The 124,178-nt window shown below is 41.3% G+C and overlaps 12 protein-coding genes across 12 annotated transcripts in view; 10 read left to right on the forward strand and 2 right to left on the reverse strand.

Annotated features, from left to right (window-relative positions):
• The window catches only part of LOC310941853 (extracellular calcium-sensing receptor-like), a gene marked incomplete at both ends in the record, with an annotated part of 10,569 nt that extends 6,379 nt beyond the window's left edge, over positions 1-4,190 (forward strand). The window contains 3 exons of the mRNA XM_083907101.1: positions 2,541-2,571; positions 2,764-2,936; positions 3,857-4,190. Of these exons, the coding sequence (XP_083763227.1) occupies positions 2,541-2,571; positions 2,764-2,936; positions 3,857-4,190 (538 nt within the window). The remainder of the gene's footprint in view (positions 1-2,540; positions 2,572-2,763; positions 2,937-3,856) is intronic.
• A 727-nt stretch (positions 4,191-4,917) lies between these two features.
• LOC310941854 (extracellular calcium-sensing receptor-like) lies at positions 4,918-9,219 on the forward strand (the record flags this gene model as incomplete). Its single annotated transcript, XM_083907102.1, has 10 exons — positions 4,918-5,145; positions 5,397-5,533; positions 5,775-6,069; positions 6,221-6,307; positions 6,413-6,682; positions 6,994-7,200; positions 7,273-7,548; positions 7,782-8,009; positions 8,100-8,223; positions 8,309-9,219. The coding sequence occupies 10 exons, from the start codon at positions 4,918-4,920 to the stop codon at positions 9,217-9,219; spliced, it is 2,763 nt and encodes a 920-aa protein (XP_083763228.1).
• A 9,902-nt stretch (positions 9,220-19,121) lies between these two features.
• LOC310941855 (extracellular calcium-sensing receptor-like) lies at positions 19,122-22,975 on the forward strand (the record flags this gene model as incomplete). Its single annotated transcript, XM_083907103.1, has 10 exons — positions 19,122-19,136; positions 19,233-19,369; positions 19,539-19,695; positions 19,928-20,014; positions 20,294-20,371; positions 20,758-20,964; positions 21,133-21,315; positions 21,558-21,785; positions 21,874-21,997; positions 22,065-22,975. 10 exons carry the CDS (start codon positions 19,122-19,124, stop codon positions 22,973-22,975), a joined length of 2,127 nt encoding a protein of 708 aa, XP_083763229.1.
• Positions 22,976-28,688: 5,713 nt separating this feature from the next.
• On the forward strand, positions 28,689-35,432 carry LOC310941856 (extracellular calcium-sensing receptor-like; the record flags this gene model as incomplete). The annotated part of the gene is made up of 9 exons (XM_083907104.1): positions 28,689-28,882; positions 29,136-29,430; positions 29,564-29,650; positions 29,918-30,187; positions 30,433-30,639; positions 30,715-30,990; positions 34,011-34,238; positions 34,318-34,441; positions 34,522-35,432. The coding sequence occupies 9 exons, from the start codon at positions 28,689-28,691 to the stop codon at positions 35,430-35,432; spliced, it is 2,592 nt and encodes an 863-aa protein (XP_083763230.1).
• A 4,074-nt stretch (positions 35,433-39,506) lies between these two features.
• On the forward strand, positions 39,507-40,827 carry LOC310941857 (extracellular calcium-sensing receptor-like; the record flags this gene model as incomplete). The annotated part of the gene is made up of 3 exons (XM_083907105.1): positions 39,507-39,635; positions 39,716-39,839; positions 39,917-40,827. 3 exons carry the CDS (start codon positions 39,507-39,509, stop codon positions 40,825-40,827), a joined length of 1,164 nt encoding a protein of 387 aa, XP_083763231.1.
• A 7,776-nt stretch (positions 40,828-48,603) lies between these two features.
• On the forward strand, positions 48,604-54,945 carry LOC310941901 (extracellular calcium-sensing receptor-like; the record flags this gene model as incomplete). The annotated part of the gene is made up of 9 exons (XM_083907149.1): positions 48,604-48,830; positions 49,077-49,371; positions 49,488-49,574; positions 49,824-50,093; positions 52,151-52,357; positions 52,434-52,709; positions 53,330-53,557; positions 53,836-53,959; positions 54,035-54,945. The coding sequence occupies 9 exons, from the start codon at positions 48,604-48,606 to the stop codon at positions 54,943-54,945; spliced, it is 2,625 nt and encodes an 874-aa protein (XP_083763275.1).
• A 2,621-nt stretch (positions 54,946-57,566) lies between these two features.
• LOC310941858 (vomeronasal type-2 receptor 1-like) lies at positions 57,567-67,072 on the forward strand (the record flags this gene model as incomplete). The annotated part of the gene is made up of 14 exons (XM_083907106.1): positions 57,567-57,617; positions 57,728-58,072; positions 58,271-58,375; positions 58,469-58,798; positions 58,895-58,961; positions 62,390-62,639; positions 62,822-63,116; positions 63,251-63,337; positions 63,760-64,026; positions 64,931-65,137; positions 65,243-65,518; positions 65,647-65,874; positions 65,960-66,083; positions 66,162-67,072. The coding sequence occupies 14 exons, from the start codon at positions 57,567-57,569 to the stop codon at positions 67,070-67,072; spliced, it is 3,543 nt and encodes a 1,180-aa protein (XP_083763232.1).
• A 9,489-nt stretch (positions 67,073-76,561) lies between these two features.
• On the forward strand, positions 76,562-81,435 carry LOC310941860 (extracellular calcium-sensing receptor-like; the record flags this gene model as incomplete). The annotated part of the gene is made up of 6 exons (XM_083907108.1): positions 76,562-76,804; positions 77,478-77,502; positions 77,689-77,798; positions 79,297-79,503; positions 80,323-80,446; positions 80,525-81,435. The coding sequence occupies 6 exons, from the start codon at positions 76,562-76,564 to the stop codon at positions 81,433-81,435; spliced, it is 1,620 nt and encodes a 539-aa protein (XP_083763234.1).
• A 6,634-nt stretch (positions 81,436-88,069) lies between these two features.
• On the forward strand, positions 88,070-93,084 carry LOC310941903 (extracellular calcium-sensing receptor-like; the record flags this gene model as incomplete). The annotated part of the gene is made up of 9 exons (XM_083907151.1): positions 88,070-88,248; positions 88,425-88,719; positions 88,841-88,927; positions 89,423-89,689; positions 90,940-91,146; positions 91,252-91,527; positions 91,659-91,886; positions 91,972-92,095; positions 92,174-93,084. Exons 1-9 carry the CDS (start codon positions 88,139-88,141, stop codon positions 93,082-93,084), a joined length of 2,505 nt encoding a protein of 834 aa, XP_083763277.1. The 5' UTR covers positions 88,070-88,138.
• Positions 93,085-93,649: 565 nt separating this feature from the next.
• LOC310941861 (extracellular calcium-sensing receptor-like) lies at positions 93,650-101,356 on the forward strand (the record flags this gene model as incomplete). Its single annotated transcript, XM_083907109.1, has 6 exons — positions 93,650-93,714; positions 95,271-95,565; positions 99,059-99,265; positions 99,943-100,170; positions 100,256-100,379; positions 100,446-101,356. The coding sequence occupies 6 exons, from the start codon at positions 93,650-93,652 to the stop codon at positions 101,354-101,356; spliced, it is 1,830 nt and encodes a 609-aa protein (XP_083763235.1).
• Positions 101,357-102,218: 862 nt separating this feature from the next.
• On the reverse strand, positions 102,219-110,002 carry LOC310941937 (extracellular calcium-sensing receptor-like; the record flags this gene model as incomplete). The annotated part of the gene is made up of 10 exons (XM_083907192.1): positions 109,789-110,002; positions 109,271-109,362; positions 108,685-108,864; positions 108,408-108,596; positions 104,007-104,480; positions 103,649-103,858; positions 103,439-103,562; positions 103,142-103,335; positions 102,732-103,013; positions 102,219-102,641 (listed from the first exon to the last, which is right to left on the reverse strand). Exons 1-10 carry the CDS (start codon positions 109,982-109,984, stop codon positions 102,219-102,221), a joined length of 2,364 nt encoding a protein of 787 aa, XP_083763318.1. The 5' UTR covers positions 109,985-110,002.
• Positions 110,003-117,175: 7,173 nt separating this feature from the next.
• Positions 117,176-121,359, reverse strand: LOC310941862 (extracellular calcium-sensing receptor-like; the record flags this gene model as incomplete). Its single annotated transcript, XM_083907110.1, has 10 exons — positions 121,137-121,359; positions 120,694-120,785; positions 120,120-120,299; positions 119,820-120,008; positions 119,257-119,730; positions 118,907-119,116; positions 118,697-118,820; positions 118,099-118,292; positions 117,689-117,970; positions 117,176-117,598 (listed from the first exon to the last, which is right to left on the reverse strand). Exons 1-10 carry the CDS (start codon positions 121,345-121,347, stop codon positions 117,176-117,178), a joined length of 2,379 nt encoding a protein of 792 aa, XP_083763236.1. The 5' UTR covers positions 121,348-121,359.
• Between the last annotated feature and the right edge of the window lie 2,819 nt (positions 121,360-124,178).

A 124,178-nucleotide genomic window follows, 5' to 3' on the forward strand; every position in this document is an offset into this window, starting at 1 on the left:
CCTTAAAGTCTGTGTGTAAATCTCACCCTGCCCAGGAACATCCTCAGCATGACACCTAGGTTTTAACAGACATAACCTTAGTCAAAAAATGTACTAATTTGAATGACTGAACTGCAGGAAACATGCAATCAGCAGAATTATAGTGTCTCACCATTAGAAGACACATGTTCTGAAATTCTAGTAATTGTTCTTATCCAAAACACAAGCTGATCTTTTTACTTGCTTCATGTTTTCTTTGAGCTATGGGTTGTACATTTGTATGTATAGATTTAACTCTTCACATTACCTCAAGCCAATGTCGTCTTCTTTACTGCCACTAACAGGGAGGTGTTCTGCGACATAGAGAATAGGCAGATATCGCATGTGGTTCCTATATATCCAGATAATTACGGGGGTGTTTTTTTTTCTTTTTACATCTTTCTCAGCTAACAATGCAGAGGTTACTATGAAAAACAAGTCCTAAGCTATTCTAAATCTATTTTAAGAAAGTTTAATTTGATACTTTGATTTTCCACAACCTATGGGTTTCTATCTTGTAACGTGTGATACAAAACAGCAACAGGACAATGAAAACACACATAGGCCAAAGTTTATGGATTTCATAGTCAGAGTATGTAAATCTATTTGGCACAGCCAATGAGTGGTGGGGGTTATTGTACAAGCCCTATTTTTTAACTTTGGAACATTTTAAATGGTGCACGATTTAATATGCATAGACATGGTGGATAGAGATAACAGCTCATTATTTGATGGACAGTCTGTCGGTGGATATAATGAATAGCTCATTATTTGACAGTCATTTTTTGAAGGATTTAGAGAACAGCTCGTTATTTGGCAGGGAGTCTCTTGTTGGATGTCTGCAATATCTCCTTGTTTCATTATTTTGCAGTCAGTCTGTTGGTGGGAGAATAGAATAGCTCATTATTTGGCAGTCAGTATGTTGTGGTAATCAAGAACTGCTCATTATAGATAGATGTTCAGAAAAGTTAATTATTTGGCACTGTTCCATTACACATCTGAAGATAAAATATTCAACATATGTTGTACCACAAGTTGTGTTCAAGCAATAAATAAACGTTGAAAATGGATGGATATTGAACCACTGTTATGTTACAATTAAATATAATGTATTGTTATTTAATTAGCCACACACACAGGTAGTATGGTTGTAACTTGTAAAACTGGTGAATAACACATTACTGTAAAACCAATTGTAAAAGTGACACCTTATTATTAATAACAATGATACTACTACTACTGCTAATAATAACACTATTAATAAAAATAACAATAGTAATAATAACAACAATAATAATATAAAATTATAACTTGATTTATAGAGCATCTTTCACGAAACCCAAGGTCACTGTTGTTTTTGCTGTTGTAGAAAATGGACAAAACACAAACAAACAATCAGGTGGTGCACATGGAGGAGGTCTGAGAGATAATGTGGAGCAAGTGAATGGAGAGACGTAATGCCTTGAAATGCTTGTTCCATTTAATATGAGACAAAACAAAATCATAATACATTAATTAATTGCATACATGAACCATTCCATGCAGCAAAACTACTTGGTTTTAGTTTAGTTGTAGATATTTATAAACTATATTTAACAATTGAAATGGAAAGGAAATGAAAATTACAGTGACAATGACAATTACTCTTTTCTCTTTCAATTATAACTCAATCTAAATCAATCGTTTCCTTAACCTTAAACATTGCTGTTTAGTTATTAATTATAATAGCATTAATACATTAACACATATATCAAAAAACATTTCATAAACATTTATGGAAGATGTCCATATACTCAAACTACCAAAACATGACACTGGCGCTTGTGCAACACACAACACATGTGACTTCTACCTTCCCTGTGCAACTTCCACACACTACCCTGTCACATTTATACATGTCACATGTCATTTGTTCTAGTTTTTTTTTGGAGTTTTTGCGGACTTGGCGCTGCCCTGTTGGGGGTATTTGATATCTGTAATTCAATTGTTCCTCGTCAAAAAGAACATTTCAGATATCCACAATGACATTCTTCCTATCCAGAATTTTAATGTTAGATACTACAACGTCATTCTCCCTAGGACAATGAAACCGCACTGAAGTGACGACATTTGTCCTAGGAAGAATGAAATTGTGGACAGAAAGAATGTAATTGTGGATATCTGAAATTAAAAGCCCAATACACATGAATGGCAAAAGTGACGTCATTTGTCCTAGGAAAAATTACATTTTGGATAGGAAGAATTGAATTCCAGATATCTGTGATACATATCAGTCTAGATATTAAATGTTAAAACGGCTACCCGTCAACAGATATCAACAATGCTTTTATGGATATCTGCAATTATATTGTTTCTAGTCATAATTCTAACTGTAGATATTGGAAATTACATTTTTACTAGTCATAATACGAATTGTGGATATACATAATGAGATTTTTGTCACAATCTACATTCTCACATTCCATAGTTTCACTGTTTGTTGTTGTTTTCTGCTGCTCTGTGTCCTTTCTCTCACCCTGCAGGGGGGCGTGGTTGACCGACTTCCAAGATGACGTCAGAGATTGCTTCCACCTGCGCAGCTCCTGCCCAGCTGTTCCTGATCAGTGATCACGCGGGCTTATAAGGCGGAGCTACACGTATCTCTGCCGTCAGTTCCTCGTTTTCGCACAGCTGGTATAGTCACTACTTACCTTGCTATCAGAAACATTGACTCTACAATCGTACTTACCCTGAATTCCATCTCAGGTCAACACGTCTCCTGCTCCCGAGAAAGACACAGAGTTCTTGCGGATTCTCGTCACTTCCGGAATCGCTTCCTCTGTCATTCTCCAGCTCCTTCGTCTCCGCTACATCCACGAAGCAGCCGCTTCTCCCCACGACCCTCGTGGACTCCCACGCTCTACTCTCCAACACCTAGAGTGAGTCCGTTGCTTGGGAACAACAAACGAACTCTGTTGCCACTGAGGAGTCGCTGTGGGATCTGGCCCGGCTGCTATCCGTTCTAGTTTAGCTCTCTACTTCTGTCATTCATGCTAGCATTTGTTACGGTAGTTAATAAAGACCTTTTTTACATACATACCTGTCTGCATCCGAGTCCTCCTATTAAGATCTTCGTAACAGTAGGAACTGACCAACAATGGACCCGGCAGAGTTAAGTAGGTAAGCAGGCGCTAACGGCTCACGGCGAGGCAATTAGCCGACACGAGGCGTTGCTAGTTAACGTATCGTCATCTATACAGGAGCTAACAGCTAACCTCCGGCCTTTGCTTCGCTCGTCTCCTTCCTCTGCTTCTCCGGTTCAGGCTCACTCAGTTCCTCCCTCGTCACCTCCTAGGCTACAGTCTCGTGAGGCTTTCGTTCCGACCCCCGAACGATTTTCAGGGGAACTGAATCAGTGCACTAGTTTCCTCTTCCAGTGCTCGCTAGTATTCGATTTACAGCCAACTACTTACCCTTCTGACCACGCGAAAATAACGTTCGTAGTCAATCTGCTGTCTGGTATAGCCGCTCAGTGGGCTGCAGCTGTTTTTCGCAACGCGCACACGCGTCCTACATCCTACACTGTCTTCGCCACTGAATTAACCCGGGTTTTCGATCACCCTTTCCAGAACATTGACATAGCCACTCGTTTGCTTTCACTAAAGCAGGGTAATTCATCCGCAGCAGATTTCTCCATCGATTTTCGCATTCATGCTTCAGAGAGTGGGTGGAACGACACGGCACTACAAGCTATATTCTTACGCGGCCTTAACGAAGAGTTGAAAGACGAATTAGCTACTCGTGATATTACAACCAGTCTCGAAGCTCTCATCGAATTAGCTAAACGTTTCGACTGCAGACTCAGGGAGAGGCGACGCGACAGGCGACGCAATCCACCTTCTCGCGCCCCTGATTCACCTCAGAAGCTCCATCCCTGCGCCTTCTTCAGCCGCCGTCTCTCTCCAGCGGAGAAGTATTATGACGTTGGGAACAAGGAGCTCCTGGCCGTCGTCCTAGCCCTCCAGGAATGGAGGCATTGGCTAGAGGGGACCGCCCAACCTTTCATCGTCTGGACCGACCACAAAAACCTGGCTTATTTGCAGACCGCTAAAAGACTGAACTCCAGGCAAGCTCGCTGGGCCCTCTTCCTGGGCCGATTCAAGTTTACACTCGTCCAGGCACTCGAATCGTGAAGCCCGATGCACTCTCCAGAATCTACTCTCCTGACCCTCCTGATCCAGAATCTGGTCCCATCCTTCCATCTTCCTGCATCCTTGGCGCAGCAATGTGGCCAGTAGAGACAAGGGTCCGCCAGGCGCAACGAGAGGAACCTGATCCTGGAGGTGGACCACCCGATCGGCTGTTCGTCCCTACGGCCATGCGTCCCGAGGTCCTCGAGTGGGGCCATTCCTCCAAGCTGGCCTGCCATCCTGGAACCGCACGCACCCTCAACTTCCTCAAGCAGCGCTTCTGGTGGCCAACCATGTCCCAAGATTCTGCCACATTTGTCTCGGCCTGTCCCACCTGCTCCAGAGGGAAAACGTCTAACCGCCCTCCGGCCGGCCTCCTTCATCCCCTACCCATCCCCCATCGCCCCTGGTCACACATAGCAGTGGACTTCGTCACCAGACTTCCCCCGCGAATGACAACACAACCGTCCTGACTGTCGTGGATCGTTTTTCAAAGTCGGTCCACTACATCCCTCTCCCTGGACTTCCCTCAGCCACAGAGACTGCAGAAGTGTTGGTCCAACACGTGTTCCGTATCCACGGCTTTCCAGTGGACATTGTGTCGGACCGGGGACCACAATCCTCATCCCAAGTCTGGAAAGCTTTTTGCACCGCCCTGGTAGCCTCCGCCAGTCTATAATCCGGCTATCACCCCCAATCCAACAGCCAAACCGAGAGAGCCAACCAGAGCATGGAGGTGGCTCTCCGATGCGTCGCCGCTCGCCACCCGGAGGACTGGAGTTCGTTTCTCCCTTGGATAGAGTACGCTCATAATTCCCTCACCTCTGCTTCAACCGGCGTCTCACCCTTCATGGCTTCCCTGGGCTACCAACCCCCACTCTTCAACCCCCAGGAGAGAGAAGTGGCAGTCCCCTCAGTCCAAGCCAACATGGAACTCTGCCAGGTGGTGTGGGAATTGGTGTGGGATTTATTTTGGGCCCTGCCCCTACATCTTCACTTCCTCCTCTGCACTGATGGGAGGTGTTACAAGATTAATCAACATGGGCACCATCAATAAAATGTGGTGACATTGTGACAAGACTGCACTCAGATTAGGAGATGAGCCAGAGGAAAGTCATGAGGACATTTTTAGACACCAACGTCATCTTACTAATGTTGTATTTTTGCTTTTCCTCTGCTGTGTCCACTCTTTATTCCTCCTCTTGCCAGTTAAAGGGAAAGTTTCATTTAAATGGGATGCACAAAACTGGAGATGTGATTCTTGGTGGACTGTTTACAGTCAACTTCATTGCAACTGATCCTGACCTGTCTTTTACCTCAGAACCACAAAAGCCTCACTGCTACGGGTGAGTCTGTGAGGGAAACAGCACAAAGCTGATGAAACACAAGTCTATACTAGACTGAATGATTAATGTAATACGTACAGTTTGTATATATAGCATTTTAAGTTATGCTATGTTTGCCTTTATATTTTTTTATTATGTTTGAACTATTTATCTGACTGAATTCATAAAGTTGTGAAACATGTAGCTTTGCATAGTTACTGTTAAATGTATTTTTGTCGTAAACACTGGTGTTTGTTGTTAGTTTTGATATTGGAGGATTCAGACAGGCTCAGACCATGGCCTTTGCTATTGATGAGATCAACAGAAACTCCAACCTGCTACCTAATGTGACTCTGGGATACAGTCTGTATGATAACTGTGAAAAACTAAGAATTGGATTTCATGCAGCACTGACCTTAGTCAGTGGTCAAGAAGAGCAAACTACATTAGAGGAGAACTGTGTAGGAACTTCTGCAGTCCTAGGAATTGTGGGTGATTCCTCTTCTAGACGATCTATTGCAATATCCACAGTCTTAGGTTTGTACAGATTGCCTCTGGTAAGTTTAAATAAATTAAAAAATTACATTCTTTAGATTCTAAAAAACATGATTATATTATTGTAATTTAGTTCTGATCATACTTAACATAGGAAATGAGTGATCAACTTTAATATATATGTTTAGAATTTCCAGTCTGTGTGTTTTGCAGGTGAGTTATTTTGCCACATGTTCCTGCCTGAGTGACCGACCAAAGTTCCCATCTTTCTTCAGGACGATCCCGAGTGACGATTTTCAGGTAAATTAATCTACAAATTCGAAATGAGTAAAATTAAGTGCAAGACCATGAAGTGAAACATGATTTCAGCCTGTGGTTTAATCCCTCTGCTCTGTGTCCACATAGGTGAATGCTATGATTCAGATTCTAAAACACTTTGGTTGGACTTGGGCAGGTCTGATCATCAGTGATTATGATTATGGATTCCACGCTGCCAGATCATTTCACTCTGATCTGGGTCCAACTGGTGGAGGTTGTCTGGCTTACACAGAGATTTTGCCCCGGGGTGACGATCCTGCTGAACTCAGGAGAATAGTGGATGTGATGAGGAAATCTACAGCTCGAGTGGTGATTGTGTTTGCACATGAGAGTCACATGATGCACCTCATGGCAGAGGTTAGTCCTTTTTCACTTAAAAAAAAACATTTGTAACACATGTTATAGCGATATATTTGTTTGTAACAAAGTCAACTTGCATGATTTGGTGATGGTTGCTTTGCATTTTTAACATTTTGCTTTGCATTGCACATCATTAATGGCACTTGGAACTAATATTGTTTAGTTGGTAGTACTTGAGCATACAATCAGAGTGTTGCTGGTTAAAAGTCATGATCATTGCTCCCATTTGTGCAGTGATGTTTTGTAAAGGAAAAACAATATATTTGTTTATCCATCTTTCATCATCATTGTTATAATCCCATGTATAGGTGGTGAGACAGAATGTGACAGGCATGCAGTGGATGGCCAGTGAAGCCTGGACTACAGGCCCTTCACTCCAGACTCCCAACCTCATGCCCTACCTGGGTGGAACACTAGGCATCGCCATCCGTCGAGGGGAAATACCAGGGCTCAGGGACTTCCTGTTACAAATACGTCCTGACCTGCATCACAACAACACGGATGGAAACAGCCTGGTGAGCGCTTCCCTCTGATTTGGTTTATTTAGGAAACATATTGAAATACAATTCTGATGTACTACATTGCAGGTGAATCAGTTTTGGGAACACACATTTCAGTGTAGATTTGCACCACCTCCAGCAGGTTGGGTGGAAGCTGGAGGAGAATTATGCACTGGACAGGAAGTTATAGAGAATGTGGAGAATGAGTTATTGGATGTTTCAGACCTCAGGCCAGAGTATAATGTGTATAAGGCTGTGTACGCTCTGGCATATGCTCTTGATGACATGCTGCAGTGTGAGCCAGGGAGAGGACCTTTCAGCAACAACACATGTGCTCATTTACAAAGACTGGAGCCATGGCAGGTGAGATATCAGTTTACTGAATTTCACTTGATCCATTGTATTTCATTTGGAGTGTGAAACGTAAAGAAATTATAGACTAAATCTGAGAGTAAAATTAAGTGTATAGAAATCACTACACTTGAATCACTACATGACTACACAAATAATTCAAACATTACGTTTGTCTGAACTAGATTATACTAAACATACTTAATTTTTAGTATGTGTTTTGTCCCTAAACTGACATTTTGTAGATTATACATTACTTGGAAAAAGTCAACTTCACCACAACATTTGGTGATCAAGTGTCATTTGATGAGAATGGTAATGCCTTACCTGTATATGACATCATGAACTGGGTGATGCTCCCTGATGGTAGAACTAAAGTTCAGAACGTGGGTGAGGTTAAGAGGTCAGCCTTCAAAGGAGAAGAACTCACACTGAACAAAGACAAAATCTTCTGGAACTTTGAATCCAAACAGGTTATTTATTACTTTTTCAGACTACTATCTCTATACGTACACCAGTATAGATAACGCTAAAGAATATTGACTCTTTTTTTCTCCATACAGCCTCCTCGGTCAGTGTGCAGTGAGAGCTGTCCTCCAGGTACCCGCATGGCCAGAAAGAAGGGGGAACCTGAGTGTTGTTTTGACTGTGTCCCTTGTTCTGAGGGAAAGATCAGCAATATGACTGGTGAGTGTAAAGTTTTAAACATCACAGTTTAGAGATGTTGTATCAACATATACGTATAACGTATATCATCACTTTCCCTATTCAGACTCCATGGAGTGCACTAGTTGTCCAGAAGATTTCTGGTCCAGCCCCCAGCGTGACCACTGTGTTCCTAAGAAAACAGAGTTCCTCTCCTACCATGAGCCTCTGGGTATCTGCTTGACAACCACCTCACTGTTGGGCACATTTATCTGTGTTGTTGTCCTTGGCATCTTCATCCATCATCACAGCACACCTATAGTTCGTGCCAACAATTCAGAACTCAGTTTCCAGCTGTTGCTGTCACTTAAATTCTGTTTCCTCTGCTCGTTGCTTTTCATTGGACGACCAAGATTATGGACTTGCCAACTAAGACATGCAGCATTTGGCATCAGCTTTGTGCTTTGTGTCTCATGTATCCTGGTGAAAACCATGGTGGTTCTGGCTGTTTTCAAGGCCTCTAAACCAGGAGGTGAGTCCAGTTTGAAGTGGTTTGGTGCTGTGCAGCAGAGAGGGACAGTTCTGGTTCTGACGTCTGTTCAAGCAGCAATCTGCACTGTCTGGCTAATCTCTGCTTCACCAGTTCCTCATAAAAACACCCAGTATCACAGTGACAAGATAGTTTATGAGTGTGCAGTTGGGTCCACAGTTGGTTTTGCAGTTTTACTTGGTTATATTGGTTTACTGGCTGTCCTCAGTTTCTTGTTAGCTTTTCTAGCAAGGAATCTTCCAGACAGTTTCAATGAGGCCAAACTCATCACTTTCAGCATGTTGATCTTCTGTGCAGTGTGGGTGGCCTTTGTCCCTGCTTACATCAGCTCACCAGGGAAATATGCTGATGCAGTGGAGGTATTTGCCATTCTTGCCTCCAGTTATGGCCTCTTGGTGGCACTGTTTGGACCAAAATGTTTTATAATCCTGTTCAGACCAGAGAAAAACACAAAGAAAGCCATAATGGGTCGAGGCATTGGATCATAGAAACCACATTCATCAATTTCAGCTAAAATTTACACACAAGAATGCAGCAAAACTAATGATGTAATATATATATATATATTATACTATATAAAACAGCCTGCTATTAAAGTCTATGTGTGTGTATGATTCTTTCGATGCCCTGCTCAATGGACGGACCATTCAGATGTACCAACTCTCTGTCCTCACCAGTTCCTCAGCATTACGTATCAGTAAAGATAGATATAACTGTCGTCCAAATATGTCCTCATCTTTCCTCAGAAACATATCCTTCAGCTTTGTGTTCAGTTAGTAACACATACATATAACACATAGGCAGTGGTGGTGGACAGATGTCGTCCATAACAGTTTTCCATGTTTATTTATTCATTATTATAATGTGGTGTGGTAATCTTAAATGCCCCGTCAGCACTATTGGCTACTGTAATCCCCAATCCATATGCAGTTTGTTTTCACCAGAAATATGAAAATATGCAAAAGCTGGATATTGTGCTCCGAAACCATGTCATGAGGACATAAATAAAGGTCTTAGTTATTTATTATTTACAAGTTATTTTCCCTTTAAACATAATAATGATCCAGCCAACTTTAATTCAATAGTATTTAGTTAGGAAGCTGGACTTGAAGACCCGATTGCCACAGACTGGATTTCCCTCAATCTGCTCTCCTGTGTTTCACACCATCATCAGTGACATAATGATGGAGGGTCTACCTTTTGAACATGTAACCCTCTTACAGTTTTCTAGTGGTTAGCACTCTTGCTTTGCAGCAAGAAGACCCCGGGTTTTCCTCGGTTCGAGCCCTGTTTGGAACAACTTGGAACAAGGGCCTTTTTGCAAGGAGTTTGCATGTTCTCCCTGTGTATGCTTGGGTTTTCTCCAGGTTCTCCGGCTTCCTCCCACAGTCCAAAAACATGCAATATGGGGATTAGGTGAATTGCTCACTTTAAATTGACCGTAGGTGTGAGAGTGTGAGTGAATGGTTGTTTGTCTCTATATGTGGCCCTGCGATGGACTGGCGAACTGTCCAAGGTGTACCCCGCCTATCGCCCAATGTCAGCTGGGATAGGCACAGCACCTCCCACGACCCTCCAGTGGAGGATAAAGCGTTAGATAATAGATGGATGGAGGGGTGTGTGTGTGGGTGAGTGTGTGTGTTATACGATGAGCAATGTTTATATTAGGGGTTAAATAGGGGTTAACGGATCCAGATTTTACGACCCATTTACGATCAGACTGTGTGGGTGTGTGTGTTAGAGAGAGATGACTTAATAACAGAATCTTTACCACTTCTAATCTTATTCATTCAAGTATATTATACTTCTATTTTCTGTCCTCACACTTACCGAATCCCCTATATAATCTCCTTGTACACCGGCATCATCGTGACACACACCCCTGCCAACAGGTCACTGATCCTATTTAGTGGAATTCTTGTCAAGTCCACTTCTATGTATCTTATTCTTAGCTGGATAAAAATGTGAACTAAAATGCTTGAATGTAATTGGTCTTGCTAAAATGTTAAACTTTCGGTCTATTTGCAGATAACATGAAGGGACATTACATAAATTAAATTAAATTAAATTAAATTAAATTAAATTAAATTAAATTAAATTAAATTAAATTAAATTAAATTAAATTAAAACTCACACCAGGCAGTTCAATACTTGTCTGATCTGGCTCAAAAGCTGGGAGTTCTGTTCCAGATCTTACGACATTAAATTCATTTTGTGCTCCAATCGTTCAAAATCTGGGCAAATCCAGCATTTGTAAGACACTCTCACTCCTCATACAAGTGGGTATAGTCAGCGTCACTAAGTGATACACTCGCTGGTTGGCTATAAGTTAAGTGTGTGGAAAAGTTTCGGCTTTTATGAGTGTGGTGGATAAATCAAATGCGATATGTCGCTGTTAAATACACCGGTAGCGTAACAAACTTAACTAATTACCTGAAGCGGCGACATGACTTGAATGTTTCCCAATCCCCGTCAAGGCCTATCCCACATTTTTTCCACTCGCCACAGAGTTATTATGTTGCTCCCTGTGAACAATCGAACAATCCATTGTCTCTGCTTCAAACAGTGTGTCTCAGCACAATTAAGCTCGCTCTAATCTCTGATGTATTTCCCATGTTTCAAAATAAAAGTCACAGCCAGCTTTAAATGCTTTAAGTGCATTAACTAAATAACTACTATGTATTCCAGAGTATAATTTTCTTCTGCATCGCAACGTATCATATAGTATCACACTGCATCACATTGTGTTAAAATTAAATCGTACTGTATCGCACTGTATCTCAATAGGTGGGTGAATCGTATCGTATCTTCGTATGTGTTTTTCAAATTTAGTTATGTCTGAAAGACTAATCTTGTCGGTATGCTCAAAGTGCAGAGAGCTGTGTAGTTGTTTGGGGAATGCTGTTTTTTGAGCCTCGTTCATTTTGATTGCTGACTAGGGGGGTGATACACCCAAGACTAGATTCAACACTACAGGGAGCAATATCAGTCTCAGCAACAATAGCAGCAGAAGAATTGTCAGGCATGGGTGCAAAGACATATCTGTCTGAGTGTTGTTCAACATTATTAATATTAGACCCGGCAGCGATACTATCAAGATTAGTATTTGGTACCATCTAGTTCCATCTGTGCCAAAGATTTGTCTAACCCCATCATTGATGCTGAAATCTGTGAGGTTAAATGATCTGATGAGATCTCCATTCTTGGTATTTTTTTAGGTGGCCACATTTGTTGTAGCACTCTTTCAAGAAAAACACTGTGGCATTACACCTGTTTTTGACTCAACTCGTGGGCAATTTTCTCCACTGCAACGCCAAGATCCCCCACTGCAATGACCACAGCTTTGGAATACATTTCCACATGTTTTGAAATTTTAGCTACTGTGTTTCCTACAGATCTTTTGATATTAAATTTATTTTGTGCTCCAATCGTTCGAAATCTGTTTGGAGAGGCTCCACTTCTACGGCATTTGGCTCATTATTACTAAACATATTTAGATCAAAAAGCTGACTCCAATCTTGTGACAGGGATGTATCATAAAACAAATCCGGCATTTGTAAGACACTCTCAATCCTCATACAAGTGGGTATAGTCAGCACCTCGCTAACGTGTATAAATGGTTCTGGTGGTGGGGAAAGCAAATTCAGTGAATCCCCATGTGCTAATATGGGATGCACACTACTCTGATCACACACAACCCCCCAAGCGTATCATGTTGAAGCAGGTTACCATGTATCAGCATCAATGTTAGGTTTGTGAGGAACCTTTGGTCGAAAGCTTGTCCTATTTATTTGCCCTCATAAAACCAGTCTCTTTAAGCCATTTCGAACATGTTGGCTGTTGATCATCTCCGCACCTGGTGGTACAAATAAAAGATAACAATTATATATAAAACACCATGCAAAAACACAATGTACTTTTTGAATAATATATACATACCATAAATCCCATGGAACTCCAATACTATATACCTGTTCTCCCTACGAAATGTTTGAATGATTGAATTCACAGTGGTTCTTTCAACATTTTGTTGCACCCTCCGACCAGCCTCAGCCATTGTGATGCTGTAATTGACAACATTGTCCACAACTGCAGCTCTAATTTCATTAGGAATCTGCCTATGTATTTGGTCTCTTCTCCATCTTCCCCTGTTTTGTCCCCTTCCCCTTCCTCCCCGCATCCTGGAAGAGGGGGGGCTCTTCCACCTTCCATTTCTGTGTCACAGAATTGTAGAAATGGTACACACTATGTACTGCTCGGTTCATATATGCTTGACAAGTGAGGGTTCATGGGATTCATCCCTGATTGACTGTGAACAAGTGGCTCTGCCATGAAGACAATTTTGTCATGGTGGTACTGCAAGAAAAAATACTCACGTGGGCCAAAAAGCAATTTTCCCTTTGACCACAATATTAAAATAGACACCTGTAAAACTGTCCACATGTGACATAGGCTTTTATAGATTTTTATATTCCATATTTTTTAATTCATGGAGTTTCACAGTTGTAAAACATTCCCAAATGCCAGAAAAATTGTATTTCCCAGATTGACATCACAGCTGTGTACGAGCACACCAAAGTGCGGTCACGTGGCGTCTCGGAAATGGTGCTACTGTCAGAGAATCGTCCGATTTGTAAAAAAATTATGAGAAATGTGAATAAATTAAGGGCGTTTTCAGTTACATTTTTTAAATATTTCGACAAAGCAGATATTAGTTATTTATTCATCACTCATTAGCATTTATCGATGTATTAACAAGCTGCTGTGTGGAGAGGAGAGGAGACTGACATGCAGGTGTAGCTCAATGAATTAGACTATGGTGGGAAAGTTCAATTATTTCAGTAATTCAACTCAAATAGTGAAACGTGTATTATATACATTCAATACACACAGACTGAAGTAAGTCTTTGGTTCTTTTAATTGTGATGATTTTGGCATTTAACAAGAACCCAAAATCATTCAGTATCTCAAAAAATTTGAATATGGTGAAAAGGTTCACGATTGTAACTTTATGGTGTCACATGCCAATCAGCTAACCAACTCAAGACACCTAAAAAGGTTTCCTGGGCCTTTAAAATGGTCTCTGAGTTTGATTCACAAGGCTACACAATCATGGGGAAGACTGCTGATCTGACAGTTGTGCAGAAGACAATCATTGACACCCTTCACAAGGAGGGTCAGCCATAAAAATTCATCACCATAGAAGCTAGCTGTTCACGGAGTGCTGTATCCAAGCATGTTAACAGAGAGTTGAGTGGAAGGAAAAAGCTCATAACCCAAGTTGCTGGAAGTCCAGAGTTACAGTAAGGTTCCACAGTCTGTGATGGTTTGGGGTGCAATGTCATCTGGTGGTGTAGGGCCACCGTGTTTTTTGAAAACCAATGTCACTGCACCTGTTGACCAAGACATTTTAGAGCACTTCATGCTTTCTTCTGCTGACGAGCTTCTTGAAGATGCTGATTTCATTTTCCAGCAGGATTTGGCACCACCATAAATGACCATGGTATTGGTGTGCTTGACTGTTCCAGCACACTCACCAGTCATACATTTTCCTCTTGACAATACCCCATAGAGAATCTATGGGGTATTGTCAAGAGGAAAATGAAAATCAAGAGACCAAAAAAATGCAGATGAGCTGAAGGCCACTGTCAAAGAAACCTGGGCTTCCATACCACATCAGCAGTGCCACAGACTGATCACCTCCATGTCCCGCCAAATTGAGGCAGTAATTAAAGCAAAAGGAGCCCCAACCAAGTATTGAGTAGATATAAATGTACATGGTTTCCAGAAGGCCAACGGTTGTTGTTGTTTTTAATTGGTCCTATGGTATATTCAAATTTTTATATTAAAATACTGAATGTTGCTTTCTTGTTAAATGTGAGCCAAAATCATCACAATTAAAAGAACCAAAGACTTAAACTACTTCAGTCTTGAATTTATATAACTCAGGGTTTCACTATTTGAGTTGAATTACCCAAATAAATGAACTTTTCCACGATATTCTAATTAATTGAGATGCACCTGTAAAGTCACTGATAAATGTGATGAACACACAAATAAGAGTTGAAGATAAACAGGTTGCATAAAAGAATCTGGAGTTATAAAACTACTTTCAACACGTTGTTATTGTTCTTACTAATGTGATCATGAGTGATGGGAAGTACCGGCTCGTTCGTCCCGTCTCTTCCAGTAGAAGATACTGTCATGATTTCTCTGAATGTTGTTGTGATTTGTCTAAATTGTATTGTGATTTCTCTTAATGTTGTGATTTGCACTTCTCGGCCACTGTGCCTGTCCCATCGTGGAAATGTGGATTTATGGATTTTTAATCTTTATTTACATCTTTTTGGCAGTCAATTTGTTTGTGGATGTTAAGAACAGCTCATTAATTGGCAGTGAGTCTCCTGGTGCATATCGAGAACAGCTCATTATTTGGCAATGTTCCATTACACATCTGAGGTAAAACATCAACATGTGTTGAACCAGAAATTGTGTTCATGCAATTAATAAACGTTAAATTGATGTATATTGAAACTCTGTCATATAACAATTAAATATATTATATTGTGATTGGATTAGCTTTACACACACACACACACACACACACACACACACACACATTTACCGATAGTATGGGTGTAACTTATAAACCTGGCGATGAAGAAAATTACTGTAAAACATACAGTAAATATTCACACTTACTGTATGTAAGACTGACCATCATCTGGGTGCCGCATATGTTTTGGGCCCCCCAGGTTGTCTTTTGCCTGGTGGTGTCCATCTTAAGGCCACTTTTGTGATGTGGTCCTGCTCCATCCTCAACACATGTCCCAGCCATCTCGGGCGTCTGTGCGTAATCTCCTTGGTGATGCTCTGGCTTCCTGTTTTTTTGTACAGTTCATTATTGGAGATCTTATTAGGCCAAAAGATCTGGCATATTCGTCGGAGGCATCCATTATGGAACACTTCCATTCTCCTCATGTCTGTTTGGACAACTCGCCAGCTCTCCGAACCATACAGCAGAACAGACTTTACATTGCTGTTATATAGGAGCATTTTCGTTTTAAGGCTGTATTGTTTTGATCTCCAGATGGGACGGAGTTGGGAGAAGGCACCCTGAGCCTTTCCCAGCCTTGCTTTGATGTCTTTTGATGCCCCGTTGTCCTTAATGATGAGACTGCCCAGATAGGTGAAATCTTCCACAAACTCAAGTGGTTTCTCATTAACAAGGATGTGTGCTGTGGGGATGGAATTTACACACATCACTTGTGTTTTGGAGATGTTGATACTGAGCCCAACTTGTCTGGCAAAGTTGTTCAGCCTATCAGTTTTAGCCTGCATGTTGTGCTGGTTGGTTGATAGGAGGGCAAGGTCGTCAGCGAAGTCAAGATCTTCCAGCTGGGAGAAAAGGGTCCACTGGATGCCTCTTGGTCTGTCTGCTGTGGTGTTGGTTGTGATCCAGTCTATGGCGACCAGGAAGAGTATAGGGGAGATGATGCACCCCTGTCTCACTCCGGACTGCACAGAGAAGCACTCTGTGAGGTCAGTTCCCATGATGACACTACACTCAAAATGTTCATAGAATGTTTTTATGATTGAGATGATCTTTGATGGTATTCCATAGGAGTGCAGTATCTTCCAGAGGGTTTTTCGGTGGACACTGTCGAAGGCCTTCCTGAAGTCCACAAAATTGATGTAGAGGGGTGAATTCCATTCCAAGCACTGCTCTATGATGTTACGCAGAGTAAATATCTGGTCCATACATCCTCTTCCCTTCCTGAAGCCTGCTTGCTCCTGTTTTTCCTGGTGTTAATGGCTGTCTCCATCCGGTTGAGAAGGACTCTGCAGAACACCTTGCTTGGAATAGACAGAAGGGTGATTCCACGCCAGTTGTCACAGTTCTTAATGTTGCCTTTCTTGGGGATTTTGACAATAAGACCTTTGGACCAGTCTTCAGGAATGGTGTCACTGTTCCAAATGTTTTGGAATAGGTCCTTCAGCACTCGTGTTGATGTTTGAATGTCTGCCTTGAGCATCTCAGAATGAATAGCATCTATGCCACATGCCTTGCCACTCTTCAGGGTTTGGATGGCAGCTTTAACCTCAGCAGAGTTAGGGGGGTTGGTGTTGATTTCCAGGATATCCTCTGTTGTTGTGATGTTGGCTGGTTGTTCTGGCTCAGGGAGGTTGAGTACTTCCTGGAAGTGTTGGACCCATCTGGCTGCTTGTTCTCTCTCTGATGTACAGATGTTACCATTCTTGTCCCTAACATGGGTAGTTTGGTTTGTACATTTGCCACAGAGTCGCTTTGTGATTTTGTACACTGTGCCCAGGTTTCCATAAGCAGCAGCTTTCTCGGCTTCACTTGCCAGGTGTTCAACAAAGACCCTTCTGTCTCTCCTGGCACTCCTCTTCACTTCTCTGTCCTTGTCTTTATAGGACATCTTGGCTTTCTCGAGGAGTCGTTGGGACTTGGTGTTCAGCATCTTTGCCTTCAGCTGCTTCCTCTCTTCAACTTTCTGCCAGGTGTTGGCTGATATCCATTCTTTGGCCCCTTTCTGTTTGAAGCCTAGGACCTTTTCTGCTGTTTCTGAGTATATGGTCTTGATGGTATTCCATTTGCTGTTTATGGTGGTTACTTCTTCCATTTCAGAGGAAGCCTCTGGCGTGCTGAAGCGGTTTCTGAGTTCCAACACAAACTCCTTGTTTTTCTTTGGATACTGGAGTTTAGCAATGTCCAGTTTCTTCTGCCTGTGGCCTTGTGGGATTGACTTCTTCAACTTGAGTTTAATGGTGGCAGCGATTAGGTAGTGGTCGCTATAGGCATCTGCACCCCGGTAAGCTCTAACATCTTGCAGTGACCTGCGCCATTTACCATTAATGATAATGTGGTCGATTTGGTTGATGGTCCGACCATCCGGTACTGCCATGTGAGCTTATGGATATTCTTGTGTGGGAAGATGGTACCGCCGATGACCAGGTTGTTGTTCATACAGAAATCAACAAGGCGTTCACCATTGTTGTTTCTTTCGCCACATCCATGACTGCCCATTGCCCTCTCGTTGTTGGAATTGTCTGTTCCCACTTTGGCATTCATGTCGCCGGTTAGGAGAAGAACGTCGTGTTGGGGTACCTTTGGTATGAACAACTACAAATGGCGGTCTCAGTCTTCTTTGACCTCCTCCTTAGCCTCGTTGGTTGGTGCATAGCACTGTAAGATGGTGAGTTCACAGAACTTTGAGTTGAGGCGTACTCGGATCAGCCTTTCACTTACTGGTTCCCACTCCAGCAAGGTTTTGGCCTTCTCCTTGGAGATTAAGATGGCTACACCATGTGTGTGGTTGTTCTTGTGGCCAGAATGGAGGATGACAGACCCATCATGCAGGGCTTGATGACCAGAGCCAGTCCAGTGACTCTCACTTATCCCCAGGATGACCAAGTGGTACCTTTTCATCTCACTGAGGACTTGTGCAGTCTTCGTGGTCTCAAACATGGTTCGGACATTCCATGCTCCAATGCGGATCTTGGTTTTAGGCCCTAGTAGACCCTCTTTCGCACTCTTGACTTCCTTTCGGATTTCATCAGAGGTGGTCATACTGCCACCCGAAGAGTTTGGGTGGCCAAGGTCTTCTATGGGCCTGATGTCAATAGGATTTCTCATTTTAGTTTCTGTGAGAGTGTTTTTTTGACAGGGTGGCGTTGTTAGCGCCACGCCCAACCCCCAACTTGGAGGACCAGGTGCTGCCTTTCGTCTCGCTCCTCACCCAAGACCAATCTGGTATGGTTAAACCTGCCAGGAGCCATAGGCTCCCTCCAGCATAGCTCACAGGATCATAGAAGCACGCAAGCCTCTCCACCACGACAAGGTCACAGCACGGGGAGAAGCTTAGTTGTAGATATTTCTAAACTATATTTAACATCTGAAATGAAAACTAAGAAAACAAATAACAGAGGAAGCTTCAAGGAAAATTCCAAAGATTTGTATGTAATTAGGCAAAGGATGGTGACACATAGAAAAGACATGTAGAGCAGGTAAAAGATAAATAACACACAGAGCAATATTTTTTTTTTTTTTAGGTTTGTTTGAAGTGTAGGTAATGTAAAACTTACATTTTTAATAAATAGTGTCACAAATATTCTTTAGAGTTGTGGCTTTTAATTTTATAATTTCTACAATCATACATCAAAATATCAAAGGAAAACCTTAATAATAATTTCTACAAAGTAATTTAGTACAAATCAGGGATTTGGGATTTATTTTGGGCCCTGCCCCTACAGCATAACTTCCTCCTCTGCACTGATGGGAGGTGTTACCAGATTAATCAACATGGGCACCTGCAAATCAATAAAATGTGGTGATATTGTGAAAAGATGGCACTTAGATGAGGAGATGAGCCAGAGGAAAGTCATGAGGACATTTTTAGACACGAGCCTCATCTTCCTAATGTTATATTTTTGCTTCTCCTCTGCTGTGTCCTCTCTTTATTCCTCTTCCTGTCAGTTACAGGGAAGGTTTCATTTAAATGGGATGCACGAAAATGGAGATGTGATTCTTGGTGGACTGTTTGCAGTCAGCATAATTTCAGCTCATCCTGAGCTGTCTTTTACCTCAGAGTCACAAAAGCCTGACTGCTACGGGTGAGTCTGTGAGGGTAACAGCACAAAGCTGATGAAACCCGTTTATAGATAGACTGTATGTATGACTAATGTAAAATATTTACAGTGTGTATACCATTTTAAGTCAAGTTACAGTATGTTTGCCTATTTATCTGACTGAATATCGTAAACACTTGTGTTATGTTGTTAGGGTTGATATTATAGGATTCAGACAGGCTCAGACCATGGCTTTTGCTATTGATGAGATTAACAGAAACTCCAACCTGCTGCCTAATGTCACTCTGGGATACAGTCTGTATGATAACTGTCTTCGACTACAAATTGGATTTCGTGCAGCACTGACCTTAGTCAGTGGTCAAGAAGAGCAAGTTACATTAGAGGAGAACTGTGTAGGAACTCCTCCAGTCCTAGGGATTGTGGGTGGTTCTTCTTCTACACGTGCAATTGCCATAGCCACAGTCTTAGGTTTGTACAGATTGCCTCTGGTAAGTTTAAATAAATTAAATACATGAACATAAGAATCAACGTTAAAATGTTTTTTTAGAATATTGAATGAAAGAAAGTCTGTATTTTTTGCAGGTTAGTCATTTTGCCACATGTTCCTGCCTAAGTGACCGCCAAAGATTTCCATCTTTTTTTAGGACGATACCGAGTGATGCTTTTCAGGTAAATCCATCCTCAAAGTTCTAAAAGAGAAAAAATAATTATATATATATATATATATAAATATAGCGCAAGAAAATGTACATGTTGGAATTAACAATATACACTATTTTGTGTATCACTAGTCATGCTATGTGTCTCATTTACATAATTTTCTGACATCAGATACAGGACTTAAAGACAGCGATTAAACATGAGTCTTTGATGAACCTATTTAACAGGATTTCTAGTGAAAGATGATTTCAGCCTGTGCTCTAATCCCTCTGCTCTGTGTCCACATAGGTAAATGCTATGATTCAGATTCTAAAACACTTTGGCTGGACTTGGACAGGTTTGATCATCAGTAATTCTGGTTATGGAGTCAATGCTGCACGATCCTTTCACTCTGATCTGGGTCCAGCTGGTGGAGGTTGTCTGGCTTACACAGAGATTTTGCCCCGGGGTGACGACCCTGCTGAACTAAGGAGAATAGTGGATGTGATGAGGAAATCTACAGCTCGGGTGGTGATTGTGTTTGGATATGAGAGTCATATGATGAAGCTCATGGAAGAGGTCAGTCCTTAAAAAGATTTGTGACCAAAACATTTGACTATTAAATGCATTTCATTAATAATGTTACAGCTGCAAATTGTAAAAAATAATACTGGTTGCTATGATTTATTGAACTTTACTTTTGATCGTGTCTAAAAAAAAATAGGTTGGTGACAATGATGAATTTATTTACTTGTTATATTATGCAACAACAGGTGGTGAGACAGAATGTGACAGGCCTGCAGTGGATTGCCAGTGAAGCCTGGTCATCAACTGCTGCACTCCAGACTCCTCACCTCATGCCGTACCTGGGTGGAACACTGGGCATCACCATACGTAGAGGAGAAATACCCGGCCTCAGGGACTTCCTGTTACAAATACGTCCTGACCTACATCACAACAACAGAGATGGAAACAGCCTGGTGAGAGTTTCCCTCTGAGTTGATATATTCAGGAAAAAATATATTGAAATCAAATTAAGATGTACTATATTGCAGGTGAATCAGTTTTGGGAACAAACATTTCTGTGTAGATTTGCACCACCTCCAGCAGGTTGGGTGGAAGCTGGAGGAGAATTATGCACTGGACAGGAAGTTATAGAGAATGTGGAGACTGAGTTATTGGATGTTTCAGACCTCAGGCCAGAGTATAATGTGTATAAAGCTGTGTACGCTCTGGCATATGCTCTTGATGACATGCTGCAGTGTGAGCCAGGGAGAGGACCTTTCAGCAACAACACATGTGCTCATTTACAAAGACTGAAGCCATGGCAGGTGTGATATGTTTAGTAAATATCACTTGATACATTGTATTCCATTTGGAGTGTGAAATGTAAAGAAATAATATACTAAATTCTACTTCTGGTATTCTTTGTAGAGTAAAATTTTGCGTATAGAAATCACTACACTTTCAATGAATACACAAACAATTGATTCAAACATTATGTTTGTCTGAACTCGATTATACTAAACATCATTTTCAGTGAGTGTTTTGTCCCTAATCTGGATTTTCATAGATTATGCATTACTTGGAAAAAGTCAACTTCACCACAACATTTGGTGATCAAGTGTCATTTGATGAAAATGGTGATGCCTTACCAATATATGACATCATGAACTGGGTGTGGCTCCCTGATGGAAGAACTAAAGTTCAGTATGTGGGTGAGGTTAAGAGATCAGCCTTCAAAGGTGAAGAACTCACACTGGATGAAAACAAAATCTTCTGGAACTTTGAATCCAAACAGGTTTATTACTTTTTCAGACTACCATCTCTATACCTCAACCAGTATAGATAACGCTCATGAATATTGATTTTTTTTTTTCTCCACACAGCCTCCTCAGTCAGTGTGCAGTGAGAGCTGTCCTCCAGGTACCCGCATGGCCAGAAAGAAGGGGGAACCTGAGTGTTGTTTTGACTGTGTCCCTTGTTCTGAGGGAAAGATCAGCAATATGACTGGTGAGTGTAAAGCACACCACATTTCAGAGATGCTGTATAAATCATGTAATTTACTCTCTTTTCTCAGACTCCATGGAGTGCACCAGTTGTCCAGAAGATTTCTGGTCCAGCCCCCAGCGTGACCACTGTGTTCCTAAGAGAACAGAGTTCCTTTCCTACCATGAGCCTCTGGGTATCTGCTTGACATTCATCTCACTGTTGGGCACATTTATCTGTGTTGTTGTTCTAGGCATCTTCATCCATCATCGCAGCACACCTATAGTTCGTGCCAACAATTCAGAACTCAGTTTCCAGCTGTTGCTGTCACTTAAATTCTGTTTCCTCTGCTCGTTGCTTTTCATTGGACGACCCAGATTATGGACTTGCCAACTAAGACATGCAGCATTTGGCATCAGCTTTGTGCTTTGTGTCTCATGCATCCTGGTGAAAACCATGGTGGTTCTGGCTGTGTTCAGGGCCTCCAAACCAGGAGGTGAGTCCAGTCTGAAGTGGTTTGGTGCTGTGCAGCAGAGAGGGACAGTTCTGGTTCTGACTTCTGTTCAAGCAGCAATCTGCACTGTCTGGCTTGTCTCTGCTTCACCAATGCCTCATAAAAACACACAGTATCACAGTGACAAGATAGTTTATGAGTGTATAGTAGGATCCACAGTTGGTTTTGCAGTTTTACTTGGTTATATTGGTTTACTGGCTGTCCTCAGTTTCTTGTTAGCTTTTCTAGCAAGGAATCTTCCAGACAGTTTCAATGAGGCAAAACTCATCACTTTCAGCATGTTGATCTTCTGTGCAGTGTGGGTGGCCTTTGTCCCTGCTTACATCAGCTCACCAGGCAAATATGCAGATGCAGTGGAGGTATTTGCCATCCTGGCCTCCAGTTTTGGCCTCTTGGTGGCACTGTTTGGACCCAAATGTTATATAATCGTGTTCAGACCAGAGAGAAACACAAAGAAAGCCATCATGGGCCGAGGCATTGAATCATAGAAACTGCAAGAGACTGTGTTAGACAATTCTAGGCAAAATTTACACACAAAAATTCAGCTAAAATATATATTTCAATATATGTAAATGAAAAAAATGTGGTAAAAATTTTATTCAAATAAACAATATCATAATATAGGGTCACACAGTTGGCGTAGTGGTTCACAGTGGCGCTCTTTCTTTTGCAGCACGAAAGCATGGGTTCGAGCGCCGGTTGAAGGAAGGGCCTTTCTGTATGGAGTTTGCATGTTCTCCCCGTGTGTAGGTTTTCTTCAGATACTCTGGCTTCCTCCCACAGTCCAAACATATGCAAATTTGGGGATTAGGTAAACTGGCCACTTTAAATTGACCATAGGTGTGAATGTGAGAGTGAATGGTTGTTTGTCCTTATGTGTGGCCTTGCGATGGACTGGCAAACTGTCAAGGATGTACCCCGCCTATTGCCCAATGTCAGCTGATATAGGCACAGCACCACCCGCGATCCTTCAGTGGAGGATAAAGCAGTAGATAATAGATGGATGGATATCAAAATATATTCAACATATATATCTTGTTAAATGTTTTCATGATGTGTTTTTTTTCCAATTGTTTTTCCCTTTTCCATCGTGCTGTCAAGAAATTACAGGACACATACTTCAAATCACTTAAAGTCTGTGTATGTGTATGGTTTTTTCGATGCCCTGCTCAATGGACAGACCATCAACTCTCTCTCTTCATTAGCATTATACATCAGTTAAGACAGATATAACCTTCATCCAAAAATATTACAATCTTTCCTGAGAAACATATCCGTCAGCTTCCTGTTCAGTTAAGACCACATACATAGGCAATGGGGGTGGAACGATGTCCTCCATAAACAGAAAGTCAGCTGTTTTCAAAGTTAATGGATTTCAAAGTCATAGTATGTTAATCTATTTGGCACAACCAATGACTATAAAAGTGTTGGGGGTTACACACCCTATTTTATTTTGGAACCTGTGAAATGGATCTCCGATTCAATATGCGTGTGGTGGATTTAGAAAACAGCTCATTATTTAGCAGTCAGTCTGTTGGTTTATGCATAGAATAGCTCACTATTTGCCAATCAATTTGTTTGTGGATGTTCAGAACACCTCATTAATTGGCAGTCAGTTTCTTGTAGACGTGTCGAACAGCTCGCTATTTGCCGGTCTCCGGGTGCATATCGAGAGCAGCTCATTAATGAGCAGTCAGTCGGTTGATGGATGTTTAGAAAAGCTCATTATATGACACTATTCCATTTCCCATGAGGCAAAACATTTGTTGTATCACAAATTCTGTTCATGCAATCAATGAATGTTAAATTGCTGGATATTGAACCTCTGTTACATTACAGTTAAATATATTGTAATTTCATTGAATATACCACACACACACACACACACACACATACTGAGATGTATGTCATGAGATGTGTGAGGGAAGCTAAGGACAGCTACAGGAGAAATGTGGAGCAGAAGCTGAGGGAGAACAACATGAGGGAGTTCTGGGAAGGTGTGAGGACCATCACAGGTCAGAACACAAAGACCAGAGCCACGGGGGGGACATAGTAGAGGGTGAATGAACTGAATGACTTCTTCAACAGGTTCAACCAGCCATTGCCCTCCCACCCCCACCCCCACCCTCACCACAGCCATCTCTCCTTCGTCCCTCTACACACCCCCCTTCAGACCCTTCAACACAATCTCTGCCTCACATCACCACAGACCAGGTCAGAGGACAGCTGAGGAAGCTCCAGCCCAGGAAAGCAGCAGGCCCAGACAAAAATGTGTCCAAGACTACTGAAGACCTGTGCCACAGAACAGAAGAACCACTACAACGGATCTTCAGCATTAGCCTGCAGCTAAGACATCCTGGGAGACATCCTGCATCGCCCCAGTTCCGAAGAAGAACGAGCTGAATGACTTCCGACCGGTGGCACTCACCTCACACCTCACTCCTCAGCCTCCTCAGACCCCAGGTGCAACACACATAGGACTGCCTGCAGTTCGGGTACCAGCAGGGTTTTGGTGTAGAGGATGCCATCCTCTTCCTGCTATACCGAGTCCACTCCCATCTGGATAAGGGAAGTGGCACAGTGAGGATTCTCTTCTTGGACTTCTCCAGTGCCTTTAATACTATCCAGCCCCCCATACTTTGGGACAAACTGAGCAGGATACATGGTGGACTGGATCTCTGACTACCTCACTGGCAGGCCATAGTACGTCAGGCTGAAGGATGCCAAGTCTGACACTGTGGTCAGCAGCACTGGAGCTCCCATGGGCACAGTGCTGTCCCCTCTTCTCTTAACTCTGTACACCTCGGACTTCTGTCACAACTCAGAGCTATGTCACATACAGAAGTACGCTGATGAAACAGCCATCGTGTGCATCAGGGATGACAGAGAGGAGGAGTATCGGAGACTAGTGGGGGACTTTGCTGCATGGTGACACACTAACCACCTACCTCTCAACACCTCTAAGACGAAGGACCTGGTCATCGACTTCGGGAGGTCCAGACCAAGACCACGACCAGTCTTCTTAGAGGGAGCAGAGGTGGAGGCTGTTGATGCTTATAAATACCTGTGGGATGTGGCTGGATAATAAACTGGACTGGACAAAACACACCAGCCACCTGTATGGGAAGACACAAAGCAGGCTTTACTTCCTAAGGAGACTGCAGTATTTCAACATCTGCAGCAAACTGCCGTGGATGTTTTACCAGTCTGTGGTTGACAGTGTAAAAAATTACACTGTGGTGTGCTGGGGAGGCAGCATATCCAAGAAGGACACATCCAGACTGGATGAACTGATCAGGCGGGCTGGCTCTGTGGTCGGCATGAAGTTGGACTCTCTTGGTGGCAGAGATGAGGACACTGGACAAACTGCTGGTCATACCAGCCACTCCCTGCACACTGTCATCATCAACCAGAGGAGCCTGTTCAGTGAAAGACTTCTACTTCGCAAATGTAGAACTAACAGATTAAAAAACTCCTTCGTCCATCATGCCATCGTGCTCTACAACTCCTCACTTGGGGGAGGAGGACATAGAGTACAGAGGAGAGAAAAGAAGGAGGGAGAGACACTGTGCAATAATCCAATCAATAAATGTGCAATAATTCATTCATCAAAATATTTATCTTATTTTATTCTTAATTTGTTTTATCCATACTTGTATATATTTAATTAGAGTTTATTTTCTTTTATGTACGTACATTGCTGTTATGTCGTCTCCACTGTACACTGCTGTAAATTATAATTTCACTGAGGGTCATCCCAAGGGATCAATAAAGTCAAGTCTTAAGGCCACATTATACCTCTCCGACTGCGTAATGCTTTATCCGACTGCGTCACCACGGAGACGCCTCGAGCCTTTATACTTCTGCGTGACGGACATGCGCTGCAATTTCCCGCCCGATCAGTAGGGGTCGCTGCGCAAGGTTGTTGTGCTTCTGGTTACAGTAAGCAATGGTGTCCGAGAGAGAAAGAGAGAGAAAGACTGTTGTTGTTGAAACAGTTGCTGTTTCTCACTTTTCTGTGTGACGGAACGCAGTTTTAAGATAATTTGAGGCGAGAAATTGGCCATTTAGAGTCTTAACATGTGCTGTGTGTGTTAAGATATGATGTATTTATAGTTTGGCAGCGGCGTTATCAGCGGGGATCAGCTATGCGTCTGTGGACGCTCGGTGCCCACTGTGAGCCGGCACAGAGCAGCTTCGCTCAGCCTGTCCTGAGGACCAATCGTAGCTCTTGCCGTCTCCGTTGCCCCTTGACGGAGTGACGGACACTTAAAAAATATTTTGTGCAGTCGGAGACGACGCAGAGGCTCTTCGACAGGCTCTGCGTCGACGCAAAGGACTCTGCTTAACCTACGCAGAGCACTTTACGCAGAAGTATAAATTGGGCTTAAGTCTATTACAAATAAATATTAAGACTTACCATCACCCAGGTTCTGCATATGTATTTTATTTTGCCATCACTGTACTCAAACAAAACAAAAAAAGGCAGTCTTAGCTCTGCACTGGACTCTCCTTACTGGTATATATAGACTGTCTCCTGTTATGTCTGGCCACACCCTGTATCATTAATAATGCAGCTTAATATAATTAAAAACTACAATTGTAAAAATGAGCATATAATGCCTTAAAAAGATTGTTCCATTCAATATGAGACAAAAAAACATATATCAGGGTTCCCCCCCAGTATATTATAAGCCTGGCGGGCTTAGTGTGTCATTGTTACGGTTACATCGTTCTTGTCAATAAAGATGTTATATTTAGGGTTGCTCACCACGTTTTACTCAGATCTACTCAGATCACCTACACTTCATTGCGACTGTACTTCCTCCTCGTCATAAAGATCATTATTTTTATGTGGGGATAAAACACGTAGAGAAATGATCCAGTCTGCTTTAGATATGAAATCACCGCTTGGAGACGCAGAAGCGCAGGGGAGCGACGAAAGGCGCAGGAGAGGGAGAAGAGAACAGCGCAGCGGCGGTGCGCAGATGAGGCAGATGAGGTGGCACTACCACTTTGATATTTATGTTGCTTTACTTTACTTTTAAATGTAACCATTGCATGGCTTGTTTTAAGATTCACTGGCCGATTACTTAATTAATTAAGTAAATACAAAAAAATTTATATTATTTATTTATTTCATTTCAAGACTGTATTTTTGTAAGACTCTATAGTTGGTGTTTAAGTATTGCTGACAAATGTCTTAAAATAACACATAATAGTCATGATTAAATTTTTTTTTTTTTTTTTTTTACAAAAACGCTGTGGGCCGCCGGTGGGTCCGAGAGGTACCACCGGGCTAAGCAGGTTTTCTGGGGGAAACCCTGCATATATATATGTATATATATGTATATATATATATACATATATATACATATATATATTAATTAACTGTACACATGAACCATAACACTGTACAGTCAGGTCACCAGCATTACAAGGCTGCACAGCTAATATGGTTGGCCTGACTTAGCATTGGAGGATAGCAAAAGTATGGGGTATTTTTTAATCACAGTTAACAACCTGAAACACAAACAACCTGGTACCAACAGTGAGATTAATCTTATTATATTTTTTTCATGATGCTTTTCTCACCTGGAACAAAACAAAACGAGTCTTAGCTTTGCACTGGTTCTCACCACTTCTCACCACTGGCATCTATTGGTAGAAAAAAAGTACTGTACTTTGAGTAAGTGAGGGGTGAACAATTCACCCCTCGCATAATTATTATGGGCCTTAATGTTTCTTTGTAGATATTCATAAACCATATTTAACACTAAGTAGGTTTTGACAAAACAATTCCAAAGGTGTTTTGGTAATTGGGCAAAGTGGTTGAGTGTTGTACAGAAAAAGACAAGGAGAGCAGTTTTTTTATGTTAATTTTCAAAATATGTAAAGGAATTGAGTTGAGCCTTTTCATTGAGTATTTTCAACAATCAAATAACCAAATACCAAAGGAAAACCTTAATATTAATTTCTACAAAGTCATTTAGTACAAATCAGTATCATATGGGATTTATTTTGGGCCCTGCCCCTACAGCTTCACTTCCTCCTCTGAACGGATGGGAGGTGTTACCAGATTAATCAACATGGGCAACATCAATAAAATGTGGTGACTTTGTGATAAGACTGCACTCAGATGAGGTAATGAGACAGAGGAAAGTCATGAGGACATTTTTAGAAACCAGCCTCATCTCCCTAATGTTATATTTTTGCTTCCCCTCTGCGGTGTCCTCTCTTTACTCCTCTTCCTGTCAGTTAAAGGGAAAGTTTAATTTAAATGGAATGCACAAAACGGGAGATGTGATACTTGGTGGACTGTTTACAGTAAATTTTATTGTAACTGATCCTGACCTGTCTTTTACCTCAGAGCCACAAACGTCTCACTGCTACGGGTGAGTCTGTGAGGGAAACACAAAGCTGATGAAACACGTCTAAAAGTAGACCGTATGTTTGACTAATAAGATGCTAGATATAGTGTCTATATATGCAATGTTAAGTCATGTTATATTTGCTTTCACTTTTGATTATTATGTATGAACTATTTATCTGACTGAATTCATATGTAGTTGTGAAACATGTAGAGCTTTGCATTGTTAGTATTGAATGTATTTTTTTTTATTGTAAACACTGGTGTTATGTTGTTAGTTTTGATATTGTAGGATTCAGACAGGCTCAGACCATGGCCTTTGCTACTGAAGAGATCAACAGAAACTCCAACCTGTTGCCTAATTTGACTCTGGGATACAGTCTGTATGATAACTGTCTTCAACTAAGAATTGGATTTCGTGCAGCACTGACCTTAGTCAGTGGTCAGGAAGAGGAAGTTACAATAGAGGAGAACTGTGTAGGAACTCCTCCAGTCCTAGGGATTGTGGGTGATTCTTCTTCTACCCGTTCAATTGCCGTATCCACAGTCTTAGGTTTGTACAGATTGCCTCTGGTAAGTTTAAATAAATTAAATACATCCTTTAAAAAAAAAGAAAAAAATGCATAATAGTGATTTAGTTATGAACATAATCAACGTTTTAAAAAATGGTTTTTTTTGCATATTGAATGAAAGTATTTTTTTGCAGGTGAGTTATTTTGCCACATGTTCCTGCCTGAGTGACAGACAAAGGTTTCCATCTTTCTTTAGAACGATCCCAAGTGACAATTTTCAGGTAAATCTATCCTCGAAATTCGAAATGAGAAAAATTAGGTGCAAGAACGTCGAGTGAAAGATGATTTTAGACTGTGCACTTCCATTTACATATATGTTGCAATTAACAATATATCACTAGTCATGTTATGTATCTCATTTACACAGTTGTGTAGTGTCAGACAAACAACACTTAAAGACAGTGATTAAACATGAGTCTTTGATGAACCTGTAACAGGATTCCTAGTGAAAGATTATGTGCTCTAATCCCTCTGCTCTGTACGCATAGGTGAATGCTATGATTCAGATTCTAAAACACTTTGGTTGGACTTGGGCAGGTCTGCTCATCAGTGATGATGATTATGGAGTCCATGCTGCCCGATCCTTTCACTCTGATTTGGGTCCAGCTGGTGGAGGTTGTCTGGCTTACACAGAGATTTTGCCCTGGGGTGACGACCCTGCTGAACTAAGGAGAATAGTGGATGTGATGAGGAAATCTACAGCTCAAGTGGTGATTGTGTTTGCATATGAGAGTCACATGATTAACCTGATGAAAGAGGTCAGTCCTTAAAAAGATGTTACCAAAACAGTGAACTATATTAAAAAAAAATTAATTTCATTAATAATGTTACAGCTGCAATTTGTTAAGCTCTGAGAACTACTTTTTTACTGCTGAATTTTACTTGTGATTGTGTCTAAAAACACAGGTTGGTGTATGACATCATCTGTGGAAACTACGTCACATGTTCCTCGTATGACGGTGATGAATGAATTGTGATTAATTCATGTACTTTTTAATGACAGGTGGTGAGGCAGAATGTGACAGGCCTACAGTGGATGGCCAGTGAAGCCTGGACAACAGGACCCTCACTCCAGACTCCCCACCTCATGCCGTACCTGGGTGGAACACTGGGCATCGCCATCCGTCGAGGGGAAATACCAGGGCTCAGGGACTTCCTGTTACAAATACGTCCTGACTTACATCACAACAACACAGATGGAAACAGCATGGTGAGAGTTTCCCTCTGATTTGGTATATTTAGGAAAAAATATATTGTAATCAAATTAAGATGCACTATACTGCAGGTGAATCAGTTTTGGGAACAAACATTTCAGTGTAGATTTGCACCACCTCCAGCTGGTTGGGTGGAAACTGGAGGAGAATTATGCACTGGACAGGAAGTTATAGAGAATGTAGAGAATGAGTTCTTGGATGTTTCAAACCTCAGACCAGAGTATAATGTGTATAAAGCTGTGTACGCTTTGGCATATGCTCTTGATGACATGCTGCAGTGTGAGCCAGGGAGAGGACCTTTCAGCAACAACACCTGTGCTCATTTACAATCACTGGAGCCATGGCAGGTGAGATATCAGTTTACTCTTATTTTCATGTTATTATTTGTGTAACGTGTCTGTGAAGTGTAAAGAAATTATATACAAAATCCTAATTCTGATATTATCCATAGAGAGAAATTGAGTGTATCGAAATGAGTACACGTTGAATAAAGGTTTTTGCCTTATTATGTAGTGTCTTGGGATAATTTAAGTTGTGATTTGGCGCTATACAAATACATGTTCAATTCAATTCAAATGTATTTGTATAGTGCCAAATCACAACATACATCATCTCAAGGCACTGCACATAGACAACATCATGCAGAGCAGAGAAACCCAACAATTCACACAATGCGCAAGCACTAGGCATCAGTGGAGAGAGAAAAAAACAGTTGTGTCAAGTTATAAGTTTATACAGGACAGTCAGTGATGACATGTTTATAGAACCAGTCATTCATATAAGCAGCAGCAGAAATTGTTGATAAAAATTTAACTGATATTGACTTTCAATTCTAGCATAATAATAATGGTGATGACATGTATCCTAATTATAATAATAATAATAATAATAGTAGTAGCCTTGAAACTGGATGTGGATCCTGCAACCTGCAAGATGAGGACACAGAGAGAGAGAGAGGAAAAGAAGGAAAGACACAAACTAGGGAGAGAAAGAACAAGGTTAATGACATGAAATCATATTCATACCCTGAGTGTGAGAGAGTGAGTGCACCACAGGAATTCCCCCAGCAGTCTAGGACTATAGCAGCATAACTAAGAGATGGTCTGGGTTTCCCTGAGCCAACTCTAACTATAAGCTTAAACAAAAAGGAAGGTTTTAAGTCTAACTTTAAATACAGAGAGAGTGTCCGCCTCCCGAACTGTCATTGGGAGCTGGTTCCACAGGAGAGGAGCCTGGTAATTCTGCTCTTACAGACTGTGGGAACCATGAGTAAGCCTGTATTTTGGGACCTAAGTGAGCTGTGAGGGTGATAAGGTAAAACTAGGTCTTTCAGGTATGAAGGGGCCTGACCATTAAGTGCTTTGTACATGAGGAGGAGGATTTTAATTTGAATTCTAAACCGTACGGGGAGCCAGTGTAGAGAAGCTAGCACTGGAGGTCTCTCTTTCTAGTTCCTGTCAGAACTGCTGCAGCATTTTGAATAAACTGAAGGTTTCGAACATCCTGATAATCAGTCTCGACTAGTAATCTAGTCTAGCGGTGACAAAAGACATTTTTCAGCATCCTTTAAGGGCAGGATGTTTCTAATTTTCATAATGTTCCGCAGGTGGAATAAGGCTGTTCTGGTAATTAGTTTTGTGTGTGAATAAAGCGTCAAATGACATGTACTGGTCAAGTCCAAGGTTGCTCACAGTGGAACTGGAAGCCACAGTGATGTCATCTAAAGTGACAATATGGTGAGAGAGTTTTTCTCTAAGCTGTTTAGGGCCGAGTATGATGACCTTTTTCTGCGTTTAAAAATAGAAAGATACAGGGCATCCAGGACTTAATGTCTCTGAGACATTCCTGGAGTTGAACAACCTGATTTGTTTCATTATCATCAGCATCATTGATAAATATAACTGGGTTGTCATGTGCATAACAATGAAAGTGATTGTTTTCTAATAATGTTCCGTGAAGGAAACATATAAAGTAAAAAGTATAGGCCCAAGCAATGAGCCCTGTGGAACTCCACTATCAGCTTTTGTTTATAATGAGTCATTATCATTAACATGAACACACTGAAATCTATCAGATATGCAACTATTCACAGATTTGATTGGCAACTACCTTTTCTAAGATTTTAGAAACGAAGGGAAGATTAGATATCGAGTATAGAGTATCGAGCACGAGTATCGGAATCAAACCATGGTGCGCGTCTCCTCTGATTCACCTCAAATTAAATAGAGGTTGCACTGTCTCTTTGAATATATTAATATTATTATCAGACAGGCACCAGCTGTAGGGGTATTTATTATTTATGTTATTGTAATTAATTATTGTACAATTAAATGCGAGTAAATAATGATCGGTTAGGAGCAGCTTTTTGGGGAAAAAATTTCAAGTTTTCAATATCAATACCAGAAGTTAAAACAAGATCGAGGGTATGAGGCAATGAGTTGATTTATTCACATGTTGAATAAAACCAGTTGATTCTAACAGTGAATTAAATGCACCGCTAAGACTATCACGGTCAACATCTACATGGATGTTGAAATCCCTGACAATTATGATTTTATCTGTCTTTAGTATTAACTCAGATAAGAATTCAGAGACTCTGACAGGAACTCTGAATAAGGTGCAGGTGGACAGTAAACTGTGACTATCATAATTGGTTTCTGTGTGTTCCAACTAGGATGAGATAGAATAAGAATATGACTTTCAAAAGATAAATAACCTAGTTTGGGCTTGGGGTTGATGAATAATTTGGTATTAAAAATGGCTGCTACTCCTCCTCTTCGGCCTGAGCTTCTGGGAATATGGGTGTTAGCATGAGTGGGTGCAGTGGACTCATTTAAACTAACTACATTTTCTTCATGCAACCAAGTTTCAATTACACAGAATAAATCAATATTATTGTCGGTAATGAGATTATTAAGCAAAACTGATTTTTAGGAGAGTGATCTTATATTTAATAGTCCACATTATTGATTTATTTACTTTAGTAAGTCGGGGGGCAGACACAGTCTCTATGGGGTTTTTAATTGGTGACTGCTTGAAAAGAAGCACAGAGAAGCATGTAGGAATGCAACTCTGTCTCCTGGTCTCATCTCTTCCCTAAACAACAAGATAAGAGAGGTGCTGGATGGACGCCGTCCATTACCATTGGTAAAACCAATGTTGTTTTCTGGACACCACCTCGACAGCCAGTTATTGATTGACAACATGTGGCTATAAATGACATGTCATCATTGAATAAAACAATATTCAATCACTACTTTATGTTCCTGTCTATTATAAACTTAAACAATGTTGTGGTTACTTTGGTCATAAATGAACCTGAATAATTAAATACCAATTTAATTGTCCCTAATCTGGCTTTTCATAGATTATGTATTACTTGGAAAAGGTCAACTTCACCACAACATTTGGTGATCAAGTGTCATTTGATGAGAATGGTGATGCCTTACCAATATATGACATCATGAACTGGGTGATGCTCCCTGATGGAAGAACTAAAGTTCAGAATGTGGGTGAGGTTAAGAGGTCAGCCTTCAAAGGAGAAGAACTCACACTGGATGAAAACAACATTTTCTGGAACTTTGAATCCAAACAGGTTATGTCTTACTTTCAGTTTACCATCTCTTCACCTCAAACATTATTAGTCTAACAGACACTGATTTTTCATCACACAGCCTCCTTGGTCAGTGTGCAGTGAGAGCTGTCCTCCAGGTACCCGCATGGCCAGAAAGAAGGGGGAACCTGAGTGTTGTTTTGATTGTGTCCCTTGTTCTGAGGGAAAGATCAGCAATACAACTGGTGAGTGTAAACTGTGGTAAACACCACAGTTCAGAGATATTGTATAAGAATCTAACTCATCACCTTTAATCTTTTCTCAGACTCCATGGAGTGCACCAGTTGTCCAGAAGATTTCTGGTCCAGCCCCCAGCGTGACCACTGTGTTCCTAAGAAAACAGAGTTCCTCTCCTACCATGAGCCTCTGGGTATCTGCTTGACAACCATCTCACTGTTGGGCACATTTATCTGTGTTGTTGTTCTGGGCATCTTCATCCATCATCACAGCACACCTATAGTTCGTGCAAACAATTCAGAACTCAGTTTCCAGCTGTTGCTGTCACTTAAGTTCTGTTTCCTCTGCTCATTGCTCTTCATTGGACGACCCAGATTATGGACTTGCCAACTAAGACATGCAGCATTTGGCATCAGCTTTGTGCTTTGTGTCTCATGTATCCTGGTGAAAACCATGGTGGTTCTGGCTGTGTTCAGGGCCTCCAAACCAGGAGGTGAGTCCAGTCTGAAGTGGTTTGGTGCTGTGCAGCAGAGAGGGACAGTTCTGGTTCTGACTTCTATTCAAGCAGCAATCTGCACTGCCTGGCTTGTTTCTGCTTCACCAGCGCCTCATAAAAACACCCAGTATCACAATGACAAGATAGTTTATGAGTGTGCAGTTGGGTCCACAGTTGGTTTTGCAGTTTTACTTGGTTATATTGGTTTACTGGCTGTCCTCAGTTTCTTGTTAGCTTTTCTAGCAAGGAATCTTCCAGACAGTTTCAATGAGGCCAAACTCATCACTTTCAGCATGTTGATCTTCTGTGCAGTGTGGGTGGCCTTTGTCCCTGCTTACATCAGCTCACCAGGAAAATATTCAGATGCAGTGGAGGTATTTGCTATCCTGGCCTCCAGTTTTGGCCTCTTGGTGGCACTGTTTGGACCCAAATGTTACATAATCCTGTTCAGACCAGAGAAAAATACAAAGAAAGCCATCATGGGTCGAGGCATTGGATCATAGAAACTGTTCCCTGAGACAACAGTAGTTAATTCCAGCTAAAATTTGAAAAGAAATAAAAGATTAATGGCAAAAAATAAATAAAATAAAATAAATAAATGTAAAATTTTAAATATATTCATGATCACTTTTTTTATGACTTCTCTCTTTTCCGACATGCTATGAAAGTCTATGTACTATTTTTATTCATTACATTTCTAGGGCACTTTTCTACACACCCAAAGCGCTTTACAAATTACCCATTATTAATTAACACATTATCATTGGTGGTGGTAAGCTACGTGTAGTGTGGCTGTCAACGTGTGCCAAATGGCCCCTCCGACCACCACAATCATTCATACACACATAGGGACAAACAACCATTTATCAAATGTTTTTTCAAACTGTGGGAGGAAAACACAGAGCCCGGAGAAAACCCGCGCACCCACAGGGAGAACATGCAAACTCGCAGAAAGGCCTTGTTCCAACTGGGACTCGAAATTGGGGTTTGGACCAAAGGCGAGAGTGCTAACCACTACACCAACCGTGGGCCCATCATCTGGGTGCCACATATTTTGCTGTCACTGTAACAAAACACTGGGTTCTCTGTGTATGATATGCTGTGCCAACTCACTACTGATATCTACTGGTAGAAATAAGTAGTGTCCTTCAAAACCTGTTATAAATTATGTTAAAATTATGTTTACCAGGAAAAAAAGGGGGTACTGAGTTTAAGTTTAATTGAATATATGTATAAACTATATTTGAAATGAAAACTAAGAAAATAAAAAAAGAGGAGGCTTCAAGAACAATTCCAAAGCTTTTTATGTAATTATTATTAATTACATTTCTAGAGCACTTTTTGAGACACCCAAAGCGCTTTACAAATTATTTTACCCATTATTAACTCACACATTCTCACTGGTGGTGGTAAGCTACATGTAGTCACAGCTGCTCTGGAGCAGACTGACGTAAGCAAATGCCAACAGCCCCTCCAACTTTGCAGAAAGGCTCTTGTTCCATGGGGGTTGAAATTGTTCCATTCAGGGTTTGAACCGGGCTTTCTTGCCACAAAGGCGAGAGTGCTAACCACTACACCAACCGTGAAATGTAGAGCAGGTAAAAGAAAAATAACAGAGAGAGCAATAAGGAGGACATGAGAGCGGGTTTACACTATATATTTTTTGTCTGAAATGTAGGTACGTAGGTAAAATGTACATCTTTGATAAATAGTCTTACTAATATTCTGAGTTGTGGCTTTTCATTTTCTAATTTCTACAATCAAACATCCAAATACCAAATTAAAGCATTAATAATAATGTTTACATAGTAGTACAAATCAGTATCAGATGGGATTTATTTTGGGCCCTGCCCCTACAGCTTCAAGTCCTCCTCTGCACTGGTGGGAGGTGTTACCAGAATAATCAAAATGGGCACCATAAATAAAATGTGGTGATATTGTGATAAGACTGCACTCAGATTAGGTGATGAGCCAGAGGAAAATCATGAGGACATTTTTAGACACCAGCGTCATCTTACTAATGTTATATTTTTGCTTTTCCTCTGCTGTGTCCTCTCTTTATTCCTCCTCCTGTCAGTTACAGGGACAGTTTAATTTAAATGGGATGCACGAAACTGGAGATGTGATTCTTGGTGGACTGTTTACAGTCAACTTAATTTCAACTGATCCTGACCTGTCTTTTACCTCAGAACCACAAAAGTCTCACTGCTATGGGTGAGTCTGTGAGAGAAACAGCATGAAACACAAGTCTATAAGTAGATGAATGATGTGTGATATTTATGATTAACGTCAAATATTTACAGTGTGTATATATGCCATTTTAAGCCATGTTTGTCTTCACATTTTGTTTTTGTGTGAACAATTTATCTGACTGAATTCATATGTAGTTGTTAAACATGTAACTTTGTATATACTATTTAATGTTTTTTTTGTTTGTTTTTTTTATCATAAACACTTGTGCTATGTTGTTAGGGTTGATATTATAGGATTCAGACAGGCTCAGACCATGGCCTTTGCTATTGATGAGATCAACAGAAACTCCAACCTGCTGCCTAATGTGACTCTGGGATACAGTCTGTATGATAACTGCCTTCAACTAAGAATTGGATTTCGTGCAGCACTGACCTTAGTCAGTGGTCAGGAAGAGGAAGTTACAATAGAGGAGAACTGTGTAGGAACCCCTCCAGTCCTAGCGATTGTGGGTGGTTCTTCTTCTACACGTTCAATTGCCATATCCACAGTCTTAGGTTTGTACAGATTGCCTCTGGTAAGTTTAAATAAATTAAATACATGAACATTTCAATCACCATGAAAATATATATTTTTTGAATTTTGAATGAAAGAAAGGATTCCTTATTGTTTTGCAGGTGAGTTATTTTGCCACATGTTCCTGCCTGAGTGACCGACCAAGGTTTCCATCTTTCTTTAGGACTATCCCAAGTGACCATTTTCAGGTAAATCTATCCTTAAAATTCTAAATGACAAAAAATTACATAATGCAAGAACATTTACACATACTGTATGTTGGAATTAACAATAGCTAATATTTTGTGTATCACTAGTCATATTTATGTGTCTCATTTACAGAATTGTCTGGCATCAGATGATTCCAGCCTGTGCACTTATCCCTCTGTTCTGTGTCCACATAGGTGAATGCTATGATTCAGGTTCTAAAACACTTTGGTTGGACTTGGACTGGTCTGATCATCAGTGATTCTGATTATGGAGTCCACGCTGCCCGATCCTTTCATTCTGATATTGGTCCAGCTGGTGGAGGTTGTTTAGCTTACACAGAAATGTTGCCCCAGGGTGGCAACCCTGCTGAATTTAGGAGAATAGTGGATGTGATAAAGAAATCTACAGCTCGGGTGGTGATTGTGTTTGGATATGACAGTCACATGATGAAGCTCATGGAAGAGGTCGGTCCTTAAAAAGATTTGTTACCAAAATGTTTGACTATATAAAAAAAATGCATTTCATGAATAATGTTACACCTGCAATTTGTAAAAATTATTTATTGAACTTTACCTTTGATCCAATCGTAAATATAGGTTGGGGACAGTGATGAATGTATTGTGATGAATTAATTTACTTGTTATTATGCAACAACAGGTGGTGAAACAGAATGTGACAGGTCTGCAGTGGATGGCCAGTGAAGCCTGGTCATCAGCTACTGTGCTCCAGACTCCCCAACTCATGCCGTACCTGGGTGGAACACTGGGCATCGCCATCCGTCGTGGAGAAATACCAGGACTGAGGGACTTCCTGTTACAAATACGTCCTGACTTACATCACAACAGAGATGGAAACAGCCTGGTGAGAGTTTCCCTCTGAATTGGTATATTTAGGAAAAAATATATTGAAATAAATCAATTTAAGATGGGTTACTATATTGCAGGTGAATCAGTTTTGGGAACACACATTTCAGTGTAGATTTGCACCACCTCCAGCAGGTTGGGTGGAAGCTGGAGGAGAATTATGCACCGGACAGGAAGTTATAGAGAATGTGGAGACTGAGTTATTGGATGTGTCAGACCTCAGGTCAGAGTATAATGTGTATAAGGCTGTGTACGCTCTGGCGTATGCTCTTGATGACATGCTGCAGTGTGAGCCAGGGAGAGGACCTTTCAGCAACAACACCTGTGCTCATTTACAAAGACTGGAGCCATGGCAGGTGAGATATCAGTTTACACTCAACCCTAAGTTTCAAGTTATCATTTCTGTTTCATGTGTGTGTGAAGTGTTAAGAAATTATACACTAAATCCTACTTCTGATATTCTTCATAGAGTGAAATTTAGTTTAAATTTAAATACTTGAATAATACAATATCTAATCAGTAGTTTATGTTCCTGTCTGTAATAAACTTAAATTAGATTTTCAAATGTTAAACACTAGTCTGTTTACTGTGGTCATAAGTTATCCTTAACACAACAGTAATAGCTTTCATTTTCATTTTTGTCGCTAATCTTGATTTTCATAGATTATGCATTACTTGGAAAAAGTCAACTTCACGACAACATTTGGTGATCAAGTGTCATTTGATGAGAATGGTAATGCCTTACCAATATATGACATCATGAACTGGGTGTGGCTCCCTGATGGAAGAACTAAAGTTCAGAGAGTGGGTGAGGTTAAGAGATCAGCCAAAGGAGAAGAACTCACGCTGAATGAAGACAAAATCTACTGGAACTTTGAATCCAAACAGGTTACGTCTTACTTTTCAGAATACCATATCTTTACCATGAACATTATTAGTCGAACAGACACTAAATTTTCTCCACACAGCCTCCTCGGTCAGTGTGCAGTGAGAGCTGTCCCCCAGGTACCCGCATGGCCAGAAAGAAGGGGGAACCTGAGTGTTGTTTTGACTGTGTCCCTTGTTCTGAGGGAAAGATCAGCAATATGGCTGGTGAGTGTAAAGTTTCAACCTCCACAGTTTAGAGATGCTGTATAAACATGCATCTCATCACTTTTCTATTTTCTCAGACTCCATGGAGTGCACCAATTGTCCAGAAGATTTCTGGTCCAGCCCCCAGCGTGACCACTGTGTTCCTAAGAAAATAGAGTTCCTCTCCTACCATGAGCCTCTGGGTATCTGCTTGACAACCACCTCACTGTTGGGCACATTTATCTGTGTTGTTGTTCTTGGCATCTTCATCCATCATCACAGCACACCTATAGTTCGTGCTAACAATTCAGAACTCAGTTTTCTTCTCCTGGTGTCACTCAAATTGTGTTTCTTGTGTTCATTGCTCTTCATTGGACGACCCAGATCATGGACTTGCCAACTAAGACATGCAGCATTTGGCATCAGCTTTGTGCTTTGTGTCTCATGTATCCTGGTGAAAACCATGGTGGTTCTGGCTGTGTTCAGGGCCTCCAAACCAGGAGGTGAGTCCAGTCTGAAGCGGTTTGGTGCTGTGCAGCAGAGAGGGACAGTTCTGGTTCTGACTTCTGTTCAAGCAGCAATCTGCACTGCCTGGCTTGTCTCTGCTTCACCAATGCCTCATAAAAACACCCAGTATCACAATGACAAGATAGTTTATGAATGTGTAGTTGGGTCCACGTTTGGTTTTGCAGTTTTACTTGGTTATATTGGTTTACTGGCTGTCCTCAGTTGTTTGTTAGCTTTTCTAGCAAGGAATCTTCCAGACAGTTTCAATGAGGCCAAACTCATCACTTTCAGCATGCTGATCTTCTGTGCAGTGTGGGTGGCCTTTGTCCCTGCTTACATCAGTTCACCAGGCAAATATGCAGATGCAGTAGAGGTATTTGCCATCCTGGCCTCCAGTTTTGGCCTCTTGGTGGCACTGTTTGGACCCAAATGCTACATAATCCTGTTCAGACCAGAGAAAAATACAAAGAAAGCCATCATGGGTCGTGGCATTGTATCATAGAAATGGCAAGAGACCACATTAGTCAATTCTAGCTTAAAAGTACACACAAAAATGCAGCTAAAATAATGTTTTAATATATATTTCAATATTATGTAAATGAAAAATAAATATTGTAAATATATGTATTTAAATGTAATATGTTAATTAATCTTATAACCTTTAAGATTTATTCATGATCTATGAACGAAGTATGTGTATGTTTCTTTTGATGCCCTGCTCAATGGACGGACCATTCAGATGCATCAGCTCTCTCTCCTCAGAAACTTATCCCTCAGCTTTCTGTTCTGTTAGTATCAGATACATAGGTAATGGTGGTGGACAGATGTCCTCCATAACAGAAAGTCAGCTGTTTTCCATGTTCATATGTGTTATCATGCTGTGGTGCAGCTTAAATGCCCAGTAAGCACCATTGGCTGCTGTAATCCCCAATCGGTAAGACCCTCCTTTGCAGTATATTTTCACCAGAAATATGTAAATATGCAAAAGCTGGCTCTCATTCTCCAAAACCATGTCATGGGGACATAAATAAAGTTAGTTTGTACCATTACAATTAATAAAGTTATTTTCCCTTTAAACGTAATAAGACAACTTTCATCTAACAGTATTTATTCAGGAAGTGTGGAGCTGATTGGAATTGATGACACAATTTCCACAGACTGGATTTTCCCTAAATTTAAACATCTCCTCTCATGCATTTGAAAACATTATCAGTGAAATAATGATAGAGGTATATTTATGGATTTATTTTAGGATCTGAAGACCCTTCTCAACAAAAAAAAGAGGCCTTCAGATAGGGATGTAACGATACACTGAACTCAAGACTCGATACGGTTCACTTTTTTTTGTTCACGATACGATTTTCTCACGATTTTTTTTTTTTAATCAAAATGAATGAGCTACAGACAAATTATTGCCTTTTATTCGTAGAAAAAAAATCTTAGAGGTGCTTTCGTTACAGAAACTCTGTATAACAGTTTGTGTCCTCTTATAAAAAGTGCAACTTACATGGCCATCTTAAACAACAAAATACATTAAAAATATCTCCTTTCTTTAGAAACACTCTCACAAGAGAAGGCCACATTATAGTTATCCGACTGCGTAATTACGGAGACCCCTCGAGGCTTCATACTTCTCCGTCATGGTAATGGATATGCACTGCATTTTCCCACCCGATCAGTAGGGGTCGCTACGCAAGGTTGTTGTGCTTTTAGCTACAGTGAGCAATGGCGTCCGAGAGAGAAAGACTATGGAAGCGGAATAACATTGAAACAGTGGCTGTTTCTCACTTTTCTGTGTCACGGAATGTAGTTTTAAGATCATTTGAGGCGAGAAATTGGCCATTAAGAGTCTAAACATGTGCTGTGTGTATTAAGATATGACACATTATAGTTTTGCAGCTCACGAGGTGGCGTAACGTTACTTTGCTTCTCACAGTGGTGGCGGCTAATATGCTGCTGCATGTTGCTCATGTTGCCGCTATTAGCAGTGTCTTGCAACATTTACATGCTGTTTTGGTTTTGTCTGTCCATTTCTCACCGGTTGTATTTGCGTATATAGGGAATCCAAAATGCCGCCACACAGGTGATTTTAAACAGCTCGGAGCATCCTCTATCTCAAGTTTCGTCAAAAAAGACCCCAAAAGTATCTTGGAATGTCTTGAAATTGTTCACAGTCATAGTCAAGCATGCCCTGAACAAGAATCCGTTGAAAATATTTGCATATCTCTTGAATAATATTTTTAATGAATTTTTGAAAATCCGGAAAGCGATCCATGCACTTGGACATTCCAAGTTTGTTGGAATGTCTTGAAATTGTACTCAGTCATAGTCAACGATGCCCTGAACAAGAATCCATTGAAAATATTTGCATATCTCTTGAGGAATATTTTTAATCAATTTTTGAAAATCAGGAAAGCGATCCATGCACTTAGGCAGTGAATTAACTTTTTCTTCAAAAAAGACCCCAAAAATATCTTGGAATGTCTTGAAATTGTACACAGTCATAGTCAAGCATGCCCCGAACAAGAATCTGTTGAAAATATTTGCATATCTCTTGAAGAATATTTTTTATGAATTTTTGAAAATCAGGAAAAGCGATCCATGCACTTGGACATTCCAAGTATGTTGGAATGTCTTGAAATTGTACTCAGTCATATTCAACGATGCCCTGAACAAGAATCCATTGAAAATATTTGCATATCGCTTGAGGAATATTTTTAATGAATTTTTGAAAATCAGGAAAGCGATCCATGCACTTAGGCAGTGACTTAACTTTTTCGTCAAAAAAGACCCCAAAAGTATCTTGTAATGTCTTGAAATTGTACACAGTCAAAGTCAAGCATGCCCTGAACAAGAATCCGTTGAAAATATTTGCATATCTCTTGAAGAATATTTTTAATGAATTTTTGAAAATCAGGAAAGCGATCCATGCACTTGGACATTCCATGTTTGTTGGAATGTCTTGAAATTGTACTCAGTCATAGTCAACGATGCCCTGAACAAGAATCCATTGAAAATATTTGCATATCTCTTAAGGAATATCTTTAATGAATTTTTGAAAATCAGGAAAGCGATCCATGCACTTAGACAGTGACTTAACTTTTATTCAAAAAAGACCCCAAAAGTATCTTGTAATGTCTTGAAATTGTACACAGTCATAGTCAAGCATGCCCTGAACAAGAATCCGTTGAAAATATTTGCATATCTCTTGAGGAATATTTTTTATGAATTTTTGAAAATCAGGAAAGCGATCCATGCACTTGGACATTCCAAGTATGTTGGAATGTCTTGAAATTGTACTCAGTCATAGTCCACGATGCCCTGAACAAGAATCCATTGAAAATATTTGCATATCTCTTAAGGAATATTTTAAATGAATTTTTGAAAATCAGGAAAGCGATCCATGCACTTAGGCAGTGACTTAACTTTTTTTTAAAAAAAGACCCCAAAAGTATCTTGGAATATCTTGAAATTGTACACAGTCTTAGTCAAGCATGCCCTGAACAAGGATCCGTTGAAGATATTTGCATATTTCTTGAGGAATATTTTTAATGAATTTTTGAAAATCAGGAAAGCGATCCATGCACTTGGACATTCCAAGTTTGTTGGAATGTCTTGAAATTGTACTCAGTCATATTCAACGACGCCCTGAACAAGAATCTGTTGAAAATATTTGCATATCTCTTAAGGAATATTTTAAATGAATTTTTGAAAATCAGGAAAGCGACCCATGCACTTAGGCAGTGACTTAACTTTTTATTCAAAAAAGACCCCAAAAGTATCTTGGAATGTCTTGAAATTGTACACAGTCATAGTCAAGCATGCCCTGAACAAGAATCTGTTATAAATATTTGCATATCTCTTAAGGAATATTTTGAATTAATTTATGAAAATCAGGAAAGCGATCCATGCACTTAGGCAGTGACTTAACTTTTTCTTCAAAAAAGACCCCAAAAGTATCTTGGAATGTCTTGAAATTGTACACAGTCATAGTCAAGCATGCCCCGAACAAGAATCTGTTGAAAATATTTGCATATCTCTTGAAGAATGTTTTTATTGAATTTTTGAAAATCAGGAAAAGCGATCCATGCACTTGGACATTCCAAGTATGTTGGAATGTCTTGAAATTGTACTCAGTCATATTCAACGATGCCCTGAACAAGAATCCATTGAAAATATTTGCATATCGCTTGAGGAATATTTTTAATGAATTTTTGAAAATCAGGAAAGCGATCCATGCACTTAGGCAGTGACTTAACTTTTTCGTCAAAAAAGACCCCAAAAATATCTTGGAATGTCTTGAAATTGTACACAGTCATAGTCAAGCATGCCCTGAACAAGAATCCGTTGAAAAGATTCCCATATCTCTTGAAGAATATTTTTTATGAATTTCTGAAAATCAGGAAAGCGATCCATGCACTTGGACATTCCAAGTATGTTGGAATGTCTTGAAATTGTACTCAGTCATAGTCAACGATGCCCTGAACAAGAATCCATTGAAAATATTTGCATATCCCTTAAGGAATATTTTTAATGAATTTTTGAAAATCAGGAAAGCGATCCATGCACTTAGGCAGTGACTTAACTTTTTCTTCAAAAAAGACCCCAAAAGTATCTTGTAATGTCTTGAAATTGTACACAGTCATAGTCAAGCATGCCCTGAACAAGAATCCGTTGAAAATATTTGCATATCTCTTGAAGAATATTTTTAATGAATTTTTGAAAATCAGGAAAGCGATCCATGCACTTGGACATTCCATGTTTGTTGGAATGTCTTGAAATTGTACTCAGTCATAGTCAACGATGCCCTGAACAAGAATCCATTGAAAATATTTGCATATCTCTTAAGGAATATTTGTAATGAATTTTTGAAAATCAGGAAAGCGATCCATGCACTTAGGCAGTGACTTAACTTTTTATTCAAAAAAGACCCCAAAAGTATCTTGGAATGTCTTGAAATTGTACACAGTCATAGTCAAGCATGCCCTGAACAAGAATCCGTTGAAAATATTTGCATATCTCTCGAGGAATATTTTTTATGAATTTTTGAAAATCAGGAAAGCGATCCATGCACTTGGACATTCCAAGTATCTTGGAATGTCTTGAAATTGTACTCAGTCATAGTCCACGATGCCCTGAACAAGAATCCATTGAAAATATTTGCATATCTCTTAAGGAATATTTTTAATGAATTTTTGAAAATCAGGAAAGCGATCCATGCACTTAGGCAGTGACTTAACTTTTTCTTTAAAAAAGACCCCAAAAGTATCTTGGAATATCTTGAAATTGTACACAGTCATAGCCAAGCATGCCCTGAACAAGAATCCGTTGAAGATATTTGCATATTTCTTGAGGAATATTTTTAATGAATTTTTGAAAATCAGGAAAGCGATCCATGCACTTGGACATTCCAAGTTTGTTGGAATGTCTTGAAATTGTACTCAGTCATAGTCCACGATGTCCTGAACAAGAATCCATTGAAAATATTTGCATATCTCTTAAGGAATATTTGTAATGATTTTTTGAAAATCAGGAAAGCGATCCATGCACTTAGGCAGTGACTTAACTTTTTATTCAAAAAAGACCCCAAAAGTATCTTGTAATGTCTTGAAATTGTACACAGTCATAGTCAAGCATGCCCTGAACAAGAATCCGTTGAAAGTATTTGCATATCTCTTGAAGAATATTTTTAATGAATTTTTGAAAATCAGGAAAGCGATCCATGCACTTGGACATTCCAAGTTTGTTGGAATGTCTTGAAATTGTACTCAGTCATAGTCAACGATGCCCTGAACAAGAATCCATTGAAAATATTTGCATATCTCTTAAGGAATATTTTTAATGAATTTTTGAAAATCAGGAAAGCGATCCATGCACTTAGGCAGTGACTTAACTTTTTCTTTAAAAAAGACCCCAAAAGTATCTTGGAATATCTTGAAATTGTACACAGTCATAGTCAAGCATGCCCTGAACAAGAATTCATTGAAGATATTTGCATATCTCTTGAGGAATATTTTTAATGAATTTTTGAAAATCAGGAAAGCGATCCATGCACTTGGACATTCCAAGTATGTTGGAATGTCTTGAAATTGTACTCAGTCATAGTCAACGACACCCTGATGTAAGTCACCAACCAGTGATTTTTTTAAGATAACATATCCTATTTTTTTTTTAAAAGAAAGAAGAAAAAGAACATATCCTACTTCTCTCGCATTCGCGAATCATGATAATTTTTTTCTGTCAACCGGTGCGAATCGTCAAGCATTTGTACCGATTTTAATCGTGTCACGATGCATCGCTACATCCCTACCTTCAGACATGGGGACCGGGAGGAAATCAAGAAGGTACAGCGTGACCTGAAGATCCTGAGATGCTGAGGCAGAGCAGAGACACCTACAGGAGGAAGCTGGAGTCCAAACTCCAGCAGAATGAGATGAGGGAGGTGTGGTCCCGAATGAACAACATCACTGGATTCAATGGGTAGGAGAAACCGACAGAGGGCACCGTCGAGAGGGCTAACCAACTGAATCTCTACTTTAACAGGTTCAGGTCACAGACTTCAACACAGTCCCCCTCCTGCTGCCTCCTCCACACATCACAGTCCCAGGCTACTGAGGGCTTGTGCCACCCAGCTGACTGTGATCCTGCAGCACCTCTTCAACCTGAGCCTCCAACAGGAGATGGTCCCAGCGCTGTGGAAGACATGATGTCTGGTTCCTGTCCCAAAGACAAAGTCATCATCATCATCATGTGAACCCAAGAACTACTGCCCAGTGGCCTTGACGTCCCATGTGATGAAGGTGCTAGAGGGCTGGTCTTGGCCCACCTCAGACCGCATGTAAAGTCCTCACTGGACCCGCTTCCTTTTCCTTATCAGCCCAATCTGCGGGTGGATGCCGCCATCATCTATCTGTTGCATCGAGCACAGTCTAACCGTCTAAGAAGTTGCGGGTGGTGGGGGTGGACATGCCCACCATCTCCTGGACCACTGATTACCTGACAGGCAGACCACAGTTTGTCCGACTGGGTCGTGGTTTGTCTGATGTGGTGGTTAATGATGTAGGTGCCCCACAAGGAACCGTGCTGTCCCCCATACTGTTCACCATATACACCTCAGACAAGTTCAATATTTCAATATGACTCTGTGTCATGCCACCTGCAGAAGTTCTCCAATGATTCTGCGGTGGTGGGGTGTATATGGGACGGACAGGAGGCGGAGTCCAGGACAGTGGTAGTTGAATTTGTGGAGTGGGCCAGTGAGAACCACCTGCTTCTGAATGTGACCAAGACCAAGAAGATGGTGGTGGACTTCAGGAGGAAGAGGACAGCTCCACAACCACTGAGGGTGCTGGGGGAGGACAAAGAGATGGTGGAGGATTACAAATTCCACACATTAGTCTCTCTCTTATGCCATTTATAGGACTATTTTCTTATATATTTGTACATTTTATGTTAATATCTTTCTTTTCCTGGTGGAGGATAAAGTGGTAGATAATGGATGGATGGATGGATCTTTCTTTTCTTTTGGATCATATTGCTGCTATGTCAAAACAATTTCCCCTCTGGATGAATAAAGTATTTCTATACTATTCTATTCTATTCTATTCTATTCTATGAGGGTCGTACACACACACACACACACACACACACATATATATATACATATATATATATATATATATATATGTATATATATAGCTCCTGAAAAAGAAGAACTGTCTTGTTCTGTCATATTTAAGCATTTAATATAACATTGATGCATTGATCATTTTTTAAATGCTATATTAAGTATTTAGTATATTTGTTTTAAAAATGTTCATCCACCTCAGCTCATAATTTCACGGATTTCACATAGTGTATGATAATGATTATGATTATTATGATTATGATAATGTATTGTGGTCAATGAGAAAATATATTTTTGGGCCGCATTAGTATTTTTTGTTTGCCACAAGTAGCCAAGGAGACAAAATTGTCTTCGAGGCAGTGGGGGTGGTGCACAATCCAGTTTTTACAATACATCCATGGGGCTAGACCGTTTCATTTGAACAGCGCCTCACGTCCACCTACTGGTGAGTAAGCAGCCGAGGGAGTCATCTCCTCCCTGTGCTGCTCACTTGGGCACCATCAATAAAATGCAGTGATATTTACAGATTCACATCCTCCTCTGCACTGATGGGAGGTGTTACAAGATTAATCAACATGGGCACCATCAATAAAATGTGGTCATATTGTGATAAGACTACACTCAGAAAAGGAGACGAGCCAGAGGAAAGTCATGATGGCATTTTTAGACACCAGCCTCATCCTCCTAATGTTGTATTTCTGCTTCTCCTCTGCTGTGTCCTCCTCTCTTTCCTCTTGCCAGTTAAAGGGACAGTTTAATTTAAATGGGATGCACAAAACTGGAGATGTGATTCTTGGTGGACTGTTTACAGTCAACTTAATTTCTACCTATAATGACCTGTCTTTTACCTCAGAGCCACAAATGCCTGACTGCTACGGGTGAGTCTGTGAGGGAAACAGCACAAAGCTGATGAAACACAAGTCTATAAGTAGACTGTATGTATGATTAATGTAAAATACTTACAGTGTGTATTTATGCCATTTATGTCATGTTGCGTTTGCCTTTAGATTTTGTCATTATGTTTCAAATACTTATCTGACTTAATTTTCTTAATATGTAGTTGAGATTTGTATAATTCGTATTGAATGTATTTTATATCGTAAATACTTGTGTTATGTTATTAGTTTTGATATTATAGGATTCAGACAGGCTCAGACCATGGCCTTTGCTATTGATGAGATCAACAGAAACTCCAACCTGCTGCCTAATGTGACTCTGGGATACAGTCTGTATGATAACTGTCTTCAACTCGGAATTGGATTTCGTGCAGCACTGACCTTAGTCGGTGGTCAAGAAGAGCAAGTTACATTAAAGGAGAACTGTGTAGGAACTCCTCCAGTCCTAGGGATTGTGGGTGATTATTCCTCTACAGGTACTATTGCCATATCCACAGTCTTAGGTTTGTACAGAGTCCCTCTGGTAAGTTTGTCTTTCACCTCAAAAATTGCTTTTAGGTTTATACATTCATGAGTAATTAGCTGTGAAAAAAAGTGAGTTAAAAAGGTTATTTTTTAAGATTCCTTATTGTTTTGCAGGTGAGTTATTTTTCCACATGTTCCTGCCTGAGTGACCGACAAAAGTTTCCATCTTTCTTTAGGACAATCCCGAGTGATGATTTTCAGGTGAAAATGAATCTGCTAAATCAAAATAAATAAAATAAAACCTGTATAATAACACTCCTGGATATACTAATCAATACTATCCAATATTTTGTGTATCACCAGTGAGGTTACGTGTTTCATTGACAGTTGTGTGGTGTCAGATATACAAGACTTAAAGACAGTGATTAAACATCAAACTTTGATGAACCTGTAACAGGATTCCTAGTGAAAGATTATGTGCACTAATCCCTCTGCTCTGTGTCCACATAGGTGAATGCTATGATTCAGATTCTAAAACACTTTGGTTGGACTTGGGCAGGTCTGCTCATCAGTGATGATGATTATGGAGTCCACGCTGCCCGATCCTTTCACTCTGATCTGGGTCCAGCTGGTGGAGGTTGCCTGGCTTACACAGAGATTTTGCCCTGGGGTGATGATCCTGCTGAACTGAGGAGAATAGTGGATGTGATGAGGAAATCTAAAGCTCGAGTGGTGATTGTGTTTGCACATAAGAGTCATATGATCCAACTAATGGAAGAGGTATTTGTCTTGAATACTCTGCTGTCTTGATGTTTCTTAGTAAAAGGGATTTATGTTCTGTCGACAAATCTAGGCAACACAAACACTGAGCTAGTACAAGGTCATCTGCATACAACTCAGAGTCTGATCAAAAAGGATAAAAGGGAAATATTAAGGTGTCTGATTGAATGACCTCTATGTTTCCTGAAACCAGTAATTATCATTCTTCTTTAACTATCTATTATCTTTTATCTAGTCTATTAAAATATTATAATGTCATCTGTCATTAAGGTGTGTTTCCTGTAATACTTTACATGCATTTTACTCAAGCTCTTTTTTCTTCTAAGTGAATGCATGACCCCATTTATATTAAATTAAACAATTTAAAGGTTGAGGACAACGTGGTAGATAATGGATGGATGAATTGAAAGGTTATGGTCATTAGCCATAATCTACCATATGTTGCATATGTCATATTATAATCTCCAATCTCTCATGAACCTAATGATATGAACTTAACATAGGAACATTCAAACAATCCATAACAGAATATGTTCATGCTTTGTGCAATCTTTTGCAGTTTAACATGTTAATGTAGCAGATCGTTTCAGAATCAGTATCAATATGTTAACTAGATGTTTGCAACTACAGAGTACAGTCACTTGCTGTGTAGACGTGTGCTATCACTGAAGAAAACCTGCAGTCTGGTTTTAGTCTGAAATTCACTTTTTTCTCTTTTCTGCCAGGCCTTATGTAATGAATAAAAAAGAATAATGAGAGCTTGAATGGTGCAACAGTGCTGGTACTTTATTAAACATGGTGCTCCGTTAATAAATGCAGGTTTTTTACCCTGATTTAACAGCTTCAGAGTCATTGTGATGATTAAAAATCTTGTTGCAGGGAGATTGGGAGCTGTCTTCCACTCCCCCTACCGTCTGTTTGTGGTAAACCAGCCTTGCAAGATCAGGGCTGCTGACCTGCAGTCCTGTTTTGAGCAAACATGAACTTCTGATCTCTTATTTAGTTAAGAGCATGGAACACAAATAACAATATGGTGAGGGGGCCTCTATTTACCCAATATGTGGCTCATTTCCACTAACCTGTAAAGTAGTTGTTTTCAGTGTCAGTTAATTTAAAAAAATGTTCAGTACATCCTGCATGTGTTCATCACATTAATCAGTAACTTCATGAACAGATAGTGACGATAAGAGAAGCAGCTTCACCGGGGAATCAGTGGTGAAGTGACACAGTCCACACTGTCATCTGCCCCGGGTGACGATGTCCCCAAAATGTGTCATATCGAACGGTTCCCTGACAGTGGCGCTGTTCCCAAGATGCCACATGACTGCACTTAGCACAGCTGTGACACCTTTACAGACGTCTCTTTTACTATTGTGGCAATGTGGAAAATTGCTTTTTGGGCCGCATGACAATTTTTTTTGTTGCAGTACCACGAGTGCCCACAATGACACATTGGTCTTCAAGGCAGAGGGGGTGGGGCTCTCTCCAATTCTGACACAGAGGAAGAACCGGTGGGGGGACTACACTTTTGTACCGGCTCACCTCAATGATTAGCGCCACTGGTGATGAATGAAAACTATAGCAACCGATGTAAACAAAAAGAGCGAGGGGGGAAATAAGACAAAACGCTCATACTACTACAATCACATAAGACATAACATTTTTATTAATACTTAATAATTTATTAACTAACGTTGAGTAGTAAACATTAAATGCTAACCTGCTTATTAATTCATCAACTAATATGTTAACTAACTCTAAGTAATACATAATAATGATTATTAATTATTATTTAACAGTTTGCTTGCTTAATGCTTAATAACATACTAACTAATGTTAATTAATTATTGTAAAGTGTTGCCACAAATTCATATGACAAAACATAGGCTTAATGTTGGACTGTATTATTATTATTTGTATTGTCAGTTATCTGTTAAAGCTGTTATTAGGAGATTGTTAGACTAGAACTGCTTATTAAGACACATTAAAAATCTCCTCTAATAATAATTAAGTAATAATAAGGTATTAATTCATACTTGTTATCATGCAACGTACAGGTGGTGAGGCAGAATGTGACAGGTCTGCAGTGGATTGCCAGTGAAGCCTGGACATCAGCTGCTGTGCTCCAGACTCCTCACTTCATGCCATACCTGGGTGGAACATTGGGCATCGCCATCCGTCGAGGAGAAATACCAGGACTCAGGGACTTCCTGTTACAAATACGTCCTAATCTACATCACAACAACTCAGATGGAAACGGAATGGTGAGAGTTTCCCTCTGATTTGGTATTCGACAGACTAATATATTGGAATTAAAAAAAAAAAAAAAATACATTGCAGGTGAATCAGTTTTGGGAACACACATTTCAGTGTACATTTGCACCACCTCAAGCAGGTTGGGTGGAAGCTGGAGGAGAATTATGCACTGGACAGGAAGTTATAGAGAATGTGGAGACTGAGTTATTGGATGTTTCAGACCTCAGGCCAGAGTATAATGTGTATAAGGCTGTGTACGCTCTGGCATATGCTCTTGATGACATGCTGCAGTGTGAGCCAGGGAGAGGACCTTTCACCAACAAGACCTGTGCTCACTTGCAAAGACTGGAGCCATGGCAGGTGAGATATCAGTTTACACACAACTCCTAATGTAACTCAATACTTCTGGCTGACAACTCTTCAGCCACTCCAACTGGTGACACCGGAGGTACAGTAACACCATGCAGGTGGTCTGACCTGTGCTTGCATAAGCCATGTTTCCACCAAGTGGAGAGGACCCCACAAAATGGTTTGGTTTGGTACAGTACGATACATATTTTTTTTCAGTTTCCATGAGAAATAGTATAAAAATAACTGGCCACAACTGCAAAACATTCTTTGGTACCCTTCCCTTGGGGTACCACAGTAAAATTGTATGTGAGGGTAGCTCCACCCACAACAGTCAGCTGACTGGGCAACAGAAAAATTATCTGCACACATTTCCCATGGAAGGCGAGGCAAACGTCCACAATCTCATACAAAGCTGGACTTTACCAAGATTTTACCATTCCAAACCATACCATACTGTACCAAACTAAACCATACCATGATGGAGACAGAGCAATGTAGAGTGGAATTTAGTGGATAGAATTTATTTTGCAATATTAGACACTAATGTGTTTACTGTGGTCATACGTTATCCTTGACACAATAGTAATCGTTTTCATTTTTCTTTTTATCCCCAATCTGGATTTCTATAGAATATGCATTACTTGGAAAAAGTTAACTTCACCACAACATTTGGTGATCAAGTGTCATTTGATGAGAATGGGGATGCCTTACCAATATATGACATCATGAACTGGGTGTGGCTCCCTGGTGGAAGAACTAAAGTTGAGAGAGTGGGTGAGGTTAAGAGGTCAGCCTTCAAAGATGAAGAGCTCACACTGGATGAAAACAAAATCTTCTGGAACTTTGAATCCAAACAGGTTATTTATCGCTTTTTCACACTACCATCATAGCCTTACTCTTAAAGCTATACTTACCTTTCAGTTTTTACACTTTTCTTTTGTAATCTTAAATTGCTCCTAATAAGCGTATGGCACTCTAAATGGCTTGGCTGCTGCCGATCGTTCTGGAGGGTGGGACTTTGAGGGAGGGGGAGTTGTTCATGTTCAAATTTTTACTAAGTGCTGTGAGACATGTAAGAAAGGTAAGTTTAGATTTAATAGATTACTCAAACTAATATTGATTTTTCTCCACACAGCCTCCTCGGTCAGTGTGCAGTGAGAGCTGTCCTCCAGGTACCCGCATGGCCAGAAAGAAGGGGGAACCTGACTGTTGTTTTGACTGTGTCCCTTGTTCTGAGGGAAAGATCAGCAATATGACTGGTGAGTGTAAAGTTTTAAACATCACAGTTCAGAGAAGTATAAACGTGTCTCTCATCAACTTCTCTCTTTTCTCAGACTCCATGGAGTGCACCAATTGTCCAGAAGATTTCTGGTCCAGCCCCCAGCGTGACCACTGTGTTCCTAAGAGAACAGAGTTCCTCTCCTACCATGAGCCTCTGGGTATCTTCTTGACAACCACCTCACTGTTGGGCACATTTATCTGTGTTGTTGTTCTGGGCATCTTCATCCATCATCGCAGCACACCTATAGTTCGTGCCAACAATTCAGAACTCAGTTTTCTTCTCCTGGTGTCACTCAAATTGTGTTTCTTGTGTTCATTGCTCTTCATTGGACGACCCAGATCATGGACTTGCCAACTAAGACATGCAGCATTTGGCATCAGTTTTGTGCTTTGTGTCTCATGTATCCTGGTGAAAACCATGGTGGTTCTGGCTGTGTTTAGGGCCTCCAAACCAGGGGGTGAGTCCAGTCTGAAGTGGTTTGGTGCTGTGCAGCAGAGAGGGACAGTTCTGGTTCTGACTTCTGTTCAAGCAGCAATCTGCACTGTCTGGCTTGTCACTGCTTCACCAGTGCCTCATAAAAACACCCAGTATCACAATGACAAGATAGTTTATGAGTGTGCAGTTGGGTCCACAGTTGGTTTTGCAGTTTTACTTGGTTATATTGGTTTACTGGCTGTCCTCAGTTGTTTGTTAGCTTTTCTAGCAAGGAATCTTCCAGACAGTTTTAATGAGGCCAAGCATATCACATTCAGTATGCTGATCTTCTGTGCAGTGTGGGTGGCCTTTGTCCCTGCTTACATCAGTTCACCAGGCAAATATGCAGATGCAGTGGAGGTATTTGCCATCCTAGCTTCCAGTTTTGGCCTCTTGATGGCACTGTTTGGACCCAAATGTTATATAATCCTGTTCAGACAAGAGAGAAACACAAAGAAAGCCATTATGGGTCGAGACACTAAGTCATAAAAACAGCAAACGATAGGATTAGTACATTTTATTTTTACAATAAACAATAATCCAGATATATAATAATATGTTAATGGTAGTATTTATATATGTGTATATATAATGCTTTAAGGAAGAAGGCTGACTACATAATATAGTATTGTCTGTATTAAATAAGAAATATAATTTATCAACACAACCGTGAGGACAGCCTCTTCACTCCCACCTCCCAGCTCCAGACAGCGCAGATGCTGCTGATGAGCCGCTGCCTGCCTGGTGTAGCGTGATAAATTAGTGAAAGTGGAGCATGATAAATCAGCAAAAATTAAAATTCCTCCAAAAAATGTGAAAATCAAGGATGCATACCATCGGACCATGCTCAACCCATATCCAACTGACTAACGATCAGCGAGATATGCCTGTCACAGACAGACACACAGACACAACTTGCTTTATAGATAGATGTTTAATAAAGTCATTTTATTCATTCATTCATTCTGTCTTTTTGCAATAGGAATATGGACCACATTGATGCTGAGATAGACCACCTATTTAAATGTGTGCATATGATGTCTGTTAAGGGAGATTGTCATCAAGGTCATTCTATCTTCAAGACCAATGTTGTAAGGGAAAGGACAGAGGGTGACAATAATCCTAACAATAACAATACACTCGCAATTAGATCTGAATCTTGCAGCCCTGGAGTCACAGGTCCCTGCAGAGCGTGAATCATTTGGCTGGGTGGAGCTAGACAAGCCAGTGTTTGTCACAGTCTTGATTGCACCGATCATTGGCACCAGTTTTTATGTAGACAACCAATAAGCTACTTTGGGAAAATCATGATGTCGTAGTCCCATCTCTCTCTTGCGCTGGCATTCACTCTCATGTTTGTTGTTGTTGTTGTTATCCTCCTCTTGTGTTTGGAGATTATTTGGTCTGTTTGATTTATGCTTATTTACTTTCCTTTATTTCCTTCCTTCCATCTGGCTTGGTTTATTCTGTTTATGGGACTGTATTAATTGTAATGCAAACTCATTAGAATAAAGCTTTATTTAAAAAAAATCAAAATAAATAAATAAATAATATGATAATATAATAATAATAATAATAATAATAATAATAATAATTGCAAGCACACTTGATGTGCAAGGCTCTTTTTTTGTTTTTTGGTCTAACAGTGTTACTCCACCACCTACAGGCCCAATATATATTGTTTGGGGCATTTTGTTTGGATTAGGATATTTCCTGAAATGATGCTGTTTTACAAGGCATCTTTTTAAAATTTCAAAAAAAAATATTGTTTGATTTCTTCTGTTTCCATTTAGATAGGGCCTAAGTGAGGTGAGGGAGGGTGAGATAGGGAGAAGCTACTTGAAGCGGGTGCAAGTGGGACAGCAATGACAAGGGGTAACCCTATGTGCTAATTTACATCAAATAAAGTAGCAGATTTACTTTCTCAGTCTTTTGATGACAACATGTTAATAATGGGTGATTTTAATCCAGTCAAATGCTGGGAACAGAGCAAGAGATTGGTCCTTTTGGATCATGTTTACTGCTCACACATAGTGGACAGTGCTCTGACCGGGAGTCAAGCGTTGACTAAGCTCTTCACACAGGTCCTGTTTTGTAGGCTGTAGCACCAGCAGGTTATGGAAAATGTGATGATGAGCTCACTGAAGAGCGATACAATCTCTTTAGGGTGTTCCTGTTGATCCCAAAGTGTTGAGCATGCTCCTGTGTCTGCTGGCATTTCCTGAGTATCTCTTCAGTGTTGGAGGCAAATTTTAAGTTGTTGTCAAAGATTGTGCCAAGGTATTTGTACTTATCCACAGTCTCTACAGTCTTCCCAAGAATTGTGCTGACGTGCTGCTGCCAGCTCCCACTGTTTGCTGGAAAAGTTCACCGCTATATAACTTCTCCTCCACATTTAATGCCAGGGAGGAGTTCAACAAAGTCACCGAGCACCGAGCCATGGTAATGTGAGGCACCTGAGAGGAGGGACAGGAGAACTATATCATCTGCATATTTTACCAGTATACAGTCTGGATAGATGGACATGCAATCATCAGTGTAGAGGATGAAGAGCAGAGGTGAGAGAATGTAGCCCTGGGGGAGGCAGTAGAGGTGAAGGTGAGGTACGAGATGGTGTTTTGGACAAACAATCTCTGTAATCCACAAGATTAGCTGGTCATGTGGAGAGTTTCTCTGCAAGGATGTGTGGCTGTATGGTGTTGAATGCAAAGGAGAAGGTGTTGGGGAGTTCCAGATTCTTGTGAATTGTGTTCATGATGAATGTGTTGGCCTCATCAACCCCTCTGCATGCCTGGTGACCCATCAGGTGAGCAGTGGTGGAAGTCTCCCAGGATGAATACGGGTGCCCTGGGGGAGGACAGGGGATGGGTCCTAGTTATAGTGTATTGCAGAGTGCTAGATTAAAACCTGGTTACCAACATGTATATTGTGAAGCACATAGCAAATGCATTATCATATGTGTAAAGTACTGTATATGACAGCTATAAAGTTTGGGTCAAAGCCCCTATGAAGCATAAGGGTGAGAAAGGAAATATCTGGCACGAGTCGTTAGCCAGTGTGATGTCTTACTTTTTTCATTTTATTGTGTGATTTTGTTAAACTGTTGCAAAATGTCTGCTACTGCTCTTGAATGTGCCCTCATACTGGCACCAGTGCACCAGGTGAAGCAAATCTTAATAAATGACTGATGGCCTGCCTTTGTGCCAGTTCTCCCCAGTCAAACAAAGAACTCAGTTGTGTCGTCTCTTAATATGTGTACCCGGTATTCCAGCTCTTTATGATGGCTGCGCCAACAGGTTATGGGCCCAGGAAAGAGATTGGAAGCCGATGGAATCGTTTATGTTTTGATGGAGACGAGAAAAACTACGAGTTATGGGAAACTAAGTTCCTAGGCCAACTATGTTTGCTCGGACTAAAGAAAACCATCCTCCATGAGCCAGATGAGGGTGAGGATGGTGCAGAAGGAGATGCCGAGAAAAACGAAAAAGCGTATGCTGAGTTAATCCAGCTGTTGGACGACAAGAGTTTGTCTCTTGTGATGAGGGATGCGGCTGATGATGGTAGGAGAGCGCTCCAGATACTGAGGGACCACTACGCTGGCAAGGGAAAGCCCCGTGTGATAAATCTGTATACTGAACTTACATCCCTCCAAAAGGCTGTCAATGAGAGCGTTACAGATTAAATCATACGGGCAGAGACTGCAATTACCGCACTGAGGAATGCGGGAGAGACTTTAAGTGATGATCTGCTGATCGCAATGATATTAAAGGGCTTGCCAGATGTGTTTAAGCCATTTTCCATTCATGTGACCCAGAGTGATGAGAAATTGACCTTCGCTGAGTTCAAGACAAAGTTGCGGAGCTATGAAAGCACCGAAAAGTTCAGGACCGCGTCCACAGAGGAGGACAGTGTCATGAGAGTAAGATGAAGATCTGGCGGGGACCTGAGACTGACCTGCTACAGCTGTGGCCAGAAGGGCCATAAAGCAATAGAGTGTCCTGCTGCGGGCCAGCGCAGTGGACAGAGACAATGGTGCAGTTTTTACAAGAGCTCCACGCACAAAGATGTGAACTACAGACGGAGGAGGAGAGACAAGGTCAAGCAGGCGGTGGATGAGGAGGGCCACACGTTTGCATTCAAGGTGGGCCAGGTGGATGGAGACCCTGTCAGCAGACCACAGAAGAGAGGGCTTATGGTCGACACGGGGGCCACATCCCACATCGTGACAGACATCACAAAGTTCAAGGACTTTGATGAGAACTTCAAGTCGCAAAAGCACATCCTGGAGTTGGCGGATGGTGTGAGGACCAGCGGTGTCGCACTGAAGAGGGGTGCGGCCAAGGTTCGTTTGATTGACAGGAGAGGATGCGCAGTGGACACGATGTTGATGGGGGCATTATATGTCCCATCATATCCCCAGGACATTTTTTCTGTCAAGGCAGCAACCGCCCAAGGAGCGACTGTCATCTTCAAGGAGGGACAGAACGAGCTCATCCATAAAGACGGTATGGCATTTGGGATTCAAGTGTATGATAGGCTGTATTATTTAAACACTGCTGAGCCTATAGATGAACGTAATGGAGAAGATGGATGTCATGGATGCTATGATTTGCAAACATGGCACAAAATTTTGGGACACTGTAATTATGATGATGTGTTGAAGTTGGAAAGTGTCACAGAAGGGATGAAAATTAAAGGTAAATCTGATAAGTCGAACCTGAAATGTGAGGTCTGTGTGCAAGGGAAATTTGCTCAGAGCAGGAACAGAGAACCAGATGAAAGAGCAACTGTACCACTTGCACTTGTACATACAGATTTGGCTGGCCCTATAGCACCAGCAGCAAAAGATGGGTTCAGGTACTCTTTGGCATTCACTGATGACTATTCAGGTGCAATTTTTGTATATTTTTTGAAAGCCAAGAGTGACACAGTCAGAGCTACAGAAAAGTTTATTGCTGATGTTGCACCTTATGGGAGAATCAAATGTATTAGATCTGATAATGGCACTGAGTTTACGTCAAAGGAGTTTCAGTCACTAATCAGTAAAAATGCCATTAGACATGAGACCTCAGCCCCTTATTCTCCCCATCAAAATGGGACAGCTGAGAGAAACTGGAGAACATTGTTTGAAATGGCAAGATGTATGTTGATTGAGAGTAATCTGCCAAAAGAACTCTGGACATATGCAGTTCAGACTGCTGCAGCTGTCCGCAATAGATGTTACAACAAGCGAACAGGACAGACTCCATACTACATGCTGACAGGGAAAGTGCCTGATCTGTCAAGAATGAAATGTTTTGGGTCAGTATGTTATGCATACAAATAAAACAAAAAGAAGCTTGACTCACAATCTGAAAGGGGGATCTTTGTTGGTTACGACAAGAATAGTCCTGCATATCTAATCTTCTACCCAGAAACAGGGAGAGTACTCAAAAACAGGTTGGTAAAGTTTATCAGCAAATGTGTGAATGAGTGTCAGACTCAGACAGACCAGGATAGGAGTGAATACATCCTGTATAGGGAGAGGGGTGAAACCACTTTTCCAAAAAATGATGTAGTGAAACCAATCACACAGGAAATTAAAGCTGAGATTTGTGACACAGACACCACTACAGGTGAGGGTGAGAGTGTTAAAAATGCCCGATATCCAAAGAGGGAGAGGAGACCACCTAAGTACTATAATGATTATGAATGCAAGATAAAATGTGATGTTGATGATGATGATGATGATGATGATGATGATGATGATGGTGATGACGATGGTCAAGGGTTAACTGTTGACTATTGTTACCGGGTTATGTCAGATGCACCGCGAACTCTGAAGGAAGCCATGAGCTCACCAAAATCACATTTGTGGGTTAAAGCTATGAAAGATGAAATGGACTCTCTGAAAGAAAATGAGACATTTACCCTAACCACTTTGCCAGAAGGTAAACATGCAGTGGGGGGAAGATGGGTTTATACTGTAAAAGAAAATCCGGATGAGACAAAAACATACAAAGCCAGGTATGTAGCAAAGGGTTATAGTCAAGTTGCAGGGATTGATTATAATGAAACCTTTTCTCCAACTGCTAGCATGACATCTGTGCGCAGTCTGATGCAGCTTGCAGTGCAGCATGGCTTAGAACTGCACCAGATGGATGTTAAAACTGCATACCTGCATGCTCCTATTGATTGTGAAGTGTACATGGAGCAGCCGGAGAGTTTTGAAGTTAAGGCAAAGGCAAGTGAGAAACTGGTCTGTAAACTTAATAGATCATTGTATGGTCTGAAGCAGTCGGGACGAAATTGGAACAAAATGCTTCATGATTTTCTATGTGAAAATGGTTACAGTCAAAACCCAGCTGACCATTGTGTTTATAGTAGACAGACTGCGAATAAGAGGGTAATATTGTTAATCTGGGTTGATGACCTTATCATTGCTGCTAATGACAATCAAACTGTGAAAAATGTAAAAGAAATGTTGGGAGCAAAATTTAAAATGAAAGACCTTGGTGAACTCAAACATTTCTTGGGTATTGATTTTGTGCAAAGAGGAGGTGAAATAAAAATGAGTCAAAAAAGGTACATTACAAAGATTTTGGAGAGGTTTGAAATGATCGACTGTAAACCTAGATTTACTCCATGTGAAAACAAACTGAAGTTTGACAATGAGGGTCAACCTGTTGACCAAAAGAAGTATCGTGAGGTTGTTGGCAGTTTGCTTTATGTCATGATATGTACAAGACCAGATCTAAGTTGGATTGTAGGCAAACCTGTCTGAACCAAAAGAACAACACTGGGTAACAGCAAAACACGTGTTGAGATATTTGAAGGGAACTGTAAATCAGGAATTGTGTTTCAAAAGAGGTGATGTAAATCTTAAACTTGTGGCATATAGTGATGCAGATTGGGCAGAAGACCAGAACGACAGGAAAAGTACAACTGGGTACTGTTTTAGTTTGTCTGAGACAGGGCCTGTTATTTCCTGGAAGTCAAGGAAACAGCCCACAGTTGCTTTATCCACATGTGAGGCAGAGTACATGGCCCTGGCAGCGACAACTCAGGAAAGCATGTATCTAGTACAGTTGTTAAATGGGATGGACAGTGATTGTGAATATGCACCAGTGACAGTTTTTGAGGACAATCAGGGTGCTATTGCTTTGTCGAAAAACCCTGTACTGCGTCAGAGATGTAAACATGTGGACATCAAATTCCACTTTGTTCGATCTGCTCTTAGTGATGGGAAAATCTGCATTGAATATTGCCCAACCGCTGACATGGTGGCGGATGTGTTAACTAAACCTGTAACAAGAGTCAGGATGGATAAGTTTGTGTGTTTTATGTTTGGGATAAAGTGAAATGTATGTCATGGTAGATCTTGCTGTCAGTATCAGAACAAGTGGGGGTGTTAAACTGTTGCAAAATGTCTGCTACTGCTCTTGAATGTGCCCTCATACTGGCACCAGTGCACCAGGTGAAGCAAATCTTAATAAATGACTGATGGCCTGCCTTTGTGCCAGTTCTCCCCAGTCAAACAAAGAACTCAGTTGTGTCGTCTCTTAATATGTGTACCCGGTATTCCAGCTCTTTATGATGGCTGCGCCAACAGATTTGTTTCTTATAATCGATCACAAGTACTCATTGCTATCTGTTGTATGTTCTACTGCCAAAGTTGTTCCCAGATTACAATTGCTGTAATTGCAAGCTGCTTCATGACAACAAACTCTCGTATGATATTGTTGTGAATGAGAGACCCCTGCTGGCAGATGCGACAAACTTTGTGTTGAAAAACCTGAAAATAAATAGATTCATTAATCAGTCTCAGACGAGATATGACTTAGGCCCTGCCCTGACAGCTTCTTCATCTGCACTGATGGGTGGTGTGCAAAAATAAACACCACTGCAAACACATAAAATGTGGTGACACTGTGATGAGTCTGCACTTAGACAGGGGCAAACCAGAGAAAAGTCATGAGGTTATTTTTAGACATCAGTCTCCTCTCTTTTATGTTGTTCTGCTTTTCCTCGGCTGTATCCACCTTGTATTACCCTTCCTCTTGTCAGTTACAGGGAAAGTTTAACCTTAATGGGATGCACAAAACTGGAGATGTGATTCTAGGTGGACTTTTCAGACTTCACTTCTATCCTGTTTATGCTGATATATCTTTTACCTCAGAGCCACAACAGCCTAGCTGCTATGGGTAAGCTGCCTGAATATTGTTATTAACGTGGAATAATAACATTATATCTGACATGTGTGAAGCATTTAACTATTATTTGATGTTGATGCTGACCTCATTGTTTGCAGTATCTGAGGTTGTGGAACATGTGTAGTTTTGTACAGTTGCTGTATGACGTATTTTTACACATGTTATGCTGTTAGTTTTGATGTTATAGGATTCAGACAGGCTCAGACCATGGCCTTTGCTATTGATGAGATCAACAGAAACTCCAACCTGCTGCCGAATGTGACTCTGGGATACAGTCTGTATGATAACTGTGTTCAAGTAGGGGTTGGAATTGGTGTAGGACTGTCCTTACTCGGTGGTAAAGAAGAGCAAGTTACACTAGAGGAGAGATGTGTAGGAACTCCTCCACTCCTAGGAGTTGTGGGTGATTCTTACTCCACAGGTACTATTGCCATATCCTCAGTCTTAGGTTTGTACAGAGTGCCTCTGGTAAGTTTGTATGTCTTTCAACATCATCATTGTGATTTAATTTCATATATAATGAAGGTGTGAACATTTAGATATGAACAAAATAAAAATAAAATCTGCAAACAAATTTTTTGTCACATGGTCTTGTTTTGCAGGTGAGTTATTTTGCCACATGTTCCTGCCTGAGTGACAGACAAAAGTTTCCATCTTTTTTTAGGACGATCCCAAGTGATATTTTTCAGGTGAAAGTCTATTAACAACATCAAAATACATACAATAAATTGTGTGTATATACTTGTATATAACCCTTACCCCCTTTATTTCATGTATAATAATGTTCATGTCATGTATGAAGTTAATACAAAAGCCACTTATCACAATGTCCGATGTTGCTTAAATATTCCATGGAGTAGAAAGCAGTACAAAATGTCATAGCTTCAATGGTTAAAAAGAGCAACAAAACCAGCCAAAACACACAGAAAAAAATGTAATGTATTGAGAGCAGGTGAAACGTTCTATATAATGGATGAAGAGAGTCATGAATATACAACACTTAAAGATGGTGATTAAACACAGAGCTTTGATTAACCTGTTTTCATCAAGGATTTCTAGTGAAAGATGATTCCAGCCTGTGCACTAATCCCTCTGCTCTGTGTCCACATAGGTGAATGCTATGATTCAGATCCTAAAACACTTTGGTTGGACTTGGGCAGGTCTGCTCATCAGTGATGATGCATATGGAGTCAACGCAGCTCGATCCTTTCACTCTGATCTGGGTCCAACTGCTGGAGGTTGTCTGGCTTACACAGAGATTTTGCCTCGTTATGATCCCATTGAAATTAGGAGAATAGTGGATGTGATGAGGAAATCTACAGCTCGGGTGGTGATTGTGTTTTCACCTGAGAATCGCATGGTTAGCCTCATGAAAGAGGTAAGTGTTGATATATAATTTCGTATATAGCAACTGTACTCAAATGTTATTTTTCTAAAATCATATTTTATTGTGTCAAATAAATGTATGTAATGAAGTTACACCTCTGATTTGTTCAAGGTTCTACACAGAGCATATTAGAGTTTAACTGCTCACTAGGACAAGTTATGCATGTCTCTGCTCATTTTTCTGTGTGACACACTTGCAGAAAATTGTTTTCTTTGTCTACCCAAATGCAGAGTTGCAGCTCTTGCTTCTTGTTTTGCATCAGAGAACAAATGTCATTCCTATTGCTACCACAAGGTGGCACTATAAGACCACACCAAATTACAGAAATTTAAGGCAACAACAATGAATCCAGTGATATCAGTTTTAACCATAGCATAATAATGATGATAATAATAATAATAGCCTCACAACTAGATCTGGATCCTGCAGCTTATGAGTCAAATGCAAGATGAGGGCACAGAGAGAGAGGACAGGGAGGAAAGGTGCAAACTAGGGGGGAGGACAAAAAAAGTCATGTCAAAAAATAAAGTCATATTCATACCCTGCGTGTAAGGGAGTTAGAATGTGAGTGCTCAGTGCACCACACCTATAGCACTACAACTAAGAGATGGTTCAGGTTTCCCTGAGCTAGATCTAACTATAAGACATAGATCTAGCTTTATCAAAAAGGAAGGTTTTGAGTCTAACTTGACACGTCATCTAAAGGGACAATGTGGTCAGAAGGTTTTTCTCTAAGGTATTTAGGGCCGAGTATAATGCCCCAAGTTTTGAAGGTAGAAAGTGACAGGTCATCCAGGACTTGAGCTTTAGATGACAGATAATGTTATAACATTATCTGTAGAATTCTGTACATTGCATACGTGGAAGATTACACTTCCACATATGCAATGTACAGTTGGTGAAACAGAATGTGACAGGCCTGCAGTGGATTGCCAGTGAAGGCTGGTCATCAGCTGCTGTGCTCCAGACCCCCCACATCATGCCGTACCTAGCTGGAACACTGGGGATCGCCATCCGTCGAGGAGAAATACCAGGGCTCAGAGACTTCCTGTTACAAATAAGTCCTGACTTGCATCACAACAACAGTGATGGAAATAGCCTGGTGAGAATTAAATGTTTCAATCTGAAATGAGACCACCAACAATGAAGTAGTGTAATTATTTAAAAAAAAGATGAAGAACAAAATTTGGACATTCTCTTGACCCAGGTGAATGAGTTTTGGGAACACACATTTCAGTGTAGATTTGCACCACCTCCATCAGGTTGGGTGGAAGCTGGAGGAGAATTATGCACTGGACAGGAAGCTGAAGATAATGTGGAGAATGAATTGGTGGATGTTTCAAACCTCAGACCCGAGTATAATGTGTATAAAGCTGTGTACGCTCTGGCATATGCTCTTGATGACATGCTGCAGTGTGAGCCAGGGAGAGGACCTTTCAGCAACAACACCTGTACTCATTTACAAAGACTGGAGCCATGGCAGGTGAGGTCAGCTTACGCTCAACTCTTGAGTTTATGTTCAAAAATGAACTCAACTGTAGTGAACCTTTTCGTTATGTAGTCATTTTCAATTTTCCTTTTTCATTTTGTCCCTAATCTGGATTTTCATAGATTATGCATTACTTTGGAAAAGTCAACTTCACCACATCATTTGGTGATCAAGTGTCATTTGATGAAAATGGTGATCCCTTACCAATATATGACATCATGAACTGGGTGTGGCTCCCTGATGGAAGAACAATAGTTCAGAGTGTGGGTGAGTTCAAGAGGTCAGCCTTCAAAGGTGAAGTAGTCACACTGGATGAACACAAAATCTTCTGGAACTTTGAATCCAAACAGGTTATTTCTTACTTTTTTAGACAATCATCTGTGTTTCTTACTCATCATAGATTAGATTAAAAGATACTGACCTTTCTCCACACAGCCTCCTCGGTCAGTGTGCAGTGAGAGCTGTCTTCCAGGTACCCGCATGGCCAGAAAGAAGGGGGAACCTGACTGTTGTTTTGACTGTGTCCCTTGTTCTGAGGGAAAGATCAGCAATATGACTGGTGAGTGTAAAGTTTTAAATACCACAGTTCAGAGATGTTGTATAAACATGTATCTCATCACTTTCTCTCTTTTCTCAGACTCCATGGAGTGCACCAGTTGTCAGGAGGATTTCTGGTCCAGCCCCCAGCGTGATCACTGTGTTCCTAAGAGAACAGAGTTCCTCTCCTACCATGAGCCTCTGGGTATCTTCTTGACAACCACCTCACTGTTGGGCACATTTATCTGTGTTGTTGTTCTGGGCATCTTCATTCATCATCACAGAACACCTATAGTTCGTGCCAACAATTCAGAACTCAGTTTTCTTCTCTTAGTTTCACTCAAATTGTGTTTCTTGTGTTCATTGCTCTTCATTGGACGACCCAGATCATGGACTTGCCAACTAAGACATGCAGCATTTGGCATCAGTTTTGTGCTTTGTGTCTCATGTATCCTGGTGAAAACCATGGTGGTTCTGGCTGTGTTCAGGGCCTCCAAACCAGGAGGTGAGTCCAGTCTGAAGTGGTTTGGTGCTGTGCAGCAGAGAGGGACAGTTCTGGTTCTGACCTCTGTTCAAGCGGCAATCTGCACTGTCTGGCTTGTCTCAGCTTCACCAGCGCCTTATAAAAACACTCAGTATCACAGTGACAAGATAGTTTATGAGTGTGTAGTTGGGTCCACAGTTGGTTTTGCAGTTTTACTTGGTTATATTGGTTTACTGGCTGTCCTCAGTTGTTTGTTAGCTTTTCTAGCAAGGAATCTTCCAGACAGTTTCAATGAGGCCAAACTCATCACTTTCAGCATGTTGATCTTCTGTGCAGTGTGGGTAGCCTTTGTCCCTGCTTACATCAGTTCACCAGGCAAATATGCAGATGCAGTAGAGGTATTTGCCATCCTGGCCTCCAGTTTTGGCCTCTTGGTGGCACTGTTTGGACCCAAATGCTACATAATCCTCTTGAGACCAGAGAGAAACACAAAGAAAGCCATCATGGGTCGAGGCACGAAGCCATAAAAAAGCAAAATACAGGATTGATCATTTTTTGTAATCACATTATCCAGGTATATAATAATATGTTAATGATGAAATTCATATAATGGGAAGGAAGTTGACTACATAACATAGTTTTGTACATCTTAAATAAGAAATATAATTTATCAACACATTATGCTTCATTCTGCCTTTTTTGCAATGGGAATATGGACCACATTGAAGCTGAAATAGACCCCCTATGTGTGCATATATGTTAAGGTAGTTTGTCATCAAGGTCATTGTAACTTTAAGACCAATGTTATCAGGGAAAGGACAGAGGGTGACAATAATCCTACCAATAACAATACCCTCACAACTAGATCTGAATCTTGCAACCCTGGAGTCACAGGTTCCTGCAGAGCATGGGTCATTTGGCAGGGTGGAGCTCGATTAGCCAATGTTTGTCATAGTCTTGATTGCACTGATTGTTGGCACCAGTTTTCACTAAGACAACCAATAAGCTACTTTGAGGAAATGATGATGTCCCAACTCTCGCTTGCGCTGGCATTCACTGTCTCATTTTTGTTGTTGTCATCCTCCTCTTGCGTTTTGAGATTGTTTGGTCTGTTTGCTTTACGATTCATCATTTACTTTCCTTTATTTCCTTCCTTTCATCTGGCTTGGTTTATTCTTTTTATGTGACTGTATTAACTGTAATGTAAACTCACTAGAATAAAGCTTTATTCAACATCTCTGTTTTTGGTGTAACAGTGTTGCAACGGCACCACCTGCCAGGCCTGTTATATATATAAATATATATATATACGATATATTTAACTGAAATGTCTTATCCAAACAACCAATGATTTATCAAGGAAAATCATGAACATTTACAGCAGTGCCCAAACTTTTGCATACCCCTTTATTTCCATCATCTGTTTTTGTTGTTTATGAAAACAAATATACTATATCAGGAAGGATCAAAAATAGACACATATTTCTTATATCAAATCAAACTGCCTTGCTGCCGCAGACACTAATGAAATACATTGAAGTGGCTCTGTGGTGTAGTGTGGATGGATCAGTCTGTTCCTGAATGAGCTGATGATGTGCTAATAAGTCTCAGCTCGTTGCTAAATCATTAGCATCAGAGTCATACACAAAGCTGTGTCATTCACACATGATTCAAGCAAATCAGCGAGTTTCTAGCTGGTTCATAACAATGCACACATAACGTTCTGAAATGCACTGTGGATTATTAAAAGAAAAAACGTCCCTGTATGTGACTGAACACTTACGTTACGTAAAGTAACCACGTTCATGAAATCTCACCATAAGGAGACAGAGAGGTGCTGGCGTCATGTCATCATCTCAGACAACTACTGTATCTGTCCCGCTCTCTTTCGTTTGTTGTTTTTGTGACGGTGAAGTCTGCTAACACGTTAGCATAAAGATCGCTGGCTTAAAATGCTAACGAGTCCACTCACCGAGCAGAAGTGAGATCTGTTTCTGTCTCTGTCTTTGTTAAGAAGTACAGCCACAGTTTAGTTATTGTCTGGTTCTCCTTGCCTTCCTTTGGTCAACAAAGCTTTGATGACGACTGCTTTGATGACAATCACGCTTTAATTTCACACTGCACACGCTCAATAACTCCCCCCCTCCCTCTCTCTCTCTCTGTGTGCATATTAATTACCCATGTGTATTCTCCGTGACCGTCAGCTGAAAAAACAACAAAAGCTCTGGAATGTGAGATTGCCACACCCAAATTAGGAATGATTCACAGCAATCAAACAACCTTAATTCAAATACAAAGTTTATGGTTTTAATACTGTGATTTGAAGCATGTAGTGGCTTCTTACAAACTTCAAGTTGAACAAATTTGAAAAAAACTAAAAACCCTCATTTTGAAGTGGCGGCAATCCGTAGCTCTTGGGTGAAGCAGAGGTGTCCGTAGCTCTCAAAAGGCTCCTCCAGTTTGTGCCCGGGGCAAGTCCCCCAACCGCCCCCCGGCTGGTTTATTGAATCCCCTATCCATTCCTCGACGGACGTCCCTGGTCCCACATAGCCGTGGACTTCATCACCGGTCTTCCCCCCTCTCAGAACTACACTACAGTCCTGACCGGTCCTGACTGGTCTTCATAAGCTGTCCACTTTATCCCCCTCACCAAACCCCTTGGTGACCTCCTCGTCAACCATGTCCGTCTCAAGCTCCCCCGGTCTCCCAAAGTCCACCCCACCTTCCACGTCTCCCTGCTCAAATGACGATCAACATGTCACACAGGATGTCGTTGACCAGGTTCTGAAATACAGCGGGGGCGTTGGTCAGGCTGCAGTGCATGACCTGTGTTACAGAAATTTTGTATTAGTGTTAAATAAATGTAAAAGTATGACCTGTAGTGACCTTGCCAATTTTGGCACCCAACGTGGGGCTCCAATATCTGTCCCTCTCTCCACAACGGTGGACCTGAAGACCTTGCAAGGCAGAGAAAATAAACATTTATCCAGAAAAGACGTCCACCTCGGGGCTCTTAAAGCTGCATTTGGACAGGGAGGCCAGGTTCCTTGAAGAGTGGGACAGTGACGGGGGCCAACCAGAGAAGGGAGACTGACCAGCCAGGGATTCAAACAATCAAAAAGGTAAGAGTTTGAGTTTGAGTTGGAGTTTATTTAAAGCAGGGACAATACATATTAATGAACATATACATGTAAATATGCAAGGTTATAGCCAAACTGCTAATGTCCATCTTTAGTCCCTTTGGCAGGTTGGTGTCATCAACATAGGATAGTTAAATCAATTAAAACAATAGTAACAACAAATAGAACAGTTAGCCTTCATGGCTAGTATGAGTAGGGGAAATAATTACAGAGAGAGAAAAAACAAAATTAGACAACGAATAAAAAAAAAGAAAAGAAAAAACAATGAAGAGTTTAGTGGATCATGAAACACATGTGCACCACACAATATAAATGTTTAGGCAGGGTTGTGGTAACAGTGCTGTTCTTCCAATAGCCAGACTTTGAGATGTTTGGTAAAAGAGGTCAGAGTCGGGAGTTCACGTATTGTGTGTGGTATTGAATTCCAGGTGTGAGAAGCACGAACAGAAAACGTGGTTTGACTAAAGGCACTCTTTCTAAAAGGAACTACACAGTCACCTCTAGAGCCAGCTCTTGTTGATCTTTTTTTAACAAATTCTTGTAATGGAGGAGGTGCTTTGCCATGGAAGATTTTGTAAATCAAGGTAGCATCTGTGAGTTTAACAGTGTTGTCCCAGCTTAAGCGCTCATGTTTTTTTAATATCTGACAGTGATGCTGCGTTTTTGGTTTTTTATCTAGTACTTTCAGAGCTTGTTTATAAACTGTTTCAATCGGTTTTAGTGTTGTGTTTTTGTAGTTTGTGACACGTCCAGGTACTGTGTATGTCTTCAGAAAACACATTTTACCAAAAACTTAAAAAAAGCATATGGACTGACAAACTGAAAACAATAGAAGCATTTGCTGAAACTTTCACTTAGAGTTGTGGCTGGTAAATATAAATTAGGAACCCTTCCAGATGCTCTGATGTAGTTAAAGAGAAGTTCCAAGTGGTACTGGCTGAATCTGTAGGTCAGGAGATATAGCTGTCTTTCAAGCAGCACAGAAACCATCGACATCAACGTGTCAATGTTTATATTGAAGCCAAGGACAGAGAGGAACCTTTGCCAGCTTCCATCTTCAAAGTGAGCAAGTACACCCTGGTAGTGATGGGACAAATGAACTGAGGCATTGAGGCTTGTCTCGAGTAAAAGTGGGCGTGTCGAATGAAGCCGCGCTTCGAGGCCTGTATCGCTTCCGGAAAATGACGTAACCGATGACAAACGAGGCCTCGGTTTGGACAGATCACGTCATTGGTTCGTTCACCGTATCACTTCCCAATAAAACGCTTCAAACCTCGAGGCACGCTGTGGGTGTTGTAGGCGTTTATGGTGAGAAGAGTTGGAGAGAGTAAGTGAGAGTTAGAGAGAGTTGGAGACAGTTGGAGAGAGTTAGCGAGAGTTGGAGAGAGTTAGTGAGAGTTGGAGAGAGTTAGTGAGAGTTGGAGAGAGTTGGAGAGAGTTTGTCAGAATAAGAGTAGCAGTAGCAGGAGAGTAGGAGAAGTAGAAGGAGTAGTGTAGATCATTTCCCCCACTGTAGGGCTTTGATGTGAGATATATATTTTTCTTTCCTTTTACACTGGTTTGTGTTTGTTTGTGTGTATGTCAGTTATTATGTTTGTAAATGTCACTCCTGAGTATATATAATATATATACTCAGGAGTGACATTTACACATATTATGTGCACCTTCTGTCACTTTCTTCAGTCACATACACTCTACTTTGACTCATGTATGTAAAGACGTCACTGGGAAGCCACAGTTTGACAGCAGTGTTGTGTTACTCATTCTTAAAGATAACATGTTTAAGTGAAATATGTACAACTGTTTTGTGTACCATTAATAAAATGAGTTGAAAAAATAAACACTGGTGTTGGGGAATGATTTATTCATGTGATGGTGCATGTATATGTTAAGCGTGATTTTACTACAAAGCACTGTAGGAGCATTAACATTCCTGCCAGTTCCATTTTTGTTTGTTTTGCCACAAATTCCTTTTCACAAAGATGGAGCCAGCAAGAAAGAGGAAGTCCTCACCTGTATGGGAGTATTTTGAGTTGACTGATCATAATAAGGTTTGTATGTGTAATGATATACATAAAATAGTGAATATTGTATACTCGCTATACACTGAACTATCAGTCCTAATATGTATGACTTCCTTAAAGGTGAGGTGCTTGCTGTGTGATAAACAGCTAACATACAGCAACAACACTTCCTCCATGCTTCGCCATTACAGAGCACTGCATGAGCATGCCCAGCCTGCCAACAGGCCGGATACAAGCCAAAGTACCATCAGATATGTTTTTGCATGTTGTCAAAATCTCGTGTTCAGCTCCTACAACACACCAGCATCACTGTTAATTGATAACTGTTACAGGTTCCAGAAAAGCAATGGTGGATGAGGCTGTGGTCAACATGATCATCAAGGACTCCCAGCCGTTCTCCGTTGTGGAGGATGTGGGCTTCAGGGAGCTCATGCACCTAATGGATCCCAACTATATTCTCCCCAGTAGAAAGGTGTGTGAACAGAGCCAATGTGGTCATTTTTATGTTGGTCATCATAACAGCTCTTCTTTTCACCCTCAGGCTCTGAAAGCAATGGTGGATATAAAATATCAGGAGGCCAAGGAGAAGGCCAGAGAGCAGGTCCAGAAGGCTGTGGCTGTCAGTCTCACGTCTGACATGTGGACGTCCATCAATATGGACGCCTACCTGGCAGTGACGTGCCATTTCATTGACGATGAAGACCAGCTCTGCACTACTCTGCTTGGGGTGCAACATTTTCCAAAGGCCCATACAGCAGAAAACCTTGCAGCGGGGCATGTACAGCTCATGGAGGAGTGGGGCATCAGAGATAAGGTGAAGTGTCTTGTCACTGATGGCGCATCAAACATGAACGCTTGTGTGAGACAGCTAAATGTGAGGCATGCAATATGCATTGCTCACACAATAAACCTTATTGTTCGCAAGTCCTTCGATGATGTGGAAGGACTAAATGAATTAAGGCAGAAATGTAGGAGGTTGGTGACCCTCTTCCGCACAAGCACTACTGCGAAAGAGCGACTGGTCCAAGTGCAGGAGCAGATGGGAAGGCAGCCCTACAAAATGATAATAGAGGTAGACACGCGTTGGAACAGCACATTCCTTATGTTGCAGCGGCTGTATGAGCTAAGAGAGCCAGTGGGGGTAGCCCTGGCCTCACTGAAAACAGACATTACCCCCCTTACAGCAGCTGAGTATGACTCTGTGAACAACACTCTGAGTGTACTCGCCCCATTCCACCAAGCAACAGTTGAGGTTTCTGCTGAGAAGAGGGTATCCTCCTCAAAAGTGATACCTCTCATGAAGATGTTGCATCATGCAATAACAAACAAGATGCACACAATGAATGCATCCACCATTGCGAGGCAGCTGGGGGACAACCTTGTTCGACGTCTGAGGGACCACATGAGTTCTTTGGAGTCAGCAGGTGGCCTGACAATGCCAACTTTATTGGATCCAAGATTTAAAAAATTAGGATTCGAAAATGCAACCAGGAGACAAGAAGCAGTGAACCGGCTGAAAAATGAGTGTGCAAATGTAATAAGGCATGAAGCCTCATCTGCCCCCCCAGACCAGCTGCAAAACACTCGCATGGCTCAATCTGGTGGCAATAGTAAGTAACCCCATCTGTATCCTTGATTATGACAGTGGTATTGTGCATGACACCCCACCCCCCTTTTTTGTTATTAGGTGAACTTTGGCGGCTGTTGGATGACGCCATAAACAGCAGCGGGAGCAGCTCAAGTGTGGTGGCAGATGCCGTGATTGAAGTGGATCGTTACTTGGCAGAGATGAATATTTCAAGGGATGAGGATCCACTCGTATATTGGCATGGACATAAAGCCATGTATCCACACCTTCACAAACTGGCAGTAACCTGGTTATGTTCGCCAGCGTCTTCAGTGCCATGTGAGAGGGTTTTTTCGAAGGCTGGAGAAGTGTTGTCTAAAAAAAGGAACCGCCTGAATCCAAAAACATTGGAAAAACTAGTGTTTTTGAATAAAAATACAAACTCTTGAAATGTTGTCATTGGTATTTTAATTAAGAACAGAGCTCCATGTCTGTGTTGTTGTCCACATACTTACACATGATCATACTATAGAAATATCCATTGTTTATTGTTTCTGCACACATAAGTAAATCATACATTTCAGCTCAAGTCGTGGTACAATGGCATTGACTGTAATTTAATTTGTCCAGCAGATGGCAGTATTCACTGTTTCATTGAGGCCTCGATGAGTGAACCTTTTGGTGAAGCAATGGGCTGGAAAGCCTCAGTGATTCACGGGGCTTCATTTGCCCATCACTACACCCTGGCTTTTGTCAAGATGTCCCTGGTGCTTGTCCAATTCATAGAACCAAGGGGGGCTTTGAAGCCTTTGGTTCTGGGATTGTGACTGTTCCAGATGTCAAACAGCTTGTTTGTTATCAATAAACAAATATCTAAATTAAATGTAAGCACTGAAATCATCACTATTAATTAGTGTCAACAGGTATGAGATAGTAAACACCACAGTATGAGGCATAGTTTGATTTCTCTCCATTTCTTCTGTGGCTATGGTTTTTAAAGATGCATTGCTGTATTGCTTTAAACCTGTCAATCTGAGATGTGACAATAAGGGTGCTTCTCAGGTAAGTAAGAGGTAGGTATAAACAGTTTTATCCAAGTTTTTGCATATTGATGAATTTGAGGATGGAGGATGCGTCATGATTAGACGCATGTTTTGATTATGGTTTTGTTTTCTCCTCCATGTTTCATGTCTTGTCTTCCTGTTTTATTTTGTGATCACTCACCCCTGTCTCTGTTCCAGGTTCCTGTTCGCCCTGCCCCCTTCTCGTCTATGTCCACCTGCTTCCTGATTGTTCCTGCGCACCTGCATGCACTTGTCCATTAATCAGCCCTGCTCTTAAACCCCCTCTGTGTCTTGTCTCGTTGCCAGTTCGTTTGCAGCCTTGTCTCACGTTCCAGTGCTTTTTCCCACGATCCTTGCCATAGTTTTTGTCTTCCCATGTTTCGACCATTGCCTGCCTGTTTTGTCCGACCTTGTCTTCTGCCTAGCGATTCTGATACCTCTGCCTGTTTGGACTGAACTCCTGTGTTTTTTGACCTGAATTGAATAAACGTTTTTGTACCTGCCTGAACCTTGAGTCTCCGCGATTGTGTTCTATCCTGGGTCGTCACAACTTCGTTTCTGACAAAGATAAAGAATTAATCCTGGTGGCATTCACATTTTAACAACCACCCTCGTTTTGAGGGTGCTGACCAACAGATCAACCACAAAGGGGGGGTGGGTGTTAAACGGATAGTTTGAATTTTGGACATAAGACCTGTTTTCCAACTCAGCCGGTGTGATGGAGACGTTTTCAAGAAATTTCATTCAGTTCTTCTCGTTGCCGAGTTCTGTTATTATTATTATTATTATTATTATTATTATTATTATTATTATTTCTAAAAAATAGTATTTGTGCTCACCTCTAAGTGCGTCATATGACGCGTAACGTGTCATATTAAGTACTTGGAGGTGGCGCATAACGTTGGGATTTGAACTAACACTAGCTCTGCACTTTTTCGACTCACCCATAGGGGGACGGACTTCCCAGAATGGACGAGACTTCATTCCCAGAATTACAGCTACTTTGTTTACTGATGACAACTGTATCATTTATATTGTGTAAGAGTACAAATTAAAATAAACAAGGAGCCAAATCTAAAAGCATGTCTAACACAATATGCAAACAAAAAATAAATTATGAAACGTGTAGAGTGGTGTCAGAATCTGATGTGGGACAGCTGGAGGGGTCACAGTGACGAAGTGCAGAGCTGGATGCTGTGAAGAGTTTCTCCAAGACTTGATTAAACCATGCTTCAACTGTAAAGGACAAGGAATACAATCACAGATAAAATATGAACGAAGATTTTCAATGGATGAGTGACTTTTTTGTCAATAAGTAAATAAATAAATAAAGTGGATCATCACAAAGGCTTTTTAGTCCCAGTCCGTCCCTGGTTTCATCTGTGTTAATTCAGTCAGGATGAGTTTCCATTACGTGTGCCAACAGCCTTTGATCTGACGTCAGAGGCGACGGGACAATCGAAATAGATGATATATCTATAGCTGATTCAGATAGTTACATTAAATAGTGATTGTTGTGATTATTTATTGCATTTAAATGTGCCTGGAACTGGAAGGGTTAGGGGTAACCTGCCTGTGAGGTTTTGGTGACATTCGTGCACTGTGCCCCCTGCGCTTCGCCGTGCACCGAGAGTAGACCAGGTTAGAGCTGGACCCTTTAAGGTAAATCAGGGTTCCCCGTTCCTCCGGTCTTAACCGGGTAACATAGGTACGACCCCTCCTTGAACCACAAACTACACACCAAGGTAAGCCCATACCAGTACAAACACGCATTTCTCCTATGGATATCTCTATTTAATTTATTCAGATATACCAAATAAGAAATGAATGTGCGTCATCTGTGAACGCGTAGTTGAACATGCTCTGGAAATACTTAATTTCCTGATTTACAAATATAATATAACTATAAATAACCGCAGCCATGTGTGCACACCACTGTGCCAGTTAAGACCTACCTTTCAAATGTGCTAAATATGGCGCAAAAATAATCACCACAATCCGTTTCAGGTTTGATAAATCACTTTGCGCGTGCTAAAATAACATATTTACATTTTCTCCTCCCATCACACGCAAAATACGCAAGCCTGGCACACCTAAACGTGTAGTGAGGGTCTGTTGGGAACGTCTGGCGGAGTCACCTGTCAGAGAGAGTTTCACCCACCTTCAGTAGAATTTCGACCACGTCCCGAGGGAGGCAGGAGACATTTAGTCCGAATGGGCCATGTTTCATGCCTCCATTGTCGAGGCAGCTGACTGGAGCTGTGGCCGCAAGGTGGTTGGTGCCTGTCGCGGCGGCAACCCCCGAACCAGTTGGTGGACACCGGCGTTAAGGGATGCCGTCAAGCTGAAGAAGGAGTCCTACCGGGCCTTTTTGGCTTGTAGGACTCCAGGGGCAGCTGATGGGTACCAGCAGGCCAAGCACAGCGCGGCAAAAAGGCAAAAACTTAGGCGTGGGGGCAATTTGGTGAGGCCATGGAGGTTCTGGTCGGCGACTCAGGAGGGGGAAGCAGTGCAACCTCAACACTGTGTACAGTGGGGATGGGGTGCTGCTGACCTCGACTGGGGACGTTGAAAAACCGATATAAACCAATATTACAATAATAGGTTAATATCCGATATTATTGTTGGGCTGATACTGTTGGAGAAAGGAAATATATGGCACTAGAAGTTGTGATGTCTTTTGTTTTTTTCATTTGATCGTGTGATTTGTTTTTATTATAATCGATCACAACTACTCATTGCTATCTGTTGTGTGTTCTGCTGCCGAAGCTGTAATCAAATTACAATCGCGATCATTGTAAGCTGCTTTATGACTCAAACTAATCTCTGCACTGATGGGTGGTGTGCAAAAATAAACAACACTGCAAACACATAAAATGTGGTGATATTGTCATGAGCCTGCACTTAGACGGGGGCGAACCAGAGAAAAGTCATGAGGTTATTTTTAGACACCAGTCTCATGTTGTTAATGATGTTCTGCTTTACCTCTGCTGTGTCCTCCTTGTATTACCCTTCCTCTTGTCAGTTACAGGGACAGTTTAACCTAAATGGGATGCATAAAACTGGAGATGTGATTCTTGGTGGACTTTTCAGACTTCACTTCTATCCTGTTTATGCTGATATATCTTTTACCTCAGTGCCACAACAGCCTACCTGCTATGGGTAAGCTACCTGAATATTGTTATTAATGTAGAATAACATTATAGCTGACTTGTGTGAAGCATTTAACTTTTATTTGATGTTGATGCTTATCTCATTGTTTGTCGTATCTGGATTTGTGGAACGTGTACTTTTCTACAGTTACTGTATGATTTTTACATTTATGTTGTGTTAGTTTTAATATTATAGGATTCAGACAGGCTCAGACCATGGCCTTTGCTATTGATGAGATCAACAGAAACTCCAACCTGCTGCCGAATGTGACTCTGGGATACAGTCTGTATGATAACTGTGTTCAAGTAGCGGTTGGAATTGGTGTAGGACTGTCCTTACTCGGTGGTCAAGAAGAGCAAGTTACATTAGAGGAGAGATGTGTAGGAACTCCTCCACTTCTTGGAGTTGTGGGTGATTCTTACTCCACAGGCTCTATTGCCATATCCTCAGTCTTAAGTTTGTACAGAGTGCCTCTGGTAAGTTTGTATGTCTTTCAACATCAGTATTGTGATTTAATTTCATATTTAATCAAGCAATTAACTAATTAAAAATACAAATCTGCAAACTAATTTTTTGGCACATGGTTTTGCAGGTGAGTTATTTTTCCACATGTTCCTGCCTGAGTGACAGACAAAAGTTTCCATCTTTTTTTAGGACGATCCCAAGTGATATTTTTCAGGTGAGAATCTATTTACCTATTCTATCTATTTATCAAAATATATAAAATAAATTGTGTGTGTACATACTTGTATATAACACTAACCCCTGTATTTGTTGTATAATATAATAATATCGCTTAAATATTCCATGGAGTAGAAAGCAGTACAGAATGTCACAGCTTCAGGGGTTATAAAGAGCAACAAAACCAGCAAGGACAAACAAAAAAACAAAAAAACTGTATGTATTGCTGCCACGTGTGAAGACTTTATCTTTGCCCTGATGAGAGCAGGTGAAACGTTCTATTTAGTGGATGAAGAGAGTTGTGAATGCATATACAACACTTAAAGATGGTGATTAAACACAGAACTTTGATGAACCTGTTTTCATCAAGGATTTCTAGTGAAAGATGATTCCAGCCTGTGCACTAATCCCTCTGCTCTGTGTCCACATAGGTGAATGCTATGATTCAGATCCTAAAACACTTTGGTTGGACTTGGGCAGGTCTGCTCATCAGTGATGATGCATATGGAGTCAACGCAGCTCGATCCTTTCACTCTGATCTGGGTCCAACTGCTGGAGGTTGTCTGGCTTACACAGAGATTTTGCCTCGTTATGATCCCATTGAAATAAGGAGAATAGTGGATGTGATGAGGAAATCTACAGCTCGGGTGGTGATTGTGTTTTCACCTGAGAATCGCATGGTTAGCCTCATGAAAGAGGTTGGTGTTGATATATCATTTTGTATAGTAAGTGTACTCAAATGTTATTTTTCCAAAATCATATTATTTTGTGTCAAATAAATGTATATAATGATTTGTTCAAGGTTCTGCTCAGAGCATATTAGATTTTAAGGTTTCCCTGAGCTAGATCGAACTATAAGCTTTATCAAAAAGGAAGGTTTTGAGTCTAACTTGTCACGTCATCTAAAGGGACAATGTGGTCAGAAGGTTTTTCTCTAAGGTAGTGACAGGTCATCCAGGACTTGAGCTGTGGAGGGACAAAGGTCAGCCTTTTTGTCTGAAGTCAGGTCCTTCTCTTTGTAGAAGCCATATGCTTGTGTATGACATTATCTGTAGAAACTAGATTACACTTCCACATAATATGTGGAAGTGTAATCTACATTGCATATTATGCAATGCACAGTTGGTGAAACAGAATGTGACAGGCCTGCAGTGGATTGCCAGTGAAGGCTGGTCATCAGGTGCTGTGCTCCAGACCCCCCACATCATGCCGTACCTGGCTGGAACACTGGGGATTGCCATCCGTCGAGGAGAAATACCAGGGCTCAGAGACTTCCTGTTACAAATAAGTCCTGACTTACATCACAACAACACTGATGCAAATAGCCTGGTGAGAATTCAATGTTTAAATCTGAAATGAGATGAACAACAATGAAATAGTGTAATCATTTAAAAAAAATGAAAATTAAAAAAAATTGGACATTCTCTTCACCCAGGTGAATGAGTTTTGGGAACACACATTTCAGTGTAGATTTGCACCACCTCCAGCAGGTTGGGTGGAAGCTGGAGGAGAATTATGCACTGGACAGGAAGCTGAAGAGAATGTGGAGAATGAATTGGTGGATGTTTCAAACCTCAGACCAGAGTATAATGTGTATAAGGCTGTGTACGCTCTGGCGTATGCTCTTGATGGCATGCTGCAGTGTGAGCCAGGGAGAGGACCTTTCAGCAACAACACCTGTGCTCATTTACAAAGACTGGAGCCATGGCAGGTGAGGTCAGTTTACGCTCAACTCTTGAGTTTATGTTCATGAAGTCAACTGTAGTAAACCTTTTCGTTATGTAGTAATTTTCAATTTTCCTTTTTCATTTTGTCCCTAATCTGGATTTTCATAGATTATGCATTATTTGGAAAAAGTAAACTTCACCACATCATTTGGTGATCAAGTGTCATTTGATGAAAATGGTGATGCCTTACCAATATATGACATCATGAACTGGGTGTGGCTCCCTGATGGAAGAACAATAGTTCAGAGTGTGGGTGAGTTTAAGAGGTCCGCCTTCAAAGGTGAAATAGTCACACTGGATGAAGACAAAATCTTCTGGAACTTTGAATCCAAACAGGTTATTTCTTACTTTTTTAGTTTTTTATCTGTTTTTCTTACTCATCATAGATTAGATCAATAGATACTGATTTTTCTCCACACAGCCTCGTCGGTCAGTGTGCAGTGAGAGCTGTCCTCCAGGTACCCGCATGGCCAGAAAGAAGGGGGAACCTGTGTGTTGTTTTGACTGTGTCCCTTGTTCTGAGGGAAAGATCAGCAATACAACTGGTGAGTGTAAAGTTTTAAACACCACAATCCAGAGATGTTGTATAAACATGTATCTCATAACCTTCCCTCTTTTCTCAGACTCCATGGAGTGCACCAGTTGTCAGGAAGATTTCTGGTCCAGCCCCCAGCGTGACCACTGTGTTCCTAAGAAAACAGAGTTCCTCTCCTACCATGAGCCTCTGGGTATCTGCTTGACAACTATATCACTGTTGGGCACATTTATCTGTGTTGTTGTTCTGGGTATCTTCATCCATCATCACAGCACACCTATAGTTCGTGCCAACAATTCAGAACTCAGTTTTCTTCTCTTGGTTTCACTCAAATTGTGTTTCTTGTGTTCATTGCTCTTCATTGGACGACCCAGATCATGGACTTGTCAACTAAGACATGCAGCATTTGGCATCAGCTTTGTGCTCTGTGTCTCATGTATCCTGGTGAAAACCATGGTGGTTCTGGCTGTGTTCAGGGCCTCAAAACCAGGAGGTGAGTCCAGTCTGAAGTGGTTTGGTGCTGTGCAGCAGAGAGGGACAGTTCTGGTTCTAACCTCTGTTCAAGCGGCAATCTGCACTGTCTGGCTTGTCTCTGCTTCACCAGCGCCTCATAAAAACACCCAGTATCACAGTGACAAGATAGTTTATGAGTGTGTAGTTGGGTCCACCATTGGTTTTGCATTTTTACTTGGTTATATTGGTTTACTGGCTGTCCTCAGTTGTTTGTTAGCTTTTCTAGCAAGGAATCTTCCAGATAGTTTCAATGAGGCCAAACTTATCACTTTCAGCATGTTGATCTTCTGTGCAGTGTGGGTGGCTTTTGTCCCTGCTTACATCAGCTCACCAGGCAAATATGCAGATGCAGTAGAGGTATTTGCCATCCTGGCCTCCAGTTTTGGCCTCTTGGTGGCACTGTTTGGACCCAAATGTTACATAATCCTGTTGAGACCAGAAAGAAACACAAAGAAAGTCATCATGAGTCGTGGCACGAAGCCATAAAAAAAGCAAAATACAGCATTGATAATTTTTTTGTAACAAAATTATCCAGGTATAGAATAATATGTTAATGATGATATGTATATAATGGGAAGGAGGCTGACTACATAACATAGTTTTGTACATCTAAAATAAGAAATCTAATTTATCAACACATTTTTTTTACTTTTTTGCAAAGGGAATATGGAGCACATTAAAGCTGAAATAGACCCCCTATTGACTTTTATGTGTGCATATGATATCTGTTAAGTTAGTTTGTCATCAAGGTCATTGTATCTTTGAGACCAATTTTGTAAGAAAAGGACAGAGGGTGGCAATAATCCTACCAATAACAATACCCCATGCAACTAGATCTGAATCTTGCAGCCCTGGAGTCACAGGTTCCTGCAGAGCATGGATCATTTGGAAGGGTGGAGCTAGATAAGCCAATGTTTCGTTTGCAAGTAAATCTTCGCGTTCCCTAAATACTCGCTCACGTCAGATTGCACCATTTGCAAGGTGTTCATTGTTCATAAGTGTGTCTCTGATGTGCGCATCACTCTGATGACTGCTTGTTTTCACATTATTAACAGTTTCCCAGCATCACCACTAAGTGTCGCCAAAGGAACAATAGCTGTAGAAACGGGCGTACGCCAGCCATGAAGTTGGCGTGGGCACCGAACATTTCCACGGTCATTTCACGTTTCATACATCTGAACGTGAGCGTGGAAGATGACGTACGCCACGTTTTTGTGCATACGCAACCTTTGTACGAGGCCCCTGGAGTCACAGGTTCCTGCAGAGCATGGATCATTTGGAATGGTGGAGCTAGATAAGCCAATGTTTGTCATGGTCTTGATTGCACCGATCATTGGCACCAGTTTTCATGTAGACAACCAATAAGCTACTTTGGGAAAATCATGATGTCATAGTCCCATCTCTCACCTGCACTGGCATTCACTGTCTCATTTTTGTTGTCATCCTCCTCTTGTGTTTGGAGATTGTTTGGTCTGTTTGCTTTACGATAAATTATATACTTTTTTTATTTCCTTCCTTTCATCTGGCTTGGCTTATTCTGTTTATGTGACTGTATTAATTGTAATGTAAACTCACTAGAATAAAGCTTTATTCAACATCTCTGTTTTTGGTGTAACAGTGTTGCAGCGCCACCACCCGCCAGGCCTGATGTGTGTATATATATATATATATATATGTGTGTGTATATATATGTATATATATATGTTTATATATATACATATATATATATACATATATATATATATATATATATATATATATATATATATATATATACATATATATATATATATATATATATATACATATATATATATGTTTCCATGTAGATAGGGCCTAAGTTGTTATGATCCTATTAAGGACTGGTTTAAATGTTATTTGGACCCAAAAATGCAGAGTAGACAGTAGTGTAATCATAAACAATATTAATTAAACATAACAAGGGATGGTATGAGGCTAAGAGGGGAGTTAGCATGGGAGTTTGGGGAGGACGCCCATGCAGCTGAGCCGGGAAGGGCTAGAGCTCGGGGCGAGAGTCAGTGCTTGGGAGGAGGTCCAGAATGGAACGAACTCACTGCTTGTAGAGAACACAGGGATAAGTTCCAGGTGCTGAGTGAAGGGGTGGCAATCCGTAGCTCCTTGACATCGAGGAATCGATAGGGGATTCAATAAACCAGCGGGGGGGCGGTTGGAGGAATTGTCCCGGGCACAAACGGGACAGGCAGAGACAAATGTTGTGACGGACTGTGACATGGAGTGCCACCAGAAGCGATGTTCGAGGAACTGGAGAGTTCGTGCAGTTCCGGGGTGGTAGGCCAGTTTGGAGGAGTGTCCCCACTGCAGAACCTCAGAGTGGACGGGCTCGGGCACAAAAAGTTGGTTGGGGTCAGGCTCTGCCTGTTGAGCCCTCCGGACTCCTCCACTGGCCAGGAGGCCGCTCCAACAATGCAGGTCGGGGGGGACGACTGGTTCGGGCTCAGAACTGGGTGAGTCAGAGGGGAACTGGCGGGACAGGGCGTCAGGCTTGACATTGCGGGAGCCGGGGCGAAAGGTGAGGGAGAAGAGGAACCTTCCCAGGAACAAGGCCCACCGGGCCTGCTGTGAGTTGAGTTTTGTGGTCGGTCCATATGATGAAGGGCTGTGAGGACCCCTCCAGCCAGTGCCTCTACTCCTGTAGACCCAAAATGACAGCCAACAGCTTGTGGTTCCCCACGTAATCATTGGCTTCTGCAGGTGAAAGGCGGTGGCTGAATAAAGCACAGGGGTGGATTTTCTGGTCGGAGGCGCTCCGTTGGGAGAGCACCGAGTGTCCACCTCAATGGCGAACTGGAGATTTGGGTCCGGATGAGACAGGATAGGAGTAGTGGTGAATAGTTCCTTGAGCTGCCTCTCCTGTCCAGTGAAAACTCTTCAAGGGGGAGGTGAGTCTGGTAAGGGCCTCCACCACCTTGCTGTAATTGCGACTGAATCTTCTGTAGAAGTTGGCGAAGCCCAGGAATCGCTGGAGCTGCTTACGGGTGATAGGGGTGGGCCAGTCCTATACGGCGTTGATTTAAGCTGGGTCCGGAGAGAGCTGGCCTCGCTCCATGATGAACCCCAGGAAGGGAACGGAGGAGGCGTGGAAGGCACATTTCTCTGCTTTTTTAAAATCTTTTATTTATTTATTTATTTTCCAGAAGTCATTGGAGGACCAGGCGTACATGCTAGACATGTTCCTCTTTCGTCTCGGAAGAAATGAGGATGTCGTCCAAGTAGACAAAGAGGAACTTTTTTTTTTACTTTTTTGCAAAGGGAATATGGAGCACATTAAAGCTGAAATAGACCCCCTATTGACTTTTATGTGTGCATATGATATCTGTTAAGTTAGTTTGTCATCAAGGTCATTGTATCTTTGAGACCAATTTTGTAAGAAAAGGACAGAGGGTGGCAATAATCCTACCAATAACAATACCCCATGCAACTAGATCTGAATCTTGCAGCCCTGGAGTCACAGGTTCCTGCAGAGCATGGATCATTTGGAAGGGTGGAGCTAGATAAGCCAATGTTTCGTTTGCAAGTAAATCTTCGCGTTCCCTAAATACTCGCTCACGTCAGATTGCACCATTTTTAAAATCTTTTATTTATTTATTTATTTTCCAGAAGTCATTGGAGGACCAGGCGTACATGCTAGACATGTTCCTCTTTCGTCTCGGAAGAAATGAGGATGTCGTCCAAGTAGACAAAGAGGAACAAAAAATTTTGAAAAGTTGATTTAGCATAATATGGGACCTTTAACTGAACAGAGCACCGCCCCCTCAATTTTGTCATGGTGGCCACTCTTGGTACTGCAACAAAAAATACAAAAACTGCCTTCAAAAGTGTCCACAGGACACCTCAAGACATGGACATAGGCTTTTATAGATCTTTATATTCTATATTTTTAATTCATGGAGTTTCTTATTGGTAAAACATTCCCAAAGGCCATAAAAAGAGCCACAGCTGTGTACGGGCACACCAGTGTGGTCATGTTGTGACAGCCAGGCCGTCCACACCCTGGTAGCCGCTCTCGCAGCGCGCTGTCCGGCGCTGATTTGTTGATACGCCCCGGTGTCGCTACTACAAATGTATCTGCCCTCACCTGGCATGGGGAGTTGGAGAATGTGCAACGGCAGCGTCGGAGCTCTCATGCTTGGGATAATTACAGTGAGCCGCACAGCCCTCGCCAGTAAAAACAAAACAAAAAAAACGTCTTGTTCGTCGCCACTCACCCTCTCGCATCTTTTTTTTTTCGGACCACAGAGGCACTCCACTCCACTTCTTTCCCTCTGTGTTCACAGTATAGCACGACAGCGTCGGAGCTCTCATGCTCATGCTAACAACAGTGAGTCGATAGTCCTCGCTAGCAGTAAAGCGTCCTGCTCTTTTCCACTCGCCCACTTGCTCCTCCGTTGAACCGGACTCCAAAGACTGCATTTTGTTATTTTGTGTTTACATTGATGGTGGGTTAGATTATTGGTTTTCTGGGTATCGGGGTACACTGTATAGTGTACTTCCTTTGTGTGGTTTTTGTTGTGTGTTTATTAAATGTGGGAGCTTTTAAAAAAAAGAAGAACAAAACATCTTATGTGTCTGGAGAGTAACCTGACTGGCACCCCCCCAAAAAAACCTCCCCACAAATACTCACACGGAAACCGTCACAATGTGGCGTCAGGGAACCGTGCGATATTAAAACTTGATAAGAAATTTGAATAAATGAAGGCAATGAGGGGTTTTTGGTTTACATTTTTTAAAATATAACGACAAAGCAGGTTTTAGTTATTAAAATTCTATTCATGGTTAATATTCAAGAGAATTGTTTGTTGTTTAGGGTGCTCTCACAGCTACAGCATTTGCTGCGCAGCAAACGTGTTTGGTCCCTTGGGTCGGTTTGTTTGCTTTGTTATGAATAGAATCTCGACCTGCCTGAAGGGGTGGTCTCGGACTACTTTATCTGCCCTACTTTGGTACGATTCCTCTGGTGTGAAAGCAACCAAACCAAATGGGACGAAACGGTATAGTTTAATGCATTATGGATATGAGTTGAGATATGGGATTACCACTGGTCAGTGGTGGAGGAAGTATTGAATCTCAGTACTTAAGTAAAAGTACAAATAACCAGAGAAATATTTACTTTAGTAAAAGTCGAAGTACCAAAATGACATATATTGGCGTACAACCAATATATTCAACTTGTGCTGCCGGATAAACACCTGCTGCCAAGCAACAGTAATGAACAACAACTTTCCGCATATCGCTTACATTGTTCTCAAAAGGACTGTCCGTCTCTCTGTGTTTCACGTATTAGGACAAACATCCCAGCTCCACCAAAATCACCGGGAGGGCTTTTCGCCCTGGGTCATCACTCTTTACATGGGCTCGTCTTTTGCCGTTCGCAAAGCGATCGTTTTTTTTTTTTCATGTCCTACGGCAGAAACCATTGTCTTTTTCTCACGTGGTAACAATCTCCTTCAAGAATATAAAGCTATGTGACTGTCTCTGTGCTCTCGGACAGAAGAGGCTCCTCACGGGTCTGCCATGAGCACTGCCATATTCAGCGAGCCAGCGATCAGCTCCAGTGACCGTGCCGCTTATGTTCTGCGGCCGATGGTCTTTGCGGTCTATTTTGGTTCGTTAAGAACTAAGCATACATGAAAGCAAACCATATCCATGTTTGCTACATAGTGACATTTTTCTGACTACAGGCCTGACTACTAACCATAGGTCCGAAAGAGCCCTAAATCACGATAAAAACACTTACTGTTGTAAAGCAATTTTTTTTATTTTACAACATCTTTGATTATTAGCATGCCAAAAGCATCCAAGAAAGCAACATGATTCCTGTAACAACACATATAAACTAACAGCCACAATCAATTAATATAACCATTAAATTGATCATTTCAACCTTTAATTACGTCATTATACTTTTGGCATTTATTTACAAATCTGTGGTTTAAAGCCGAGGCAAACGTGCCATTGGTATCCATGAAATCCAATACAACACGTCAGTAGTGTATTCCCATCATGCAATTGGCTGTTCATGGACGCACAGGGCAAGTCGATAATGCTGACGGCTTGTTCACTTAACCATGAGGCATTATGGGTGTAACACTGCTGTGCATGCTCTATGGGGTGCACAACCCGAAAATAAACCACGAAGTCAGAAATTATTTTGACATATGAGCTGAGTGAGCAAATCCATAGGAATAAACAGAGCCAAAGGGGCGGTGCTCTATCCAGTTCCTATAATACATCCATATAATTCACTGGTTGTGGTGTCTCGAGCAATGCCGTGACTTTCAAAAGAAAAGGCACTTCCTGTTCAATTAAATTATCCCTATTAAGCACGCATAATATTTACCAAGCTTTTGCTCGCACACTTTCACAAAATCTATGCATTACTTTATCGGGTTTACATTATTGGCAGAAAAAACGATATAAACCGATATTACAATAATAGGCTATTATCCGATATTATTGTTGGGCCGATATTGTTGGACATCCCTACTGGTTACCAACATGTCTATCATGAATCACATAGCAAATGCACAATCAAATGTGTAAATTTCTGTATATGACCACTATAAAGTTTGGGTAAAAGCCCCTATGAAGCATGAGAGTGAGAAAGGAAATATATGGCAGTAGAAGTTGTGATGTCTTTTGTTTTTTTTTCATTTGATTGTGTGATTTGTTTTTCTTATAATCGATCACGACTACTCATTGCTATCTGTTGTGTGTTCTGGTGCCGAAGCTGTAACCAGATTACAATTTCCATAATTGTAAGCTGCTTTATGACCTCCAACTAGGTATTTTTATATTGTTGTGAATGAGAGAACCCTGCTGGCAGATATGACACACTTTGTGTTGAAAACCTTACAATAAATAGATTCATTGATCAATCACAGATGAGATATGACTTAGGCCCTGCCCTGACAGCTTCTTTCTCTGCACTGATGGGCGGTGTGCAAAAATGAACAACACTGCAAATACATAAAATGTGGTGATATTGTGTTGAGTCTGCACTTAGACAGGGGCGAACCAGAGAAAAGTCATGAGGTTATTTTTAGACACCAGTCTTCTCTATTTAATGTTGTTCTGCTTTTCCTCTGCTGTGTCCTCCTTGTATTACCCTTCCTCTTGTCAGTTACAGGGACAGTTTAACCTAAATGGGATGCACAAAACTGGAGATGTGATTCTTGGTGGACTTTTCAGACTTCACTTCTATCCTGTTTATGCTGATATATCGTTTACCTCAGAGCCACAACAGCCTACCTGCTATGGGTAAGCTACCTGAATATTGTTATTAATGTGGAATAATAGCATTACATCTGACATGTACAAAGCATTTACATTGTATTTGACATTGATGCTGACCTCATTGTTTGCAGTATCTGAAGTTGTGGACTACAACTCTGGTTACTGTATGATGTATTGTTACATTTATATTGTGTTGTTAGTTTTAATGTTATAGGATTCAGACAGGCTCAGACCATGGCCTTTGCTATCGATGAGATCAACAGAAACTCCAACCTGCTGCCGAATGTGACTCTGGGATACAGTCTGTATGATAACTGTGTTCAAGTAGCGGTTGGAATTGGTGTAGGACTGTCCTTACTCGGTGGTCAAGAAGAGCAGGTTACATTAGAGGAGAAATGTGTAGGAACTCCTCCACTCCTTGGAATTGTGGGTGATTCTTACTCCACGGGCTCTATTGCCATATCCTCAGTCTTAGGTTTGTACAGAGTGCCTCTGGTAAGTTTGTATGTCTTTCAACATCAGTATTGTGATTTAATTTCGTATTTAATTAAGTAATTAACAAATTCAAAATAAAAATCTGCAAACAAATTTTTTGACACATGGTCTTGTTTTGCAGGTGAGTTACTTTGCCACATGTTCCTGCCTGAGTGACAGACAAAAGTTTCCATCTTTTTTTAGGACGATCCCAAGTGATATTTTTCAGGTGAGAATCTATTTACAACATCAAAATACATAAAATAAAATCTGTTGGTGCCACATGTGTGAAGACTTTACCTTTTCCCTTATGAGAGCAGGTGAAACTTTCCATATTATAATAATAATAATGCTACATTTTAGGAAGCACCTTACACAACACTCAAGGACACATTACATAAAATAAAACAATGGATAAAACATAAGGGCACATACAGTGAACATACAGTGCACTGATAAAACAACAATAGAGGTAGGTATGATCACGGTTAAGGGTGGAGTAAATAGGCAGTTTTAAACAGGTGGGTTTTGAGTCTGGTTTTGAAAGCAGGGAGAGCGTTGGTATTACAGATGTGAGGTGGTAAGGAATGGATGAGGAGTCATGAATATACTACACTTGAAGATGGTGATTAAACACAAGACTTAGATGAACCTGTTCAGCAGAATGTCAAGTGAAAGATTATTCCAGCCTGTGCACTAATCCCTCTGCTCTGTGTCCACATAGGTGAATGCTATGATTCAGATTCTAAAACACTTTGGTTGGACTTGGGCAGGTCTGCTCATCAGTGATGATGATTATGGACAAAACGCTGGTCGATCCTTTCACTCTGATCTGGGTCCAACTGCTGGAGGTTGTCTGGCTTACACAGAGATTCTGCCTCTTTATAATCCCACTGAAATTAGGAGAATAGTGGATGTGATGAAGAAATCTACAGCTCGAGTGGTGATTGTGTTTTCACCTGAGAATCGCATGGTTATTCTCATGAAAGAGGTAGGTGTTGATATATAATTTCATATAGCAACTGTACAAAATGTTATTTTTCTAAAATCTTATTTTTTGTTCAAGGTTCTACCCAGACCATATGAGAGTTTAAGTGCTGACTAGGACAAATTACAGTTATGCATCTCTCTGCTCATGTTTCTGTCTGACACACTTGCAGAAAATGCCGTCATTTCTTTGTCTACCCAAATGCAGAGTTGCAGCTCTTGCTTCTGGATTGTTTATAGGAATGCGGGTAATTTTGGAAAACTGGATCTGGCCCCAGGGTTGGGAACTCAGGGTTGTCACTAACACTTGGTGCTATTTCAGTCAAAAAAAAATCATTCAGGTTTTACGACACAAAACAAAAACTATATCGAATGAAGCATCATCTTAAATTCACCCATCATCTGAACCAGCCAGTTGTGGTTAACATGAATTACTATATATATATATATATATATTCATACCCTGAGTGTGAGGGAAATAGAAAGTGAGTGCTTAGTGCACCACACCAATAGCAGCTCAAGTAAGAGATGGTTCAGGTTTCCCTGAGCAAGATCTAACTATAAGCTTTATCAAAAAGGAAGGTTTTGAGTATAACTTTAAAGAGATTGTTTACCTCTTGAACCGACACTGGGAGTTGGTTCCACAGGAGAGGAGTCGGGTGCCTGAATTTTGGGGCTGAATCATGTGTTGAGATGAGAAGTTAAAACTCGTTATTTCAGGTGTGATGGGGCCTGATTATTTAGTACTTTGTATGTGAGGAGGAGGATTTTAAATTAAATTGAATTCTAAACTATATGGGGAGCCACTGCAGAGAAGCTAACACTAGAGTGATATGGTCTTTCTAGTGTAAGTAAAGCATGACCTAGTTTTTCAGCGTCCTTTAAAGACAAGATGTTTTTAATTTTCATAATGCTCCACAGGTGGAAGAAGGCTGTTCTGGAAATTAGCTTTATGTATGAATCAAATGATTTTTCCTGGTCAAAAATAGCTCCTCAAAGTGGAACTAGAAGCCACGGTGACGTCATTAAAAGTGACAATGTGGTCAGAAGGTTTTTCTCTAAGGTGTTTAGGGAAGAGTATAATGACCTCACTTTTAAAAGTAGAAAGTCACAGATCATTCAGGACTTGAGCTGTGGAGGTACAAAGTTCTGCTGTTTTGTATGCAGTCAGGTCAGCTCTTTTTATAAGCCATATGCTTGTGTATGACATTAACTGTGGAAACTAGATTACACTTCCATATATGCAATGTACAGTTGGTGAAACAGAATGTGACAGGCCTGCAGTGGATTGCCAGTGAAGCCTGGTCATCAGCTGCTGTGCTCCAGACTCCTCACCTCATGCCGTACCTGGCTGGAACACTGGGGATCGCCATCCGTAGAGGAGAAATACCAGGACTCAGAGACTTCCTGTTACAAATACGTCCTGACTTACATCACAACAACACTGATGGAAATAGCCTGGTGAGAATCAAATGTTTCAATCTGAAATGAGATAAACAGCAATTAAATAGTGTAATTATTTAAAAAAAGAAAATTAAAAAAAAATTGGACATTCTCTTCACCCAGGTGAATGAGTTTTGGGAACACACATTTCAGTGTAGATTTGCACCACCTCCAGCAGGTTGGGTAGAAGCTGGAGGAGAATTATGCACTGGACAGGAAGTTATAGAGAATGTGGAGACTGAGTTCTTTGATGTTTCAAACCTCAGGCCAGAGTATAATGTGTATAAGGCTGTGTACGCTCTGGTGTATGCTCTTGATGACATGCTGCAGTGTGAGCCAGGGAGAGGACCTTTCAGCAACAAGACCTGTGCTCATCTACAAAGACTGGAGCCATGGCAGGTGAGATATCAGTTTACGCTCAACTCTTGAGTTGATGTTCATGAATAAACTCAACTGCAGTAAACCTTTTTCGTTATGTAGTAATTTTCAATTTTCCTTTTTCATTTTCTCCCTAATCTGGATTTTCATAGATTATGTATTACTTGGAAAAAGTCAACTTCACCACATCATTTGGTGATCAAGTGTCATTTGATGAAAATGGTGATCCCTTACCAATATATGACATCATGAACTGGGTGTGGCTCCCTGATGGAAAAACGATAGTTCAGAGAGTGGGTGACTTTAAGAGGTCAGCCTTCAAAGGTGAAGAACTCACACTTGAGGAAGACAAAATCTTCTGGAACTTTGAATCCAAACAGGTTATTTCTTACTTTTTTAGGCTATAATCTGTTTTTCTTACTCATTATAGATTAGATCAACAGATACTGATTTTTTTCCACACAGCCTCCTCGGTCAGTGTGCAGTGAGAGTTGTCCTCCAGGTACCCGCATGGCCAGAAAGAAGGGGGAACCTAAGTGTTGTTTTGACTGTGTCCCTTGTTCTGAGGGAAAGATCAGCAATACAACTGGTGATTGTATTAAACACAACAGTTCAGATATGTTGTACTGTATATACATGTTTCTCATCACTTTCTGTCTTTTCTCAGACTCCATGGAGTGCACCAGTTGTCCAGAGGATTTCTGGTCCTGCCCCCAGCGTGACCACTGTGTTCCTAAGAGAACAGAGTTCCTCTCCTACCATGAGTCTCTGGGTATCTTCTTGACAACCACCTCACTGTTGGGCACATTTATCTGTGTTGTTGTTCTGGGCATCTTCATCCATCATCGCAGCACACCTATAGTTCTTGCCAACAATTCAGAGCTCAGTTTTCTTCTCCTGGTGTCACTCAAATTGTGTTTCTTGTGCTCATTGCTCTTCATTGGACGACCCAGATCATGGACTTGCCAACTAAGACATGCAGCATTTGGCATCAGCTTTGTGCTTTGTGTTTCATGTATCCTGGTGAAAACCATGGTGGTTCTGGCTGTGTTCAGGGCCTCCAAACCAGGGGGTGAGTCCAGTCTGAAGTGGTTCGGTGCTGTGCAGCAGAGAGGGACAGTTCTAGTTCTGACTTCTGTTCAAGCGGCAATCTGCACTGTCTGGCTCATCTCTGCTTCACCAGTGCCTCATAAAAACACCCAGTATCACAGTGACAAGATAGTTTATGAGTGTGCAGTTGGATCCACAGTTGGTTTTGCATTTTTACTTGGTTATATTGGTTTACTGGCTGTCCTCAGTTGTTTGTTAGCTTTTCTAGCAAGGAATCTTCCAGATAGTTTCAATGAGGCCAAACTCATCACTTTCAGCATGTTGATCTTCTGTGCAGTGTGGGTGGCTTTTGTCCCTGCTTACATCAGTTCACCAGGCAAATATGCAGATGCAGTAGAGGTATTTGCCATCCTGGCGTCCAGTTTTGGCCTCTTGGTGGCACTGTTTGGACCTAAATGTTACATAATCCTGTTGAGACCGGAGAGAAACACAAAGAAAGCCATCATGGGTCGAGGCTCTAAGTCATAAAAAACGCAAAAGGTAGTATTTATATTTTTTTGTAATAAGATTATCCAGGTATAGAATAATATATTAACCCTCGAGGTCCCCCGGGGCGAGCGCGTCGAAGAGCCCTGTCGCAGTCGGGGCAGCGAAGCAAGGAGCAAGCCCTGCACAGGCCGGGAGGTGGTCTTCCTGTCGGCCCCGGGCGTGGGGTCTGGCGGTCGGCGTGCGTCCTCCTCCTCCTCCTCCTCCTCCTGCCCCAAAGACCGCCCGTCCCCTGGCCTCCCCCCGGGCCCTCTCCCTCCTGGTGGCCCTGTCGTCGAAGCGCAGCGCCGGGGTCCTTAGTCAGCTTGCGGGCCAGGGCCCCCGGGGGTCCGACAGCCGGATCATGCCCGGGGGGCCCTGGCCCGCGGGTCCAGGGACCACGTGGTCTTGCCGTCCCTGGACGGGAGGAGGTCCGCCTCCCCTTCCTCCCCTTCCTCTCGCTCCCCTCCCCGCCGGCTCCTCCTCCGGGCCCTCGCCTCCCTTTCTCCCGTCTCCTTGTCGTCTTCTTCTCCTTCGCCTTCCTCCTCCCGTTCCTCCAGTTCCGACCATGGGCCTCTCCTCCGAGGCCCGCCGGGACGCAGGTCTTTTCAACCCGCCCGGGGCGCCACGAGGGTAAATGATAATATTTATATAATGGGAAGGAGACTGAGTACATACCATAGCATTGTATGTAATAAATAATAAATATAATTTGTCAACACATTTTTTGTGACTTTTTTGCAATGGGAACATGGAGCACATTACATCTGAAATAGAGCCCCTATTGGCTTTTATGTGTGCATATGATGTCTGTTAAGGTAGTTTGTCATCAAGGTCATTGTATCTTCAAGACCAATGTTGTAAGGGAAAGGACAGAGGGTGACAGTCATCCTACCAATAACAATACCCTCGCAACTAGATCTGCATCTGCAGCCCTGGAGTCACATGTTCCTGCAGAGTGTGGATCATTTGGCAGGATGGAGCAAGATAAGCCAATGTTTGTCATAGTCTTGATTGCACCGATCATTGGCACCAGTTTTCATGTCAACATCAATAAGCTACTATTGGATAATGATGATGTCATATTCCCATCTCTCGCTTGTGCTGGCATTCTCTCATTTTTGTTGTCATCCTCCTCTTGTGTTTGGATATTGTTTGGTCTGTTTGCTTTACAATAACTTATGTACTTACCATTATTTCCTTCCTTTCATCTGGCTTGGTGTATTCTCTTTATGTGACTGTATTAATTGTAGTTAGAAAGTTAGAATAAACTTTATTAAAAAAAAAAAAAAGTGCAAGCACAAAATTTGTGCTTGCACTTTTTATTTTTTATTATGTGTAAAATGATGCGTGATATATGTTTGCTCGTCCAGTCTTTGTAATTTGGTCTCGTCTATGTTGCGTGTCAAGCACTGTGACTGCGTACCGTTAAACAATCTGGTTAAAAAGTCCACCACTGTCTTTGTTACTAATCGATCATACTCATTGCTATATATATGTATTTTAGTATTGCTGTGATTGAGTGCTCCCTGTTGGTAGAAATGACAAAGCTTTGTGTTTAAAGCTTTTGTTTTAAATAAATACATAAATATATAGATAGATAGATTAATTAATCAGTCTTAGATAAGATATGATTAGGCCCTGCCCTTACAGTTTCTTCCTTTGCCGTGATTGGTGGTGTGCAAAAATAAACAATACTGTAAATTCATAAAATGTGGTGACATTGTGATAATCCTGAACTGAGACAGGGAATAACCTGAGCAAAGTCATGAGGTCATTTTTAGTCACCAGTCTCCCCCCTTTAATTTTGTTCTCCTGCTTTTCCTCTGCCGTGTCTTCTTATTACCCCTCCTCTTGTCAGTTACAGGCACAGTTTAACCTGAATGGGATGCACAAAACTGGAGATGTGATTCTAGGTGGACTTTTCAGACTTCACTTCTTTCCTGTTTATGCTGATATATCTTTTACCACAGAGCCACAACAGCCTAGCTGCTATGGGTAAGCTGCTTGAATATTGTAATTAATGTGAGATGATAACATTATATTTGACTAGCATTGTATTGTATTGTTGGTGTTGATGCTGATCTCATTATTTGCAGTAGTGTCTGAAGTCGGGAACAAGTTGTGTAGTTTTGTACAGTTGCTGTATGATGCATTTTATATTGTAAATACTTGCTTATTTGTTTCAGCTTTAATATGTTAGGATTCAGGCTGGCTCAGACCATGGTCTTTACTATTGATGAGATCAACAGAAATTCCAACCTGCTGCCGAATGTGACTCTGGGATACAGTCTGTATGATAACTGTGTTCAAGTAGCGGTTGGAATTGGTGTAGGACTGTCCTTACTCGGTGGTCAAGAAGAGCAGGTTACATTAGAGGAGAGCTGTATAGGAACTCCTCCACTTCTAGGAATTGTGGGTGATTCTTACTCCACAGGTACTATTGCTGTATCCGCAGTCTTAGGTTTGTACAGAGTGCCTCTGGTAAGTTTGTATGTCTTTCAACTTCATTATTGTGATTTATTTTAATATTTATGAAGGTGTGACCATTGAGTATTTAAAGTTTAACATTCTGAATGTTTCCTTTTTTGTACATTTTTGTTTTGCAGGTGAGTTATTTTGCCACATGTTCCTGCCTCAGTGATCGACAAAAGTTTCCATCTTTTTTTAGGACGATCCCGAGTGATGCTTTTCAGGTGAAAATCTAATTGCAATATCAAAATACATAAAATCAATTGTCTGCAAGAATGTTTGTGTACAGTATATATTCAAATGAAAAATTTACATCTTGTAAGGGTCTTTGATGAACCTGTTAAGCAGGATTTCTTTTGAAAGATGATTCCAGCCTGTGCACTGATCCCTCTGGTCTGTGTCCACGTAGGTGAATGCTATGATTCAGATTCTAAAACACTTTGGTTGGACTTGGGCAGGTCTGCTCATTAGTGATGATGCTTATGGACACAACGCTGCTCAAGCTTTTCACACTGATCTGGGTCCAACTGCTGGAGGTTGTCTGGCTTACACAGAGATTTTGCCTCGTTATGATCCCATTGAAATTAGGAGAATAGTGGATGTGATGAGGAAATCTACAGCTCGGGTGGTGATTGTGTTTTCACCTGAGAGTCGCATAATTAACCTCATGAAAGAGGTATGTGTTGATATATAATTTTATATAACTGTGCTCTTTGTAAAACTGAATGTTGTTACACCTCTGATTTGTTTATATAATTATACAGGTTTTACTCTGACAAAATGAAAATACTATGTAGAATGAATGAATGAATGAATGAATGAATGAATGTCTTACCTTTGCTGTTTGTCAAAACAAGTTATTTCCACCAGAACAAACGACATCTAATAGAACTAGTGTAGAGACATTAGATCGTTCTGATTACAGAAGAGTGAATACGTCATACGCATTTACAGTGGTATGCAAAAGTTTGGGCACACCTGTAAATGTTCATGATTTTCCTTTATAAATCATTGGTCGTTTGGATAAGAAATTTCAGTTAAATATATCATATAGGAGACAAACACATTGATATTTGAGAAGTGAAATAAACTTTATATGATTTACAGAAAGTGAAACAAAATTAGGCATGTGCGTATACGTTTAGGCACCACAAAAGAAAACTGTGCATCCTCATTTTGCAGAAATAATAGCCTCTAAGCGCTACCCATAGCTTCCAATTAGAGCCTGAACTCTGGTGGAACATATTTTGGACCTTCTTCTTTACAAAACATCCCCAGTTCAGTCAGGTTTGATGGTTCCCGAGCATGGACAGGACCACTTTAAATCACACCACCAATTTTCAATAATATTCAGTTCTGGGGGCTGAGATGGCCATTCCAGAACGTTGTATTTGTTCCTCTGCATGAATGCCTTAGTAGATTTTGAGCAGTGTTTAGGGTCGTTGCCTTGTTGAACTATCCAGCCGCGATACAACTTCAACTTTGTTACTGAATCCTGGACATTGTTCTCCAGAATCTGCTGATATTGCAGACTTTCTGTAAATCATATAAACTTTATTTCACTTCTCAAATATCACTGTGTTTGTCACCCATATTATATATTTAACTGAACTTTCTTATCCAAACAACCAATGATTTATAAAAGAAAATTGTGAACATTTACAACATTTTGCATACCACTGTATTTCCATCATCTGTTTTTGTTGTTTCATGAAAACAAAATATACTATATATACTTAAGAGAGAAGGATCAAAGATAGACACATATTTCTAATATTAAATCAAACTGCCTCACTAATGAAGACACTAGTGAATGAAATACATTGAAGTGGCTCTGTTGTGAGCTGATGATGCGCGAACTCTCAGCTAGTTGATAAATCATTAGCATCACAGTCAATACTTCATACACAAAGCTGTGTCATCCACACATGATTCAAGCACGTTTCTGCTGGCCGTGGAGCTAGTTAATAACAATGCAGCCACATAACGTTCTGAAACGCACTGTGGATTATTAAAAGGAAAAACGTCCCTGTATGTGACTTAAAACTAACGTTACGTAGATTAACAACGTTAATGAAAACTCACCCATAAGAAGATAGAGCACTGCTGGGATCACGTCATCACCTCAGACAACTACTGTGTCTGTCCTGCTGTCTTTCAGCCCCTGAATAATCCATCTGTTTGTTGTTTTTTTGACGATGAAGTCTGCTAACATTTAGGCTAACACGTTAGCAAAAAGATCGCTAGCTTAAAATGCTAACAAGTCCACTAACAGCAGTAGTGAGATCTGTGTCTGTCTGTGACTTTGTTTAGAAGTACAGCCACAGTTATTCTCCGTTTTCCTTGTCTTATCTTATTCCTTATCTTCATTCCACAGTGAACACTCACACTCTCTCTCTCTGTCCAGATTTTTACCGGCTGCTTCTTACAACTCAATAAACCACCCTCTAGGAAGGGCGATCAGAACAAGTACGGCGGACAACTCGAGTGTCTTTAAGAGGTTTTAATTCCATACACAACTTAATACATTACTTAATAGGCTGTAAACCGACAAAACATACAGGTTCTGATGATCAGTTACAGATGAAGACAAACAAATAAAAGATTAGCTATATACAAGAAGTGCTTTGGTCAACAAAGTTTTGATGACAACTGCTTTGATGACAATCACGCTTTGATTTCCCACTGCACACGTTTAATAACTGCTAGAAAGTTCTCTCTCTCCCTCTCTCTCTCTCTCTCTCTCTCTCTCTCTCTCTCTCTCTCTCTCTCTGTGCGTGCATATTAAGTAGCCATGTGTATTCTCAGTGACCGTCAGCTGATTGACCTACTTGCGGGGGGTAGTGGCTACATATTTTACATATTTCTTGATAAAGGACCAGCTCCAAATAGAGTGTAGTGAGAGACACTGTCTCTCGTCATGAGACCAGGTTTTCCACAAACGTTTTCACACTGGGTAGAGGTCGAGAGAAAACCGACTTACAACTTACTAAATGCATCAGCCACCGATTTAGATTTGAAATCACCAAGCCTCGCTTCTATCATGGCAAAGAAACTACACTTACAAGTACTATTATCATTAGAGGAGGCAGAGGAGTAACTTAACATGTAGAACACAGCACATGTTTGTGCAGTGGATTGTCTGCAACAGTTGTTAGTACTTCTTTCTTTTTTTTTACAGCAGCATGTCAACATGTGCACACCGTGTGGCTGGTCTCCCTGCATTGAGCATTTTGCATATCCATGAAGAAAGTTAGTCTCCATTACTAAAGCTAGCATTAGTAATAGTAATGTTCTACTTCTGGGCATTAAGAGTTCAATTAGGGTTTGATATCTTTTAATAAAGACCTTCCATTTGAGCTATGGAGGTACAGCAGTCCGCCATTTTGTCTACTGTCAGGTCATTGTCTTTTTTAAACTATATGCTTGTGTATGACTTTATGTGTAGAAACTAAATTACACTATATTGGTATGACACATTCATGTATATGTATGCAATTCACAGGTAGTGAAACAGAATGTGACTGGCCTGCAGTGGATTGCCAGTGAAGGCTGGTCATCAGCTGCTGTGCTCCAGACTTCCCACCTCATGCTGTACCTGGGTGGAACACTGGGCATCGCCATCCGTCGAGGAGAAATACCAGGGCTGAGGGACTTCCTGTTACACATACGTCCTGACCCAGATCACAACAACTCAGATGGAAATAGCCTGGTGAGAATTAAACGTTTCAATCTCATATGGAACTACCAGTAAAAAAAAAAAACTTCATTATATCAAACACACAAATTTTTCCAGGTGAATGAGTTTTGGGAATACACATTTCAGTGTAGATTTGCACCACCTCCAGCAGGTTGGGTGGAAGCTGGAGGAGAATTATGCACTGGACAGGAAGCTGAAGATAATGTGGAGAATGAATTGGTGGATGTTTCAAACCTCAGGCCAGAGTATAATGTGTATAAGGCTGTGTACGCTCTGGCGTATGCTCTTGATGACATGCTGCAGTGTGAGGCAGGGAGAGGACCATTCAGCAACAACACCTGTGCTCATTTACAAAGACTGGAGCCATGGCAGGTGAGATATAAGTTTACACTGAATTCACTTAGTCCTTTGTATTTGAGTGTGAAGTGTAAATAAATAAAATAAATCCTATTTATTGTCTGCGTTACACCATGTAGATGATATTTCGGCGACCTTGAGTGTCTTGAAAGGGCCTTAAATATAATGCATTATTATTATTATTATATCACCAGTGCTTCAATATTGAATTAAATTTAGTGCATATAATTCAGTAAAATGTTAATGCTTGAAAATAAACATTTATATTCATGTATACCCGAATAACAGTAATTTCCAGCTTTCCTTTTTGTCCCTAATCTGGATATGCTTAGATTATGTATTACTTGGAAAAAGTCAACTTCACCACATCTTTTGGTGATCAAGTGTCATTTGATGAAAATGGTGATCCCTTACCAATATATGACATCATGAACTGGGTGTGGCTCCCTGATGGAAGAACTAAAGTTCAGAGTGTGGGTGAGTTCAAGAGGTCAGCCTTCAAAGGTGAAGTAGTCACACTGGATGAAGACAAAATCTTCTGGAACTTTGAATCCAAACAGGTTACGCCTTACTTTTTCAGACTACCATCTCTTTATGTTAGTCATTACACATTAGTCTCACATATCCTGATTTTTCTCCACACAGCCACCTCTGTCAGTGTGCAGTGAGAGCTGTCCTCCAGGTACCCGCATGGCTAGAAAGAAGGGGGAACCTGATTGTTGTTTTGACTGTGTCCCTTGTTCTGAGGGAAAGATCAGCAATATGACTGGTGAGTGTTAAGTCTTAAACACCACATTTCAGAGATGCTGTATAAACACTTTCCCTCTTTTCTCAGACTCCATGGAATGCACCAGTTGTCCAGAAGATTTCTGGTCCAGCCCCCAGCGTGACCACTGTGTTCCTAAGAAAACAGAGTTTCTCTCCTACCATGAACCTCTGGGTATCTGCTTGACAACTATATCACTGTTGGGCACATTTATCTGTGTTGTTGTTCTGGGCATCTTCATCCATCATCACAGCACACCTATAGTTCGTGCCAACAATTCAGAACTCAGTTTTCTTCTCTTGGTGTCCCTTAAATTGTGCTTCTTGTGTTCATTGCTCTTCATTGGACGGCCCAGATCATGGACTTGCCAACTAAGACATGCAGCATTTGGCATTAGCTTTGTGCTTTGTGTCTCATGTATCCTGGTGAAAACCATGGTGGTTCTGGCTGTGTTCAGGGCCTCCAAACCAGGAGGTGAGTCCAGTCTGAAGTGGTTTGGTGCTGTGCAGCAGAGAGGGACAGTTCTGGTTCTGACTTCTGTTCAAGCAGCAATCTGCACTGTCTGGCTTGTCTCTGCTTCACCAGTGCCTCATAAAAACACCCAGTATCACAGTGACAAGATAGTTTATGAGTGTGTAGTTGGGTCCACGGTTGGTTTTGCAGTTTTACTTGGTTATATTGGTTTACTGGCTGTCCTCAGTTGTTTGTTAGCTTTTCTAGCAAGGAATCTTCCAGACAGTTTCAATGAGGCCAAACTCATCACTTTCAGCATGTTGATCTTCTGTGCAGTGTGGGTGGCCTTTGTCCCTGCTTACATCAGCTCACCAGGCAAATATGCAGATGCAGTAGAGGTATTTGCCATTCTGGCCTCCAGTTTGGGCATCTTGGTGGCATTATTAGGACCCAAATGTTACATCATCTTGTTTAGACCAGAGAGAAACACAAAGAAAGCCATCATGGGACGAGGCACTAAGTCATGAAAACTGTATTCCAGAGTTAATTTGAATCATTATTTCAATTTCTGCCAATTACCCCTTCTGAATGTTGCAGACTGGACTTTTAATAAAATGTTTTGCAAGTTATATGTTCATGTGTTTTCATTTTTCAAACCAAGCAATCATTCAGAGCTATTAACTGGTGATTTGTGAGACCGGTTGTTAGTGACAAAATATTGATATGCATTTATGAAAATGTCCTGAAAATATCAAATGAAGAAATATGTGGTCATTTATTTCCACACTCTTTACATCTGTGATACCTGTGCTCAGAGAGCTCCTCACAAGGGCAAGAGGGGACGGCGTTCCCTCAATTGAGGGTCCTCAAATCCTAACTAACCTTCAAGTGGTATAGAGGCCTGACCAATTGCACTCTCTTTTTTCTCCAGGTTTGGGTTGCACACTATGGAAGCATATTGCATTCTAAAAATAAACAATAAAAAAACTGAGAAGTTTTCCTGATTTTATGATTGGTTTAAGACTGAGATATCAAGTGTCGCAGTAATTTAGTAAAACATTTTGCTTCTTGAGAGCTCTATTGGAAACAAACGTACCTTATCATCATGAATAACGGAAATCATGAATGTTAGCTTTATTTATGTTTATTGATGGTATTTTTCTTTTGCTGTACACCTTTTGTGACATTGTACAAATGTAAAACACTGAGGTAAAAAAGACTTATATTCATAACCTATTCAAAACTAGGTTATAAATACAAATCTATACAGACACTATTCAGTTACCAACATAATTACATTACAATTAAAGTATGGTGACTGAAATGCATATGGAATTGATACATTTGAGGCTCACAATTCATGAACAAATGCATAGTTTATTTCCTCTGCTACCTGGCCATCAGGTATTTCTTAGTGTTTTTCTCGGGCCTTAAAAGAATGATAAAACACTTTGGAGCAAAGATGCAGAAAAGCAAACCATAGCTAGAGGCAATAATTGCAAAAATCTCCACAGCTACTGCATATTTTCCAGGAGAGCTGACGTAGGCGGGAACAAATGCTACCCAGACTGCACAGAAGATCAACATACTAAAGGTGATGAGTTTAGCCTCATTGAAATTGTCAGGTAGTTTCCGAGCAAGAAAAGCCAAGAGAAGGGAGGTGCAGGCCAGGAGGCCAAGGTAGCCTAGAACCAGAGAGAAGCCCACCACAGAGGTCATGGCACACCGCAGCGTCACCTTTAAACCAGGCACATCGAGGTCAGGCTGAGGAACCGGTGGACTGAGTGAGAGCCAAATGACACAGATGAAAACCTTGATGAAACAAAAACAGCACAAAATCAGGTTCACGTACATGAAAAGGTGTAACTAGATACAATTGAAAAGAACATATGAAACACTGACCTGTATACTGGTGAAGAAGCAGACACTTCCTCTCTGCTGACCTGGACCAAACCACTTCATCAAGGCTTCAGCTCCAGGACGAGCCGAGCGAAATGCTGCCAGAACCACCATGGTTTTGACTTGAAGGCAGGAAACACAAAGAACAAAGCTGATGCCAAAAGCTGCCTGCTGGAAATGACAAGACCAGACTGACGGACGACCAATGAAGACCAGAGAGCAGAGGAAGCAGAGCTTCAGAGACAGAAGAAGCAGGAAGCTCAGCTCAGAGTTGTTAGCTCGAACCTACAATAAAGATTTTGAATTTGTTTTGGTATTTAAAAAACATTCACATGAACAGCAAATATCATGTTTTTTATGTACAAACTGAAGTAACTGCAAACCAAAGATGATGAGTGTTACTGGGATCTTACCATTGGTGTTTGACGGTAGTAAAGAAAAACCACAAACACAGCTGTTGTCACCGTGACACCAAGTACAGCAACTGTAGTTAGAGTTATACCCAAGGTTTCATCAAAGGACAGGAAGTCTAGCTGGCGAGGGACGCAGGCGGTTTGGTCAGAATTGGACCAGAACTCAGGTGGACAAGGTTCACAGTGAGGAGAACCTGGCAGAGGAAACAGGAAAATCTTAAATGAATACATTAAAGAAAGCAGTCATATGGATGAAGCCTTGAAGGGGTGAACATCGTAATGCAGTGATTTTCTCACCAGTTATGTTGCTTATTTCTCCACTTGGACATGGGATACAGTCAAAACAGCAGAGGGGTTCTCCTTTCCTGGTTGCCACTCTGGTTCCTGGACGACAGCTCTCACTGCAAACTGAAACGGGCACCTGAACAAAAACCACATATTGAAAATCATGTTGAGTCATAGATTTATTCATCAGATGTTTGGGACGTTGGCCTGAGTCAGGATCACCTGATTGGACCCTGTGCTCCATTGAATCGCTGACTCATTCATTTGGAGGTCGTATCCATCTACACGGCCTATCAGAACAAGTTTGAGTTTCCCGCCTAGGGTTTTCTGCCAGTTCACGAGATCATACTTTGCTGGAACATCAGCTCCATCAAAATAAAACATTTCACCCTGTGGTGTGGTGAAGTTCACCTTCATCAAATGCTGTAGGACCTGAAAGCATCAAAACACCAACAATTTCAACTTCAAAGAGTTTAATACTACAGTGTGATACGTGAAAATATTCTATAAAAGACAACACTCAGGGAATGTGGAAAAGTGGGATGTGAACATTCCACAGTGATAAACAGAATTAACTTACCTCCATTGGTTTAATGTGTTTTGGAATGGTGCAGGTGGAGCTGTTGTTTCCAGGAAAACTCTTAATGTCGGGACACAAGAGAAGCCTGTGAAGAGCATGGGCTACAGCGTAAACAGCCAGGTAGACGTTATACGTCACTCCAGCCTGAGATGTGTCAGTAAATAGATTCTGCACTGTCTGCAGAGACTCTGTGCCACTGCACGGAGGCAGAGGATCTTTCTGAAGCAGCCTGTTAGCATGAGCTGTATCTCCAAGATGACAGAGAAACACAGTCTCCCAAAATTCTCTTAAGAACTTGTCATTTGGACGATGAGATGGGCTGAGATTTCTGAGATACTTTTCAAATCCAGGTATAGCTGAACTCCTTATGGCCACTCCCAGGACACCACTTGCCACTTTAGAAGAGATTAGATTTTGGAGAAGATCCTTACTGGTGCTCCAAGCCTCACTGGCCAGAAACTGTCTGTCAGTCACCTTCAGTGACAACAAAATCTTTACAAAATGTTTTAAATTTTCTGTAGGGATGCAACGGTACAGTTTTCCCACGGTTCGGTATGCATCACAGTTTTTGGGCCACGGTATCGGTATGGTTTCGATATCTTATTATAACTACTCAGACTAGCAAAGGCTATATTACATTGTAAAAATAATAAAAAGCACAGATATATTCAAACCACAGACTTCATTTAAACAATAGTGCACTATCAGATCAAATTAAACAGCAAACAAAACCACACAAATTAAACGTAAAGTTTAGTGCTATCCAATCAAAATAAACACAATTTTAACCCACTCACAGACACTACAACAAATTACATTTGTAACTTTCGTTCTATTTCATCCTTACTGACCACTAGAGGCGGTGCGTAAAGCACTGGAGGACTCATACCAACAAGGTCACAAAGAATCCAACACCCACCTCACTCATCAGAGGCAGCAGACCTCGGACGCAGGATCACATCCATCGGATGGGGAGTGGCGACGTTGACACGATAAAACTGTGTGAATGTGCCAGGCTACGTCCACGATGCCGCAGCACAGATTGACTCCAAGGGCACCCCTCTCAGCGCCGCCCATGATGTAGAGACACTTCTCAGAACACCCCAGATGGCGGGGGGGCGGCGGCCACCACTGGCTTGCAACCCAGTGGGACAGCCGCTGTTTGGAAAGTGCACAACCTTTGTTAGGTTCACTATGACATACAAACAGCTGCTCCGACCGCCGTATACCGGCAGTAGCAGCAACATAAGCTTCTAGCGCTCGGACCGGGCATAGCAGCTCCAACCTACCCTCCTCAGACAGGGAGCCAAAGCGTGCGAGCTGGATAGGCTGGTTAAGATGCGTGCGTGAAAGCACCTTGGGCAGGAACGCCACATTCGGCCACAGGACCACACCCCAGCCATCAGGGTTCCACCGCAGGCAGGTATCAGCCACGGACAGGGCATGCAACTCCCCGACCCTCTTCGCAGAGGTAATGGCAAGCAGAAAAGCAGTCTTCATAGGAAGCCATTTCAGGGAGGTGACAACATGGCCTCCAGCACCAAGGGCAAGTCCCATGCAGGAGCCCTCAGGGTCCTTGGTGGACGCAGCCTCAGAGTCCCCCCAAGAGGGGGTGTCCCAAGAGGGACACCAATCTGTGGCACGCCACTGTGGCACCATCGACCATTTCATGTCGGGAAGAAATAGCAGCTGTATAGACTCTCAAAGTGGAATGAGAGCGACCATGATCCAGCAGAGAGACTGCAGAAACTCAAGAACAGTCACCACAGAGCAACACACTGGGTCTACTGCCTTATCCCTACACCAGTCAGAGAATAGCTTCCACCTGTTTTCATACTGAATCAGAGTAGATGGCGCCCTGGCATTCAGAATTGTACCCTTGACTCCTGCAGTGCATACCTTCAGTACAGGGTCGGGCCCTGAAGCAGCCAAACCCATAGCTGGAGGGGACCGGGATCCCGATGCCAAACCTGACCCCCCAGCTGCGAAAGGAGATCCTTCCTGCAGGGGAGGCACCATGGAGAGCTGAAGCAGAGCTTGCGCAGCAGTGGGAACCAGAGTATCCCTGGCCAAAAGGGGACCACCAGAAGGAGTCTGTGGCCCTGCAAAAGCACCCGCTGGAGTGTAGGAAGAATCAGGGGCAGCGGCGGGAAGGCATACAGAGGTCTCTGCGGCCAATCGTGAGCCAAAGTGTCCTGGCCGGAGGATATGGATATCGTTCACAAGCCGCGGTGCCAGAGAGGCCGTCATAGCGACCGAGTCCAGAACCATCCCCAAGTATACGACCCGTTGGGATGGGTCCAGGCCGCTCTTTTGAAAATTCACCTTCAGGCCCAGCTGGGCCACGTGCAAAAGCAGCCGAGCTGTATCCTGGGCCACCTGAGCCCGGGACGGTGTGCATACCAGCCTGTCGTCTGCAGGGGTGCCAGAGCTGCTGCTAAAACCCTTGTGAACACCCTCGGGGAGAGGGAGAGACCAAAGGGAAGTACCCTGAAATGAAAATGCTGTCCGCGGTAGGCAAACCTGAGGAAGTGCCGGTGGTGCAACGCAATTGGGACGTGGAAATACGCGTCCCTCAGGTCAACAGTGGTGAACCACTCTCCCCTGGCAACCACACAAAGCGTGTCTGACGCAGTCAGCATATGAAAAGGTAGAACCTTCAGGAACCTGTTGAGTCCCCTCAGGTCGAGAATGGGACTAAATCCGCCATCTTTCTTTGTCACAAGAAAGTACCTCGAGTAGAACCCCCCTGGGGGCAGAGGATCCTTCGCCGGATCGCTGATGACAGTTGACCAAACATCCGACGGCTGGCCCAGAAGCCCTAGCTCCTGGCCTCCTGAGGCTCTGGGGGGATGGTGGATAGGCGCTAGCCTGAGTCGAATCTGTATGCGGAACGTCAAGTTGTAGACGAGCAAGTGCCATACGCATGATGGCCCCCATGGAGGTGTCTGCTGTCCCCTGCAGAGAGCTCGGATCTGATGAGCAGGAGGCCCCCCCCAATGTGTGGGAGGCATCGTCCTCAGTAACAGTCTCATGGAAGAGGCCAGATGAAGCGGCCAGTGATAAGGCATCAAGCATAGGAACATTCTCCGAGGGAGGGCCAGGCTGTAGCCCAGCCAGCACCCCACTAGTCCCAGGCTGAAGGGCCAGGAGGAGCGACTTCATCTGATCCAAAAATCAATATTGCATAGAGCGCTGGGAGCGGGAGCGAATACACTGCCTTCATCAGCAATCGAGGTGACAAGTACAGTAACCAGGCCGAGCGCACACGCTTCTGCCAACAAAAATAATAAATTATAGCGTTACCGGGAGCAGGAGCGAAAACACTACCATCACCGGTAAGGTCAAATAAATAAGTAAAGCGGTAGTCTTAAACCGCTAACGCAAAATAAATATTGCAACAAGCGCTGGGCTGAATACACCGCCTTCACCAGCAACCATGGCGACAAAACATAATCAATCAGGCCGAGCGTAAGCACTGCTGCCAACAAAAAAAAAATAAATGATAGCGTTACCGGAGGCGGTAGCGAGAACAATACCGTTCCACCAACACAACACAACACACCAACAATAAACACACCAAACGTTGAGAGTAATGAGGCCAGCGAGCGCTGGGAGAGGGAGCAAACACACTGCCAGATCCTCTAACGACACCGGAATTTATAGCCTTCCCTGTGTCACTTGGAGGGTCACAGGTGACTATGTTGGTATTAGGTACTCGAAATGCGCATGCGCGAGGTGGAGATATCCAGTGCTTTACGCACCGCCTCTGGTGGTCAATAAGGATGAAATAGAACTACAAATACACCATGTGAAAGAGACGGTGATAACGATATAAATGACAGGCTTGGTCAGAGACAGACTGTCGGTGAATGTGGAGCCACCTTCAGCGTTGTGATGCGAGGACGACGTTTACCTGGAGCGAATCATGTCTGTTGATATCCAACTTAAAACTAACTTCACTACAGTGCATAACCGATGCTTGCAACGTAATGCTTGCAAACCGTGGTTTGTTTGTTGACAGTCCTTTTCTCATTCTCATCGTAGTTTGCGCTGAATCCAAAATAATCCCACACTCAAACGGACTTAAAAGGTCGGTGCCTCTTCAAACTCGCCATGGTTTTCACTCGCCATTGTTTCTGCGGCATGAGCAGACCATGGCACTGAGTGCAGCGCTGCGCTCATGTCTCCGCGCCTGAGTGGATCTAGTCGCACGGCTATACAAAGTTTTGATAACATTTTGTGACGTGCCGAAACATACCAAAATACCGTTGTTTGCTGTTGTGTATTGAACCGAACAGGGCGTACCGAGCGGTTCAGTAAAATACGGAATACCATTGCATCCCTACTTTTCTGAAAGAGCAGAGATTGACAGATATATAGATTCTGTGTGTTTCTCACATTTCTGGTGTCCAGCTGCTGGAACAGTTCCTTCACATCTGTGTACCAGGAGAAGATCAGAATCACCTTTGCAGTGGAGGCTTGAATGGCAAGTGCTGCACGCGTGGCATCACTCACAATATTCTCTCTGCGGAGAGTTTCCACAAATGCCAAACACACTCCTGCTCCTCGAGTCTCCTCCTGAAAAATCTGTAAAACTTGGCATTTAAAATATTTTTATGTGCATGTTTCTTACACAGATGCTGTTACATTTGCAGCACAACAAAAGTGGAAATACCTTTATTGCCATTAGGCCATAACTATTTTTTGCCACTACAGCTCCAATCCATGTCCAGTTTAAGCGGATAGCAAGCTGGGCGATGGCTCGTGCTTGGTAAATATCACTGGGTATGGTCCTGAAGAAGTTGGGAAATTGGCTCCTGTCACTGAGACATGGGCAGCTGGCTGTGTAGCTCATCTAAAACAAACATTTATACTGAAATCATTGACACAGGGCTTGAGTTTTCTATCAATATAGTTGCTGTAGTTTACAATAAATATGAAATTATTATCTTTATAATAAAGTTAGTACTCTTGCACCAAAGATCAATACAAGTTTTTCATCAAAGAATAAATTAAATATTTTTTGCCCTGAAAAGAGGAATTTGTCTTGCATCAACAATGAGACATTGTTCACTCTACGTGACTACATGAAACTAACCATTAGAAACACGTCATAGCACAGAATGATGTTATTAACGAGTGTCAAGTTCAAGGTGGAAGATCATCCAGTACCTGCAGCCTGAATTTAACATTCATACTTGATTTTTAATCAATATACAAAAATAAAACAATGAAGAATGTTTTTCAATATTGAAACTCACCAAAGGTACAGAGAGCGGCCCCAGGACTCTGGAGAGAATCTGAGCTGTATTTGAAGAGTCACCACCAATGATCATAGGAACAGACTGAACACCTGATAACATGATAAAATGTCACACAAGAGTCGTTCTTTAAATAAATCATAATCCAGTGTTTATACTTAATCTTGAATTTCTCTAGTCAAGACTGGAATAAATACAATTCTGTTTGTATAATTTGTATATATATGTAAATGGATATATATATATATATATATATGTATTTCTACATATGTTCAACCACCTTAAACACACAATTTTACTGAATTTATTCATTACTTTACTGCTCATACCAGTTGTAAACACTGACATATACTGTGGACAGTCAAACATCTTAACTCCTGCACCATTCTTATTTTGTTTCATGTCGATTCCTTGCGTGTGGATTCATACATGGCCAATAAAGTTTGTTCTGGTTCTGATACATATGGATGAACATCATGTATATGCACAGATATATTTAGAACCTGTCATTTCTCCACTTCCCTCTCCATAGGCTGCAGAATAGTTGGTCATGGCTGCTGAAGAACTACAGCTGCTGCTGTTTCCTCCAACCAGTAACAGGGCGGCTCGTAAAGCCCAGAAGGAAAGACCACAGCTGTCGTGAATGTGATAACCCAGCTTCACCCCTGGTAGCAGTGCCACACCATCATTGATTTCTTCCAGCGCAAACACCATGGCATATATGTACTGTAATGGAAGACCCTGCAGTCTGAGAAAGAGATTGAGAATAAATTTGATTGTAAAAACACCAAGCTGCAAATGTGTCATTATTTATCCAGTTAAGCCTCATTGAGATTAAATATCTCATTTACAAGAAGCTCCGGACCAAGGCTTTTATCAGCACATTCAACAGCATTACGGAACAAATTACAGTAAAATATACAGGGACATAAGGTCATCATAAAAGTACAAAATGATAAACAATCAAAATATACTCAAAATATACTACTATACTTAAAATCTAGTATTCAGGCTTCAAACAGAACAGTAATTCACTGAAAACATCTACAGTCAAGGTTAATTTAAAAGCAGCTCTTTAAGATTCAGCTGTTTTCCTCAAATTCAGCCCAGACCTTTGATTTTTACTAAAAATGTGTCCTGTCAGACAATAGGCAACTATTTGGTGCATCGGTAACACTTTATATTAAATACACACTATTAGCATTAGTTAAGCATAAAAAAAAATGTAATTCATCATTTATAATGCATGAATACTCATGTGTATGAGTACACACTAATGAGTATTCATTCATTATAAATGATGAATTCAATATTTATTAATGCTTAACTACTGCTAATAGCGTGTACTTATTATAAAGTGTTACCTTTTTATCATCAATATTTCCACCTATTCATATGGAATAGATATAGGTAATAACACTCTCAAACCACTGTACAACATTCTAAGTAAACACAGTTCAGAGGTTGACCTGGTGCAAGGTTTGTAGAGCGGCAGCTGAGTGAAGTCATGATCTACAGCTGGAGGTTTGTAATAAAGACTGAAGAGACCACCAATGACTACATCCCCGTCCTGGAACAGACCTGCGACACCAGACTTTTCCCAGCGAGAACAAGTCGCTGCTTGAACCACCTGTGATCCAAACCCGAGACCCACGAGCAGCAGGGATGGAGAAGAACTGAGCCACAGTGAACAGAGCCACAAGAACCACGACATCTCTGAACACTCAAATATTAGCAGTCAGATAATCTCAGATCTCATTGGCACAAGAAGAGGTTCAATAAACACAACATTCAGTTGTACAGTTCCTGAAATGCAAAAGGTCACATTTGATTCTGTGTCAGTGTAAAATAATCTGCTTTTCAAAACACATCCAATGATAGATATAGACACGTTTCACCCTCTGCTCTGCACATCACAGATGTATTTATGACAGTGTGAAAAGCCACAGTGGAATAGAAGTAAACATGATGAGACCACACCTGCAAATCTGATGACGTAAACATAATTTTACAAAAGAGTGACACAGAGGCAGGTGTTTTCCTGGTGAACAGACATTTCATCATCCCGTTCGCTGGTGGCAGCAGAACTGTACGAGATTAAAAATCAGTTAGATATGTGGTACATGAGGTTTTATGTGCCAAATGTCATGGAGGGACATCGGGTAAGGCTGAGAAATCGAGGACAGGGTGAGGAAAAAAGAAACTGGAGTCCTAAAGGTGTTCCGTCATTTTAAGAAGGTTCTTTTCTGTTACAGTCTTAATATGATCATGCAGTAACTTTAAACAATAAAGTCAAAGTACTTTTGTTCTGAGTCTGTGGCAAAATATCTATATGAATGAATCAATGAATGAATGAATGAATGAATCGGATGGAGCCACCCGAAATGTAAAGGTGTACCAGGAGATCTCACAGTTGATGGCCGCTCACGGCTACCACCACACTCTACAGTAGTGTTGGGAGAAACAAAAAAAGCTGAAGAGTGCCTTAGCGGGCCAGAAAAGACCATAACGTTGCAGGATTGGGTGGAACCGCAAGAGTTGGAGCAATTTCGACTAGATGGATGGCATTTACGGACACTGGGTTGCAAACCGAGGGAGAGAGGGTGGTTTTGACTCGCCCACGTCGTTGTTGGAGGCAATGGTGGAGGATGGTAAGTCACCCCACCACGGCGTTCAAGCACCCAGCAGGGAGCGTACCTATGTTCCCCGCTTTTCCTCAAGGGTCCAAAAATATATAGGGATTATTTTTTCCACCATCATTTACATAACTGCTGCATTGTGCGACATTCGTCTATGCCTTCGATGATTTAATTTAATTCAGTTTAAATTTGTTAGGCCTATAATATTGTCAGTTTATTTTGAAAAGTGCTGGGGATAATGTCCATATGCTGGATTGTGTACAATTATGTTTCTTTCGTTTTGAATTTTGTTAACACTCAGCGACCCTAGTGGGCAATGAATAGTCGTTGACTGGATTCGGAGGAGCCTGATTCATTGCAAATGTGGTTATGAAACAAACACCTATACTCTATGTGTGTGCTTATTGCTGATACTACATAGATTTTTTTTGTTTTGTAATAATTCACAATATAGACCTATGGCCTATTTTGATACAAACATCAGCAGTGATTAATCTGTCCATGAGGATGTCCCTGTTCCGACCGGGTCAGAGGGAGAGAAGAGGTCTTGGGTCGGGATTGGGGAAGGAGAGCTCTCTCTGTCTCTCTCTTTCTCTCTCTCTCTCTCTCTCTCTCTCTCTCTCTCACACACACACTCTCTCTCTCTCTCTCTCTCACACGCGCACACACTCTCTCATTTCCCTTCAGTCGAGGGAAAATTTAATTTTGGCCGAAAGGTAAAAACAAACCACAGTGCTGTCCATGGACACTCGACCTCTGAACCGGCTATACAAGCCCTGATGTTCATATCATGCCCCCCCCCTCTGCTCTAAATTGTACTAAAATAATAGAAGGCTGAAAATCACAGCTGGCAAAAAAAAAACAGTGGTAATTTCGTCCTGCGCGGCACAGTCCACAGCAAATTTTGGTAAATTGGTAGACTGAGGTGCCGAGATGGGTGTGGTGGCGCAGCAGGGGGCGTGTCACAGATTTAGCTTGGCGCAGTGACAATTTCGTGCCAAGAGGATGTGCCCAAAGTGCTACGAAAGCCCGCCAGCTCGAACTTGGTCTACTCTTGGTGCAAGGCGAATCGTGGGCAGCGCAGTGGTAGTTTGGCTGACCGAGGCACAGTGCGCACACGTCACCAATACCTTACAGGCAGGTTTCCATTGTTCCAGGCACATTTAAATGTAATAAAAAATCACAACAACTATTTATTGTAACTATCTATATATAGATTTATATCTATATCGATTGTCCTGTCGCATCTGACTTAATTAACACAGATGAAGCCAGGGATGGACTGGAACTAAAAAGCAGCCACGGCTGCAGTTGTGAGGATTCGCTTTTATTTATTTATTTATTTATCTATCTGCGGACGACCCTATAATCTCTGTCAACCAACCTTAAACAGCCTCTGCATCAGATCGGGAGTAGATATTTGGCATCAATGAGATTGTGTTTATTTGACCAACGTTTTTTCTTCATTCTTCATTAGGTTAATGTTAAAATTAGGTGAATTTGGTGGTGACAAAATTGTTCAGGACATAACACACATCTATTGAACAATCACTTGGCACACTTTCTTTCAAAATCATTCATTTAATAGTGAACTTGTAAAGGACCTCAGGAGGGGAACACCGTTGCTAATAATAATAATAATAATAGTATTAAAATAACGGGTCAAAAACGGAAAACTCCATTCAAAGCTTTTTTCAGTAAAGAAAGAAGATGGGGAAAATCCATTCCTCACCAAAAAAGAAAGGAGACGCTAAATAGTCTAAAGGAAAATTCTGCGGCTGACAGCCTTCCAATATGATTCCAGATCACTGTGACCTGCAAGGCTAATTAATAATAAGCACATTAATATTAATTAGGTTACATTTATGAAGGGAAGGTGTGAGGTTGTACACTGGCTTCTTACAATTACCCTTCCTCACAAACAAGCAAACACAAAAGACAGAAACAGTACTTTAAGATAAAGGTTAACATTTATTAAAGCATTAAAATTGATTAATAATAATAACAAAAACAAACATCAATCCTCTTGATCCTCAATCTAAAATAACTACTGAAAAACTGTTTGAATATGCATAAAAGGGACATGGATATGAGTGCAAAAGTAGGATAAGGGATTAAGCCGGGCTATGTTGCTTATCCTGGCTTAATTTATCCGTGATCAGGTTTCTCAAAAGCAGGATAGGGGAAAGCAGGATATGTTATGACATAAGTTACCATGGAGATTTATCCTGTGGCATTAGCCTGGTCTGGAGCAGGCTAAGTTCCAGGATTTATTAAATCTCATCCCTCATCAGCAGTCACCACAGCAGTCACCACTGCCCACTTGTTGCGTGTGGCCATGACTCACTCACTCACTCATTCACTCACTCACTCACTCAGACAGTCCTTTAATTGCTGCATGTTCTTTCTCTCCTCATCAGGCTGGCTCACTCAGGCTGACACACATGCAGCAGATCCACAATCATTGCCACCCAGTTACCAGCCTGCTATATAAGCCAGCAGCTCAGTTTCTCACGAGGCTCAGACCCAGCAACACCTTAGTCCCACCGTATGATTTGTTAAATACTTTTCTGTTTAGTAATATTTAATTTAGTTGTTATTTTCCTTTGGCTTGGAGATGGTCGGTAGTCTTACTTTTCGTTTAGCTTTAGTTCATAATTTGGTTTTGTCAGGGAGGGAGGGGGAACCAGCTTCGACGTCCCTATAGGGGGTGGCCTGGTCCCCCCTCCATTTTGCTGAGTTTGGCTGGCATCTCCAGGTCCTTTTGGTTTGACAATTCTTTATTTGGTAAAGTATTTATAGTTTTCGTAAAATATGTTTATTTCCCTGTGGGAAATGTTTGTGAATAAACATGTTAAAATGTTCCATTTTCTGGTGTCCTTCTTTTATGTTGAGGTCTCCAATTTGAGCCACTGATTTATTTATTTAATTGTTTGGAGACCGTAACACCACTACACAATGTTTTCACTTTCAACTAAACCGTGCAAATGCTGTAGCTGGGGAGTTCCGCGAGCGGGTTAGAAATCAAGAGCATTAAAATGAAAAAAATAAATAGTAGTGGGCATAGATTATTATTTTTAACCTAGATAAATCTCACTGTAATCTTGGAATTAATCTAGATTAAAATGGTGCAATTGAATTCTGCTGAAGGCATTCAGGGTATGTTTGCTACCCAAATAATGACTAAAAATAAGTCTTTGAGAACGAGTTACGCAATTTAGTTTACGCATTAGTCCAGGGGCTCACAGCTTGTTTCCAAAATGCATCACAAACTGCTTGAGAAAGCTGTTCTACTATGATAATTGGTGATGAAAATAAATCATGTTCAATAAGATGTACGTGTGTTTACTAACTGTTTTATGTATTCAGCTAAACATGAATTTTGAACTGTTAGCTAAGGGATGCTTTGCGTTTAGGTGGTACTTGAGACTGGAAGAACTCCTACAGCAAACTAATTCCGCATTACACAAGGTGCAAACAACCTTGGTCATTTCACAGTCGGCATACACGCAGGTTCGAAGACTCGTTCTCGCCCCCTACAGTGCAATTCGGCTAGGTATACATCCGCAAGGGATAGGGGATTTCTGTACCCCAGTGACCACAAGAGCTTTACTGGCAACAGCATAGTCTCCTGGTGGGACACCCAAGTAGGACAGATAAAGTGGTAGAGGCCTGATTGAATGTGCATTGTTTCTCCAGGTTTGGGTTGGACACATTTTAATTATAAAATAAAAATATATTATTTTAATAAATTGTGTTTGGTTTCAATTTTCTTCATTAACATATTATATCCCTGACATATTTTTTAAGCTCTGTTTTTATTGAGTTAATAAGAAGTTTTCCTGATTTTATTATTAGTTTATGACTGAGCTATCAAGCATCTCAGTCATTTAGAAAAACAGTTTTCTTCTTGAGAGCTCTATTGGAAACAAACGTGTGTCAGTTGTTCAGTTTAATCCAGTTTTTCTTTACTTTGCTTTTGGTTTGAAACAGTAGAAGAGTTAGCATTCCTGCATGTCTTATAGAATGTGGTTGGGAAGCACAGGGAGAAGCTGTCGCTTCATACTTACTATAACTGCAATAGGCTTCCAAAATACATAACACTTGTTCCAAAGAGAAAACACCATTACAGGCAACATCACAAACACAAAAAAGCTGCTGGCCATGAAGCTTGCTTTAGATTTGATTGACTACAAGTAAATTCCTCTGTAGAACCAGCCCTGCTGCTCTGACAGCAGTTATTATTCTACAGGTTTTAAAGGGACAATATGTAGTATTTAAGGGTTTATATAACCCAAAATCCACTTTTTCATACATATTATGTGCTCCTGCATTGTCTAGTCGCTGTATAATAGTTTTTGTTTCATTTTCGTAGTGTTTCAAAAAGTCATGTTAAATAACATGACCACGGACCGATGTTGCATAGCCACCGTTAGCAGCGAGACGCCATGTTTCTACCGGAGCCTGTAAGGACAAACGCGAGAGAACAAAACAAGAGTCTCTTTACTTGTAGCGGAAGTCCCGCCTCCTCTCTCTCCGCTTTGTCTGCTACGGCCGCGGTAGCTCCGCCCTCTCCCTCGCCTCACGAACCTCATCTGCTGACACGGAGAAAGACGACGAGGACGACATTTGACCAGCTGCGGATACTGTAGCGCTGTAGCGCTCAGGGAAGGGAGGGGGTGAGCCAAGCAGCAGGTCTTTGTTGTAAATTTCAGCCTCTCCTCTAGATGGCACTATAAACTACTTATTTCCCCTTTAAGGTTCCAAGCCACAAAAAGTAGATAGTTTCAGTTCAATAAGTGCTTTAGTGAGATGTTTCCCTCATGTCATAACAGAACAGATGTCAGTCTGTGGCCAAATATCTCAGAATTTGTCTCAGATGGAGGGGACGACTTATTTCTGGGACTTTTTGAACAAATTAGTAAAGTTTGTAGGTTTGAATTGATCTCTCTCGGAATTTAGCTATTAAAACTCAAACATAATAATGCATAACAGACGTAAGAAAATATGAACAGAAAATCATGAATGATATTTTCCTTTATGTTTATTGAGGGTATTTTTCTTTTGCTGTGCAATGTGAAACACTGAAGTAAAAAAGGGCTATGATTTAACTCTTAAATATGTTATGAATATAAATATATACCCGACACTATTCAGTTACCAACGTAATTACATTGCTATTGAAGTATGGTGACTGAAATGCATATGTAACTGATACATTTGATGGCTCACAATCCATGAAACAATGCATAGTTTATTTCCTCTGCTACCTGGCCATCAGGTATTTCTTAGTGTTTTTCTCGGGCCTTAAAAGAATGATAAAACACTTTGGAGCAAAGATGCAGAAAAGCAAACCATAGCTAGAGGCAATAATTGCAAAAATCTCCACAGCTACTGCATATTTTCCAGGAGAGCTGACGTAGGCGGGAACAAATGCTGCCCAGACTGCACAGAAGATCAACATACTAAAGGTGATGAGTTTGGCCTCGTTGAAATTGTCGGGTAGTTTCCGAGCAAGAAAAGCCAAGAGAAGGCAGGAGCAGGCCAGGAGGCCGAGGTAGCCCCGAACCAGAGAGAAGCCCACCACAGAGGCCATGGCACACCGCAGCGTCACCTTTAAACCAGGCACATCGAGGTCAGGCTGAGGAACCGGTGGACTGAGTGAGAGCCAAATGACACAGATGAAAACCTTGATGAAACAAAAACAGCACAAAATCAGGTTCATGTACATGAAAAGGTGTAACTAGATACAATTGAAAAGAACATATGAAACACTGACCTGTATACTGGTGAAGAAGCAGACACTTCCTCTCTGTTGACCTGGACCAAACCACTTCATCAAGGCTTCAGCTCCAGGACGAGCCGAGCGAAATGCTGCCAGAACCACCATGGTTTTGACTTGAAGGCAGGAAACACAAAGAACAAAGCTGATGCCAAAAGCTGCCTGCTGGAAATGACAAGACCAGACTGACGGACGACCGATGAAGACCAGAGAGCAGAGGAAGCAGAGCTTCAGAGACAGAAGAAGCAGGAAGCTCAGCTCAGAGTTGTTAGCTCGAACCTACAATAAAGATTTTGAATTTGTTTTGGTATTTGAAAAACATTCACATGAACAGCAAATATCATGTTTTTTATGTACAAACTGAAGTAACTGCAAACCAAAGATGATGAGTGTTACTGGGATCTTACCATTGGTGTTTGACGGTAGTAAAGAAAAACCACAAACACAGCTGCTGTCACCGTGACACCAAATACAGCAACTGTAGTTAGAGTTATACCCAAGGTTTCATCAAAGGACAGGAAGTCTAGCTGGCGAGGGACGCAGGCGGTTTGGTCAGAATTGGACCAGAACTCAGGTGGACAAGGTTCACAGTGAGGAGAACCTGGCGGAGGAAACAGGAAAATCTAGAATTAATACATACAAAAAATGATTGCCAAATTATGTGTGAAATACAACACAGATGCTGCTGTTCACTGCACCATGCAGCTCCACGTTTCCTGAATGCAGTCTGGACAAGTAATTCTACATTAAAACAGCTACATATATCTGATCCCACTTTTCATCATTCTTAGCTTGTGCTTATATAACTTTCATACCCAGTGACCCTGAATGATCATGTGACATACAGTATGTTTGGATTTACGTTACAGCTGACACAAAAGTGAAACACTCATCTGGACTCAGAAGGAAACCATCATATGGATGAAGCCTTGAAGGCGTCTGGAGGAACATTAGATCCCGCAGAGTGAAAAATTATAGGACAATTGTATGCAGTGATTTTCTCACCAGTTATGTTGCTTATTTCTCCACTTGGACATGGGATACAGTCAAAACAGCAGAGGGGTTCTCCTTTCCTGGTTGCCACTCTGGTTCCTGGACGACAGCTCTCACTACAAACTGAAACGGGCACCTGAACAAAAACAACATATTGTAGATCATGTTGAGTCATAGATTTATTCATCAGATGTTTGGGACGTTGGCCTGAGTCAGGATCACCTGATTAGACCCTGTGCTCCATTGAATTGCTGACTCGTTCATTTGGAGGTCGTATCCATCTACACGGCCGATTAGAACAAGTTTGAGTTTCCCTCCGAGAGTTTTCTGCCAGTTCACGAGATCATATTTTGCTGGAACATCGGCGCCGTCAAAATAAAACATTTCACCCTGTGGTGTGGTGAAGTTCACCTTATTCAAATGCTGTAGGACCTGAAAGCATCAAAACACCAACAATTTCAACTTCAAAGAGTTTAACCCTACAATGTGACACATGAAAATATTCTATAAAATACAACACTCAGGAAATTTGGATGTGAAAATCCCACAGTGATAAACAGTATTGATTTTACCTCCATTGGTTTAATGTGTTTTGGAATGGTGCAGGTGGAGCTGTTGTTTCCAGGAAAACTCTTAATGTCGGGACACAAGAGAAGCCTGTGAAGAGCATGGGCTACAGCGTAAACAGCCAGGTAGACGTTATACGTCACTCCAGCCTGAGATGTGTCAGTAAATAGATTCTGCACTGTCTGCAGAGACTCTGTGCCACTGCACGGAGGCAGAGGATCTTTCTGAAGCAGCCTGTTAGCAGGAGCTGTATCTCCAAGATGACAGAGAAACACAGTCTCCCAAAATTCTCTTAAGAACTTATCATTTGGACGATGAAATGGGCTGAGATTTCTGAGATACTTTTCAAATCCAGGTATAGCTGAACTCCTTATGGCCACTCCCAGGACACCACTTGCCACTTTAGAAGAGATTGGATTTTGGAGAAGATCCTTACTGGTGCTCCAAGCCTCACTGGCCAGAAACTGTCTGTCAGTCACCTTCAGTGACAACAAAATCTTAACAATAATCTATTACTTTTCTGAAAGAGCAGAGTTTGACAGATTTATAGATTCTGTGTGTTCCTCACATTTCTGGCATCCAGCTGCTGGAACAGTTCCCTCACACTTGTGTACCAGGAGAAGATCAGAATCACCTTCGCAGTGGAGGCTTGAATGGCAAGTGCTGCATGCGTGGCATCACTCACAATATTCTCTATGCGGAGAGTTTCCACAAATGCCAAACAGACTCCTGCTCCTTGAGTCTCCTCCTGAAAAATCTAATAAATGCAGTTGGAATCAACTCTTAAAACTTTGCATTTAAAATCTTATTTGTGCATGTTTCTTACACAGATGCTGTTACATTTGCAGCACGACACAAGTGGAAACACCTTTATTGCCATTAGGCCATAACTATTTTTTGCCACTACAGCTCCAATCCATGTCCAGTTTAAGCGGATAGCAAGCTGGGCGATGACTCGTGCTTGGTAAATATCACTGGGTATGGTCCTGAAGAAGTTGGGAAATTGGCTCCTATCACTGAGACAAGGGCAGCTGGCTGTGTAGCTCATCTTAAAAAAAAAAGTGAAATCTTTGACACACAGAATGTTATCAACTTTGACACAGGGCTTGAGTTTTCTATCAATATAGTTGCTGTAGTTGACAATGAATATGAAATCTTAGTATAAATTATAGTAAAGCAAAGTATAAATTAACAATTTTTTGCCCCAAAAAGGGGAATTTGTCTTGCATCAACAATGAGACGTTCACTTTACCTGACTACATGAAACTAACCATTAGAAACACGTCATAGCACAGCATGATTTCATTAACGAGTGTCAAGTTCAAGGTGGAAGATCATCCAGTACCTGCAGCCTGAATTTAACGTTCATACGTTCATATGATTTTTAATCAATATACAAAAATAAAAAGTGGAAGAATGTTTTTTTTAATATTAAAACTCACCAAAGGTACAGAGAGCGGCCCCAGGACTCTGGAGAGAATCTGAGCCGTATTTGATGAGTCACCACCGATGATCATAGGAACAGACTGAACACCTGATAACATGATAAAATGTCACACAAGAGTGTTAGTTCAATAAAACATAATCCAGTCTAATCTTGAATTCCTGTAGTCAATACTTGATATAAATACAATTGTGTTTGTAGAATTGTCTATATATATATATATGTATTTGTTTATGTATTTGTACATATGTTTAACCACCTTAAACACACAATTTTACTGAATTTATGCATTACTTTACTGCTCATACCAATTGTAAACACTGATATATACTGTGGACAGTCCAGCACAAACATCTTAACTCCTGCACCATTCTTATTTCTTCTTTCTGGTTCTGATACATATGGATGAACATCATGTATATGCACAGATATATTTAGAACCTGTCATTTCTCCACTTCCCTCTCCATAGGCTGCAGAATAGTTGGTCATGGCTGCTGAAAAACTACAGCTGCTGCTGTTTCCTCCAACCAGTAACAGGGCAGCTCGTAAAGCCCAGAAGGAAAGTTGACAGCTGTCGTGAATGTGATAACCCAGCTTCACTCCTGGTAGCAGTGTCACGCTATCATTGATTTCTTCCAGCGCAAACACCATGGCATATATGTACTGTAATTCAAGACCCTGCAGTCTGAGAAAGAGATTGAGAATAAATGTGATTGTAAAAACACCAAGCTGCAAATGTGTCATTATTTTCATCATAACCTTTCTCTATCCAGTCAAGCCTCATTGAAATTAAATATCTCTTTTTACAAGAAGCTCCAGACCAAATACAAAAGAAATCTAGTCAGGTTTCAGCTTCAGGTTTCAAACAGAACAGTAATTCACTGAAAACATCTCCAGTCAAAGTTAATTTAAAAGCAGCTCTTTAAGATTCAGCTGTTTTCCTCAAATTCAGCCCAGACCTTTGACATTTACTAAAAATGTGTCCTGTCATCTATATTTAACTTCATACGGAATAGATATAGGTTCATATTCAAACATATGAATTATCATTGTACAACATCCACAGTAAACACAGTTCAGAGGTTGACCTGGTGCAAGGTTTGTAGAGCGGCAGCTGAGTGAATTCATGATCTACAGCTGGAGGTTTGTAATAAAGACTGAAGAGACCACCGATGACTACATCCCCGTCCTGAAACAGACCTGCGACACCAGACGTGTCCCGGCGAGAACAAGTCACTGCCTGAACCACCTGTGATCCAAACCCAAGACCCAGCTCTCTGGCCACGAGACCCACGAGCAGCAGGGACAGAGCAGAACTGAGCCACAGTGAACAGAGCCACAAGAACCACGACATCTCTGAACACTCAAATATTAGCAGTCAGATAAATCTCTTTGGCACAAGAAGAGGTTCAATAAACACAACATTCAACAGTTCCTGAAATGCAAAAGGTCACATTAGATTCTGTGTTAGTGTAAAATAATTCGCTTTTCAAAACACATGCAACAACAGACACAGACACATTTCACCCTCTGCTCTGCACATCACAGATGTATTTATAACAGTGTGAAAAGCCACAGTGGAATAGAAGTAAACATGATGAGACCACACCTGCAAATCTGATGACGTAAAAATAATAATAATAAAAAATAAAGAGTGACACAGACACAGGCATATCCTGGTAAACAGACATTTTCAAAGATTTTGATGAGGCAAAGTGGACACTCTCAATTGACTGTAGGTGAGAGAGTGAGAGTGAATGGGTATTTGTCTCTACGTGTCCCTGTGATGGACTGGTGACCTGTACAGTTTGTGACTCCGTCTTTCAGCCCATGTCAGCTGAGATTGGCACCAGTGCCCCTGTGACCGTCATGTGGAGGATGAAGTGGTAGAAGATGATTGAATGAATGAATGAATGAATGAATCCTGTATGACTCATTAAAGACAGAGGGCCACATGTTCACCTGGGATTTCTGTGAATCCTCAGATAGGGGTTAAACACTAATTTTCTCTGACGGTGGGTTTTCTGTCCTGTGATGTGAACCATAAAAAACAGAGATTGAAATGTATTTTACTTAATTGGATCAAAGACATTTTTAGGGTGCCAAATTAAAAAGGTACATGCCAACACTTTTATGGATATTTGGCAGTCTCTGATGGATTACTTGCCTAAAGATCTAAGGGGGTTCAGCCTGGGTGGAAAAGCCACAGTGGAATAGATTGTTTTAGACTGATGTAACAAATGCTAAAAATAATATATGTTGAAAAATGTTGAATATTAGTCCTGAAACAGTGAGTGTTAAAAGGAGCTGTCCCTCCTGATATTACTGCTCTCCTCTCCTCTACTGTATGTGGGAGCTGTCCAGTGCTGAAGTGTGCAGTTTAAATTTGAGCACTTTAATATAGTAACTGCAGTGTGTATACGAGTTGCAGGTCAAATATTAATGGATGCAACTGTTTGATGTTTTGTGCAATGGGTCTGGTCTGATAGTGGTCTCAGTTGGTCACAGTTCTTAAAGCATTGCAAAGTCTGGGCCCCTCAGTACCTAACGGAACTTTAGATGTTCATACCCCAGCACTGAGGTATATTATAGTTTGAGTCCAACAGGTGTTCAGTCATTTTATGAAGCTTATTTTCTGTTACAGTGTTCATCTGATCATGCACTAACTTTAAACAAAGTAAAACTACTTAGTGTTAATCAGTCCAAATTTCTCCTGTAGACTAATGACCTGTGTATATGCGTCATAGGAACAACCTAACCTCACTGACCTCCTCCATCACCACACCCCCTCACAAAACCCCCGCCAATCTGACGCTAACCTTATCTCAAGAACACAAAGAAAGAAAAGCACTGGACCTGGGGAAACACAGCCTTCTCCATTGTGGCTCCTGGACATTTTAAATAATTTTGTATTGAGTTAAGAATAGAATAGAAATACTTTATTCATCCCCAAGGGGAAATTGTTGTAAAAAGTGAAGAAAGAATGACCCATAGGATCAGGTGCAATGACATAAGGGAGAGACTAATGTAGTCTGACTAATAATATTAATCTCAAGAAGAGACATGGTGCAGTTGTGCAATGGAGCAGAGTCCGTTTTTACAGGGATGAGTTGTAAATCCTGATGGCTGATGGCAGGAATGACTTCCTGAATCTGTCCTTGTGACAGCGGAGCTGACTGAATCTACTGGAGAAAGTGCTCTCCTGATCCTGGAGGATGTGGTGGAGAGGATGATCGGAGCTATACATGATGGAAAGCAGTACTTTGGGTACTTTATTTCTGTTGGTTAATTTTCTTGCCTCTGATGTTTTATGACCTTTTAGTACATGTAAAGCGAGCGCTTGGTGGCCGGGTCTCATGGGACCCGGCCGGGCTCACCACCTGCATGAAGGCGGATAAGGGGCCGGTGCAGTGTGATTTGGGTGGCAGTCGTGGGTGGGGGCCCAACGGCCCAATCGCAGGACAACAACTCTAGCTATGGGG

The sequence above is a fragment of the Microchirus variegatus genome (assembly GCF_963457635.1).
Source record: "Microchirus variegatus genome assembly, chromosome: 20".
Lineage (NCBI taxonomy): Eukaryota > Metazoa > Chordata > Actinopteri > Pleuronectiformes > Soleidae > Microchirus > Microchirus variegatus.